At 32.6% G+C, this 143187-nt stretch overlaps 13 protein-coding genes across 21 annotated transcripts; 6 read left to right on the forward strand and 7 right to left on the reverse strand.

Annotated features, from left to right (window-relative positions):
- The first annotated feature begins 18604 nt into the window (after positions 1 to 18604).
- On the forward strand, positions 18605 to 23125 carry LOC133699795 (myosin-binding protein 3-like). 6 transcript variants are annotated; one of them, XM_062123261.1, is made up of 4 exons: positions 18605 to 20040; positions 20134 to 20328; positions 20433 to 21881; positions 22798 to 23125. In XM_062123261.1, exons 1-3 carry the CDS (start codon positions 18750 to 18752, stop codon positions 21845 to 21847), a joined length of 2901 nt encoding a protein of 966 aa, XP_061979245.1. In that variant the 5' UTR covers positions 18605 to 18749; the 3' UTR covers positions 21848 to 21881; positions 22798 to 23125. The 6 variants fall into 6 exon arrangements, with proteins under 6 accessions (XP_061979245.1, XP_061979242.1, XP_061979243.1 ...); XM_062123258.1 differs by lacking the exon at positions 22798 to 23125 and adding an exon at positions 21964 to 22538; XM_062123259.1 differs by lacking the exon at positions 22798 to 23125 and adding an exon at positions 21967 to 22538.
- An 8490-nt stretch (positions 23126 to 31615) lies between these two features.
- Positions 31616 to 33742, forward strand: LOC133698446 (HMG-Y-related protein A-like). The gene is made up of 2 exons (XM_062121366.1): positions 31616 to 31834; positions 33028 to 33742. The coding sequence occupies exons 1-2, from the start codon at positions 31784 to 31786 to the stop codon at positions 33544 to 33546; spliced, it is 570 nt and encodes a 189-aa protein (XP_061977350.1). The 5' UTR covers positions 31616 to 31783; the 3' UTR covers positions 33547 to 33742.
- Positions 33743 to 35729: 1987 nt separating this feature from the next.
- Positions 35730 to 43281, reverse strand: LOC133699806 (DNA repair protein RAD4). 2 transcript variants are annotated; one of them, XM_062123276.1, is made up of 13 exons: positions 43152 to 43281; positions 42511 to 42671; positions 41871 to 42197; positions 41687 to 41779; positions 41268 to 41360; positions 41079 to 41180; positions 40475 to 40524; positions 39274 to 40035; positions 38241 to 38583; positions 37969 to 38163; positions 37675 to 37824; positions 36822 to 37031; positions 35730 to 36404 (listed from the first exon to the last, which is right to left on the reverse strand). In XM_062123276.1, the coding sequence occupies exons 1-13, from the start codon at positions 43183 to 43185 to the stop codon at positions 36030 to 36032; spliced, it is 2895 nt and encodes a 964-aa protein (XP_061979260.1). In that variant the 5' UTR covers positions 43186 to 43281; the 3' UTR covers positions 35730 to 36029. The 2 variants fall into 2 exon arrangements, with proteins under 2 accessions (XP_061979260.1, XP_061979261.1); XM_062123277.1 differs by lacking the exon at positions 43152 to 43281 and having other exon boundaries at positions 42528 to 42667.
- Positions 43282 to 44118: 837 nt separating this feature from the next.
- On the reverse strand, positions 44119 to 46163 carry LOC133698430 (uncharacterized). 2 transcript variants are annotated; one of them, XM_062121341.1, is made up of 6 exons: positions 45974 to 46163; positions 45724 to 45891; positions 45396 to 45563; positions 45104 to 45301; positions 44850 to 44947; positions 44119 to 44768 (listed from the first exon to the last, which is right to left on the reverse strand). In XM_062121341.1, exons 1-6 carry the CDS (start codon positions 46035 to 46037, stop codon positions 44256 to 44258), a joined length of 1209 nt encoding a protein of 402 aa, XP_061977325.1. In that variant the 5' UTR covers positions 46038 to 46163; the 3' UTR covers positions 44119 to 44255. The 2 variants fall into 2 exon arrangements, with proteins under 2 accessions (XP_061977325.1, XP_061977326.1); XM_062121342.1 differs by having other exon boundaries at positions 44119 to 44772.
- A 1628-nt stretch (positions 46164 to 47791) lies between these two features.
- LOC133700099 (uncharacterized) lies at positions 47792 to 48598 on the forward strand. Its single transcript, XM_062123660.1, has 2 exons — positions 47792 to 48016; positions 48503 to 48598. The coding sequence occupies exons 1-2, from the start codon at positions 47792 to 47794 to the stop codon at positions 48596 to 48598; spliced, it is 321 nt and encodes a 106-aa protein (XP_061979644.1).
- A 411-nt stretch (positions 48599 to 49009) lies between these two features.
- LOC133699723 (protein TIC 40, chloroplastic-like) lies at positions 49010 to 57729 on the reverse strand. Of its 2 annotated transcripts, none has more exons than XM_062123119.1 (14): positions 57392 to 57729; positions 57133 to 57238; positions 56961 to 57018; positions 56843 to 56860; positions 54147 to 54426; positions 53473 to 53579; positions 53325 to 53388; positions 52434 to 52503; positions 52121 to 52161; positions 51534 to 51579; positions 50872 to 50966; positions 49948 to 50051; positions 49824 to 49871; positions 49010 to 49322 (listed from the first exon to the last, which is right to left on the reverse strand). In XM_062123119.1, exons 1-14 carry the CDS (start codon positions 57612 to 57614, stop codon positions 49269 to 49271), a joined length of 1314 nt encoding a protein of 437 aa, XP_061979103.1. In that variant the 5' UTR covers positions 57615 to 57729; the 3' UTR covers positions 49010 to 49268. The 2 variants fall into 2 exon arrangements, with proteins under 2 accessions (XP_061979103.1, XP_061979102.1); XM_062123118.1 differs by having other exon boundaries at positions 52434 to 52506.
- Positions 57730 to 59064: 1335 nt separating this feature from the next.
- Positions 59065 to 63480, forward strand: LOC133699495 (THO complex subunit 4D-like). The gene is made up of 7 exons (XM_062122752.1): positions 59065 to 59283; positions 60254 to 60502; positions 61286 to 61429; positions 61513 to 61581; positions 62064 to 62251; positions 62710 to 62760; positions 63007 to 63480. Exons 2-7 carry the CDS (start codon positions 60308 to 60310, stop codon positions 63182 to 63184), a joined length of 825 nt encoding a protein of 274 aa, XP_061978736.1. The 5' UTR covers positions 59065 to 59283; positions 60254 to 60307; the 3' UTR covers positions 63185 to 63480.
- A 1138-nt stretch (positions 63481 to 64618) lies between these two features.
- Positions 64619 to 68644, reverse strand: LOC133699801 (uncharacterized). The gene is made up of 5 exons (XM_062123271.1): positions 67372 to 68644; positions 66726 to 66784; positions 66461 to 66589; positions 65762 to 65897; positions 64619 to 65083 (listed from the first exon to the last, which is right to left on the reverse strand). The coding sequence occupies exons 1-5, from the start codon at positions 68068 to 68070 to the stop codon at positions 64709 to 64711; spliced, it is 1398 nt and encodes a 465-aa protein (XP_061979255.1). The 5' UTR covers positions 68071 to 68644; the 3' UTR covers positions 64619 to 64708.
- An 8922-nt stretch (positions 68645 to 77566) lies between these two features.
- LOC133698894 (GDSL esterase/lipase At5g37690-like) lies at positions 77567 to 79593 on the forward strand. The gene is made up of 5 exons (XM_062121999.1): positions 77567 to 77847; positions 77957 to 78084; positions 78214 to 78340; positions 78427 to 78539; positions 78653 to 79593. The coding sequence occupies exons 1-5, from the start codon at positions 77610 to 77612 to the stop codon at positions 78944 to 78946; spliced, it is 900 nt and encodes a 299-aa protein (XP_061977983.1). The 5' UTR covers positions 77567 to 77609; the 3' UTR covers positions 78947 to 79593.
- Positions 79594 to 85733: 6140 nt separating this feature from the next.
- Positions 85734 to 86515, reverse strand: LOC133698738 (non-specific lipid-transfer protein 1-like). Its single transcript, XM_062121772.1, has 2 exons — positions 86064 to 86515; positions 85734 to 85930 (listed from the first exon to the last, which is right to left on the reverse strand). Exons 1-2 carry the CDS (start codon positions 86408 to 86410, stop codon positions 85921 to 85923), a joined length of 357 nt encoding a protein of 118 aa, XP_061977756.1. The 5' UTR covers positions 86411 to 86515; the 3' UTR covers positions 85734 to 85920.
- A 5112-nt stretch (positions 86516 to 91627) lies between these two features.
- Positions 91628 to 92430, reverse strand: LOC133699101 (non-specific lipid-transfer protein 1-like). Its single transcript, XM_062122241.1, has 2 exons — positions 91981 to 92430; positions 91628 to 91849 (listed from the first exon to the last, which is right to left on the reverse strand). Exons 1-2 carry the CDS (start codon positions 92325 to 92327, stop codon positions 91840 to 91842), a joined length of 357 nt encoding a protein of 118 aa, XP_061978225.1. The 5' UTR covers positions 92328 to 92430; the 3' UTR covers positions 91628 to 91839.
- A 482-nt stretch (positions 92431 to 92912) lies between these two features.
- Positions 92913 to 97543, reverse strand: LOC133698540 (glucan endo-1,3-beta-glucosidase 2-like). Its single transcript, XM_062121492.1, has 4 exons — positions 97212 to 97543; positions 93612 to 94865; positions 93436 to 93463; positions 92913 to 93282 (listed from the first exon to the last, which is right to left on the reverse strand). The coding sequence occupies exons 1-4, from the start codon at positions 97291 to 97293 to the stop codon at positions 93129 to 93131; spliced, it is 1518 nt and encodes a 505-aa protein (XP_061977476.1). The 5' UTR covers positions 97294 to 97543; the 3' UTR covers positions 92913 to 93128.
- Positions 97544 to 131898: 34355 nt separating this feature from the next.
- On the forward strand, positions 131899 to 134126 carry LOC133698882 (transcription factor MYB20-like). Its single transcript, XM_062121983.1, has 3 exons — positions 131899 to 132174; positions 132388 to 132517; positions 133209 to 134126. Exons 1-3 carry the CDS (start codon positions 132042 to 132044, stop codon positions 133903 to 133905), a joined length of 960 nt encoding a protein of 319 aa, XP_061977967.1. The 5' UTR covers positions 131899 to 132041; the 3' UTR covers positions 133906 to 134126.
- The last annotated feature ends 9061 nt before the right edge of the window (positions 134127 to 143187 follow it).

The raw sequence follows: 143187 nt of genomic DNA on the forward strand, positions 1-143187 counted from the left end.
AAAAAAATAAAGTTTGGTAACAAAATGCTTTTTATTTTAATTATAGGAATCGGTCACCTGATAGTTAAAAAAAAATAGAAGATGAAAATCAACTTTTTAAAAAAATCTCAAAGTCACCACCTATATTACCCTCGTTTTTCACTTTAGTCCTCTTTCTTTTAATTCAACTATTCCCTCCAAAATAACATGCAATTAGGTTCAAATCTGGGCTCAGCTCAATCATGCAAAAAAAAAAAGTTCTAGAGCCAAAATGAAGATGTTAAAAGAAATACACTGCTATGAATTACAAGAGAGTGAACAGTAAATTAGAGTAATCTACCCACCGGCTTTAGTCACAAGTGGATCAGTATAAATGTGAGCAGAAGAAACAGTACACCAACCACATTGAACAATTTTCCTAAAATTTAATCCGACTATCAGTAATTAACATTCTTGCCATCGTGGTTTGGTTCAAGCATGTCATATTCTACACCAAGTCAGAAGATAAAAGGCAAGAACTGATTTGGCCTGGTTTTAGTTTGTTCCCTCTGTTTTAGTCTAAGTTACAGTCCTAATTGCTTCTACAGTTATTGTTAGGATTCTACAACAATCCCGGTAAGTTACTTATTGGAATTCAAAATTGTGAAATGTTCAGATTCACCATGTGGATTTTTTTTTCTTTATTTTTTGATAAATCAAACAGAATTTTAGTATTGATAAAATGAAAAACAAGTCCCATTGCTACTGAGCAGGCTGATATCAACATTTGCTCCTCCCTTGATTGGGGACAGAGATCAAAATTGCTGAAGCCTGGAGAAAATACTCTTTGTTTTCAGTTCTAATATGAACGCTCGTTTTCTGCTCCACTTCCAAACAATGGAAAATAGCATTCCTTTCCTTCCCAATTCATTCTTCCTATCTTCATCTCTACAGAACTATGTATTTGAAAAGCACAGTTATAATAGAAAAGGTCCCTAATATAGCACTCTACAGAAAACACGCTGCAGCCACTAATCATGCCTATACAATGCATCACATGTATGCTGATGGTGGTTCTTTCCAGACTTCCTAGAAAAGGAGAAGGAGGGCAAACAAAATTCAATCATGGAAACAAGGGCTCATGATTCGGGCTACGGTAGTGATATTTTAGGCCTTTGTCACTTCCTTCTAACTAAATGGCCCCATTTATGCTCTAGTTACAAATTCTTGAGCAAAAATAAGTGATGTGTTGAAAGACCAATGCAGAAACTTCACACACAATCAGACCTCTACATGCAGAGAAATCACAATTGATTCAAGGTTGTGGAAAGGCCGATGTGATGAGTGGATAACATAGCTAAGATGACCTACTGGCGTATGGAAATTCTACAGAGTATCCAGTCTGCTTTGAAAATTCCCACTAGAGAACAGATAATAACAGAAATGAAGAAGGGAAGATGATAAATCTCTACTTTGCTATGGAGTTGGAGACTGCAGAAAATATCTCCTGCATCTGGCCAAGAAAATTATACTTTTTCACTGGAAGTTATGTACAGGTGTTAAAGATCGTCCTCTCAAAAAATTGCTTCAACCTAGCATCCTGGGAATTAACTGCTCCAGCAGCTATTCTGCAGACAGTAATATCACTAGAGAAGCAAAATACAGAATGAAAGGATAGTTATTAATCCAAGGGTTGTGGTAAACGCCATGCAAAAAGCTTCTTGGAGCTTACCAACCAAGGATACGATACCTTTCTGGCTCAAACTATGGTTAAATGCGTGCAAAGATTAAGATTTTAGCACTTGAAGCATTCTATTTTCAACTACGGCAGTTATTCTGCCAATATTATCCTAATACTTTGGAAGCAAAACCAAGTTTTCCTGTTTGACATCGAGAAATTTTAGCACCTTGGTTGATGCTGTTTGTTCTATTGACTACTTACAAACTTAATCCAACAGAAGCTTTCGAAAGATAAAATCCTTCACCTCTACATCATGCAGAGTCTCATCAACTTTACATTGTGTCTGATAATTTCGTAATTGTCCCCTGTAATAAAGCTAAATTTTGAGGGGTAAATCTCTCTTCTTCAAGTAAAATTAAGTGTTCATCTAAAACACCAGATCCAACATTTACACTTGTGTTTATTTTAAAGGACCATAACTAAGAGATGCTACTGAAAATAGTCATCAGACTTATAGTAAATCCACAAGTTTTTGGTCCCTTTATTTATCCAGCTTGCCTGCATATATTCTGACCTAAAGATATTCCACAAACCCCATGCTCCAAGCCTCATTGAACAAGGGTCATCAGAGTCAAATGTAACATTGTCTCTGCAACTAAATCCAAACGGACGAGCAGTTTGGTCTTACTGTCAGCAAAATCATTTCCTAAACAGTTCTACATTTGTCTTTTTTATCAACATTATGCCCTCTGTTTATCCAACAGATTGACTTAAAATCACGAAGAAAAAAAATATTCATCTTATGAACTCAAAGACATCAATCAAGAGTTTCTGGGCTATTTTCCACAATAAGACTTTCTAGGCAATACTCCTCAAACCTCCTTAATTTACATAACAAAGTGTCCAGATCTCTCCAAAACCTATCAAATTAGTTTTGTATCTGACAAAAGTAATGTCCAATCTTAAATCCATAACTGGAAACTTAAAAGAGTGGAGTTGAGGAGTTTCAAAAAAGTGTCTGAATAGCATACCATAAACAGCAATATTCAAGGAAAAAGAGGCACAATCCCAAAAGATACAATATTCTATTATTGTCATGCTATTGTTGTACAAAAATATGTAACAAATCATTCAATTATCATCAACTGATACATAAGATGAAGAGGGTTAAAATCTCACTCTACATGAACTCGGAAGGAGAATTGGAATCAGGCTTCCCATTGTCACCCAATCCTCCAGGATGTTGTAGATTCTGCAAAACCTGAGGCGGCAACCCACCCAATCCACCACCTAAACCATCATTTGCCGATCCAAAAAACTGGCAGATAAACCTAGCCATAACTCCAAGTATCTGCATTTGGTTCTGGCATGCGTCAGCATGTATTTGCATCATTGCCTTCTCATGCTCAATTTGCATCCCCAACATTCTCTCCCTCCATTCCATCTCCTCCTCCTCCCTTTTCTCCTCCATTAGTCTCCTCTTTCTCCTCTCCTCGTCCAACTCTCTCTCTACCCTCTCCCTTCTCTCAAATTCCCTTCTAGCCCACATCAACTCCCTCTCTTCCAACTCCATTTCCCAATTCTCCACCCTCTCTTCCTTCTCACTCCGCCACATGTCTCTCCCATACTCCAACTCCCTCCTCCTCTTTTCACTCTCTAACACACTCTTCTCCCCATTAAACTCCCTTTCTCTCCTTTTCTCCTCCCTCCTCAACACCACATCCCTCAAATCCATCACTTGTGCACCAAGCAAACCCAACCTCCTATTTCCTCCCAAACCCTTCTTCATTTTCTCCTTCCGACCAATACCCATCTCCCCATTTCCTTTCTCTCCCCGAAATTCACCATCTTCCTCACCGCCACCAACATTATCATTACCACCATCACCATTAACATCCTCTTCTTCTTCTCCATCTTCCTCTTCTTGATCATCTTCCTCTAAATAATCCTCACTATCAATCCCAAACCCCAAATCCCCACAATCCTTGAACAAATCACTATCACCACTACCACTTGACTTCTTGCTCTTAACTTCAAGCTCAACATCACCAAAAACCTCTTTATACTTCAAGAAATTCTCCCAATGATTCTCCCCATCTTTCCAATTAAACTCGTCCTTTGATATTCTAATCTTTTGCTTCACGCCCAAATACTGATGCCTCATGTTTTGAACTTTTATAGATACATCACGCCACGACCATTTAAAAGGGTAGCCAATTGGGTCTTGAAGGTGGTGTATGGTGTTTACATGATCTGCTATTGGACGAAACTTTTTCTCTCTGGTTTTAAGCTTTGATAAGGTGCCTGAAGTAAGGAGATCGGAGTATTTGGACAAAAGGGTTTGCTCTTCTAGCTCTGACCACTTCTTTCTCTTCATGTTTTTTGGTGGATTTTTTTCTTGTTTGTGCAGTAAAGTGTCTGTGCTCGTGGAGATTAAAGTGGAGGGTTGTCTGAAGAGCAATGATACAGAGGCTTTCGTTTGAGGGTTGACATTTGCAAATAGCTGCCGGTTTTAGCACGTCGGTGTAAATTTTTCTTAATATAGTCCCTTTACTTCATATTCTCTTGATAATTTAGTCCCTCTTTTAAGACAGAATTCATAAATTTACTCTTTTATTTGTGTCAATTATTTATTTATGTCCTTGTATTTTTAATTTGTTCAATTAACATCATGTTCTCTAAATTCATTCAATTAATCCTTGTGTTCTTTGAATTTGGTCATCTAACCCAATACTAAACTTCTATCGGTTATCAATGTAGATTATTAGCAAAACTCTGAAAAACCTCATGTTTTCATGGTAGACATAGCCTTAGCGTACTCCAGGTTAAATAGTGTTAAACAGTAAAATAATTATTTTATCTTTCTCAACAAAAATTAATGGTCTTATTATTGGGGTAATACGAGTTATTCTTTAAGATCTCTTAATTATTATTATTTTTTTGTAACTCGGGGTGTCCGGGCTAACTTACGCGCACCACAACTAATCCCCGGACCCACTGAACACCCTGCAAGCCCAGTAGACATGTAAAACACCGCGGGGATGACAGGCGTGCACGCTAGGGCTCGAACCCAGGTGACAGAGGCAAGGAAACCTTGCCTCTGCCGCTGGGCTACAAGCCCTGGTGCAAGATCTCTTAATTATTAATCAGGAACAACTCGGTTCTTTACTTTATATATATATATATATATATATATATAGAATAAGTAAAGAATAAATAAATAAAAAAATAAATTATATATATCTTTAAAATAAAAAAAAAATAGCTTCCAAGGGTTTTTTGGTATCTTCATTCAGGTTTTTTTAGTAAAAATCAAATTAACAGAGAAGAAATTAAGTATTTTAATAAATATTAAATATTATTTGAAAATCAAAAGTGATTCTCGTTCGCAGCACGCCCGTTAGTGTGTGAGATACCCCCGCACGCCTTTGGGTGATGTCTCTTGATAGCCAAACATCGGCTTCTGCGGAGCCATTGGAAGCAGCACATTCAGATCTTTCGGCTAGTGGGGCGCGTGTTACCAAGCTTTTTTTCTTCTCCTTCCTCTTTTCTCTCTCTTCACCTCAGGTTTTATGCCTACCCTTTCAAAAATTCAATGTTTCCTATCAGTTTGTATCAATTTTGGTCCCCAATTTTTTTATTGTTATTTGTATTGCTTTTAATATTTTTTAAAGTTTTTTTGTTTTTCGATTTCATCCTTCGACATTTGATTTTATTTAGTTTTTTTTATCCAATTTGGTCATCATTGTTTTGATTCATATTTTTTTGTTTTTTATCCTTTTCTTGATTTATTTTATTTTTCAATTTCATCTCTCATTATTTTATTTCATTTAATTTTTATACCAGATTTTATCCTTTTTTTTTATTAGGGATTTTGCTTTGTGATTTTTTTGTGTTTATCTTTTAAGAGGTAATCTCAGTCTGAAAAATGTCACGAATTTCAAATATTAGCTCGATTTGACTTTGATATTTTTTTTATTTTTTTTTCAATTTCATCTTTCAATATTAAATTATTGGATATTAAGCTTCATGATTTTTTTCACTTTATTTTATATAGGGTTATTCCGATCTCATGTCTCGGATCACGGATTAGTCAAGTTAACCTAAATTAACTTGGGTTTTTTTACATTTTTAATTGATTTTTTTTTCAGTTTCACCTTTCAACATTTAGTTTTTATAAGATTTGACCTCTATTATTTTATTTTAATTTATTTTGTATAGGGTTATTCGATCTAATAACTGGTCAATGAATTTGACATGCTGACTTGAGCCTCTTTTTTTGGTACTTTATAAAATTGAATTTTTTTCAGCTCGTCCTTTAACATTTGATTTATTGATAATTGAGCTTTAGTTTTTTTTTTCTTTATGAAGTTATCTCGTTCTCATTCATTTTTTATTCTATTACAAAATAAAATCATTAAGACCTTTTAAGAATACTTAGAGAGTATTTTTCATGATATTAACGAGCGTTTATTTTTTTATTAGTCATTGTTGTTTTTATTGTTGGCTTTTTTTATATATATAATCATATTATTAAATTAACCAAATTTATTAAATCTAGTCAAATCAATGATATGGATCATAGATTTTCTTACTTCATTAAAAATGCTATCATTACATAGATATTTTTTTATATTAAAAATAATTTGACACAGTCTGTAACGTAATGCGGGTTATCTATATAATACATACTAATTATAAGGTATTTTTAAAACATTTTTACTGCTCATGATATGATTTTTTTTTATAATGTTTATATAACAAATAAATTGTCTTAGAAAATATATTTGAAGTGAATTTTAATTAAAAACTAAGAAAATAAAAGATTATCTTATAAATAAAAAGTATATAATAATGTGACATCCATATTCATATTTAAGATTTGATAGAAGTTATCTATCGAGTAAGGGTTATCAATTAGCCATAAGCTTGACAGATTTAGAAAGAGAAGAGGTTAATTGAATGAATTCAAAAAAAAAAATAATTGACCAAATTAAAATTAAAATCATAGAGGAATAATTTACACGAACATGTGGATAAATTTAGGAGTTATATATTTTTAATGGCTGAAAAATACTAGATAACCCTCTACTTTCAATTTTTAATCACATTAACCTCTTTACATGATTTTAATCTATAAAAACCTTTTTATTAGACAAGTTGGTGCTTGTTAATAGTCTACTCATCCTTTGATCCAGATAATGGTCTAATTTTACTTGATAACATTTTGATGCAAAGGTAAGTGATGAATTAAAGTTGATCTAATGGAATCACGATGGTATAACTCAATTAATTAGGTTTTAGATTTTCTCTCTAGAGATTACCAGTTCAAGTCTCAAATCACTAGAGACTTGTATGATCATTAACTTCAAAGTCCATGGGATTAGTTAAGGTACATGCAAGTTGACCCGAACATCCACCTTAATAAAATAAAATAAAAAAGTTGATGTAATGGTGACAAAGTGGGGAACACTTCATGTTGCTGGTTGTCCCGGTGGCTTCAATGTTAACCCCTAATCAATTTGAAGCAGAAATATTGACTGGATCCAGGTACTTGTTGATACCATACAATAGAATGATGAAGTGATCTTCACTTTTGGTTTTTTATTATGTTTCTATCAATTTCTTACTAGCCTTCCTAGTTTTTCTTCAAACTCTGATGTAGTTTCCTTTCTTTTTTCAAGGGTATGTTGAATAATATGTGGAACTGATACTAGGGAATATTATTGCAAATCTGTCCATGACCATTATATGTTAAATGTGCAAAGTTGGAATTGCTCTGATCTGTTAACTTAAAAAAACCCAAGTCCTCACATAAATCAAATGTAATGTCATGATGTTAATCAGGCATGGGGCTCTACCCCTGAATATTTGCCAGTAATCAGATTCATCCATCCATTTTGCAGCCTTTTGAAACTCTAGCTCTTGATGAGGCCATCATTCTTGTTAGTTCAAGCTACTTGCATCCTGACATTCTGTTTATGTATGCTTCTTTTGAATATTGCTAAACTACATTGCAGCTCTTCCTTTTCTGGCACCTGTATATCAGTGCTTTAATTCTACTTTCTGGCAACACTTCTCCTTATGAGGGGTGAATTTCATGAAAGAGGTAGTAGTTCATATAAGATTATCACTAATCTTTGGCCATGTGAGCAGCCTTTCTAGTGCCTTTGACTATGGGGTAGGAATTGCTAGCAACAGAGGTCCAGTCAGGAAGTTTTAATCGAGGAACTATACAGTCCCTACACTTTAGTGATGAAAAAGTAAACATAGTATGCTTTGTATCTCTCGGAGGAACATTGCTTCATAAGTAGTTAATATGCACAATGACATAAAGCGTGCAAATTGACTTGATGCAAACATATCAACTGGTTTTATCTCACGATCATAAGATTTTCAATATCGTCATTCTGCCTAGGTTTCATCTTTCTTTTCCATGAGATTTTTAACAATTGACAACTGAAATTCTGGGTCTTACGACAACAGGGAATAGCTAGTCGTTATTTCTCTACGCTTTATTTTCTTCTTCCCTTGAATCTTTTGCCTTCTGATAAGATTCTCTGTACAGGATTGTATCTGAACAAGATAGTCGGGAAGCTTGTAACAGGCTTCATGCTGCTGGACATTCAAAGGTTTTGGTATGCTATTTTATCTTGAACTTAGTTTGAAACCTATACAGATTTTGAAATTTAAAACTGTGTCTTGGTTTCTCGTTTCTGTGAATTGTAACACTAAGTTTATGATTTGTGTTTGATGTTTCTCACTTTCATGGCATGATTGTAATAATAAATATTTTTTCTTCCTTTTTCCTTTTAGAAATAGCTAAAAGGAAGAAAAAATATTTATATTAAAATGAATGGATGATAGAGCCTTCTATTCATCAGATTTTAACCTAATTGAAGTATCCATCTGCTACACTTTGAATGCTTAAGCCCCAAACTCTCTTTTGCTCGGCCTTTTAATGCTTTATTTCTCCATTGTCAGTTATAGCTTAACCATTAGAGTATTATCTTGAATCTCAATATATATATATTGGTGTTATCCAAATCTAAGATTAGATTTGTTTTGCAGGTATTTATGTTATTTAAATCTAATATTCTCACCCTCTTAATCAATCTATCTATCTATCAACTTTAAAAAGAATTTGATCTTTGTAGAACTTTTCGTGTACTTGATGAGAGAAAAAAAAAACGTAGGTTGAATAAAAATCATGTACATGTTATCAATTTGGGCTTGCAATTGCTAGATACAAATTCTTGGAATCATCCATTATGCTTGACAATCCCCTTACAAATTTGTGGAGCCATTTAGGCTTTCAATTATTTTCCTTTTCCTTGCAAGACCCGTTAGCTGAAAAGATAAGGCTCATCTCATCTCCGTTACAGCTCTGTTTTTGCACTACCATTGCCTTCTCTACCTGCTTGTTCTCCAGTTCTTGTCACCGACATCAAATTTCTTTTCCTAATACAACAAGCTATGGCTGTTGCGCTTGTTTCTGTTCTTGTGGGTTCCATGTTGGAGAACTTGTCTTCGGTGCTTCTCAAAGAGGCTGGACTTGCTCGGGGCCTGCGAACTGATCTTGAAAGCACACTGAGTACGCTTCAGGCTGTTCTCCATGATGCAGAGAAGAAGCAATTGAAGAGTGAGGCTGTGAGGAATTGGCTGACAAAGCTCAAGGTTGCAGCTTATGATGCAGAGGATGTGGTTGACGAGTTTGCTATAGAAGTTCAAAGGCGTAAGTAGCCAAGACGTTTGATAAACCCTTTACAATGCTTCTTCTCTCTTGATCAAAATCCACTTATTTATCTAGTATAATTGGCACTCAAGTTGAAGAACGTAATGGACAGATTAGATGCTATTGCCAAGGAGAGACAGTTCCATCTAATAGCGGGAGGTGGGGACATCGAAGCTGATTGTTCTGATGAGCGTCAGACCTGGTAGTCGGTTGATGAGTCAGAAATTTATGGAAGAGCTTAGGAGAAAGAAGAGCTAATGAAGTCACTGGTAAACAATTCAGGCGATCTCTCTATTTATGCTATATGTAGAATGGGAATTTTGATCTTACAATCTGGATATGCGTCTCTGATGATTCCACTGTAGAAAAGTTGACAAGAGCCATGATAGAGTCTATTCAAAAAAGCCCTTGTGACATAGAAGGGTTGGATAACTAGCAGCGATGTCTTCGAGAAAAGCTAAGTGGAAAGATGTTTTTGATTGTGTTAGATGACGTGGGGGATGATTTCAATGATAAGTGGAGTAAATCGAAGGTCTTACTAAAGTGTGGAGCGAAAGGTAGTGCTGTTCTAGCAAACTACCCGTATTGAGATGGTTGCTCTCAAAAAGGAATCAATTTTATTGCAACACATGGAAAGACTATCAGATGCTTGATTCTTGGCTTTTGTTCGAGCGCTTTGCATTTGGGATGAGAAACAGAGAAGAATACGCTAACTTGGAGGCCACTGGAAGAGCAATAGTTGACAATTGTGGCGGGGTTCCTTTAGCTATAAAGTCAATTGGAAGCCTTATGCGCTTGAAGAAAAATGAAAGCGAGTGGTTATCTATGGAAAGGAGTGAGATCTGGGATCTACAAGAAGAGGGTAGCAAGATTTTACTTGCCCTGAGGTTAAGTTATACTAACTTTAAGTCACATTTAAGGCAATGCTTTTCATTTTGCTGTATTTTTCCTAAAGATCATGCCATGCCTAAGGATCACCTGATAGCTGCGTGGATGGCAAATGGCTTCATTCCTTGCAAAGGGCAGATGCATTTGTATGATATGGGCAACGAGATTTTCAACGAACTAGTTGGGAGATCATTTTTTCAAGAAATCAAGGAAGATGAACTGGGCTACATAACATGTAAGAGGAATGTTGTGTGGTGGAGAGGGATAGGATGCTGGAGATTTCTAGAATGGTCCGTCATGTGGCTTTTTTGAAGAAAGGTGGTGCTCCTGCTCATTAACATCTCAGTGCCCAGTCATTGCGCTCATTTATTCTGCGCTATCCTGATGCCCAGGGAACGGGTTGGAGAAAAACACTGCATTTGTTGTTTACTAGACAAAATCATATAAGAATCTTAGCGGTGAATAATTCTTGTGAGGTCGAGGCATTGCCCCAATCCATTTATAGTTTGAAACATCTAAGATATCTTGATTTCTCCAGGTCCTCCATCAAAAGGCTACCTGAATCAATCACCTCTCTTCCAAAGTTGCAAGCTCTGAACTTGTGTTACTGCAAGCAGCTTCGTATTTTACCAAAGCATATGAAGTATGTGAAAAGTCTCATGTATCTTCGCAACGAAGGTTGTATTTCACTTCCTTCTATGCCTGCTGGAATGGGACAACTGACTTACCTACGAAGGCTTGATCTGTTTATTGTAGGCAAGAATGAGGATCATCAGATAGCGGAGCTGGAAAGGCTGAATTATCTTGGTGGTGGTTTGATCATCTCGGATCTTGGTAATGTTAAAGATTTAACTGATGCGAAGAGCGCTGATTTGATGAGAAAGACAATTCTCCAATCATTGACTTTATCTTGGCATGGGAATGGAGATTACCTTTCCGGGATCCTATTAACGTGAGCAGAAGTATCTAAAAACAGTTTTATCCATGAAAATACAGAGGAGATCCTTGATGGGCTTCAACCCCATTCAAACCTGAAGCAATTGAAGATAATTGGATATGAAGGTTCAAGATTCTCAAGTTGGATGATGAACTTGGAGCTACCCAATCTTGTTAGAGGCCATTTGTTTAGGAGGTTATCTCTGCGTTTGAAGTCAAATTCAGACGTAACCTGTTTGGTTTCTTCAAAACACAATTTACTGTGAATAGAGACCCATGAATATTAAAAAAAAAAACATAAGTTTGCATAAAATAGTTCTTAGCTGCTTTCCGCAAACCCGTGGATGCGTGCAGTGGAGAGTAAATTATAATTCATTCTCCACTGAACACCTCCACAGTAACGTGAACAGTGGTGTATGATTTCAGCCGAACCAGGTCCGGTTCAAAGCTAAATGTATTAAACCGGGTCCGATCCAATAAAAATAAATTTTATTTTACTTTTTATTTCTAATTGAATGGTGTGGCAATTGTGCACAACTTCCACCATTAGGGAAACTACAGTTCCTAAAGTATCTTTGATTATGTGGAATGGATGGTGTGAAGAGTATTGACAGTAATTTGTATGGAGATGGGGAAAATCCATTCCCTTCATTGGAGACTCTGTATCTTTTGGACATGGAGAAGTTAGAGCAATGGGCAACAGTCGGTAGATGTCGGAGTCTTCCTCGCCTTCAACATTTAGCTGTGTATGATTGCCCCATGTTGATCGAAATACCAATTATACCTTCAGTGAAAACATTAAAAATCAGAGCATGCAATGCTACATTAGTGAGGTCAGTTAGGAATTTGTTCGTACTGAATTGATTCCCAACCTGATGCTTCTTCCTGATGGATTGTTGCAAAACCACACGCTCCTTGAGCACTTAGAAATTAAAAATCTTAGAGACCTTCAGTCCTTGTCAAATCAAATATTAGATAACCGTTCTGCTCTAAAATCCTTAAGAATTCAGCATTGTAGTGAACTTGAAAGCTTGCCTGAAGAAGGTCTCCGGAACCTGTCAAATCAAATACGGGAAAATTTTCTTGTTACATATGCATAAACATCTATCTGCGTTTGTGTGTTGCTCTTGATTCTAGACCAATCATGGTTCCTTCCATTGATTATTAATTGCATTTAATCACATGCTTTAGAGCTTGCCAAGTTTATAGCTTTCATAATGTCTGTTCTTGCATAAATCCGAAATGACACTAGAGCCTTCTACAGTAGTGTTTTCCCAGAACATATGAAGATGGTGTGCCAAGCAGTTCTTCTCAGCTGTGGTGGCCACTTGAAACACTTCCGAGATTATGAGTGAATTATGGTTGTATAAATCCTCAACGTCTCCAAAACTTGTAGGCGCCTCAGCAGCGGACGATGGATGATTATAGAACAGCTGGATATGATCCCCAGGCAAGCAGTTTGGAGACCAGATTGATCCAAAGCCAGCATGACATTCGCCACCCACTAGTTGAATATAAAGCTGAAAAACACCCCTAAAATGGTTTGGTTTTCCATGATTTTGTTCATGGTTTTGGTCAATTTAAATTATGTGATTTATGTATTGGAAATGTGAAGATTGGATACTGTGTTTTTTCTTTTAGAAATAGCAAAAAGGAAGAAAAAAAATATTTATATTTAAATGAATGGATGATGAAGCCTTCTGTCCATCAGATTTTAACCTAATCGAAGAATCCACCTGGAATGGAATGTTTTAAACCCCATACTCTCTCTTCCGCCCAGCCCCTTTTTTTAAATATATATTCCTTTCTGTCTCCGCTATGGGTTATTGCTTAACCGTAAAGAGTATCAGGGGGTGTTTTATTAGGAGTTAAAATAGTTTTTTATTTGAAAATATAATATAATAAAATAATATTTTTATTTTTTAAATTTTATTTTTGATATCAATATATTAAAATGATTTAAAAATATAAAAAAATACTAATTTAAAGTTAAAAAAATAAATTTTTTTCAAAACTCCAGTTCAACCCCGGCCAAATATTTCCTTACTAGATCAGCGACCTAAGTTATGTTGCAAGCTAATCCAATCTTTTTAACATATAAAAATGATGCTCAAATGAAGTTAACATTTAAAAAAAAAACCTCATACTTGGATCATTAACTTGACTTATTTAATAAAATTAAGTGATGTACTATATACAACAATAGTAGATAAACCATAAAATAACACTTGACAATAATTTACAGCTAGATATTTTTCTATGGAGAAATTTAGAATATAAATCCATATATGTTATCTAAATATTCTTAAGGGATAGGTTTAGATAATTATTTCAACAATCCAGAATATAGAAATTCAAGCCAAAATCTTTTTCCAATGTGCATAGATTTTGATATCGACTCTCTGTCAAAAATGTGCAGCAAGATTTGAAGCTTCACCTGTATTCAGTGTTCCTTCTCTCCAGGAGGGAAACTTGAAAGCAGTTGAAAATCTTAAGTTGGAAAGGAAAATTAATATTTTTGAGAGATTTAAGACTAGAATCAGAATTCATTGAATCTTGCAAAAAATAATGATCTATTTTATTTTATTTTATTTTTCAGGTTGCTCTATGTTTTTTTTGTAATTAATATAGATGTTCAGACCAGTTTGCGCGTATCTCGACTAATTTTACGAGCCATAAAGTTAACGACCATATAAGCATCTAGTGGTCCTGAGATTTGTGAAACTCGAACCGGTGAACTTTAAAAAACAAATTTAAAACCTGACTAATTAAATTATATCTCTTAGAATTACATTTCGCTAAATGTTGTTATGCTAGAAATCATCAATCCTTTTTTATCTTTTCCATTCCGAAGTCATGTCGGGTGCCCCAAGGTTTCAAAAGGTTAGACAAATACATTAAAAAAAAAAAAAAAGTGTTCAATTATAGGTATGAGGATATCGGCATAAAATAAATTTTTTTGTATGAAAATTTTGAACTAGATTTCTTTCCTTTTAAAACAGGAAATATAGATAAACATGTTTTTAATTTATATTTTCTTGAAACAGTAACTACATGTCATTGAAGAGCTTTCTCATGACATGAATTTGCATGTCTAGCATCAAAGACAATGAACCTAGCGGCTAAAAGGCACCTCGATCCCCATCACCAAGAGATCTTGGTTTTAGGGCCTCTCCCTTGCAATAATAAAAGAAGAAATGTGTGCACGTCTGTCATTCCCGCGGTGTCTTACATGTCTATTGGACTTGCAGGGTGTTCAGTGGATCTGGGGATTAGTTGTGATGTGTGTAAGCTGGCCCGGATATCCCGGGTTACCAAAAAAGAAGAAGAAGAAGAAGAAATGTCTAGGTATCGAAGAGGTCCACATTTTATCTCAATTGCTGGTTGTGTCACACCACTCTTTTTACCACAAGCATGTAAACATACAACATTAATAAAAACTAACATGGCCTGAGAAAAATATTCATGGATCAGTGAAATGATTTCAAAAAAAAAAAAACTTGAACAGGCTATTGGAGAAGTGATGGTCATTGTAAAAGGGTCATGTAGTTGTTATTAAATTGTTTGAGGTAAGTTGGTCATTCTTTCTATTTTAGAAAAATACCAGTAAGTGCAAATTTTAAAAAAAATAGAGTCTGGAGGCACTTTAGTTTTTTTTACATAGGTTTTTTTTTAGTAATAATTAGGTTAGGTAATGCTAATTCTATCTTTAATAAATATAAAATATATTAAGAAGAAAAGGTAGTTAATGCGTGCAACACACGTGCTAACAAGTAGAAGGCGTCCATGTCTTTCAGGCAATGCGATGTTGGTAACCTTTTTTTCTCCTCCTTCTATTTTTTTTCTCTCTTCACCTTGAAAACAGCGATGCTCGTGAAAAATCCCAAAATTGTCCTCTGATTTATAGAGATATCAACTTCGGTCCTTATTATTTTAATTTTTAATTTTTAATTTTTGTTCTTCGCTCTTTTATAAAATTTTGAATTGTTTTCAATTACATCATTCAATCTCAATTTGTGATATGTTATTTTGTTTAATTTGATCCTTGTTCTTTTTATTTGTTGGGCCTTTTGTTAAATTGGTTGTTCTTTTCACCCTTCAATAAAAAAAATTATTTTTTTTTTTAAATTTTGATCATCATTTTTTTATGTTCTTTTTTATTCTTTTGCTCAATTAATTTTTCTTTTCAATTTCACCATTTAATCAAACATAAAATTTATTTTGTGTTTCAATTTTGATTTTTATTCTTTTAATTATTAATTTTTGTATTGTATTCTTTTGTGTAATTGATATTCTTTTTCCAAGTCAATCCCTCAACATTTAATTGGTTGAGAATTGAGCTTCGTTATTTTTCCAGATAGAGTACTTCCAACCTAATGCTTCGGGTTACAGGTTCTAAAAGTTAGTGCGAGTTAACACTGTTTTTTTAGCTTATTTTGTTTTTAGCTTTGTGATTTTCTCTATGTTTTCTTTTCTACCGAGCTATCCTGATCTCAAGGCTAGGGCTTTAACTTTGACAAGTTAACTCGGGTTAGCTCACTTCTTATTTTTTGAGTTACAGGTTTCTCTTACTAACTTGGAATGACTCTAGCTAATTTTATTTCCTTTTTATTATCTAATTTTGTCCTTCTGTATTTAATGAACTGAGAATGAAGGTACATTATTATTTTTTTCATGTTATTATTATCATTTTTTAAAATTTGATTCATTTGTTGTCATTATCTATTTTTTATCATTTGATTAAAATAAAACTAACTTATTTGATTAAGCAAATTCTATGATTCAAGTTGTTTTTTTTAAAAAAACATGTTTGTATTACCTAAATAATAGTTTTAACAAAAAAAAAATCCCACCATGTAGAGCAAGACACCACTAAGGCCTTGTTTGGGAAAATAGTTGAAACCCGTTCCCTTAAAATTCAAATTGTTTTTGCTAAAAATTATTTTTTATTTTTTTTCAGATCGTTTTGATGTGCTGATCTTAAAAACAATTTTTTTAAAAATAAAAAAATATTATTTTAATACATTTTTAAACAAAAACACTTTAAACCACAACCGCTACTACAACCCTAAACAAACAAGAGTTCTATCGCTAGACTAAATTCCCTATAGTTAATTTCACATTTAATAAAACTGATCTGATTTGATTTTGCATATGTCCAATTATTTGAAACCTAACCGAGATTAAGCTTTATTTTAAATTGTTTCTAGACATTAATTTAATTAAACTTGGATGATCTAGTATATTAACTTACGATTCAATTGATATAGCTAAATTCATGTGATATCTAGTTGAGTCAATTTTAAAATAATTTTATATAAAAATTAAAATAATATTATTTTTAATAAAAATAATTAATTTGAGTCGAGAAATTGATTCAATAACCAAACAATCTAAACCCTAAATGAGGTTAGATTCGAAACGGAGTCTAACAGCAAAGAAAATTAATTTCTCTACACTCATCCACTTTTAGACAGGTGAAATAAGCTTTTAAAAAACAAGAAAAAAATCCTTAAATTTAATAGATTAAGGCTCAAGTGTGATTAGCTTTAAGATTGATTGCTTGATTAAAAGTGATTATGCTACTTAATTCGAGGAATTAACTTTAGAAAAGGAAGAGAAAAATAAGGCGCCAAGGAGCAAAAGCAAGGAAAGAGAGGGACCCATGACCCCACCAATTCCATATTAATTACGGCTTTATTTATAGAAAGGCTCTTTGGTCACCATCACAATCCCCTAATTTGATGCCCTCCCTCTCTCTCCTTGTAGCCTTTCCATAATGTCTGCCACTGTTTCACACCTCTGTTCCATCATTCCTTCCTCCTTTCACTTTTTTTTTTTATTTTTTTTATTTTTAAAAATAGAATCCCAAGTTTTTCTTTTCTTTGTAGTGCATGAACTTAAAATGTGCAGCTGTTTTTAGATTTTATAACTAAAACATCACAGCAGATTTTTATATTTTTTAAATTTATTTTTATTTAAAAAATAAATTTATTTATGTGTATACAATTATAAAAATATTTTTAAACTAGTTTGTTTTTCAATCGAGATTAAATTTTATTAAAATTACACTCCACACATTAACCTGATCCTTATGTATTTAAGAGAATTTATAATAATGTTTTATGGTTTCCTAAATTTAAAATGAAAAATTAAACAAAATACTTTATAATAGTGAGATTTATAATAAATCTGCATATGATTTTTATCGATTAAACTAGCTGTAAATCATCCTTTATCAGGAGCCATCATAAGAATTATTCTTAAACTAGTTTGTGTTTCAATCGAGATTAAATTTTATTAAAATTATACTCCACACATTAATATGATGTATTTAAGAAAATTTATAATAATATTTCATGGCTTCTTAAATTTAAAATGAAAAATTAAACAAAATATTTTATAATAGTGAGATTTATAATAAACTTGCATGCGATTTTTATCAATTAAACTAGTTGTAAATCATCACTCATCAGGAGCCAGATTATTTCTAACAATTTAGTTTGTGATTATTTTTTATTAATTAACTATTCTTTTTTATTAGGATAACTTGGCCTATAAATAGTGGAAGAAAAACAAATAATTTATTAAAGAGACAAGGCAAAAACAGCCCCATGGGAAAACAGCTATGTGGGTCAAATTATTCAGTCTTGTTTATACTTTATTTGTGAAGTAATTTTCCCTTCACATTTTTTTAAAAATTATCCAATTAAGAAAATAATAATAGAAATAATATAAAATGCTAAAGAGAGCGTCTGACTGCAGGTGGGCCAGCCTATTTATAGAACACTGGGCCCACCAACTCAATTCATGTGGAAAAATGTGGGCCGTACCTTCCGCGTGGTCTGACCCAAATCAATTCATGTGGACCCACCATGGCTAATTTTTTCTGGCTACAGTAGCAATCTCATTCTAATAGATTTTGTCGGGAGTGTTATGCAAGAAATTAAAAATTTATTTCTACATGATGGTTTGTCTAGATATGAGAATCAATACTATTTCATGGATTAATTTATTTTTTTATATACATGTATTAATATATTTTATATAAATTTAAAAATAAAAAGAATCGTTTAAAAACTAGATATAATCAGTATATTTATAATTATCAGATAAGTCTTTAAAATTATATTTATATCTCATATTATTATTTATGTGATTTAATACATGATATACATGTAAATGGAAATACAATATAAATATTTGCACGGTAGATTATATATATAAAAAAATATTGGCGAGATTAAACCTCAATCCATATCCAAGAATTGAGTGAGCATCCTTTCTTTTTTTTAATGTTAATGTCATAAATGTGGCATATGCTATTATTACTTTGACAACTCATCATATTATAAAATATAATTAATTAATTTACTGTTACTATAAGCAAAATTAATACCTTCTGAAAAAGCATCACTGCTTCTCTTCTCTGCAACAACTCAGCCTTTGTTGTCTTGTCAAAACAACAGAAACATTCCTCATTCCCTCTCCTCTCTCTCTCTCTCTCCGTGTCTGGTCACCGTGAAGAACAAAAGTCAAGAGTAGGAAACCATGGCAGGCAACAAGTTTGCAACCATGCTGCAAAGAAACACACACAAACTCACTGTAATTCTAGTGTATGCAGTTCTTGAATGGGTCTTGATCATTCTTCTACTCCTCAACTCTTTGTTCACATATCTGATAACCAAATTTGCCAAATACTTCGGTCTTAAAAAGCCTTGCCCTTGGTGTTCCAGGATTGATCATGTGTTGGAGCCCGGAAAAAACACCTACTCTTATAGAGATCTTGTGTGTGAGAGTCATGCAACTGAGATTTCCAAACTGAGTTATTGCTCAAATCATCAAAAACTCGCTGAAGCACAGAATATGTGCTTGGACTGCTTGGCTTCTCGGCCAAATCACAGCGATCAGTCTGGTGGGATGACAAGGAGAATTGCTCTCTTTTCTTGGGTTAGCAAGGACGCTATTGCAAATGGTGAAAATATTGTCAGGTGTTCTTGCTGCAATGAGAATTTAAACAGCAATGTCTACCCTCCTTATCTGCTGTTCAAGCCTTCCTGGGATGCTTTGAAGTATAGCAAGAAAGGAAATCTGATCGTAGAAGAGATGGATGATGTAAAGGATGGAATTTACTGCAAGGAAATAAGCAAACCTGATAGCTTGACACATTATACTGACCATGAAGACAGCAATGAGATTAAAAGAGATCATAGAGAAGGACAACAGGAAGATGAAGAGGCCGCAGATGGACATCAAATGCTATCTGAAGTCGGAAGTTTTTGCCTCAAAGATGCAGTGGGGGAAGACTGTTCAAGGTCTGTATCAAACTTGCATTATGATGAAAAGGAAGCTCACATTATGGAGCAGGACTCGTATGGTATGAACTCTATTCATCAAGGATTTGATGACAATATGATTGAATATTGTTTTGATAAAGATAATTCTCTTGAAATCATCAATCTGCATTTGGAGAGAAATCTTGGCTGTGACTTTAGTCGCTTAATCCCAGTTGATTTGATTGATTCATCAACCACTGCAAATCAAGAAACATACAACTTAAAGGAAGATCCTGCAGAGGAAATTCATCAAAATGGAATTTCTGATTCTGCATTACACAATGAAATGAATAAAGAAGAAATGACAAGTTATGCAGAAGTTGAAAGCATGGGAATAGCAGTGGATTTCTGTGAGAAATCTTCAGTTTCAGATTTCACAGAGATGAAAAAAGATTTGGACGGCAAGGAACACGAAAAAGTTACTGCTCCAGAAGAATCGCTAACATTATCGCTTGGTGGAAACAGTGTTGACATGGAAGAAACAGTAGAACCAGATGAGCTTCCAGGTATAGAATAACTGTTCATTTGCTTGTCCAATCTATATTTTTTTCATGAACATTATTAGCTTAACCAATGTTGTGCAACTATCTAATCAAAAGCAGCTTATGAGGTAGAAATTAATGGCTCCAACTTGTTTACCGATCAAACCAAATCCAAGGACTTCATAGAGCTTTCTGATTTTGGAACCAATCAAGCTCAAGAATCAACAAGATTGCCATGCCTGCAAGAAGATCAGTCTTCTGAAACGGACAATGAAGCTGAGATCCCAGATGCCCTTGAAAGTAATGAGCTTGGTAAGCAGAATTCCATATCTTACCTACTCTAATAATGCTTGCTCAATTTAATTACAACGATCTGCAAAACAAGAAGCAAATCTAATGCGATTTTGCTATACTAGGTCCAAACGACACAGAAATTTCTACCGAAGGAGAAAAAATGTTGTCAGCTGATGATAACCAAATGGGTATATTATCTTCGCATTTGGAGTCTAATGAAGCTGAGGAGGAGAAGTTTCCCGAGACACCTACTTCTGTTGACAGTGCTCACTACTTGCATAAGAAGCTTATGCTATTCGAGAAACGAGAGTCAGGGACCGAGGAATCCTTAGACGGAAGTGTGGTAAGTGAGATGGATTTTGGCGATTCCGTTCTTACTGTTGAAAGGATGAAAACAGCTCTTAAAGCTGAAAGAAAAGCTTTCGGAGCATTATATACAGAACTAGAGGAAGAGAGGAGTGCCTCTGCAATAGCTGCAAACCAGACTATGGCTATGATAAACAGGCTTCAAGAAGAGAAGGCAGCAATGCAGATGGAAGCATTGCAATACCAGAGGATGATGGAAGAACAGTCTGAATATGACCAGGAAGCCTTGCAACTTCTAAACGAGCTCATGATCAAGAGAGAAAAGGAGAAGCAAGAGCTTGAGAAAGAGTTGGAAGTGTATCGCAAGAAGGTTTTGGACTATGAGGCTAAAGAAAAACTGAGAAATATTAGAAGAATCAAGGATGGAAGTATAAGAAGTAGAACTTCTTCTGTTACATGCAGCAACACAGAGGATCTTGAAGAGCTATCTATTGATCTTAATCGTGAAGCAAGGGATGAAGATGGAGGCAGCAGCTTTGGAAACCAAGAAAGTGGTAATAATAATACTCCAGGTGATGATGTTGTAAATTTGCAGGAAATAGCACTGGATTGTGTGAAGCAGATGACTGCTCTAGATGATTCCCTGGTTGAATTTGAGGAAGAGAGGCTGTCAATTTTAGATCAGCTCAAGGTTTTGGAGGAGAAGCTACTCCATTTGGATGACAATGACGATATTGAGGATGCGCATTCGGGAGAGCAGTCCTCAAATTATAGCGTTAAAGGATTCGGTGAAAGCTATGAAATGAGCACTCCAGACGAAAATGAGATTTCAATTGAAACGTCAAAGGATGGACGTTATCCCGAGAGGAAAACAATGAATTCGATGGCAAGGAACCTCCTTCCTCTTCTGGATGATGCTGCAGATAATGAGACTGAAGAAGGGTTTATAATCGATGAAAATGTTGAATCTGAGTTTGTTGAAATGGAAAACTCTTTGCTTCCCGAATTTGGTCTAGACGGCAAAAAACTAGCCATTGAAGAGGAGGTAGATCATGTTTATGAGAGGCTACAAGCTCTTGAAGCAGACAGGGAGTTCTTAAAGCATTGTATGAGTTCAATACAGAAGGGAGACAAGGGGATGGATCTTCTCCAAGAGATCTTGCAGCATCTGCGTGATCTTAGGACAGTGGAACTCCGGGTGAGGAGCTTTAGTGAGGATCCTCTGAAGTAAAGTTCCTCCTACCAACCATGAAACAGGAGACGAGGTAAGTTCTATCTCTTTTGTTGCTAGTCATTCCAAGCTCCAAGCTAATTTAAAATCTCATTTAACAAAGTTTAACAATACAGCAGGACTTCATATATCAACACAGTATATTTGTTTGACAATCCAGGTCCCTTTCTCATGGATGAGAGGGGGAACTTACTCCACATCAAGCGCAGGCCCAAGAGTTTGAGGAACTTAATGTTTTCTGCAGAATGCCAGGATATCTCCTGATGGAACAGAGGATTCCTGGTCTTTAGTTTGTTTCGGTCAGTGAATGATATTCACATACAACAAAAACTGAAGTCTGCCACCAACTTCTAAATGGTCTCTTTTGGGCTCTACTGAAAAGGTGTAAGCCCAAAATTTTGCAGTATCTCCTCCTAGCAGCCTTTTCCCAGGCAAAGGAGAAGGGCCAGAAGGATTGCACAAGCATACCTGGTTTGATTGCATAGGTTAGGTTACTTGCAAAGTAGACTAAGGTTTATATCTACCATTTTCAGATCATATTCTTTTGTTTCAGACAGGGAAGGGTTGAAGGGGATGGGAAGGAGGATTAAGCCTTCCTTCCAGGTTTTTGCATTGGTTATGTCATATGGGTTGAAATACCGTGTCAAGAATTGTGAGTGGTGGTTGCCATTAATGCTTTTTGTTGCTTTTATACTTCCCTGGCATGACAATATTGAGATTTCGACACATTTCCAGACTAAAAGCAGAAATTGCAACCATATTTTGTTTATTTCATTAATAGATCTTTCTGTATCTTCAATGTATTACATGTAAAACAATTGAATTTCCCCATGCTGAGTGAAGAAGAATCAGCCCTGAATTTAGAGAAAAAACTAAGATGTTTTTAGATGGTAATTCATGTATGGCAAGATTTGCAAAAAACTCATCCTCAGTGGAATCTATTTTGTCAGGCATATTAGCTTCCAATCAGACTGAATTATCTCAACTCAGTCTGCAGTTCTTCCAAATAGAATGTTTGTGGTATATGGATCACATTCCATTTGAAGGCAGGCATTGTCCTAGTGAGGTGACGCGATCCAATCAGCAGACAACTGTTAGGAATCTCACAAGCTATATATTAGGAATGGATAATCTGTATACATTAACTTTTCAATTGTAAAGCCTAACTTAAAGGATGATAAACTATAAGGTAGTAATTGACTTCTAAGTTGTGAGAATGACTGTAAGTCTCTTTGTATAAATATATGATGTGATCAATTATACAATCATTCCAGCAAATTCAATTTTCTCTTTATATTTACATGGTATCAAAGCAGAGTAATATCCTAAATTCTATCACCGCACCCTTCCTTTCGTTCCTAAACAAGAAAATTATCAGAAAAAACAAATACTTCAATGGATAATTCAAAAGCAAATCTCTCATATCCTTATTCCACTTATCATTCATATCATCCAAGATTAGTTCAGTTCTCAAAACCCTTAAATGGAGACAATTATTCTACTTGAAAAAGGGTCATGACTTTGGCCTTAAACTCCAAGAATAAACTAGGCTTTGTCAATGGCTCAATCAAAGCCCTCTCGAAAGAAATTAATCATGAATATTATGTAGCCTAGTTTCGATACAATGATATGGTTCATTCCTGGATTGTCAAAAATTGTAATTCAAAAATCTCAAACAATGTGATCTATTATTCAACCGTCCATGAAGTTTGGGAAGATCTTCATGAGCGATTCTTCCAAAACAATACACCTTGCATCTTTGAAATTCAGCGGGACATTGCTTGTCTTCGGCAAGAACAACTCTCGGTTTCTATCTACTACACGAAATTAAAGGTTCTATGGAATGAACTAGCTTTCTATAACGACACAATACACGTAACACAACAAGATCAATGAAAAATGATGCAATTCTGATGGGGTTGAATGATTCTTACAGTGCTATTCGCGAACAAATTCTCCTAATAAATCAGGGGTCAAATTAAAAAATTAAAAGTTTGTTGATTAATTGAGGGTTAAAATGCACAATTTCATAACCAAGAACTAAAATAAAATCAGCGATCAACTTTAGTGTTGACAATTGAGTTTGATAGAGGTGAAATTGCATGAAATTAAAAGTTTAGGAGACAATTATGAGTGCAACTAAAAGAAATTAAAAGAATAGAGACTAGAGTGAAAATTTTCATATCCCAAATGAAAAATCATAGTTTCTAGGGTTTAACCTAGGCGACAGGTCATTCGACCACTGTTTAGCTTCGTCTTTGGCAGTTTTAGTTGATTGAGAAGACACTTTCAGACAAATAAATATGGTGTCTCCGATCACCTCTAGGGCTGTAACAATCACCATTCAACTGAGAAACTCGCCTCTATAAAGATCATTTATTCATATCAAATGTTTATATATTATTTTCTTTAACGAACTCAACAATATCTTGTCCCCGATCAGCCATCACTATATTTTCAGATTCTCAGCTGAACAAGTTGGCACCTTTAAATAAATAAATATGGAGCTACAGGCTTTTAAATTGAACAAGAATAGATCCAATCAAAAGATATGCTTCTCCTCTACCAATTTCAGGTAGTCTTCAAAGATGTTTACATTGGAGTTGCTCTAACAAAACCTTAAAATTAGTCAACTCAGTCTGTCTTAACTGAGATACTCATTTCACAAAACCAATAATCTTATTCGTGTTTTCACACTTTAAGCATCCTTAGTGGGTTCTTATCAAAGGTTGGTCATATTTTTCTTAAGATCCAAAGGCTAAAACAAGCTTTTTGGTCTTCAAGTTTGAAAAAACCACCAAAATCTCCAAAAATCAAGTTTGTTGCAAAACAACCATTGTAAAACCAACATTGGTATAAAGCTCATAACTATAAAACATATTCAAAAATTCTCTCAATTTGATTAGAGGGCCATGCTTTGATGAAGGAAGATCAATCTTTGATTAAATTCTAGCTTAAAACCCTATAAATACCCCCTGAAAATCTTGATAAAAAAGCTAAGTGTAAAGTTTCACGAACTAGCACAAAGATTTCTTAAACTTTGAAAGGCCAACAAGCTTGTGAAAATAAGACTTTACAAAGGAAAGCAAATAGGGTAGTAGCTACTCTAGGGGCATGAAGGTATACTTTATAATCTAAAAATGGAATCTATGTGGCGTGCTTGAGTTTTTTTTATTGTTATTTGGTATGCATTTACGTTTACAAATATGGAGATGAAGTTTAGAATGCTTCAAAAGTAGGGTTCTGTTTGCTTTTTTGCTGCTATAATTTTTTTATTTCTTGGTTTAATGTTGTTTTCTAAGGCATTTTTTTATGTGTTTGATGTTTTGAATGTAATAAAAACTTTCTAGTTAGGTTTTTTGTATAAAAGAATTTTGTTTTTAGTTTTTGTTAGTTTGATGAATGCATTGTGAATAAATATTATTAATCCTGGGTTTACAAGGCTTGTTCATGATCAATATATGTTTAAAAAACCAATTTTGAATCCAAATTTCCTGAAGATATAAGTTGCTCAGACTTCATAATTTTTAAAATTGGAACATCTTGCATAATTTTGATGATTTGATGTTGTTTGTTAGTTCTTTTTATTCAACTAAGTTTGGTATTGATAATGTGGTTTATGAGGACCAAAACAATATGTTTAGAGACCAAAAAGACCTTTTCTAGGGTTTGATAGTGCTAGGTATATTTGGGCATTCTTATGGGTTCTAAGGCAGTGTTTTTTATGTTCTTGAAAAGAACATTATCTTAGCCTCATAATTTAAACTAATTTTGGATCAATTCATTACACTATACCATTCAAGCAACTTGACTAGAAAATAATCTAGGGTTTATTTGTATCAATAACAAGCTTTAGGGTGTTTTAATCCTAAGGTTTTGGTTTTAAATCGAAACCAATTTTGACAAAATCATGTTGAATATTTGATAATCGAAGTGAATGGATACTAGATTAGGAATCGTTGCATGATTTCTAACTTGTCAATGTTTTTGTTTTGAATTATATCTGGTCTGATTTAGGATACATATTGTTGGGTTTACCTTGGATATTCTTCATGTTCTTAAGTTGTTCTTGATTTTTTTTTTCTTCGTTTGATCCATTTTTTGTCCAAGATTTTTGTGTTTTTTTAAGTTTGATTCGTTTTAAGTTTTAATTTTAGTTTTGGTTTAGTTTTTTGGTCAAATCAATGTCTTTGGTTTAGTTTATGATCAGACCAATGATTTCAGGTCAACTTGATCGGGTCAAAATTTGGTCAAAGGTTAAGATTCTGTTTGACTGATAATATTTTTGCTAAAAGTTTTTTTTGTTTTGTTTAAAAGTGTATTTGGCAAACATCTCATATGCTTATTTTGACAATTTTGATTTAAAAAAAAAAAAAATTTTGCCAAACGTGGCCTAAAAAAATGTTTTTTGCTTGTTGTATATGACCAAATCCTTACAAAAATTGCATTTTATTTATATATAAAAAAAAGAGAGAAATGGTTTTTACCATTGTTTTTAGAAAAATTCTATGCATTGTTTTTTGAAATTTATAATAAGTTTATAAAATTCCTTAAGAATTTAGTCAATATTTCAATAACCCTAAAAACCTTAATTCCTGAAAATTAATAGTCAACTTTTCAATATAAATGCCGGACCTCCCAGTAAGCTGATATTCAAGTACCAAGAGTTGACTAGAAAATTCTCAGAATTATTTCGGATATTCATTAATTTTAATTGAGAATGTTTTTCACCATAATATATGAGTTGTGGAAAATATTTTTACCTTCTAGGATGGGTAAGCCTTATTAAGCATCTATATGAATTCTTCCTACATGAATTTACCTGGGCATACGAGCCCATAATAAATTTGAAATGTCAGATGTATTCATGAGCGTAAATCTTCGTTCTAAGCCATAGACGGACCACCAGTTAAGAACCCATCAACACCTTTAAACCATATTCAAACCATACAATATAGTTTACCTCAGGTAAGATTCACTAGAGGTGTTAATACATTTCATAACCACAACCAGTTTCTTACATTAAAATTTCAAATAAGACCAGTCCACCCGGATCTCCTATTGACCCTGAACCAAACAAGTAGGTGGCGACTCCTTGATCATGACGCCACAATGTTACGCACACACATTCTACAACTGCAATAAAATAACTATTTTACTCTTCCACTCACAAAACAAATAGTCTTGGTTTGCAGGGTTGGATTGTCTTTTCATAAGGATTTAATGGCTATTGTTATTTTTTGTTGGTCATATTACGCTTTTCAAAAAAAAAAACTAACAATCAAAATACTATAATACCCTTAAAAGAAAAGCAAAAAATAACTTGCATTCAAGAGTTTTTCGGTTATTTTATATTTGGTTGCATGATATAATTACTACTAAACCCTTATAGCCATATTTTTATATATTACAATTGAAGGGTTTTTCTGTAAATTCATTTTTAATATACACTTTAATTATTTTTATGCCTTTTGAACGAAATTTTATAGGCTACCTACCATCTAAGGGCTTTTTTTTTCTTGATTTTTACGTTATAAACAATATGAATGAGGGTTAGTTTAGTCTTTTTAGAGGTATAAAATTAATAAATAAAAATTGTCATGCATCCTGGGAGAACGCGTCTGTATGAGGAGAAGTTGTCGCATTCAAGTGATGCATGGAATGCGCTTCAGTGACCAAAAAGGCCAGATCGTTGTGTCACTAGATCTAACAAATGGTAGTGCTTCCATTGAGCTGATGAGTGTATAGTGGTTCTCAGCGGTTTGGCAACAGTCGAGTTTTTCTCCCCTCTATTTCTCTTTCATGGTCTCGGGATGCATGTTGGTCAAGCAAAAAAAAAAGTATCCTCCTATTTTAATTTTATTTCAGTAATAGTCCTCATTCTTTTGATTAATCTTTGATTGTTTTGGATCCTTTTTTTTTATTAGTTTTTTAGATTAAGTTTTGTTTGATTTTTATATGAGATTTGACCCTTAGTTTTTTTAGTTGCTATTTTTTTCTTTTCAATTTCAGCCCTTGAAATTTAATTTGATTTAGTTTTTATATCAGATGCAGTCCTTATTCTTTTAATAATTTTTTTCTTTTCAATTTCATCCCTTAAGATTTCATTTAATTTCATTTTTATATCAGATCTTGTCCTCATTCTTTTAATTATTATTTCTTTTATATTATTTTCCTAATTGATTTTTGTTTAGCAATTTCATCCCTTATCATTTTATCTTTTTTTTATATTGAGTTTTGTTCTCATTCTTTTAACTATTTTTTTCCCTTTCCATCATTTTTTTAATTAAATGCCTTTTCTCAGCTCATTCATCAATATTTTATTAGTCTATAGTTTGGATAATAATATTTTCTAGAGTGATTATCCGAGTTCCATGCCATAAGATCACAGACGTTAGATGTTATCTGGGATTGACATCCGTTTGTTATCCCTTAAAACAATTTTTTTCAATTTTGATTTTCAACATTTGATTAGTTAATAATTGAACTTCAAGTTTTTTTTAAATTTATTGGCTCTGGTCAAATAACTCGAGTCACGAGCTTAATAATTAACATAAGTTTACATTGTTTTTCAACTTATTTTCTTTTTTATTTACATTGTTCAATATTTTTTCTCTTATTTAAAACATGTTTTTATCGGCTATAAATAATTTTTTTCTTCAAATTGTTTTTTATCCAACCTGCAGCTAAATATGGGTTCTGTTAAAAACATGAATATGCCAAGACTATATCACTGATTCATATTGATTCATAAATTATTGAAAATCATAAGAATTAATTTTATCATACCATGAAGACTGTTTGGCCCATTGTTTACATACAAAGAGTAATCTATCCCATTGAGATTCAATTTCCCCTCTTTAATCATGTTCGCAACTCGACCTACAATGGAACCAATAAAGGCCACATTCCCTTATGCTCAAACACAAACCAAGAAAAAAGGACACATTTTTAGTAACCTTCGTGTGAGAGAACGCAATAAATTTGGGAGGAGGGTAAAAATTGTTTTTAAAGTATTTTTAATTTAGAAATATATTAAAAAATTATTTTTTATTTTTTAAAATTTTAATTTTAATATTAAAACATTTAAATAATCTAAAAACATTAAAAAAAATTAACTTTGACAATGGCGCACTCCCATGTGTGGGGAAGAACTTAATCTTACAGAAGTTGATATTGGTTGAATAATCAGAACAGGAAAACCCAAAAAAAGAAAGGAAATGGAAAATGAAAATCAATCTTTAATACACCAAACTTCTATATTCTCCCAGAAACCAAACAAAACTTCCCATGAAAAACTGTCAAAATCACGACTTTCTGCTGCCGAAGCAAACAAAAAAGACAATCACACTGTAAAACAAAAAGGGTCGATGAAACTAACCACATACGATTCAATTGAGTCAAAACCAAGAATAACATCAGCAACTTTCCCTACAAATCAAACAAAACAGTCATCACACCTTCCACCCTTTAAACACAAAACAAAGATCAATCCAAGAAACTAAACCACAAAATGTACTGAAATAGATCGATACTGAGAGAGAGAAGGAAACCATTTTTGCCAGGGACAAATTAAGAGAGAAGTGATGATGGCACCATAGCTGGTGACAATATTAACACGTTTGGTTCCATTGTTGAGTTGGAGTAGTACTCATGGTTTTTGTTGTCTCTTTTTCTGACCTGGGATTTTGCAACGTTACAAGACAAGATCACTGTACGTAAGAAATAGGTTATATAAGGTTTTGTTATAATTTTTTTCAACCAAGCTGTGGATAGTCTTATCTTATTTGACCAAAGAAGAAAATTTAACCTGAGTTTGATCTAAATTACCATCACACTATTAACCCAAATCAACACCGATTAATTCAATGCTCTTGTTGCAATTATACTAAATAGATAATGATGAACCTGAGCCTCTAGTGTTGCAATTTGTAGCTAACATAGCAATAATCTAGACCAGTAAAATAAAGAAGTCCCTTCTACAAGTAAGGTAGTATACGTATTACTGTTCAAATTGTAAAGGGGATCGATGCATGGCATGGGCACGTTGGTTTTTTTGTCCATATTAGACCGACAAAACAGCCGGTAGCTATAGTTCATAGGGATCTTCCAGGCCTCCGTAAAAGCTCTTCTGCAGAGCATACGGGTTGTGTCTCCTATAGTTACATCAAATCTTGTTCCTACGTTGTTGTGTGACCTTGACATTTGATTTATGAGCATTTATCGTAGATGCATGCGTGATTTGTTCCCTAGCTAGCAGGTGGGCATGGCCAACTCCCATCGACTCACCCCCTTCGCTCGGATATCCGTTTAATTCCTCGTCTAAATGATACAAAAAATCTAAGATAATCCAAGTCAATCTGTCTAGCCGATGAACTTAAACTTAAATCTATCGAGTTGATCCCATAGATCTTGTAACTATGTGACAAAACGCCCAAAGATTTACCCTAGTTAACGTTTCCAGATTGATCAGTTATTTCTATCTTAATTATAATTAGCCATCCACTCCTTTGGGTTTGAGAGGAGGAGGCGATCGAGTTTCCAGCTAGATGTTCATCGTATGGTTCCGGACATGTGTCCCACGGATACCCTCATGGACGAGGCCATTCTATAGCTAGGGGTGTCGATTAATTAACCCTCCCAGTCAAGAAAAATCATCATACATAGATAGATATATTGTGTTATTGCTGAAAATCAAGGTTTTTGTAGGTTATATATATATTAAAATGATCCTGCTGAAAGCATTATAAAATTAAATTGTTTGGGTTATTTTGGTAGTTTTGTGTATGAATTTAATTAATTAAATACTACTAAATGAATAATAAACTGGCTTTCTTTTTTTTTTCTTTTTTTCCATTTTCAAACATTTTACCTTATATATATATATATATATATATATATATATATATATATATATATATATATATAGGAAATACAAATTAAATCACCACTTTCCTTTACAAAGTGAGTGTAATAAATTTCGTAACATGAAAAAACCTTATTTCTTGTAAAAAACTGAAAATCATATCCTATTTACCAAATTATTCATATCTTTTTAAGGTATGTCATGCTGTGCATTTAAGTTCCCTTTTTTAAAAAAAGAAAAGAAGAAGAAGAAGAAGAAGCCATAGCCTAATTAAGGTCTCCCTTTTAAAAACAATTCTCCATTTCTTTTTTGTTCTTTCAAGCATTTTCTTTTAAAGTAAAACTGTAAGCTTTTGATTTCTAAATTAGAGACACAAGGTAAAACTATTAATTTAATTCTAAATAGTTTATTTTTATATAATTTAATTTAATTTAATTTATTGCTATGTTTGTGTTGATAACATAAAATAGATTTTTATTAATGATTCTAACATGAATTATTATCGGGAATTGGTTTATATATATTTGGTAACTTTGATTATATACTAATATGAAAAATATTTAAAGATCTATTAATATTAGTTTATTAAAAAGAAAAAACTCTTGAACAAACAATATACAAAATGTTGGATTCTCACCATTGTTTTTTCTTTGAGAAGGCATGGGACCATTCCATTCTACATCTTTCTTTAGTACAAGAGGCCACGATGAGGATAACAAAATAAAATCGAACAATGGAAAAAATAAAAAATACCATAAATATTCACAACATGCCACGTCATCAAATCTAAGTCACATCCTTATGACATGTTCTCATCCGTTGGATCACCATCATCCCTTAAACAATCCTAACCATCCATCCATTTTCTCTCCTAAACCAAAAATAAAAAAAACCCTTGTGGTGTATCCTTTTTAGCAATATAGATCAAGAAATAGTGATTTCTTACAAGATTCTGAAACAAAGCAGTTGTTGTTGTTAGAGTTCCTTTTGTGGGGACTCACTTATTTCACTTCAGTGAAGAGCGTGGACTTTAAAGTTTCAAACTTTTTCTCTATTTTGTTGGGAATTTAATGGCAGCTGAGGAGATTAGTAAGCCTCCATCACTCCCTCCTTACCCTGAGGTACTTAACTTCACACTCTATTTTCCCTTTCTATACAAAAAAAGGGGGGAAAGTTTCTGTCTTTTTACTGTTCTTGTTGATCTTTAGTTCTGAATAGCATAGCTTACTTCACTGAGCATCTTTTTTTTTTTTTTTACATTTTTTTGGTTTTGATGCTTGAAATGGAGAAAATGGTCTCTGAGGAAGATGATAAAGACCCTTTTTTTATTTGATTTAGATTTCTTTATTAAGATTGAGCTTGTGTTTTTTAGTTTTTTATTTTTTTGCTTCCAGTCCTGCTTGAATTTTTCATATTAAAGGGGAAAAATGGAACTTTCTGGGAAATTCAGTTTTCTTTAAATCATCATTTGCATTTTGTTATGATTAAAGAGTTTTTTTTTTGGTTTTGGATTTGGATTTCATTGACTTGGTTATGCCATTTAAAAATCAAAGCTTGAATTGGTTTTTCCCCCCTTTTTAGGCTTGGTTTTTGTTGACTCAGTTCATGCTAAATTTTGGGTTATTGAAATAGAAGAGTGGTGTTTTGTTTTTTTTCTTTGTAAGAGTATATTCAAGAAACCTATTTCCTTGAAATCCCCTGTTCATATATATGTAAAGGAAAAAAAATAAATTTGACTGTATTTAGCATGTTTTTTCTTTTAATACGCAGAAACTCTGCGATGTACTTTTCTGCTTGTAAAAAAAAAAAAAAACACTGTTTCACTTGGTGTTATTGAGATGAATTTTAACAGCCTCTGAAGCATCATGGTTAAATCTCCAGCGTTATGTGCTTAAATATTTATTAAGAAGGTTGGGAATTTTTGAAAAAATTAAGATAAAGCCATTTTCATGCAATCCTCATCTTACATTTTCCTTATCACAGTTGAGATTAAATGCATTTGAATTTCTTTATATTAACTGCTAGTATTCTATGCTTTTATTTTCCAAGCAAAGGGAAAAGGGATTTCTGTATCTTTGGTTTACATTTTTCTCTTAGTTTTTAGCACTTCTCGTTCTAGTCCCTTTCTTGTATTTATTGAAAAAAAAATGTTATATAAAAAATTCCAAAGGAAACTTCTGAGGTCATAATTGATTGCATAGTTCTCAAAAACAAACTTTCCAATTTCACCGTGTTGGTGGCGTGTATTCTTTTTGGTCCTTTTGCAAGGAATTGATTTTTGTAATTTTGATGGCTCTTTTGCTATTGCTCTCAGATGATTTGGTCAGCCATTGCAGCATTGAATGAGACAGGTGGCTCTAACAAGACATCAATATCGAAATACATTGAATCAAAACACGGGAACTTGCCGGCTGGCCACACAGCTCTCCTCGCACACCACCTCAATCGAATGACGGATACCGGAGAGTTAATGTTTTTGAAAAACAACTACATGAAGCCAGATCCCAATGCTCCTCCAAGGCGTGGTCGTGGTAGGCCCCCAAAGCCCAAGGATCCACTTGCACCACCTGCAGACCTGGCCCCCGCCAGACCGAGGGGTCGTCCACCAAAGGATCCAAATGCACCACCAAAGCCAGTGAAGCCGAAGGCTACCACTGCGGGAAGTGGAAAGCCAAGAGGGAGGCCACGCAAGATGGCACGACCCACCGGAGGAATAACCGGAACACCTACAGCTACGTCAGCAGTTCCAATGACAACAGGTAGTGGAAGGCCAAGGGGTCGGCCTCCAAAGGTGAAGGCTGCTGCTATGACTGAAGTGAGTGTTCAGAATTAGGCATCTCCTTCCAGTAGTGGTAATAACAACTGATGGACTATGTTGTTTCTCCATATCCGTAGAATTGGGCAGTTGTGCGTGTTCTTTGTTGTTAACAGTGGTGCGTGTTTCTGTGCATGTAACTGCGTCTTGTCTTGTCTTCTTGTATAATTGGATGATTTTAGCTGTTGTTATTGAGCTTTCTTGGTTTGTTGTAGTTTTCGTAGAGAATGATGTTCATAACTGCATGTTTTTCTTAATGCTAATCCGCTTGTCCCTTGACTGAGAAAACCATTTCCTAGTCTTCTGTTTTCTCTGTTTGAAAATAAGTGGAATCTTGTCCAAAATTGTTAGTCAATTTAGATCGATTGTGACTCTAGGACGATGTACTGAAATTTCAAAACCGAGGACATCATAGTTTGACAACGTTATCTGTTGCTGCAAGAAAGAAGCACGTTCCTTCATTCTTTTCGGTTTGCTGACTAAATGTTATATATTTCTTCTTCGAGATGTGGAAATTGGGTATTATTTACCTGTCGAGTTTATGAAAAATTACAGTTCTAACTCTAAACTTTATATATACACTAACATATAATATCATTGCTAAAACAATTAATAAAAATTATCTAATTATTAACAGGGTTGCCATTATTTTTTATTTAATAACTATATGTAATCTATTAAGGATTACAACTTAACAAGCTCAGATCTCTAGATCTAAAAAAAAAAAAACAGATTAAATTGAGTTTAAACAATTAATTTTGCAGGGGTGATCAGGTGACCAAAAATTGCACTTATGTGGATTTGTTGGTGTGGCGGTTGGATGGTGATTGGGGTTTTTGATGATGAAAGCAGTGAGAAGTTGAGGATGAACATGGGATTTGTTACTTTCCTAAAGATATAGAACCGAACCCAGAAAGCCAAGTAGAATACAAAAAAGTAGTGGTTGATTTTTCAATTTAATATGTATGAGTGTAATTAGGTTATTCTTTTAGATTTGAAAAAAAAAATTGACTGGCAATGCAAACTATAATTTTTTAAAATTTGATAAGACTAGACTATAAAATAATAAAGGTAATTTTCTCTTAACAAAAAAAATAATAAAACACTGTGAGTTGTTATAATAAAATCATAAATTTTCCTTTTATTCCCTACATTTGCAAGCTTTGCTTCAGGAGCAGAAGAATCTTTTACACGTAACAAATTGATCTTTAACTCTTTTTAGTATAGTGTATTGCTTTTAAAAGCAAAATTTTAATATATCCCTTTCGAATATCTACTTGCTTTTTTCTGCATGGTAAAAATACCGAGTTCTCTTGACATCAGATTTTGTTTAGCTTTGTTTTAAGGATATTTCAAATTCTACCACCGTTAAATTTGAGTTGAGATTGTGTTTGTAATGGTGTTCGATCTATCATGGGTATGCAAGCTACTTTAGCTATGGACTCATTGGCTATAAGATCAATACCATGTTATTCTAGGGCGGCCAAGAGTTGGACCTTGACATAGGCTATTAATATACGCTGTAGCATGGTCAAATGTGCTCTTAGTCCAAGGAGGAGTTAAAATTCTTGTTATGGGGGCTACCTGATGTCTCGTATGGAGGCAAGAAAAGGCATAATGTGATACTTTTATTTGTGTCGAAAGCACCAAGCTATCATATGCGGGTTGGATTAGTTAGGACCCCTCAATCTCTAAAATCTTCCATGATCAATCACTAGGGCAAATGAAAGCAAACCTAGCTAGCCTTCTCTTACATTTTGCAGGTCAATAACGAGGTCCATTTATAGAACACGGGCCATGACAGAGTGGGGATGCCTATATCTTTGCTGTAGTTTGAGACGAGAAATAGCTGGGAGAGTTCATTAGCAATAAAAAAGCATTAGTGTTGTAGCTCCACCTCCTGGAGCAAAGCAATTTTCTCCAACCGCTGGTGCTTTTTATTGCGGTTGCGGTTGCTCTACCAAAACACGTAGCATGCCTCAAAGTGGAGTTTAAAAAATAGTTAGGCTTGCGAAGGACATATTTGCATACCATCTAGAAGCAGTGGCAACTGGCATGACCAGATCAGAATGGCTCCATAGTGCCAGTCAGTCAGTACTCTTCCTTGGAAATCGAAGGCAACGTTCAAGCAGTATACCTGAATTTTTCTTATGATGATGAAAAGGAATGGGCTATTGCAAAGGAGGGATATTGTTCCTCTGTTACCAAAAAGAAATTTATAATAGCTCGTATTCTCAACACAAGAAGAAGAGGAATAAAGCTGTTACATTTTCTCTGAGTCAAACTGTACAGGAGCTGCTTTATGTACATACAACACAGCAACTACTACTTGTAGGGGAGGGGAAACAGTGAAGAACAAGCATTACCATGCATTGTGTCCTCTCCAATCTAATCCAAGGGACTTCTTTTCCTGACAAAATTTAAATATTAATTCCGGAGTCTAGCTTCTTCAATAATCATCATGCTTCATTCCAAGCACAGGTCCTGCATCAACGATGCAACTACAATTCCTCTACTTGGACCGAAAATCCACAATGACACCGCTTTGTCCTTGTTGAGGTCTCCTCATCAAAACTCTGATCCTCTACCAAAAACACATGCTCATGGTCATCTGTTAGAGTCATTGATGGAGCATTTAACTTACGATCATCTTTTTGGTTTCCTGGAGGTTGTGTACTACCAACATGCACATCCGGCTGGTTATTTGTATTTTGGACATTGCTTGGCAATTGAGGCAACAAACCATTCCCATACGAGTTGTTCAGCCTTCGTCTGGTTATGATTGATGAAAGAAGTTGATACCACCTAGAAATAGCTTGCGCTTCATTTCTTTTCTTCTCTTCAGCATCTCTTCTCTCTTCTTCTTCAGCATATGCCTGGGGAGAGAAAAACAAAAGATGTGGCTATCAGTTGGAAGACACCAGGACCATCTTGAAAGGAAGTCAGAAAGTGTGAAAAAAAGAAGAAAAAAAAACTTTGCTTGCAGATGTATGAAGGACATACTGAAGAAACAGAAAAACAATTTCAAATAGGTGTAGAAAAAGTTCAAGCACCATTCAACTTGTTACATCATTTTCCTTCAAAAAATTGAGTCAAGGTAAAGAACTACGTATCTTAGTTGGTGTGAAATGAGAGAGAGATGAGCATCTTAACGGTGAAGTATAAGCAATATTACAAAAAAAAAAAAAGAAATAAGAGGGAGCTTCAAGATCATACTAATCATTAAAAAATCATCACACCATTTCAGCTAGTTTCGAACTTCAACAAGCACCCACAAGTAGCAAGCTATTTACCTCTAATATTGCATCCTTGAACTCATTGCACACAACAATTCCATCAAAGACTGGAACAGATCTACCATTTCTAAATTCAAACCCAACCATGGCAGGTGCATAGTCAATTTCCAGTCTCTTGGCAACATAAAATACCCTTGGCAATCTTAAGTGCACAGTCCCTGGTGGCAGGCATTTCTCAGACCACACATCAACTTGACCTCGTTCATTCTGAATTCAGATTCAAATTAAACAGTCAGTGAAAATATAGTTTCATTTACAAAAGAAGCAACATCAACCAAATAAGTATTAACTTCTAAATCTCATTGTTAAATAAACTACATATGAAATTTTACATGGCATTTGGAAGCTGTCCTAAGAAGGCTTTGTATATCTGTAAGTCATACAACCAGACAAATGATGAAGGTACAGAGTGGAAAAATACAATTGAAATGAAGTCATTCTATGTCCTGATAGAATTCTGTGTCACCACCCATAGTTGGAGCTTTATAACAATCTAGAAATAAATGAAAAGTGGCTTAAGGGGTTTTCAGATGATTATTCCATGATAAAATATTAAGTTCTCAAATCCCAGTACATCCATTCCTAGAGGGACTTTATACAATCTTTTTAGATTAAAAATTAGATAAGATTGCACAAATATTTACTGATCTTCCCATAGAACATTATATATATTTCTTCAACAAACTTATTCAGTGATAGAATACAAAGATAATCTCTGTACTGCCTAACATGAATGCTGTTATGAAGGAAAGTAACATACTTGCTAGGGAAAATTGTTCAATCTCCATCAATTTGAAAATTTAAGCATGAATTACGTTGTTAGGAGAGAAGGAGAATATTAGGAAATCACCTTTGGAACAATCCCATTTACAGCATGGGGAAGTTGCAAGGGTTCTAGCTGCCACATTCCATAAAGTTCAATAACTCCGGAATCAGTCTCACCATAATCATCATCTTCGGAAAATTGCACTTTCTTAAGCTTTCCAGATTGTTTCACTACCTGTAGGAAATGCATTATCTATTTGCAAGAATTGTAATAGAAAACTCAACTATCTAACAAAAGAACAGATCTACAATATATAGAAAACTCAACTATCTAATAGAAGAATAGATCTACAATATATTCCCATTAGGCAAGCCAGACCTTAGCTGGAAGTTCCTTTACTTTAACTTGCAGCCCTTCACGCAGCCATCTCTCTTTTGTTCTGAGTGTCTGTACACAAGCACGAGGATAAACAGGGTGTCCAGAACAAAATCCCAGAATAGGACCCTTAGGATGAAGTATTTGACACTTTGTAAGCCATTTTTCAATTGCATATAGCGAATGATTTTTGTATGCCTGCACAAGGAAAAGGGTTCTATAAAACAAGAATTTGCAAAGAAACCTTTGAGATCATTTAATTGATACCAATATACCTGCTGATTAGTGGGAAGAGGCTCAGTTAGTGCCCTAGTTTGCAATTCCATATCCTCAATAGTGTTTCTAGTAGCAGCAAAAGAATTCCTGCCAGAAGATTCTACATCATTCTTCCTCCCAGACAAGTCAACATTGCTTGGAAGTTCATTAGGCATTGGAAGATCAGACAATCCTGATGCTATTACATTTCCATGTTCATTTGAGGCATCAGCATGGGGCTTTTCCAAATGTGCCATACCTCCAGTTGCTCCTGACTCTAACTCCCTCAGTGGGGCCAATACTGCATCCCACCAAAGCGAGTTAACTCTTTGTGATGCTATCTTGTACCACTTCATACAGTACCTGCATTACAATCTTTTTATAATATAAATGGCTATAAAGATGACTATTGTTTCAACATCTCTTTACGCTATTCCGCAAGTATTGCATTTACTAGCAGGATTTTCAAACCTAGGGTTAAAAAATTGGAGATTATAATAAAATCTTCAGTGAGTCGGAGCATAATTAGTAAGGTGCTTGAAACAAACATTTACATAATTTAAGTGTGCATTCTACTAGTCCTGTTTAGAAGTACAGCACCAAGGAAAATCTTGTAGATAATCACTGAAAGGGAAAGAAAAGGAAGAAGACTTTATCTCCCATTGCCATATATATAGCAAGAAAGCTCTTTTATCTCAAGGAATCAAGGTGTCGTCCCACATGACATGCAATATAACAAGACCAATATCTCATTGGAGAAAATCAAAAGGTGCATTCATTTGCAAATCAAGCTAAATGTAAAAATGGAGCGCCATTGGCACTATAGCTCAAATGGAAAGGAAAAAAAAAAGAGGGTTCTGCTAGGTCTTCCTCTTCACATCTTGCCAAAGAGCATTTCTAATAACTAATGAATCAAGCAAACATATACAGACTCTAGCAGTTGGAAACTGAAAGATCATATTTAATTTTTTGTATGCCAAGACTAAAATGTGATTTTATTTAAAATTACCATATATATATTTAAAACAAAAGAGATTTCAGAGGATGCAAAACCTGCGAGTCACATCTTTAGCCCCAAGCCCAGCAAAAGCAACTACATATCTCAGAGATGTTTTGCAAGCATCAGCTGCAGCTTCCACCTTCTGCTCTCCATCTACAATATCATGTACAGCATCCACATGCACCCACTTTCCTGTCAGATTTTCTCCACTGCAGTATACTTCTGCCCAATAAAGAGGAGATCCTATTTTTCTGGATCCAAGAGCAGTCGAGATTCCCTGAGAGGAAGATTCTTCATTTGCAATTTTTCTTATTCTTTTAAATGGAGAAGAGACATCAGATGAATTACTATTTGATTCTTTTACATCCAATTCTTTGTTACTTTGAGTTGCAACTGCTGTTGCAGACATGGCCATTTGCAACTGCATCTCAAACTCAAGATCACCTTTCCTCTTTGAACCCTGAGATTTCTTGGTAACACATTCCTCAGAAGTGTTATTTTGTGCCTCGCATGGAAATGTATCTACCATCTTATCTTTTAGTTCAACAGCAGGAGGAGAATCATTAGATTGAATTTTCTTGCTCCTTAAACAGTTATCTTTACTTTTGCATGAAGCCTTTGATGAGGTGTTGGCAACATTTTTTTTCTCATTACATGAGGGAGATTTAGGAGGTATAAAAACCTCTTTCGGTCTATCCACCATCAGTGTTGAAGTGTTGAATATTCCCCTATGCATTTTACTTGTACCTTGACTCAAGGACTCGTATTTGTCAGCATCAGGTTTTATGGAAGCAACATCAAGGATGGATACAAATCTGAAACAAGTAACCATTACTACAAATATATGCTTTCATAAACAAAAGTATCAAAATTCAAAATCATAACATTCAGGGCTCAAGGGCCTGCAATATAAGATATTTTCCATGTTATCCTGAAAAAAAGCAGGCACACATACAAAACTACAAGAAACCTAAACAGCACAATTTGGTGGCTACCACCAGTTAATTGTCTGAAAAGAGCAGCCTCCAGCAAGTCCACGGATTACAACATGACTAATCCATTAAAACCAATAAACATTGAATCAGACAGTGTAGAGAATATGAACTTTTTTCTTTTTAAAAACAAAAACAAAGAGAACAATAAATTTAAAGAGCATAAGGGAGAGGAAAAAAAAAACTGTAAACAGAGAATCTTAAAATTGCACAGCAGGAATCACAACAATGAATGGTTCTTGGTTTTATTATACCACCATACCGGGTTGTGAGCTTCAAAGCTCTAAATAGTGCCACAGATAACGCTGCAAGCTGCAAGAAAAGAAGACCTGTAAACTTTTACATCCTTCCAAAAAGAAAAGGACAATCAATATGAACTGTAATTATGTTATAAGGGCTTCACATATGATAAAATGACCAGGATAATAATTAGGTAAAACCATAAAGGGATGTTAAATTATGGCCCGTTTAACAAAACCTCTCCAACTTTAGAAATTTTGATTTGCAGACTAAAATTATTCAAATGTTCTATTTGAACCCTTTTTGTTTGTTTCAGGTAATTTGCCACTTCTGTTGTATCTTTACCCATCCGAAAAATATCATTTTGTCAATTTGCAGTTGTGTTGGATAAAAAATGATAGAAATAAACAGAAGGGATCCAAACCAAAAACTTTAATTGTTTGATAAGTAAGCCATCCCAAGGCTTGATATTTTATACCAGAAAATGGCCACAAAAAATGAAGATTAATCCTCCATGAAGAAAATTTTCTCATAAAAGTAGCAAATTTATAATCAATACAAGTAAATAAATAGGGGAAAATCTAGAATCTGGAAGCAGAACCAAGTTCAAGAGATCAGGATACTACCTCCTCTAGAGTTCCTTCACGAGTTTCAAGAGCACATGACAAAGCAGAATGAAATGATCTCTTTTCACTGGCTGAACTTACAACATGAAAGTTATTATGAAACTGCAAATTTTACAAAACAGCGTCAACTATGACCCAAGAAAGCTGGTCTGATTCCTATTGAAGAATATATATAAAGTATAAACTTACCCAATGGGCAAGAGGAGATAAAGCCTTAGCATGAAGTTTAGGGTCCCTTAATGCATTCGACAAATGCACCGGTAGAATAGAAAGTAAAGAGGCCTGTCATTATAATATATTTTCTCAGATGCAAGAAAATAATGGTATACATATCTGTTTATTTCACCATTTGATGGGGCAAAAACAAAATTACATTTTGTGTCTGAGTGAGAGATGCACAAAGGAAGTCTAGCAAGTCAAACATAATCCGTACCTTTTCCAATTCTAGACCTTTAGACAGTGCAGACAGTGTGAAAACCAAAAGGCTAGTAACGCTCAGTATTAACAAACAGACTAAGAAATGGAAGTTAAAATCAATCACAAAGACCCATATAATCTACAAGTCATGGCTAGATTGTGCATTTCATTAAAAAGTTAATTTAGCTGACCTGAATGAGAGGATCATCACAAGCATGATCAATTATTCTGCCCCTTGCAAGTAAACAAAGCAGGTGAACCTTATGCACAAGCTCAGCCAATCCCTGAGGAAGAAAGAGCAGTCATCTTTTTCATTCATTAACAAGATGCACAAAATATTGCATGTGCAGTGCTGGTGAAAGAAGTGCATGTCACCTTTTCTTCAGCAGTAGCTCGACGAATGGGCTTCCGTTTAGCAGAGTCAGGCGACTCACTAAATTCAATAGTAACCTCCCTAATGCCATCACCTGGATGATTTTTTACATGACCCAGTATGGAAGACGAACCATCTTCCCAATCTATGTCATCCATCTCTTGATCACTCTCCTGAAAAGTAGTCTGAAAACCTCCCCCTTCAACTTCTCTAGTGTCATTTGCGTCATTTGCGGCAGGATCTTGAGCAAGACCCCGAGCATCCAAGTCATTCCAAGTAACTCTTGCATCTACAACTTGTTTTCCATTAACTTTTAGCCCATTCTCACCCTGAAGATAAAATCAGAGGAATAGGGAAAAAAAAGAAAAAAGAAAAAGTTAGATGTAGTTGATACCAACAGTGAAAGAGCATCATCCAAGTTACGCTTTCATTTTCTAGGAAAAGGGAAGAGAAGTACCAAGAACTTTAAAAATTCATCATTACTTCTAAACTATGCAAACAGTAAATCAACCACTCAAGTCCCTCAGAAACAAAATTCACTAAATCAAGAAACTTATTTGGCCAAATGCTCTCTATTATATAATATCAAAAGGAACCATCGCTAGAACATATAAGCAGTCTCATTAAGCTAAATAAACTAACAGTGGCAGCAGAATCACATTGCAGCCGATTATCTTGTTTCTTCTTCCCAGATGATCCCCGCCCCTTCACACGTCTTACAAGCTTATCCACTGCCTCATTTGACATGTCAGCTAGACTTTCACTATCCACATCACGTATAGCACTCACTGTACTCTCCTTCCCTGCCAAAACAAAAGGGAATAAACAAATAAGTCTAAATCAAAACGAATGGTACAAATTGATGCAGTGCAGTTTTATATCATAAAAATCCACAACTCTTAAAGCAGCCCAAACTCAATATTCTAAATAAAATTCAATTTAGAGAAACAGAAATTAAGTAAAGATTCAATCTTTTACCTGATAAAATACATTGTTTTCAATAACACTCAATTTGGAGCCACTAAAGTTCCAAACTTTGCATCACAAAATGAAAACCAACAAGAACCCATGTCTCAATTTTTCTATATTACCAACTTTTCCGACCAAGAAACATAAAATTCAAACCAAAAACAAATACCCATCAAAACCCTCAAAGCAAATTCAGTAATTTTATACAACGACAAAAGGGAAAAAAAAAGAACTTTTAAGGAAATCAAAACACCCATTTGTTTCATAGTAAAAGCTAATGTTATTGTAAGAGACAATAGTTGAAATGACAGTACCTGAAGATTGTTTGTTGTTGCTTCTTGTACGCATTTTGTTGTTGTCTGTGAGATTTTCACAAAGCAAAAATAAAGGGTCGCGCGTAAAACTGTTGAGGGGTTTTATTTGCAATTGGAGTTTTATGGTGAGTGCGCCTGTACTAAAAGAGTCGTGTGGACGCAGAGAGAGGGAGGTGCTTATTTAGATTGTTTTTGTTTTTTCGTCCAACTGCGTTTTTAAAATTTTTTGTATTTTTAAATTTTTATCTTCAGATTGTTATTTTGAAAGTTTTAAAAATAAAAAAAATAAAAATATATTATTTTAATATATTTTTAAACAAAAAATACTTTAAAAAATAATATATACTATATTCTCAAGCATGTTTTAAATAATTAATAATAATATTTAGAAGTATTGTTATTAAATCTGACTTAAAACTTGCAAAAAGTTTATATCACAAATCAAATACATTACCTTAATAAAAAAATTTATAAAAAGTAAAGCAATATTATTTTAAAAAAATCAATTTAAATTTTAACTGAATTAATTCTAGATAAATATTAATTTTTTTATCAACCTGCCTCAAATCAAGAGCGGGTCATCTCAATCTTTATTTGAATTCACCTCAACCTTTATGTGAATTTAGGATGTGTTTAAAAATATAATAACAGTTATCATTTAAAATATTTTTTATTTAAAAATATATTAAAATAATTTTTTTTTATTTTTAATATATTATTTTACCTCGATTGCGATCTTTATTGAATTGGATGTAATACGGCGTATAAATTCATGATTGGCTAATTCAGCTGGTCCAATGAACATGATTGCTTCAATCTAAATTAATCCATCCAGTGTGATATGAAAGAATTTTGTTGTTGTGATGAGTAGCAAATGGTTGTGTTTATGAACTTGCTCATGAGAACCAGTGCCCTTAACATCCACAAAAACAAGAAGATGAAGACGCCACAAAAACAAGAAGATGAATTCAAAGAAAGCATAAAGTAGATTATGTACATCACAACACATAATTCTGGGTCACTACCATGATCATGTTATATTAAGCATACAAAGCCCTGGCAAATATAGCATCAAGAAACATGGAGAATTCACTCTTAGCAACTTCATCTCCTCTTAACTAAACCCAGACTCCCTTCCAGAGGGACAACAACTGGAGATGTTTCTTTGGACAGCTTACCGAATCCCATGATGTTAGCCTGGATCATATCATTTATCCTTCCATTGACATCTAATGAAGCATCACATCTCTCCAGACCCCCTTCTCCTAGCTTCAAGATGTCGCTCGACGAGCTTGATAATTGCGAGTGAACATTAGAATCTATCATTTCCTTCAACTGATCAGCAAACGTCTGTGACTTGCCGACCACAGGATTATTTATATCACAATCCATCGAGGATATGAAATCCTTGTTTGAAACCTTAGGTCCTACAGTATTAATCTGGAACATGAGAGAAAGATGAGACAGGCTCAGCCTTAAGAGTCGCTTTGAAAGCAGGTAAAGACTGGAACTAGCAATTGCGTTTCTGACGTCGAAGCAACTCATCAGTACTAGACTCGCCAGATTGATTAGGCAATGCTTCCATGTCTTGCTGAAATGAAGGGGTCTGGAGCCTTCCTGTCTACATAATTGGGTTAGAAAAGCTGTCCAAGTTGATTGATCTTGAAGAACACAATATGAACAAAAGTAACTAATTACATGGGGGATAACATAAGGGCGAGTCGCAATCCCGATGACTATGCCAAGCAAACATGAAAGCGCCAGTCCAAGAACCCAAAATTTAACAGCTCCGAGTGCTGTAAGTTTAAAAACAATAAGATTCATTAAAAAAAACGAGAAGCCTTGTTTTGAGTTCAAGATAAATCAGGCCTACTATCCAAAAGTATGATCCAGTGTCAATTTAGCTCTGAAAGAACCTGAAGTAAAAGATTGCAAGATGTTCAGATTCTCACCAGATTGAGAACCAGTTACACAATCCTCTGGCTTAAGATCAATCTGGCGAAGCAGCTGATTTCCATGATCTGAAATTAGCAAAGCACATATTTGAGGAACAAAAAGCACCTCAAAATCACTGGAGAATGTTGCAGTTTTCCCTGGACCATCTTGCCGACCTGTCCTGGAGTAATTCCCAACGATGGTGGAGGTCACCCCTAAAAAACGAGAAAAAGAAAACAAGTGTCTGTATCTCCAATACACAAGCAAAGCTAATCCAAATTCAATGCAAAAATATGTGATCACAAGCACCTGAGTTGCTTATCTTTCTGACAGCATGGTTTTGTTGATCAGCCACATAAACATTCCCTCTAAGATCAACAGCAAAACTCTTTGGTTTATTGAACCGAGCCAAACCCGGTTCTCCATCCATGTACCCAGTTTTCCCCTCTCCAGATAACCGTTTAACCATCACGCTGGCTGCAATTTTGGAATTAGAAAAGCTCGAGTTAACGAATCTGGTGCTACACCTTTGGTTACAAACAAGCTATAATCTTTATAAAAAATTACACATATATAATTCAACACTTAAAAAAAGATGAAGAAAGAAACAGTAAAGTGAAATGGAATTAATTATTACCCTGAGAAATGGGAAATGGTAGAGTGTAAAAAACACTACGAGAAGAATCGAGGACAACAATTTCAGATGATCTGAGTTGAACTGCATGAGGATTTATGTTTAATTTGTGTCCATCCAAAACTGTAGTTACCATGTACCCATCTTCTAACATGATCTGATCTCCTGTCACTGAAACATAGGGCAGTTTATTAAAACTTTCTTTATAAACAAAATAAAAGTAAAAACCAACGTGGTACGAATGAAAATTTACCATGAATTGAAGCTAGGTTGAAGAGGAAGAAGATGAGGATGAGCAAAGAGAATTGGGAAGCCATGGGGACTGGGGAGATTTTGATGGTGGTTTCGGTGGGAGTGGAGAGAGTCCTTGCAAGTGAAGTCGTCTTGATTCTTTATGGTCTTGAATCCAAAACTGTAGTTACCATGTCCCCATCTGCTAAACATGATTTCATCATTCCAAGGGTGTTTGGTAATTATTTGTTAAAGTATATATATATTTTTTAAAAATTATATATTAAAATAATAATTGGTAGAAGCTAAGCGGTTGTTTAGTATTATGTTTCTACTTGTGTTTTGATATGTTTTAAAAGTAAATTTAGGATGAAAAAAATATTAAATTGGTGTTTGTTTAGTGTTTTTTAATGATTTTGATGTATTAAAGTATAACAAAACAATTTAAATATATATATATATATATATATATATATATTCAAGCGTAAAACGCTTTTAAAAAGCACATTACCTAACACATACTATAATAACATTTGAATTAAACATATATTTAAAAAAAAACATAACTAAAAATATTTTTTAAAATTTATTTTTAAACTGCAGCAGCAAATACTACCCATCACAAAACACACATAGAATAACCCTTCCTTCCCTAACCATATTACAAGAGAGAGAGATAGATAAATGAAACGGAAGCTGTTAACCAGAGTTTATGTTTTTATGGCCGTAGTTGTTTCCCAAAAGATGGTTTCTGAAAAATTATTTTTTATATTTTTATGTGTTTGTTTGTCATTAGAAAAGTTGATCATTGAGATAAATTACAAAATCTTGAGATGGTTTTATTACAATACAAAATTTAAAAGGATTCACATATCACATTTCTCAAATTGATCTCTACGGACTATTGGAAAAAAAAATACAGATTTTATTCTAGGATCATTTTTTTTCTTATTGTTTATTTACTAATAACACTTATGTTTTAGGGAAAATATTTAATATATTTTAAATAGGATAGCGTTATTAATTAACTACTAAAGAGAGTTTATTCCTTCTATTATGTGACACGAACTAAACACTACTCTTTCCCCAACTTCAAAATCTGAACTGGACAATTTTAACAACTATGAAGGGAAGAAGAGAGTAAACTTGCTATTTTAGTCGGTTTCTAGTCCCACCTCAGTTTAGCCAACTAATGAAGTTTTGATAAAATCGATCACCCATCCCTTCTCTTTCTTTCTTAGGTTTTTTTTTTTATTATTATTATAAATAAGAGTGTTCGGGTTAATTTGTACGCACCTTGATTAATTCTATGGGTCATAAAATTAACAATTATATAAACATCTAGTGATCCTGAAATTTGTGAAACTCAAGTTAGTGATCTTTAAAAAATAAATTTAGAGTCTATATTTTTTTTAGATTTTATTTGTACTGTAATTAGATGTGATTAAAATTGTATTTTATCTTATCCACAATTTTAAAAATATTTGTCAACATCACAGTTATCATAATTTCCCACTGAAAACTCTCTTAAAATCTTGTTACTAGAAAGTTATAATTAGTAGTTTTCTTCTGAAACTATCTTTTCAAACCACAATAACTACAACAAAGCTAAACTCACACTTTAAACCCTAACCTGTTAATGCACAAGACCACAAAGGGTCTTATAGAAGTTGATAGAAATTAAAGATGGCATTAAGACCATTATCCTCAATACAAAACGCACCCCCCCCCCCCCCCCCTGTTCTACAACGATCACTTGCTGCCTAAAAACTACCTTTCAGTCCAAGCCCCAAAAGGACTTGAGATCTGATCAAGTAGAAGAATAGGAACCATAGCAGGAATGGCATCAGTTGTATTGGTAAAGGAAGCAATATTCAGTCAAGATAGTGCAAATGGACTAGAGTTCAGGTCTGCAACTCCTGATGAAAGATCAGATGGAAGAAGCAGAAAGTGGAACCAGAGGGCATTGTTACAGATAAAAGATTTTTTAGCGTCAGAATCTTGGAAAGAAGCACGGCAAGTGCTTAGAAGGTGCTCTTCAAACTTGAAACTGGATCTTTATGCTGTAATTCAAAGCAAACCTGGGAAGGAGAGGAGTCAGCTGAGGATACTATTCCAATCTCTTCAACAATGTAACTGAAGTAAGTATTGTTAGCATTATCTTTTCATGTGCCGAGGATGAGGAGGACCTTCTCTAGAATGATTTTTGTGGAACTGCTATGCCTATCATCAGATATATTCACGGTACGAAAGGTTCATTATCTTCATTGATTTTATGAATTCTAAATTTGAGATTGGTAGTTAAGAAAATTTATTATCTGAATAGATCAAGCTAATTTAATAGACGCGTCTTAAGATAATCTAAAAAGGAAATTTAGTTCCCATGGATAAGCAAACTAGTTCAGAATTCTTGATTGTCGGGGAAAAAAGGTTCGTGTTCATTGACACATGTTGCCATTAATGCAAATAGCTTTAATCATGGTTTTTCATTTGTCTTTGTAATACTCATTATTGGAGCTAACAATGTCACATTTTAATGGGATTTTTGCAGCTAGAATATGCAGCAAGGGAAAAGAATGTTTCATTTGTGTGGCAATGCTACGAAGGTATTGTCACTGCCTATGATGATATGTTGTCCAGAATATGATCACCAAATAGTGCCTTGCCTACTTCCCTTTTGGCTAAAGAAGCTGAGATCATATAGGTCTTATGACCAGAACTTGGTATGTGATTAGTCCCTTTGCTTTTACTTCGATATAGTTTTCGAGTAATTGACTTCATTTGCTGATTTGCAACCACCACTCAGCCATAGAAACCCACTGACATCAGCAGCACTGGAACTTGGAGAACATCCATTCTTCTCGTTCTAGTTTGATTCTGGTTTCTGCAAGTCAATTGAATTTGAACTCACCACAAACCAGAGCATGATACACCCCTGACAGAACCTAGATCGATAATTGAATGAATAGCATTTGTTGCAACTGAAGGCTCCTGTTGTAAATCAATGATCCTATTGAAAAAGAAGTTCGATCTAGCATGAGAGTTGGATTGAGAGAGATTTTAACAAAAAGTAGCAATAGTATTCCGTAGTAGATTATTTTACAACATTTCCAAGACCTTTCCAAATTTTAAAGTGAAACTGTGGCCTATCTGCAAAAAGAGTCTAAGAAGAGGTGATTGTACAAAAATTTTGAACACTTTCAAGAATACCACCTGCAGAAATTCTAGCAGGAAATTGCCCCCATTACCCGTATGGAAAACCCACCATTTAGTCTGTCCCGGGAAACCATGGTTCTCCAAGAATGATAAGATTAAGGTCAGCCAGTCATCCCAGGGAAGAGCTCTGATATTTTGTTGAAGACATCCATAACCTGCAATCAGAGAGAAAACGCCCCACATTCTCCTGTTCAGATATTTAAGTGATCTATCGAATTGATGCAACTTAAAACCTATCAGGCCAGGGCGTTTCTTTGACAAACAAATGATAAGAATCGTGAAAGAGTGCAAGAACAAAACTAAAGCATGTTAGAAATTGTAACTGGGTTGGTAAAAAAAAGTTACCAGTCAAAGATGTGGAAAACAATTTTACAACAAAAGAATGTTATTTGCAAATGTTTTGGAAATCTATCTAAAGTTTTCAAGTAAATTAACCTTGAAAATATCCATGTCAATGAGGTACCTGCTGGAAAACATAAATCCAGCACTCCACATAACAATAGACACTTCAAAAAGCAGTTTATTCATCCAGTTAACAATTGACACTTTAGACATTTCAAAAAACAAACACCAGTGGCGTAATGGTGTAGCTACAGTGACAAACAATTTTCAATGATTGATGGAGGATGTCTGAGATCAGAAGAGATAGGATATACCTCCTTGTCATTCTGATATTTGGTAATGTTAAGTGGGTTCTGTGAACACTGCAAAACAGAAAATATTAGAGAGATGAATTCTAGATTTTTACAAAAAATTAATTATAAGTCAATTGCGACATACCTCCATTATGGCTTGTTGAACTCTTGGATTTTGAAATGCCATGGCAACATCAGGATTGGCCATGATTTTTGAAATTACTTCCTCAGGTGTAAGGCCAATTTGATCTGCAAAATATAAATGACCAGAGAACCAGATGGTAAGAAAAAAAGCTGATTTTCTAATTATAGGTTATCAAATGTAAAATTAGAATCAACAAAAACAGAAAGAAGAGTTGAACAAATTTCAAGTACATCAAGAAAATCCTGCAGTTTTGGGTAAGCTGAATCCTGATCATTGGTGGATTTATAAATCCTTGGTATCTTAACCAAGAACTGGCCAACCCTGATATTTTACCAGAGCACAAAAAACTTCATGTTAATAGAACCAAAACTCATGTTAATCATGATATGAAACTCTTTAAGCATTTTTTATTTATCCCTAATCAACACATTTCATTAAGCAATGGCAAATCAATCTGATAAAACATCAGCGTTAAATGCAAATTTGGAGGCAGTCTGTGCAACCACTGAAATGAGCAATCAAATTCAGGACAATACCAGTAATTAATTTCAAGCTTGAGTATGGAAAGAGAAGATACAAAGATGAGGAGAAAAAAGAATATCAGAAAAGGGAAATAGAACTCCTTAAAAAAGGTTATGGTATCATTTATGAAATTATTGAAAAACATCAAAATTCAATAAATCACTCCTTATTGAACGGATCAAACTAAGAGAACATATTGAGGCAAAATTAAGCAGATAGAGCCTATATATTCTAGTAGAACATAACCAAAAAACTTTAACAGCCAAGTTTATAAAGACCCTCATAAAAAAGAAATAAAAGAAAGGTAGCAAGAAGGCAAGCAATAAACCCATGTTCTCAAATCATAATCATGAACATTTGGAAGATGAAACATATAGCAGAAACAATCAATCCCAAACTCACCAAACTGCTGCTTAACCTCAGCACTGTTGAGATCAAAATCTTTCAAAGAATCCATCATCTGGCTGTCCCATTTACCACTTCCACCCATATTATTTCTGAAGAAAAAGAAGACAGCGAATGAATTTAAATCCATCAAAAACTGGCTACAAATTGGCCTATGCTTGTGATAAAACTTATCAGCACAAAAGCAACCAACAGAACCTTAAGAAAACGGGAAAAACTTGTTATAAAAAAACATCCAATACAATTGGAAAAATAACTTCACACAAACTTTTAGCACATATCTGATGTGAAGGAACCACATGCAGAACTTCCTGATATCAGAGCATAAAGAAAATGGGTTTAAAAGATGATTCAGAAACCTAAATGTCAATGTGTAGACATCCCCAGTCCAAATAGATTTGAAATATCAGTGAGCAAACAAAAGAAATGAGCACAATAGCATCTCATTAAGCATTTAAACAATTACATCCACCAAAAACTTGCAATAAGAAATGCAGTATCATCAACCATAGCTTAGAAATTTCCTCAGCATGCCATCCTTTCATATGCTAGGAAAGAATCAAAACAAAAGGCTCAAATATCCTCAAGGTCAAACATGCAATCAACATTGAGCATCATAAAACAAAATCAACTACAAAAGAGCTCAAACAAGAGCTTACAGCATGTCTTCCAGTTGTTGACGGTATTGTGGATTTTGTAGCATCCCTGTTACATAATGCACAACACAGAAAACCATAATGAATCAATCGATATGCACTCTAAATTTGGAGTTGCTAAAATTATTGAATTTTGAATTTGGATAGGATATATAAACTGTGCTATTGGTTGAAACAGAAAAAGTAATAGCAAAATAGCATTCCAAGTGAGCCGTTGTAGTGAGACATTATGTCTGTAAAGTCCTCCATCCCAAAAAAACAAAGAGGCAGGAAACCTGCTGGAAAAAAAAAAAAACCAACTATGCAAACATCCAAACTGAAACTGACAAGATATTACATGCAACATGATTGACCTGTAATGTTGACAACTCATATCCACAAAGAAGGGAAAAGCAATAGACTTGAATTCCCACAACCTACACAATTGTGGACTTCATTTTTAAGTCTTCAATTAAACTCTATGTGATTTCAATAACTGTGTTAAACAACAAAAAAATGTGGTCTATAATGCATCATATCTAGAAGATTTCTCAAATACCACAACCAAAGTAAGCCTTGAGAAGATATAAATCAATGAAGATTTGACTTACATTTGAAGGTGGTAGGGTTCCTCATCTCCTCAGGTAAGTACCTGCAAAGATGTGACAAGAATTAAACTGTCAAGAGAAAATATGAAACAGGACATCTAATTTTAAGGTGCAATAACCATATGTAAGTCAGACAAGCAAAAGAGGATGTAAGGCCACCACGTGTTTATATGAAAGAAAAACAAGAAGAGAGCTAATATGACAACTGAAGTTCATTGCAAATAAAGAAATACCAGGAAAATGGAACAGCGGCATAATGAAATAACTACACTTAAAGCACAAAATGATTTGATTCGAGGAAAAGAAGCTATATTACGGATAAACCATCTTTTGCATTGTTGGATCTTCCATCATTTTCTCCAAAGCTTCCACGGATAAGAAAGGTCCTGCTTTTTTTGTCCATGAATAAATATCAACTCAGAAAGCTATTTAATATCAGAGAATACTGAATAGGAATTAAGGCCATAAATAGCAATCAAGCACATAAAGTCAGGTGGGGAAAGTGAAAGGCTGCAGGATATCAAGTTAGCATGTGATACCCAGTTCCCACATGAAATCAACCTTAAACTACAACTTCCAACAGTCCTGAAAGCAAAAGTGCTTCATTATATCACTTATCGAGAACAGTGCATTAATGACTTGATACAATTGGATCTGAATGGATGATTCCCTACACAACTAATTGGATCCAGCCCCAAAGAGCAGAGAATGCATGAACATAACATCACCATGGCAATGCAAGCAGTTGCATGATATGCAACTGAAAATCATCAATGTACTAAAAATGAGCAATGAAATTCCTAAGAAAATCATCAATGTACTAAAAATGAGCAATGAAATTCCTAAGAGATCAATCTTGAATAGTCACACTACATGTTCCACCACCTACTAAGAATTTTTACTAGCTGCATATTTCCTTTTTAAAAATGGAAATTGATCTTCGCATCATAAATGCTTTATAATTTTTATATCTTCTGATTGTTTATTCTTCAAACTACTCTCATATTTTCTTCTAGCAAATATGTATGAAGATACTATAAAAGAACCAGAATACCAAAACAATGCTAGATATTACAGTCAACTTCACAAGTTCATGAATCCCTGGTTTCATCATTAGAAACAAAAGTAATTTAGGGCACATAAAACCAGCAAGTGTGAACTATAATAATACAGGAAAGTGAGTAGTTTTTGTTGAATTTTTACTTACGAGTAGATTGAGAACCCTCGGCAGCACCTGGGCCCTGCTTAAAGGCAGCTCCATTTTGAAAGACCTACAGAGACAGTATTGAACAATTTACTTCAGAATATGTTGAATATAGAATATGGCACGCTAAGTTTTAATGATAGAGACCTACTTTCTTGGCAAACTGAACATCCTTGGATGAGCTTGTATCATTGTCATCTTCAACACTTGAAAAAGGAGTATTCAGCGAGGTTTCTTCAGGAGAAATGTCCACAAAAGCTGCAAGTAGGAGCTGCATTATACTTTCTTATGGAGAAAATTTCTAAAAATCCTATAAGCAAGTGCCCATTATTAAAATGAGCAATCGAATGTTAGCATTTCTTAAGGTATAATCAGTTTTGAAGTTATGGGGGTGCATGCATGATGCATCATGAAAAATCGACAGTGCCTGTGATGCAAACATAGAAGGAAATAGAGGAAGAGGCGGGGGCGCAGGAAAAAAGGGAGAAGGAAATAGAAATGGTAGGGAAATTCAATACTTCAATAACCAGAATACCAAAACAATGCTAGATATTACAGTCAATTTCATAAGTTCATGAATCCCTGGTTTCATCATTAGAAACAAAAATAATTTAGGGCACATAAAACCAGCAAGTGTGAACTATAATAATACAGGAAAGTGAGTAGTTTTTGTTGAATTTTTACTTCAATAACCAGTTATCAATCGTCAATCTTCCGAATAACCCTTAAACAAGATTTTGACTCACAGCCAGAGATTCTGTGTTAATCATCCGAATCGCAACCCCTAAACAAGATATGGACTCACAAACAGAGATTCTGTCATACCATATTTCTTTGTCTCCTCCTTTATCTCCCTTTCCTCTAGAAAATCAGTCTCCTTTTCCTTTCCAACATCAGTGGTTGGAGCTGCTTCTACTTTTGTAGCAGGGATGTCTACTGTGATTGCAGGTTGAGAAGTAGCTGGAGAAGGTGAGGTTGAAGGCTGTGATGGTGGTGGCGGAGAAAATGGAAAAGGTGGCCTTGCAGAAAATGCAGGATTGAATTGGTTATTTTGTGTATTCATCTGTTCTGTCAAAGATTTGAAAGCTTGTTGCATGGCATAATTCTGAAAGAAGAGATGAACATAGAGAAATTATTGAAGTTAAATATGCAATGTTTCTAGCAATTTCTGGACAAACTTGGACTCATAAACACACATGCAAAATAGGATTAGAATGACTAGTTATATTATTTGCAAAGTTAATTCGTTTGATCACAAAGAGCATATTGTTTACCTGAAAATGATAAATGCCAGGCCAAAATGTCATATACATAGGGAAAGAACAATTATGATGAAATCAAGCCAAAGAAGTTTAGAAAGGAACAAGTGAAAGTAGAATGTAAAGCATACCACTAATATAATTGAGGTCAAAGGTAGAATATTAAAGGTCCTCTGATTTGAGGTCAAATCATTCCACTAGTTCCAATGGAAATGCCCACATTGAGGTGAAAGGTTCTCCAGTTTTTGAGAAGTAGATTCCATAAGGTGTAGTTATTTTTATAACACCACTCCTCTAGGAACTGAAAAACACGAGTTCTGTAGTAGGTAGTACATACTAGAAAAAACTAACTAGCCAGAAGCTTCACTTATCATGAAACCAAATTTAATTACTCAAAATATTTGAAACTACAGATTAGAACAAATCATTGACAAAGACAAATTAGAAGAAAGCATTGGGTTGAGAGTTTATAAAAATTTGGAATACGAATTTTCCATCCACAAAAGAAGACACCAACCACCTAACAGCTGTAAGAACATGAAATTTCATCAAAATAAGTAAAAGTCCCTTAATTTAAAATTGGCATGATAAACCTTCAATAGAGTTGAAAAGAAAAGGGGAATAAAGCAGAAGACCTCAATCTCTGAACAAATCAACTCTCACATAAGGAAAATAATTTTTTAAAATTTCAAAACAACATATAAGAGTTAATTACATTCCACAGGTGTGACATTGTTGGATCTACAGAAGGCTGTCTTGCAAGACTAGGGGAATGAAATAACAAATATCAAATTTAATGGATCAAGCCCAACAAAAAGGTGAAAAGGGAAAAAATTTGCAAGCAGTATGAAACCCAACAAAAAGGATTTGTCACTGCCCTTAGAAGAAACTGTAGAATGAAAAGGATGACAAAAGGAAATCACCAGGAGCTGATATTCACACTCCCCTGATGTTTAACCAAACTCCCACTAGCACTTATTTTTACTAAACAGACCAATATATCCTTGGAAAAGGTTAAGCTCTCCATATTTCCCTTGAATAAAATCAAGACTCCCTATGTCCATTGCCCTTTCAGTTTCCCAGCTTCGCTCTCAAGAATGAAAAAACCATCTTTTTCTTAAATCACCATTTACTAACCAGTAGTAATCAATCATATTTGTCAAATCTTCATAAGAAAAACAACAAAACCAATATTGACAAAGATCACAAAATTTATTGCAAGATGCTCTCTACAATTCCACCATTGGTGCCACTGCCACCAAAGCCACTCCCTTTCATTACTCCACAATCAACTCAAGTACATTATACCTCAATTTTCAATTTATTGCAAGATCACAAATCCATTGGAGCTCACAGGAGAGACCCAAAATTGCAAGATCCATTGGGAGTTAAATCTTCACTATAAACACCATGTTGTCGATACAGATCTTTACCATATTGCTTGTGTTAGCTTGGTGCTTAATTACTTTATCTTGAATTATAATGGACAAAGAGAGAATAGATGGTGAATTGGATTTGTGGTCTAAGAATGGTGGTGAAGGGCTTGATCTGGATTGAAATGATGGTAATCAGTGGTGGAGCTAGGTGGCTTGATTTGGTGGAGATGGTGGTGACGAGCATTGATTGGAGGCATCTTTATTACAGTAACAAAAAAGTTCATATATAAATAGCAAAATATGTTCCATGGGTATTATAGTCAGCTTGAGAAAATGGAGGAAATGGGAGTGGTTTGACCGTTGTTGGAGTGTCAATATCAACTCCTGAAATCACCCTCATAACATCTATCACTGCACCAAATTGCACATAAATAACTAGTATAAAACACTCAACAACCGATCATAAGTGAACTAAAAACCTTTCAGCCCCAGCCTTTACTCTAAATCCCAATTCTATAGCACACAAATTGATAGGTAGTCAAGAAATGAAAAGGGAATTAAATGTATGACTTAGCCAAGATTTGGATAAGTTAACCTTGAAGCTACAAAGCCTCTACTATTCAAGTAACAGGAGTCAATGACATACTGATTTCCACAGCTTAAATTTTACAAGCTCCTAGCTACAAATTTCTTTCCATAAATGCCACAACAAATGGTGATTGCATTGAAATTCTATAATAACTAAAAACTAAGTACTATAATATCAACAAAAAATTTCCCCTCATCATTCCATTGCACAGTTGCTCAGTAAGAAGACCAGAAAATTAAGCAAAATATGCAGATATTTGTACCTTGCAGGAGATTAAAAACAAAAAAAAAAACTCACCTTTACCCTGGTAGCCACCTGTACATTAGATAAAACCCAACGTTAATCCAGCATCACAAAAAGAAAATAAAAACCCTTAGCAAATAGATAAAGGTGCATATAAACCAGTGATTCTCACCCATGAAAAAATTGCTGATAACCCAACACCAACTCCAACCCAAAACAGCGGTGATCCTCTACAAACACACAAAATAAGCATCCATCAACACATAAAAACAAAGAACACCCAATATAACTGGTGTACACGAATGCCTAGCTAAATGCAAAAAGCTCGAAAAGCAATCCATTACATTTGCGAAGAAGGTGGCGACACTGGCTGAGGATTAACTCCTACAGAAGCTGTTTGTTTTCCACTAGATGAAGAAATGCTAGCAAAATATTCACTCCCTAATTTCCCTATCACATTATAACACAAAATTAACAAAAATCCAACAAACAAAATCATTAAAAGAAACAAAATTCAAAACAAAATCAAAAGAATCAACAAATGAAATCACAAAAAGGAAGAGACTTTGATGTCGAATTAGTAATTAAGGGACTGAAAGTTACCATTTTTGGAGGTTCTACGGTGACCATGAGAGTTGGCGAGGGCAGAAATAGAAAATATTGAACCATGAGGGGCAGTTTTGGAAATTCTGAGAGAGAAAGGAAGAGAGGGCCTGGTTGTGGATATGGAGAATTTAGGGGTGGTAAGGTTTTTGAGGGAAGTTGGGTATCCCATAACTAATTTTGGGGAAGAAGAAGAAAGTAGAGCTAATCTAGGGTTTTCCATGTTTTGGATTTTGAAATAAAAAACCCTAAAGCAGAGAATTAGAGCATGAAGAGGTAGGGGGAGTGACAGAGTAGAGGAGGGGGGGGGGGGGTTTTGGGTCGCTCTGGTCCTGGTGGTTTCAACGAAGAGAGACGAGTGGGAGAGGAAGGGAAGGCAATTTTGTTCAACCTGGCCCAGCTCGGCTTGAGCCCAGACCAGTTTAATTAGATTGATCCAGAACGGTGACCATAGATACAAATGGTCGAACTTTAACCTAGATTTAAGTGATCGAATTTAGGTTAAAAAATAAAAATAAATAAAAATTAGTTAATTTAGTTAAAAATTCAGATTGATATTTCATCTATAGTCAAAATTAACTTTAAAAAAATTGTTAAAATATACTATTTTATTTAAAAAAATTAGCCCGGATTAGTGGCCGGATTTTATCTCATGCTAGATTTAATTTGAATTAATTTTATATTGAGACATTTAAAAACTAAAGATTATGTTTGTTTTCTGAAAACTAGTTTTTAGGAAATCACTTTCTAAACTTTTTTGTGTTTATTTGTTATCAAAAAGTTGATTAATGAAAAATACTTTCCGGTCAACAGAAAACACTTTTCAGTCAAAGAAAAATTTGATTTAGTTTTCAGGAAAGTGTTTTCCTTTTATTTTGGGCGGAAAACACTTTCTGAAAGTTGTGAAAAATTTAGAAATGTTATATTATTTGCTGATTATATCAAATTTGGTCCTGAAACTTTTGATTGCTATATATATTTTGTTTTTAATATTCATTTTTCAATTTCATCCATTAGAATTTAATTTTTATATTAATTTTCGTCCTTATTTTTATAATTGTTATTTGATTTTTCCTAATCATTTTTTAATTTAAATTTTTTATCTATAAAATTCAGTCATTATTTTTTTTATTACTTATTTTATTTAAAATAATTTATGAAATGTTAATTATTATTATTTTAATTTCTTCATCTTTCAATTTTTTTTTATTTTTTAGACTTGATCTCTATTATTTTGATTATTATTTATTTTATTTGAAATAATTTATGAAATTATATTTTTTTCTCAATTTCATTCACAATCAAATTTTTAATTTATAAGATTTGTTCTTCATTATTTTAATAAATTTTAAAAAATAAAATATTAATAAGTTATCTTTTAGCTCATTTTCCATGATATAACAAAACACTATAAAGTGTTTTCCAACTTATTTTTCATTATACTACCAAACATCGAAAAATAATTCACTTTTCTAAAATTTATTTTTCAAAAAGAAACTACTTTGCAGCAAACAAACGAGGCATAAAGTATTCAAGCTGGTGTTAGTCTACTAAACCGGCACAGATGTAGGCCCATGGGCCTATTTAAAATATTGAGATAATGGGCCTTGAAGTCACAAACCCTAAAACAAATCCACGCCCATGGTATAAACTCGTAAACTTGCAACGTCAATTTCCCCTTTTACTTTCCCTTTCCTTTCCTTTTCAAACACACCGCCTTCCTCGAAACAAAAAAGAAAAAAGAAAATCCACAAAAAGCCCTAGAATTTATCAGACCCCAATAAAATCCCCCCCTCAAAGCCCTAAATCCCCATTGCCCACTCCCTCCCTCCCTCCCTCCCTCCTCTCTCTATCTCTCTTCACATTTCTTTCCGATCTTTGATTCTCTCCAGGTATTCTCCCTCTCCTGTGCTGTGTTGTGTTTTTAGGGTTTCGAGTTTTCTAGGGTTTTCCATTTGTGTTTGTTGACTAAGTTATTGATTATATTTACGGATCTGAAAGTTCGTTTTTTTTTCTTTGGTTTTGAGCTCTGTTTATTTCAGTTTCTTACAGGCAGGAATTAGGGTTTCGTTGATGTGTGGCTATTTTGGTCCTATTTGCTTGTTTGTTTAGAGATTGGAAAGTATGGTTCTCTTAAGAAAAAATTTAGATTCGTAACTGCAGCAATTAGCGTTTTTTTCCTTTTTTTGTTTTGCTTCGTGCATGATCCGAATCTAACTATTCTTGATATTTATCAAGACGTCTTTGTATATTGATGAAACGGTTGGAGTGGAAAAAGGAGAACCGAAATTCGGGGCTTTTTGTTAGTTTTTGAATGGTTAATGTGCTAATCCGAGTGTTTGAACTCTTAAAATATATATTCGACAACAGTTTGAAGTAGTTTTCGTTGCTTTTTTGTCAAAAAGTTTAGAAGCAGTTTACTCTGGCTCTTTTGTGGGTAAGAAAGAGGAGTTTGGCATGCTAATTATGATCTGTTTCTTTTATATTGTTGACCCAGCATTTTGTTAAATTGTTGGGCTTTTTTTTTTGCGAGTTTATGTTTATAAAGTTTTTGAGTGATCAAATTTGTGGATTCTATTTCTCTGCGTGATATTTTGGTTGGTGATGAAGATCGGGGGAATATTTATTTTCTAAGATCGGGCTCACCATTGCTTGCTTATATATGTAACAAGGGTGGAATGTGAACAATTTCTTCTGTTAATTTGTTGTGGTCCTTCGTTTATTTTGTCTGTAACTGCTCCAAAAGATTTCCTTTAAGGGGCTATTGGTGAACGATGAATATGCATGTATTATTTTATTATGCCAAAGTTTTGATACTGACCATTGCATTGTTTTTTCTTTTCCTGTATCTGCATTTTGCAGGTTTACTTGCTACTCATTTGCTCAAAAAGAGTTTGTGCTGTTGCTGCAATTTCAATGGCTACAACTGTGGACATGTCTCTTGATGACATTATAAAGAAAAACAGAGAGAGAGGTAGAGGACGAGGTAGGGCCAGCCGTGGCCGTGATCGTGGACCTGGTAGGTTCTTTAATAATGGAAGGATGTCCGGGGCGGTTCGTAGAGGCCCTCTCTCAGTGAATGCTCGGCCACCAAAATACTCAATTGCCAAGGCAAGCTCAAAACTGTGGATGGTTTATGCATAAGATTCAGAACCTTCTAGGACTATGAAATCCAAATGCAAGGGATCTCCATTATGCTCTAGAAACTAGGAAGTCAAAATGCAGTGGATCTTAATATTTATATGTTCATGGAGAAGCTCATTTTGGCCTCATCCACTAAAGCATTACAGCTTGTAGCATTTATAACATTATCTTGGGGATTTAGTTGTACTTGTGGGTTGTGGGGCTATATACTGGGGATTTTGCCACAGATCTGATGACATAAGTCTGTGCAGAAGTTATTCTGGTTCCCATTCAGTTATTGTGCTACTTCCTAGCATTTTACTCGGCTTCATTAGGTGAATATTTTGGACCAGAGCTCACACCAGTAACATAATTGCAGTTAACAATTAGACCTCTATATAATCCATATTATATAGTTATCACTTGTTTAGATGGAATGGATCCTCTTGCTATGTTTGGAATTTGTTCGGTGCGAGATCCCATCTCTCCTAGTTCATGGTGTTTTTGCAAAGGAGTTCCTTCGCTTAACTTCAGAACTGGAGCTCTCACCAATATCAAAGCACTGGTTTTTGCACGCAGTGGGTCGAACTCCTCACTCCCATCTTCCATCTATTAATTCAACCTCCTGAAGTTTGGACACGTGGTTGCTTGAGCTTTTTACTAAACTGCGGTTTCTTTTTATCTTTTGAAAATTTCATCAACTGAGATTGATATTGAAGATGGTGATCTTGTTATGGAAACAAGCTGACATGTTCTATTTGATGTCACCAGCCTTCCCGCAGAATTAGGAGTCTGCCCTGGCAGCATGATTTGCTTGAGGATAGCATTAGAGCTGCAGGGATAACAGGATTAGAAGTTGGAACCAAGTTATATGTTTCAAACTTGGATTATGGCGTGACCAATGAAGACATAAGGGTACTAGTTAAGCTGTATGTTTTCATCATAGATGCTTTGTGTGCTGTAATGGATTTCTAAACTAAGTTTTCTGGGAACTGCAGGAGCTCTTCGCAGAGATTGGAGACTTGAAACGATTTGCTGTTCACTATGACAAAAATGGTCGCTCTACTGTAAGTTCTATTTCTTAATATCTAAACTTATTGATGTTAAATGCCACTAGCGTTTTGTAGGGGCAATTGTTAGCTACATGTTTTTTGTTAGGGTAATGATTCACGGTCTTTATTCCTCACCAAATTCCTCACCAAATGCACTCTAGTGTTATTAAGATCAAGAAGTATTTCCATAGCTGTGTAATAAAAATGTTCATCAATGCAAATGCTTAGATTGTTTAATCATATGTATACTGGCCATTGGATATGGTGCCTCAAGACATTGATGACTGGATCACGTGTGTGCCTTGAAATCATTGTCCGCCTCACAAATTCATAACCATGATTGTTTACTGGGTTTTAATGTTGTTGGCAGTTCTGTTAGTTTGACTTGCTGTTGGATTCATAACCATGATTCTTAATCTTGTCATTGTCTGTTGTAGTTTTGGTTTTTAAGTGATCTCTCTGGATAGGAATTTCTAACGTTGATCGCTTGGTGACAGGGCTCAGCTGAAGTTATGTATACCAGAAGAAGTGATGCGTTTTCTGCTCTTAAGAAGTATAACAATGTACTTTTAGATGGAAGGCCTATGAAGATTGAGATTGTGGGTGCCAATCCAGAGGTGCCTATTTCAGCTCGCGTGAATGTTACTGGAGCAAATGGAAAGAAGAAGAGAACTGTTGTTATGATGTATGTGGTTTTGTTCTTGTCTTTCTTTCATGATGTGATTCTCGAGGTCAAATGAAATTTGTTGCATGTTCTATCTGAATCTGCCATTCCGTGGGAAGTTGGGGCTTTTTCTGGTTACCTGTTGAATGTTTTTGCAAGATACCAGTTCCAGAAGTTCGATGGAGAACATTTCAACATTTTAATGGGTAGCAAGCTTCTTTTTTCTTAAACAATTTAATTGTGGCTGATTTTGCTGTTGAATGAGAAGGGAATGGTAGCTTCAGCTTATCAATGAAAAATTAGCTTTTTATGTGCACATCTACCAGTTGTTTGTCTGGAATCCTGGAAAACATGATGAGCATCTTTCATGTATTGGCACTTTTCATGTTTGAAGGGGTGATGGAAAGCATTAATTTGAAGCTTTTGCCTGAAGGTTAAATTTTCAGCAGACCTCCATTTATAGTTTGAAAATTATGCAGGCCTGGACCAGGTCGCGGAAGAGGTGGTGCTGTGAATAATCATGGTTCTGGGTAAGCTTTTCTGACTGTGGAGGTGGTTGCTTTGCATGTTGATTCAATTCCTTAGTCTTGTTTGACAATTAGTTTATGAGTATCAGTTTTAGGTTGCTTGAAAAACTATTTTGTTTCATGTTACCTGCCATGGCTAACATTTTTTTTTAACATCGGCATATTCTATGACCTGTTGGTGTGGATTTCTGTTTGTGTTAATATTGTTATGAACAATAATGTGATATATGTGTTGCTGGATCTGTGCAGTCAGAGCCGTCGTGGGAGTGGGGGTCCAAGGAATGGTATGAGAAATGGCCGTGGTCGCGGTCGTGCTCAGGGTCAGGGTCGAGGCCGAGGCCGTGGGAAGAAACAACCTGCTGAGAAGTCAGTAGATGACCTGGATAAGGAATTGGAAAGTTATCATGCTGAAGCCATGCAAACTTAAATTTGAAAGCTGATCACAACTAGACATCATAGTATCAGCTGGTGTTTATGTTTGTTAGATCCACAAGCTTATGGTAATTGCAGTGATGGTAGCTATTCCCCTTTCTGCTTCGTGACTTTTAACACTATCTGGAAGCGATATTGTAAATGAGAATGTTGGCTGTTTTTTTCATCTCGTATCATCCTCATTTTACCGTTGCTGTTTATATTTTTCTGTATACACTGTTAACATGGTATTGAGCATTCAAGCTTTCATATATTAAGATTGAGAGTCGAAGCAAGGAATTAAATTTTTAATTTCAAGTTCGATCTCTTTGATGGAGATGGTGTGCCCCACTGGTTCCTTTTAGATATCAACTTCAGTTAAGAATCCTCATTAGCATGGCCACCATTACCTGCTTATGTTTAAAAATGAGAGTCATAATGCTTCTTTTGTTTTGTTTATTTTGATGAACATTGAACAAAGCTAGTCACACAAAAGGAGGGGCATCCATGCCATGCCATGCCATGGTTAATCTTGATAAAGAATAATTTGTAATAAACTTTAAACCTGGCTCGGTATAAAACAATTTTTTTAAAAAAAAAAGTTAGGAGTCAGGTTTTAGCTGGGTCAATCCTGGATTGTCTTGTTTCTTACACCAGCTTGGGCCATGAGACAGCTCAGTTGAAATAATGGTAATCCAAGCTCCAAAATCCGTTCACTTGTTATATTGGACGAGAAACGTGTGCTCACACGAAGACAAGATTGCCCGAATGATAGACAACTTGTTTAATAATCAAAGAATGTATATAATCATTCAAGACTAATCATGGATGAGAAACTTTTATGAACACGACTGGCTCATTCTCCTCGGAGCTATATAGCATAATAACGTGGTAGGATGGTTAAACATTCATGGCCAAGTAGTGCAGTTTATTTAACAATTGCCCCTCATTCCAGTTGACTAGTCTTCTTCTGAGAAATTGAGGGATGTCGATGAAAAACTTGAATTCCTTAACGCTTTTGCTTCCCATCAAGAGAGGATTATGTTATTAACAAGTCACCTATTGCTTGCTCGCTCGTGCAATGCCTTCAAGCTAGATGCACGAAACATTCGACTGATTGATAACGACAAGTTTATCGCGTACAAATTCGTTATGAAGGACGAGTTAATGAGCTGAGGTGATCCTTGAACAATTTTAAAGCAGCAGGTTGATCTACTATTTGCAAGGGTTTTTCTGTTCTTCATCTTTAACCTCTGCATGATCTTGCATGCTGTGAATGACAAATAGCATGAACCAAATCAGACTTAGCTGCCGGATCTAATGAAAAGCCCCTTTCAGATCTAATGGAAAGCCCCTTCCGGGCGAGACAAACACATGAAGAATCAGAAGATAATGTATCTACAAAGGATCGGGTGCAAGTCTGCTTCAGTTCCTCATTTTCTTGCACAGGTGCAACAAACCAGGGTTTGAATGGCATTATGGCAACAAGATACACAAACTCTCAGTTCTTACTAAAAGATTGAAAGAGATTAAGTGGTATTCACGAAGGTTGAACAACAGAAATGTTATTTAGAGCAGTTACATCTTTGTTTAAGACAAGGTGTCCTGACTCGCCCTTCTTGAAAAGTTTTTTAACCACTTCATCCCAGTTAGTCTTTCCGCCACTAGAGGTAGATTTAGTTTTCGAGGCTTGTTCACCCTCGGACTGGGAAGGCACCGTTCCATTATCCATGCAGGGTTCTGCATCATTATCCATGCAGGGCTCTGCATCAGGGGTGGCCACAGCATGAGGAATATTTAAACTGACAGCTCTTTCCAATGCATTCCTGTGTTCTTGTTCAATTGTCTGCATCCTTTCAAATTTTTGTACATCCGGAGGAGTTGTGATGGTTTCAGAACTGATTTCCTTCATTTTCTGTGGAAAATTAATATTGTTAACAGTCAGTGAACTATTCAACAGAAAAAGAAGTTGAGCCCTGGAAATTTAAGGGCAAAACAAAAAATTTATCCCCTCTCATGCTACTTGTAGACACAATCACGGTTTTCAATAACAGGGGAGCCAATTTTAGGAATTCTTGGACACGCTCCTTGCAGATTGGCTTCAGGCAGCTGATAGTAAGAACTACTACAAAATCTCAGTATTTAAATTAAAGACTTAGGAAACAGAGAGATTAGAAATGTCAATGCCCTGTGGTGCAAGATGCATATCCCTGACTTGAACTAATGGGGAGAACTGTGGGGAGGTTTGTCCCCAAAGAGAAAAGGGTATAAAAAATCAAAGTCGCAGAAAAGCATTAGAGTTGCAGTTAAAATAGGATGATGTCTGTATAAGCCGTGGGCAGGCATGTATGTATCTGTGATGGAGAAAGATGGAGAGACAAGATACATCACCACATGGTTGAAATGCTTTATCCAAATAACCTTCTTTGGATCGGAAAAAAGTGAGCATGCACTCTAACTAAATGGCTAAATAGCAGGTAGAAATGCTTTTGCAGTATGATACTAAAAAGTAAAACTATTTATTTCTATTTACTGCTCCAAATTATTGTAAATGAAATGGAACATAAACATTTTATCAAAAGCAAGAGCTTACCTCCAAGGCTTTCTGTGATTCCCTTTCTATCCAAATAATTCCATGATCAGATGTGGCATTACATGATAAGACAATGTGTTCAAATCTTCCATCTACAGGAATGGCAGTTCTGACCTCTGGTGGAAACCTCCCACATCTGTGACAACATGAACGAGGACATAGTTTTAAGGACATGCACAATAGTTTTCAGTAAGCATATACTACCAAATTAGGGAGAAATAACTTTATGATGATCAAACACCAAATTAGGGAGATTATAGTTAGTTCAAAGTCAACTTTAACCCAAGGATGATAAGCACACTATATAAACAAAAGGTGGCTCACAAAAATCGATAGCTGAATGATTAAACTGCATTTGTATCAAGTTATAATCAATTGACCAGGCAACCTCCCTGAACGAGTGGATTATAAGTTGATGGACGAATATCTAGAAGCAGACCACCTAATGGGCAGTTTGTGTGTGACCGTGTTATAGAGAGAAACAGAATAAGGGCTGAGCAACAATAGAAGATTTTTATAATTTCTAAAGGTAAGGACTATATTAGCAATAACAGGATGTTAGAAGCTAACTATGGTCTATACATTATATCAAAATGCATGTGATTATTTGCAATCACAGATTTGCAAGTTTGTATAATGGTTAGGGCAATGGTAGGCTAATGCATTCGGTCAACAAAACTGATAAATTGAACATGTTACCTGCAAAATTTTCTCTCTACAATATGATACATTCGTCCAGGAGCATAAAGTCTTCTTGGATCTCTAAGTTTTCTACCTTCTGGAACGAAGGTATCTCTCAAGCAAACCAAAAACAACAAGCAGGGCAAGCTGTCCAAAGGATCAACACCTGGTTTAAGAGATGATAATAGTAACTCAATGCACTAAGTTACTAGGGTGGGGATTTGCATGACAAAATGAAAGGCACCATAGACTCTATGATGATATAAAATTAAGAAATACCAACCAGAAGATTGACTTAAAGATATCTTCCAATGGAGTAGCTGTTCTTGGTAAGAAATCATCCTGGATAAAAACAGTAAGTTTATATCAAGTTCGTGCCTTCAACACTAAAATAGAATGATCTACGTAAATTAATACGCTATTATATCACAGATTCAATAAATAACAGCAAACATCAAGTACTGGCATCTAAACTACTTTCACATAAATATGGTTTGATTAAGACATGCACATGCTCAGAGAATGATGATTTGTTCATTTTATTTGCCTGGGAGACAAAGTACTACCTGCACCAATCATCAGTTATTATGCCCCAAAGTCGCCCATCATACAACATGAAACACAGATCAATAGCTTCTGCGTTACCAGGCATTTAAACTACGAAAGCACCATAGTTAAAATGAAATATTCATCACCTCTTAAAACGATATTAACTGCAGAAGTCTCTACACGCACTCAGCCTCAAAACATCTTGTCAGCAAAAACTCAACATAAATCAAACTTTTGACAAATTAGCACCAGAAAAACACACACAAAACTGTCAAAAACTAGTAGCTTTCATTGGCATCAAAGATCAAATGAAATCACAAAACTAATTAATTCAATAAACACAAACATCCAAATAACACAAATCATCAAACAAAACACACCTGCAAAATTATAGAGTGAACAACATCAGCATACTTAACAGCCAAATTAAGTGACATACACCTCGCTGGAGCCATAGCATAACACCTAATCTTCTCCCTAGGAATCCCTCCTAACTTATCTCTATGATTAACCACAATAACAGTTAACAAAGCCGCTACGCCAGACCCTAAAGAATGTCCAGCAAAAACCATATCATACACTTTCCCATTCTCCTCCCACAACCTCTTCATTGTCTCCCCTTCTTCTGTCAATAACCAAACAGCAGACTTCAACAACCCATGATGCACAAAACCTCCATCAAACATCTGCATTCCTAACCTATTATCTAACAACGTTTTATAATCACTCTCTTTGTATAAATTCAATCCCCGAATCGCCAAAACAATCTCTTTATGATCATGATCTATGTAAATTATATAAGGAGGGGCACGCCCTCGTGTTTGCTCATAAGTTACACGCTTAATAACCCTATCTGGGTTTAAGCGGTAACCATGTTGAGGAATGAATTGAGGGTTGTGAAGATCTGATTCGTAGACAGCAAGAACTAAACGACACATACGAGGGATTCGTTCAAACTCTTCTGGGGTTGCCAAGGTCCAGTTTGCACTGTCATTAGCACCAATGTATGTGCAACGCTTCCAAGCCCAGCGACCAAAGCCTAGTATAACTACAGATTCTACTCCACAACAGAAAACCATCTTTTTGGGTTGATCTTGGGTTTGGAGAGGGATTTGTGAAGTGGGTTTTTTTGTAGATTTGGAAAAGAGTGGAGCTTTCAATAGAAAAGCGTGAGCTTGGAGGGGTAAATTAGAGAGAGAGGTTTTGATGAGAAAGGAGAGAGCTTTTTGAGAGGCAAATAGCTGGAATTAAGAGAGAGAGATTTTGAGGAGAAAGAAGAAAGCTTGAGAAAGGGAGTGTGTGTGTGTGTGTGTCTATATATATATATATATATATATATATATATATATATATAGAGAGAGAGAGAGAGAGAGAGAGAGAGAGAGAGAGAAGTGTAATTAATTTCTTGGATTTTATGAGAAGATTTTGGAGAGAGAGGAAGGAAAAGGGAGGAATGGAGAGGAAAGATTGTGTTTGAGAAGGGAAAGTTTTCGAGAAGAAGAGAGAGCGAGAAGGTGAGGGTGATTAAAGTTTGGAATCATTGGAAGGAAGGTTATAATACAAGTTCACATGAAAAGCAAGTTTAGTGTTAGCTATAAGCTCTTCACCAATTTAGAGAGAGAGAGAGAGAGAGAGAGAGAGAGGCATGCTGACAGGAAGAGGGTGGTGGAAGTTTATGCGGGGGGCCAAGGAGGGAAAGAGGACAGCGACGGTAGAGAATCACCAAGAAATGCAGATATACAAAAGGCCAATGGCCAGATGCCAGATGCCACCCCTTGCCATTGTCCAGCTGTGACTCTCTCATCGTTTACCGAATTTTTAACTTGCTTTTTTTATTTATATATAAAATCAATGTGATATTTATTCATAGTTTATTGCACGTGGCTGTGATTGTATTTTTTTAAACAAAATAAAATTGTGTTAAAATATATTAAAATTATATTTTTTTATTTTAAAAAAATTATTTTTAATATTAGTATATTAAAATAATTTAAAAATATTAATTTGAAATAAATAAATAAAATTTAAATTTTTTTAAAATATTTTTAAAATAAAAAATAAACATATAAAAACAAAGAAATGGACACGTAATTCTATTTCCGCACAAAAGTTGTTTTTTAAAGTCTCATCTACCATAAATAAATTATGACTTTTTTTTTTCTTATGAGTATGGTAGTTGTGGTGATAATATATCCTTTGAGTACTTCAAGTATATTAAATTTGGGTTCAACTCTTCCATTATGATAAAAACGAAATTATAATTAACAATTTACCACAAATTATCCTCACTAAATCATGCTAGTGCCTTGACTTGTGCATCCCTTTCCATTTTATTCTCAAAAACTCTTTTTTTTCCCTTTATTTTTACAAAAAAAATACACATTAAATGATTAGTTATTAATGCTACAAGAAAGGAGAAATCAAACTAGATATCAAGGGGATGTTTCAATTGAACTCCTTTTTTAAAATAAATTTTTTATTTCAAATTATTATTTTATAATTTTAAATTGTTTTGATTTGCTGGTATCGAAAATAAATTTTAAAAAATAAAAAATATATTATTTTAATATTTAAAAATAATTATTAATGTAATCACAAAATAAATTCAAGTTGCTAACTTCTTATTTAAAACGTGAACATACTAGAAATTAATTAAATGTGTCATCGGCCTCTTGTTTGATACCAAAAACACACAATCAATAGCTAAAAGTGTATTTGTCAATTTAAAATCCAGCTCATCATTTCATTGAGTGAAAACAATTTTATTTTAAGTATTCTTGTTCATATAATTTATTAGCTAGATATTTTCAACGAATTGTCAAAGTATAAGATTTTTATTAAATTCCTTTAAATATATTAGGTCAAATTTAAAGAGTGTATCCTTAAAAAATCATTAAAAGAGAAATTTAATTTCAGTCATGCGTGTATAAAATGTCTTTATCGTTAAATAAAAAAAAAGCAAAATATTTATAGGATTCTCATTGATTTTGAATTCATTCATGGAATTTCTAATATTAAAAAAAAAGAGTTGAAATGCCAATAAAAATCGGACACAAAACATGGGAGTGAGATATTCCGGACAAGATTCTCTGTTCCAACGAGTCATTTTTCTTGTGCGTGTTCTTGTGAGTTGGACTTTGTCGAGGCGCGTCAACGACGTGTCTTTCGCGAGTAGGAACTCTTCATTTCTTCCTTGATGATTCATACGCGTTGCGGAGGAAAGATTCTACTGCATTTCCGAGTTAAAATATTATCACTTCTCCAACCCCCCACGTGTGTCAGATCTAGTTTTTTTAATATAAAAAGAAATGTTGGGATGACACTGTATTTTTAAAGAAAGCTAAAAAAAAAATAAAAAAAAATTTGCATGTGAGTTTTGATAGATCGACAAGTTTATAGGTCAAGTCACGAGTCAATTAGATTTGGCTTGTAAAATATCCTTTTCAATTCAAATTAAAAGCCAGCTGAAATAGACTCCAAATCATAGATTTCCTTAATGGACGGGCAAGTTGCTTAAAATAATTAGATTATTTTTTAAAAATCTTTGTATTTTTTATTGATGGGTAAGTTATATGGGACAATTACATCACTTTTGAAAAATATTTGTATTTTTCACCAACATGTAGGTCATATGAAACAATTAGACCACTTTGAAAAAGCCTTCAAGTTTTTCACTAACAGGCAAGTCGTTTAGAATAATTAGACCACTTTCAAAAAATCTTTGAGTTTTTCAACAACGGGCAGGTCGTCTAGAATAATTAGACCATTTCTATAAATTTCTAGATTTTTCATTGATGAGGTAGGTCACCTTTCAAATGACTAATGTTTTTAGATTTCACTCTTTCTCAAGGAAAAAAGTCATCTATCAGTTACTACTTTCAAAGTTTTCAGGATTTTTTTTAAAGAAATACAAGTTCTTTTCCATGACTACTTTTCTTTATAAATTTACTACGCTGGGCCAAAAGGAAATAAGATTTTTTAATGGCTTTGCATCGTAAATATTATAAAAAGAAGGCAACTGTCATGACCTAATTTTTGAATTTTCAAAAAATATATTAATAAAAAAAATGAATGAAAAATACTTTGGAAATTGGGCTAAGACAACACAAATTGAAGGTTCGGGGACTAATAAGGAGGAAATTATAAATTTAGAAGTCAATTTGACCAAAAATTAAAAGAATTGATAAGTTTAGGAACTTGATTAAACTTTGAATTGGTTTAATTAATGAGATCAGGGGTTTAATTGAAAAAATATCAAAGTCCAAAGTTAATTTGGGTCAAGTTGAAGGTTCGAGGATTAATGAGGAGGAAATTATAAATTTGAAAGTCAATTTGACCAAAAATTGGAAGAATTGATAAGTTTAGAAACTTAATAAAACTTTGAATTAGTTTAGTTAATGAAATAAGGGGCTTAATTGAAGAAATATCAAAGTTCGAGGTCAATTTGGGTCAAAATTAAAAGAAATTAAATTTCAGGGACCGAAGTGAATAGGCGTTGATATTATAAGTGGTTAATTGATTCTTCTACGGCTAATTTTGAAAGAATTAAAAGTTAAGGAGTTAATTAAGGATTAATTTGATTAAATTTGAAACTAAGGACTATTTTGTAAGTGCCGCTGAAATTTAGGGGTCCAATTGCATTGATCTAAGGGAGAAATTAAAAAAGAAAAAGAAAAGATTTCTATGAATAAGGGTCCAATTGCTAAATGTCAGAACTTCAAGGGGCAAATTGAAGATAGCCATTTTAGCGGAGAAAATGGCACCATTTTAAACTCACTATCCATCCCCTTCCCCTTCTGGAACAGAGGAACCCCCTACAAAAGAAGGAAAAACAACGTCGGCTTGATAGGCCTCATCGTCTCAAACCAAACTAGAACATAGACCAAATTGGCTACCATCTATCTCCATTTTGTTTCAGTCTTCCTTCGTCGCTACAATGTGCCATTAATGTTAAGGAAACCATCATCATCAATTCAGCAATGGCAGGACTGTTGGTGTCCCATTTCCAAGAAGATAAAGATCAAATTTCCCTCAAGAAGCCCTATAAAAGCAAAGGTAGAGGGCAGGCAATGGGGAGGGATAAAAAAAATGGAGGAAAAACCATACAGAGAGAGAGCCAATAACAAAAACAAATAGAGAAGCCAAACAGACTTCACCTTCATTCAAAACTCCAACAAATGAATTTTGACCTTTCCCTCACAATAGATTATCGACCCAACCAACCAAATAAAAAGAAAAAACAAAGACAAAAAAAAAACAAAGAGAGAGAGAGAAAAGAAACACAAAAGAATGAAAGAAAATACAAAGCCATCACTCGCTTGGGCCAGTGGCCCGGATGGATAAAGCCCAACTCGTATGGCTGGGCTAGATCCAGCCCATAAAAAGGAACTATTGAGCTAGGCTAGGTCTCAGGCCCAGCCGGCCCAATTTTCTTTAAGCTAAGAGTGTGTTTGACAAAACACACATTTATGCCCTTTCCCTTTAATTTTTTTTTTTTTATGTTGATATCTAGCCAAATAGGTTTTTTTAAGATATCTTTCAAAAAAAAAAATTAACATCTTTTGATTTATTTGTAGGTTTTTTTGATGACTTTACCAAGTATTTGGATTGCGAACTTATAATGTAAAATGTGAATCTAGTATGCAATATATATCTGTCTTTTCTTCTTCTAAAAACTAATAAAAATATATTTTTGCTTTCAATCCAAATTTCACCGATTTATTTACTGACGTTATAGTTAGGAAAAACATACTTGTTTTTTGTAATGTAATATTTACCAACGTCAAAGTTAAAAATATTCATAATTGAATATTCACTGACACCAGAGTTAGAAATATTATAATTAGACCATAAAAAACAGAATAAAACAAACTTTTAGCAATTTAAAATAAAATTACCCACGCAGTCTACCTTAGATAGGATGTTTAAGAAGTGATAATATATTTTCTTTTGCATAACCAGTCTCGTACCATATAATTTATATTAACTAGTTAGGATTTCTAGTGACCATAATATTAGATGGCGACTTTTTAAACAAGACTTTTTTCTCTTCTAAAAGACAAGATATCATATATTTATTTTTTAAAAAAATAAATTTATCGTGATATCAATTGCGACACAAGTTATTGAAATTATAAGAGTTTATTAATCTTAACCAAAGTAACTCAATTTTTTCACATCTTTAAAAATATTTACATCTTCTTAACAACTTTTTTATATAATAAAAAAAATATAATACGGCTCCCAGTGTAATATGCGCCCTCTATCTAGCAGTGATTAAAGTTTTTGCTTCTTGTTCAGGCCATGCATTACCTTTTCGTGTAGTATTCATGAAGTCACATCCTTGTAATACCTTTTTCACCGTCCAAACTCTATATATATATATATATATATATATATATATATATATATATATATATATATATATATATATATATATATATAAAAATGAAAACTACCATGCTATTCATAAAAAATAAATTAATAGATAAAACAATTGTTCCTTCAGTAGTAAAAGTTGGAGGATTTGAATATTTGCAAGCTTCATAGATTGCATTATATTTGTTTATACAACAACTTAAAACTTCCAATATATAAGTAATTATATTAAAAATGGTAGCCAATCTCCCGGTAGACTGCTGCAAGAAACCACAAACTTGATCATGAATAAGAGGTAAAAGCGCAGTGCTATTTTCTGATGGAAAATGAGTTTATATGACCATCGAGATCAGTTAGATACTGCATCAAAGTGTCCATTTCTACAATGGAAGTAGTTTCACTTAAAAAATCAATAATTTTATTTTTAAAAAATATATATTTTTATAGCTTTGATGTGCTAATAACAAAAATTAAAATATATATATATATATATATATATATATATATTGATATATTTTTAAATAAAAAATACTATTCACCACAATGTGTTACCGGAGAATTTAACACGCATTTAATTTTTTTTTTAATTGTGTGTTTAGCACATCTACAAAGAATATTAATTGGCCGCTAAGGTTTGATGACACATAAACATCCAAGAATTACAGCAAAGAGAGAGATAAACCAATTGGAAGTTTCTAAAAGAAACAATGTCAACCTGAACTGCCTTGTCTATAAAGTGATCAAAGTAAAAAAAAAAAAAAAAAAAAAAACTACAATCTAAGTTGTGCCCCACTCGAATAAAATTTTTCAATTATCGATTCATTATTTATACTAGTTGTAAAGTTTTTTTCCATGTAGAAGATCATATAATCAGCAATAAACTCATCCTTTATCTTGTTTCGAAGTTGATTTTTAATAAACTTAATAGATAAAAAGAAGAGTTAATACCAATCAAATTAGTCTACTAATCCAATTGAAATCATTTTTCAAGCCTGTGTCAACTAATTGATAATACAATATAGCAACAGGATCAATATTCTGGAAGCTCGGATGATCCATTGACAATTTATAATATTCTAAATGTATTCTTAAACTATGTAAATCCATAGGAGTGAAGTCTTCAAGATAAACTTTCTCTTACATATATCATCAACTTTAAATGTTGTCAAGGCATGCGAAGGATCCAATACTGAGCTAAGATAACGTAATTCTACTGTATTTTTTTGAAAATCTATGATTTAACTCCATCAATTGAAAGTCTATTATGATATTAAATATATCATATCGATAATGATACTTAACTGAAATAAAATTTATTTGTTGACAAAAACGACCTGTACCAACCTTATAAGGAGCACCTATATTAAGAATCTCAACATCATATTGTTCACAAAAAGATACCAAACTTTCAAATAGATCATCCCAACCGCTACCCCCTCAAACTTTGAAGTTTAAATTTTGCATGTGAAACAAAATTGAAGGCATTTACAATATCTTGATCTTTTCTCTAGAGCGTCTGAAAAAAAAAATCAATAACTCCCACAACTTTGTTCATCAAAAGTAAGATAAGGGCAAAGTCAGAAAATATCATGCCAAGATAATATTTGAAAGCATCAACGCAAAAATGAGAGTTTGGTCCATTTTCATAAATCTTTGAAAGCAATGTTCTTGTTATTTCAAATAACTCAATTGAATTTCTTATTTAACTAAAATGAGAACCCCAATAAGTTGTTCCAAGTCGATCCAAAGTAGAAACTTGATTTCCCCTTATATCTGTCTCAAGTTTTCTAGTTATTATCAACTTTTGAACTTTATATTTTTTAGTCAATTTTAACTCAGAATAACGTTTAACAAAAAAAGAATGAAATTCACAATTTCATAAAAAATAATTATTAATGGTTCATTAGAGAAATACTTTCAACTTATTGACACTATTTTGTAAGGACTAGATAGATAACTCGTGTTTTGTTGTAGGCCGATTCGTAAACAATATAAATAGTTATTGTAATGGCAGTTGAGAGTTAGATTTATTAACGTTTTAATATTCAAGTTAGACTTGGCAGTCTGCAAGGTCCAAGAATTTTGGATCTGGCAAATATGTCAAACTTACGTTACTATGAACTTGGCTGAGGGTGTGTTTGGAAACGTAGTGCAAACTGCGTTCCCAAAAATTTTAAAATTTGTTTTTGCTTAAAATAAATTTTTTTATGTTTTCGGATGGTTTTGATGTACTGATGTCAAAAATAATTTTTAAAAAATAAAAAAACTTTATTTTGATGCATTTCTAAGTGAAAAGCACATTGAACCGCCACCGTCATGTTAGGTATGAACACAAATATGGTTATTGGCAGCCATGTCAAGCATGACTGCTGTCAATATGGCTGCATGGTAAGAGTCAATGGTGGGTGCCTAAACAAAGAAAACGGTGGCCACCATAATTGACTAAATAAAGAAGATTGTCTCCCATATCAGCTATAAATAGAAGGTGCTATTGAGAGCTGATAAGAGAGACGTTTCAGAGAGAAACACACAGAGAGCTAGAGTGAGAGTTGAGTTGAGTAGAGAAGTTTTTCTCCTCCTCCTTGTTTTGTTGTTTGTATTGTTTATAAGCTTGATTAATACAAACCAGTAGCTCCGTGGAGTAGACAAGTTGTCGAACTACGTAAATTTGTGTGTGTTTGATTGCTTGAATAACCCAACGCGCCACCGCTACCACAATACCAAACAGGCCCTACTACCAAATCCAAATGTCTTGGGTCTGGCAACCATGTTAAACCTAAATGCCTAAGGTAATTTATATATATATAAATACTCAATTACCTCTAACCCCACGTGATATTTACAATAAAACTATAAGGAAACGATGAAAACACCCCTGTATATAACCTTATTTTTGTTGAAACCCAAAGGTAATTTCATAGTTGAACTGTTTCAATAATAATAATAAAAAAAGACAGATAAGCCTTTCAACTTATACATATTCCCCCCCTTCAGAAGCATGGTTGGATCTTTACTGTTTATTTAAAAAAAAGACAAAAAAAGCCCCTGACCTAAAGGTTTCCAAACCCAAAGTGCATGGGTCTGACAACCAAGCCAGACCCAAATGTCTAAGTCTAACAACCATGCCAGACCTAAACATTTGGGTCTGGGACTTGGCTTTTGTCTTCGATTTATACTCAAAAGTCTCTTTATTATCTTCCATTTATCGTTTTTTGTTTTTACTTTCTTATTCGGGAATACAATAAATACCTTGGCAGAGTCCAAAAGTATCAACCAACTTCGTATTATTTTGTGGCAATTCTAAAGCTTTATTTGATTACTCTTGGTGAAAGATTGCTAAGCCAAAGTGGCACACTTAGGTCTAACAACCATGCCAGACCTATGAGCTTGACAACCATGCCAGATCTAAGCGCCTGAATTTGGCATGGTATTTGATCTATTTCAATAAAAGAAAAGGACAAAGAAACCCCTCCACACATGTATATTTCCCTCCTAAAGGCATGATTGTACCTCTATTGTTTTTTAAAAAAAAAACAAAAAAAACCCCGACTTAAATGTTAAAATTTGTGCTCTGAATGGCAAATCAATATCTATATTGTAGCTAAAAAAACTCAAACGGACCATTTTATCCCAAATTATTTTTTCAATGTCAAATATATCTCATGGAAAAGATAATCCTACCTTCTACTGCATGCTTAACAACTTTCTTTGACAAGGACAATTTTATTATTATATTGCTTTAATTCACAATAATCTATATTTAGATGACCATGAAAGGAGTGAACAGTAACCCACTGATTTCTTTTAGTATTTGTTATAATTTGTTCAGCTACTGCTAAGACCAATTCTGCTTGACATGTCGGTTCAGTGTGCTGTATATTTGCATGAAAAGGGAATCATGTCTATGATGTTTCTTGAAGTGTTCAGTAGAGTGAATCAGTGAACAATGTCATTGTTACCAAAGGCAAAAACCTAACAAAACTGACTATACTCAGTAAGATGAGTAGGCCAACTGCTAGAAGAGGTCACCAACCACCCAAAACTTGTAAACTTGCTATTTACAGATCTTCTACCCACAGAGTATCTCTTATGGTTATGAAATTAATCACCTAATATTTGCAAACTTGAGTAACTAGGCATGACTAAAAACGCCATAAATATGGCGCTAAACCTAGTATAAATCCAAGCCATCGATTCTCCTCTCCTGGGGCAAGCACAAGCAAGTGGAGATTGGCAGACAATGGCAATACAAGGGCTGGCTTTGGCTGCATTCATTCTTGCAGCGAAGGCAACAACATTGGTTTCGGCTGCTTCACTCGTCACATATATTTTTGGTGACTCGTTGACCGAAGTTGGAAACAACAATTATCTTCAATATTCTCTTGCAAGGTCTGATTATCCGTGGTATGGAATCGATTATTCCGGTAGAAAGGCAACCGGAAGGTTCACAAATGGGAGGACTATTGGTGATATAATCTGTAATACTGCTACTAGTTATCTTACAAATCAAATGTGGAAGCTGTAGTTATAAGCATCCATGCTCATTGGACTGACTGTTTTTCTTTCTAATTTTTGTGGGATTTGAAGCTGCAAAACTTGGGATTCCACCACCACCACCTTACCTTTCTTTGTCAAAGAATGATGATGCATTACTTACGGGGGTCAACTATGCATCTGGTGGAGCAGGAATTCTTAATGACACGGGCTTATATTTTGTATGTTTTTTTCTTTGCAGAAGAATCTATTTTTCTGTGAATTTCTTGCCAGAGCTTACTCTAATTGCATTATATTTACTTGATATTAATCTTTCTTTTCCTTTGGCTATGTTAATTTCTGTATTGCAGATTCAGAGATTATCCTTTGATGATCAAATAGACTGCTTTAAAACGACTAAGGAATCAATCACGACTAAAATAGGTGAAGATGCTGCCAACAAGCTTTGCAATGAGGCCATGTACTTCATTGGAATTGGTAGGCTTGTTTTGACAAGTAAATGCATCAGTAATTCTGCCACAGCTGTGCCATGGATTAACAATTATCTTTTGGGTACTTTGCAGGCAGCAATGACTATGTTAACAATTATTTGCAGCCATTTTTAGCAGACGGTCAACAGTACACACCTGAAGAGTTTGGAGAACTCCTTATTACTACCTTAGACAAACAGCTTACGGTTAAAAAGCACCACCTTCTTGCGTTCTCTTTTCGTACGTCTGTTGTATTTTTGGTGTTTTATAAACAATTTTCTGACAATAAACCATATATCATGGAACTTGCTTATGCCAGAGGCTATACCAACTGGGTGCCAGAAAGGTGGCCTTCCATGGCCTTGGTCCACTTGGTTGCATTCCATCTCAGAGGGTGAAATCGAAGACAGGGCTGTGCTTGAAGAGAGTAAATGAATGGGTGTTGGAATTCAACTCCGGAGTTAAGAAGCTGATCGGCACTTTAAACCACCGATTCCCGAATGCTAAATTCACATTTGCAGATACATACGGAGATGTTTTGGACTTAATTGATAATCCTACTGCTTATGGCAAGTGCAACCATCTTTTAATCAATAATCCTACAGATGCTTAAACTAGCTCTTTTCTTAAACAATTCCTTTTTTTTTCAGGCTTCAAGATCTCCAACACTTCATGTTGCAACGTGGATACCAACATAGGAGGTTTATGCTTGCCAAACTCAAAACTATGCAGCAACCGCACAGATTATGTGTTCTGGGATGCATTCCATCCTTCTGATAAAGCAAATGAAATACTAGCAGAAAAGTTCTTTTCCACCCTGTTCTCAGGTCCTCCATCTATAGCACCAAAGCCTTCTCACTGATTGATAACTCAACAACAGAAGAGAGAATACATTGAGCTGAAACCCTATAAAGGTAATGGGGCTTAATGCATCTACATTAGGTTTTTGATGGAGAGACCTATTAGATATTCATGTAGCTAATAAATACTTTCGCAATCTTTCCATTGTCAAACAATGAACTTATTATGAAGTAGCTAAATAATCAAATCAGTTGAATGGTGAGTGTAAAATACAGCTTATTTTAGCCTTCAAAACCCAGTTAAAGGCATCACAAATGAAAAACATCTCCTGTATGCATCACAAAGGCACATCAATTTATGATCACTGTCGATCTAGCTTCCACAAAAGCAGGGGTAAGAGCTTGGAACAGAGAAAAGCATTTTGGGCAACGAATTGAGCACTTGATTTCATTTATATGAAGAAATCTACATTATTGAAATTAATTCAAGCAAATTGATGTCTTCAATTTTTCTTTTAAAAAGCAAACTGATCTCAATCAGAAATAAAAACTTTCTGCAAATGTAAATAAAACTGGTTGCTTAATCTGATGCTTTTTAATGCAAAAACTAAACTTGAATATGATTTTTCAGAGACTTGCTCATAAGAACTTAGAAGATGAACCTTGCTCACAAATTGCATGAAAATAAATTTCAAGAGCTACGCTTCAATATGCATCAATTTTTCAAAAACCCCAAACACTGTTTATGAATCCATCGAACGTAAGAACCAAAAACTATTAAAAGAACCGATCGCTCTCAGATAAAGGCCAAAGTTGTCCACATGAAGACTCAAGAGAAGGGACAATAATCATTTTGTTTAAGCCAAAGAAAAACTTGTTTGTAATGCTTGACAAAAGCCCTCTTCTTTCCTCTATAAAAAGAGAGATTATAAAACAACCTCCATTCTCATAGAAAAGAGAATCATCAAGCAGCCATCAAACAAAACAAACAGCGGCCTTCTTTGAATTAAAGAAAAGGAAGATTTTTTAAACACCCAAAATCTCTCAAGTCTGTCTTTCAGTGTGGTTAAAGCAAAATGAATCATCATTGAGCAATCGTCCACAAATTAAACTATAAAATTGATTCAATCAGATTAAACAAAAGGGTGTTCGGGAATTCGATCAAAAATAGATTTTCAAACCCCAAAACCTCTAAAGTCTCAATCTTTCTGAAATAAACAATGAAAACGGAAAGAAATCAAATTAAACAAAAGGGAGCATATAAAATGTGAAAATAAAATATGGGACTCACGAGAAAAAGCTAGAATTCTGAAAAACTTGAAATCTGCTTGTCCAATAAGTACCAGGTTGATTTTGCATCATTTATTATTCTATGTGATATAGCGTAAGTTAAATCACAGAGAATCAAAGTTAAAGATGCTTTAGTTATTGAAATTGAACAAAACTTTCAGGAAAACTTGACAAGGTAAAGGAGACCAGAGAAGGTATTTTTGTGTTCGGAGATATCGATTTGGTGGCTGAGGAGAGAGTGTTGTGTATTTATAGCAGATGAAATTCGAAATTAGGGTTCTACAAAACGTTACGTTTAGGAGTTCTATTGTTTAACTTTAGTTGCATTTTTGGTTAAATGAAACTAGAATTCGATAAAATAAAACTAAATTATTCTAATTAGTTTTTTAATAATTTAGTTCGCTTAATTAATCTAATCTAAATTCAATCAAGTTAATATAAAATTTAAAACAAATAAAAAATGATATCATTTAAATAGAACAACAAGAATTCAATCCCCCTTTTTTTTTCCCTTTTGATAGCATTCTCGTTTTTATTAACTATAAACATAATATTTTGATTTAAAAAAACTACAAAAGGATGAGATGCATTGGAATTAATTTGCAGATTTCTTCCCGTTTTCATTTGTCTAGCTAGACATGTAATACTGAAGAAACTTGTCTCTCTCATCATCTTATAATCGATTATATATATACACACACTCTCTAAAATATGATACCATAAAATTACACTGAATCTATTATAAGTTTTAATTAGGCTAATTATAATATTAATAGCAAAAAACTTTAAAAATATATTTAATAAGCTTATTTATAATATTAGGTCAGTGTGAATTTCAAGAAAATAATATCAATAAGTTACAATCATATCTTATTCAATTTAATTTATACATAAGAGAGACATGATTCATCTACTTTATGGGCTAATAGTTTCGGTAATTAGAGACTTATTTTTTTTCTAATACATAGTCTTACTATAACATGTATAATTTTTATTCGACCATTAATTCGGGTTAGAATTTTACTAGAAGTTTTTAAATGTCTTATTGTTCTATATTGAGTTAAAATTCCAGGGTAATTGGACTTTGAGAAGGTCTTATGATAAGGTTAAAAAATTATTTACGAGAATTGTATTAGTTTTGTTTTAGGATTCTTTTTCTATTTTATTTAGAACTATTTTATTATTTTTTTTTAGCATTGTTTAAGCTTTTACTTACTATAAATAAGATTATTTAGCTTGTATTTAGATTCTTTTAGGGATAAAATTTGATTTCAGTAATTATTATTGTGTGTGTGAGGTTTTACTTATACCTTTTGGTTCTTCACTACTCTAAATTATTGAAGAATCAGCCAAGCTTCATAAAGTCTCATATACTTCTCATTTGTGTCTCTTATAAGCATTGGGTGAAGGCTTGGTTACTTACAATCTTGGTGTCTTAGTATAGATCATCATTATGTCAAAGTCAATTTCAAACATGATCTTAGCTTTTTGGGGAAAAGTCAATTTGACTATGGGTTTCTGAATCTTTATATCCACGAGTTTCGTATAGGTTGGTATCAGAGCAAGGTTTTAAATCAGATTATATCATTTTTTATCTTCAAGTTTTTACATACTCTATTATTGTTGAGTTCTTTATCGTCTCTAAAAACTAGTTATGACATTAAGTAAAAAATAAAAATTATTTGCGATCTTAATTAAATAAAATCTTATAAAAAAACACAAAAAAATTACAAGAAAAGAAATTTTTAGGGTTTGCCGTGAATCTTAATTTAAGAAACATAGAATTTAGCTATTTTTGCTTTAAATTTGGAAAAAAAAAAATCTTGATTCCTAGGGTTTTTTAAAGATAAGTCTTGATTTTGGGTAAGACTTTTGATATTTTGCTTGAGTATTTTTATTGGCCTAAAATGAAAAGAGATGTGCAAATAATTTTATATTATATGCATAGCATGTAAATAAGCTAAATTTAAAGTTTTGCCTCATGGTTTATATGCTCTTTTACTAGTGCCTAAAGAACCTTGGGTTGATATATTTATGGATTTTTATGCTAGGTTTGCCCAGTAAAAAAGAGGTAGTGATTCTATTTTTGTAGTTGTGGATAAGTTTTCTAAGATGATACATTTCATATCTTGTCATAAACTCGATGATGCAACTAACATAACGGATTTATTTTTTAGGGAGATAGTTGGATTCTATAGGGTACCTAGAAGCATTGTGTTTGACAATGATGTTAACTTTCTTAGTTATTTTTGGAAGGTTTTGTAGGGGAGATAAAAAAAAATTATTATTTTTTATTATTTGTCATCCATAAACATATGACTAAACTGAAGTAGTTAATAGAGTTTGGACTATATTTTTAAGAGCTATTGTTAAAAAAAATGAAAAATTAAAAAGATTGCTTTTCATTTTTTAAAGTGTGCATTCCACTATTGATTATTCTACTTTTAAAATTATTTATGGCTTTAATCCTTTTACTCCTTTGAATTTATTTTCTTTATCTATTGATGAAATGATTAGTCTCGCTGGCAATAGAAAAACACATATAATAAAGGCTCTCTATGAGAATGTGAGGTAACCAATGTAAAGAAAAATGATGAATACATATCTAAAACTAATTAAAGGTGAAAGAGAGTTATTTTTTAATCAGGTAATTGAATTTGAGTGCATATACAAAAAAGAGAGATTTTCTTAACAAAAAATATCTAAGTTGATACCACCGAAAGGAGATGGAACATTCCAAATCCTTGAAAGAATTAATGATAGTGCCTCTAAAATAAAACTATCATGTGAGTATGATGTTAGTGCTACTTTTAATATTTATAATCTCTCTTTGTTTGATGCAGGTGACAATTCATGGATGAATTATTTTTAAGAGAGAGGGATGATACAATCAAAACTACACCAAAAAATCTATTGCAAGTTTCAACTGGACCAATTACACGATTAACGACAAAGAAGCTTACAAATACAGTCAATGAGCTTATTTATAATATTTGGAACAATGTGGGTTTCAAGGAGGCAACATCAACATGTAAATATCAGACCTTAGTTAATTTAATTAATGCATAAGAAGGGCTTGTTCCATTTACTTTATAGGCTAATTAATTTTGAAACTTATTTTTTCTAATGCACAATTTTACTCTAACAAACATATTTTTTTATTTGATTGTTGATCATGCTATCGGGAAAGTCTTGCGATAAGATCCAAAAACTATTGTGCATGAATTGTATTAGTTTTCTAGTTGATTTATAATTCTTTTTTAAATTTTATTTGGAACTATTTTATTATTTTTCCATCATTGTTTAGGATTTTTTTACCTATTATAAATAAGATTATTTAGCTTGTATTTAGATTTTTTTAGGGGACAAACTTTAATTTCAACAATTATTATTGTGTTTGTGAGGTTTTTCTTATATTTTTTGGTTTTTTATTGAACTACTCTTACTTATCAAAGAACTAACCAAGTTTTGTATTGTCTTCTATACTTCTAGTAACGTCTCTTCATAGACGTTGGGTGCGGGAGGTTGATTACTTATAGTTTTGGTTCATAAGGATAAATCACATCATTTGACCAAAATGCCCTCATTCTTGATAAGCATGAATTTATAAACTGATGTTGTTTTCACTATGATTAAAGTTTTAATTCGATACTAATTATTTCTCCATTTACTATGATTGAAGTTTTCAAATGTTTTTAAATTGATGTTGTTTATTCCATTTAATGCTTGTGGATTTATTTTTAAAATTATTTTTAATCTATTTTGGATTACTTCTTACTCGTTGCCCGTGAGTTTTTTTTCTCAACTAATGTGGTTCATTTCACCTGATAGGTGTGATATTTGAAAATAGCTTTTAATTACAGCCTTTTTTTTTATGAAAAATGATTTTTTAAATATTTTTTATGTTTATTTGCTATTAAAAAAATTGATTAACAAAAAATATTTTTTAGCCAAAACAAAATTTGATTTGGTTTTCAAAAAAATATTTTATTTTATTTTAGGAGGAAAACACTTTTAAATTATGAAAAATTTAGAAATATCACTATTTACTGATTATATTAAATTTAATTTTTAATTTTTTGATCGCTATATATTTTATGTTGAATATTTCTTTTCAATTTCATCTCTTATAATTTGATTTTTATATCAACTTTGATGCTTATTTTATTATTATTATTATTTATTTTTTTCTTATTCTTTTTTTAATTAAAATCTTTTATGTATAAGATTTGATCCTTATTTTTTTTTATTGCTATTTATTTTATTTAAAATAATTTATGAAATTATAATTATTTTTTTAATTTCATCATTTTTTAATTTTTTTTATTATCTATTAGATTTGTTGGTCTTTGTTATTTTGATTGTTATTTATTTTATTCCAAATAATTTGTAAAATTATATATTTTTCAATTTTATTCTCATTCAACTTTTTAATTTGTAAAATTTATTTCTCATTCTTTTAATAAATTTTAAAAAATAAAATATTAATAAGTTATTTTTTTATTTTTCACTTGATACGTGTGGATTTTGAATTATTTTTAATTCAAATATTGAATTCGAAACACGTGCGTGGATTTTGACAAGGATTATTTCTCCATTCATTGCAATTTAATATGTTTAAACCAATGTGGTATATTCGCCTCTCAGGAGGAGTTCATGGTGGTGTGGGCTCTTCCTCGGATATGAGTTGGGCTTATATGTGCTGTTTGAGACCACAAAGTTTTTAACCTTTAAATAAATCTTCGAGTGATTTTAGATTTATTAAATTTAGGTGTTTTTTTTTTTTTTTTTTTGCGTACATGTTTTCATTTAATAATTCTGTGGTTTGTTCTAAACCATTTTCCAATTTGATTTTTTTCAATTTACGTTTAATAAATAAAAATTCAAAAATATATACATACACAAAATAAAGTCACGAGGGATGGTTAGCCTATGACGATGCAGTGGTTGTAATCTGTCCCAATTCCATTTGGTGTGGACAATAACTTGAATGTGAAACCGACATCGACGTTTCAAAATTAGACGCTCGCTTGCTTTGCTTATGTCTTTAATGTGGTGGGTGGATGTGTCAGTGGTAATAATTTTTTTAAAAAAATTATTTTTGATATTAGTGTATTAGAATTATTTAAAAAAATTATAAAAAAATAATTTAAAGTAAAAGAAAAAAATAAATTTAATTTTTTAAAAAACATTTTTGAAATGGAGAATCAAACAGGGTGAGTTCCCATTTTATGCATAGAGATCTTGGATTAAGTGTTGTTTTTGGGGGAAGCTCACGAAGAACCAGAATATTAAATAAGCCAGGCAATATATAGTCAAACACAGATTTATTTAGATGCACACAATGCCTACAATATCGTACTGTAAACACAAGCTCATATATAAGAAAGAAGAGACTGATCCAAGTCCGTCGACGGGAACTAGCTCAAACATGCTCGAGCACCCCTTTTATTCTAGCACTAGCGTATTATCATACTTCATAATCTGCTTCGATTCTTCACTTCACGCTGCCACAAAAACAAAAAAAAATGAAAAAAAGAAGTCAATATTTCTGTATTATTGTGATTTATAATCGGGTTAGCTAGCTACCGCAATAATTTCCAGTGGCATGCATGCACACATGAAATATAGAATACGTACCTTTTGCAATCTGTGGAAGGACTGATTTTGTAGGAGATGGATACACCACACTTTGAAGGGAGGCCAGCAGCCAAGCCATAGTTGATGCCAGAGATCTTACCAGCCAAGGATTTCAAACAGTTGCAGACCCCTTGGCGGTCGGCGGTGGTCGTGGCTGCAGAATTAAGTCCTTTCAACCCACTGCAGCAAGCTGCAGGCACAGCCCCACCCTTCTGGAGGTAGCCTATACATTGTGCCAAGCTGCTTGACACCTGGCCACATGAGATGGCAGCTTCTGCTAGTGGTGCGCTAACAACCATCGCTACAAGCATGGCACAGGCCAGCTTCAAGCTCATTGAAGAAGCCATTATATGCTAGCAGAATATTACAACTGGAATTATAAGAAGATTTTAGAGTATGGTTTCAGACTACTGCCCTTGATGGTGTTGAGTCAGTGCAAAGTCCTTGAACAATGGTGTTTATATAGCAAAGATTCAAGGTTTTGGGAGTACTGTCGACGTAATCTTTTAACCGTGTTTTTTTATTTTAAAAAATATATTCAAATAATATATATATATATATATATATAGTATATTAAAATAATACAAAAATATCAAAAATAATTATTTTAAAACTAAAAAATATATTTTAAAAAAAGTGGTGATTATACGATATAATATGAGCATATCTTAAGTGTAATTGTGTTTGTTTTTTAAAGTATTTTTTTACTTAGATATATATCAAAATAATATTTTTTTAAAATTATTTTTATTATTAATGCATTAAAATAATTTAAAAATATATTAATTTAAAATTAAAAAATTCTAATTTTTTTTTAAAAATACAAAAACATGACTATAAAAACTAAAAACACCATTAAGTAGTCGGCATAGAAGGTTAGCTGGCAGTTGGGATTCATTAATTCTGTGTTTCGTCATCATGTCCTTGTCAAATTGGCATATAGTTAGGGAGCTTAATAATCATTTAGTTCTCTCAGCATCTGAGAACGTTGATGTGGAGAATAGATGGCCATGGCTGATGACACCTGGCCGGAATGTTTACCTCTCGAATTTCTTTGACTATCCGGTGGGAAACAGAAAAACCCTCTCCTCTTCTCTTGCTGCCAATAATTGCGCTAGGAAGCACTGAGGGTCTAGGCCTGGCTGTAGGAGGGGCCTGTCTCTTCCTGTTGTTTCTTGGTTCGAGTCCTCGTGTACATGCTTGTTATTCTTGTGATGTTTTATATATTCACTGGGTTTGCAGGGTGTTTAGTGGGCTGTGGGATTAGTCGTGGTGTGCGTAAGCTGACCCGGACACCCACATAAATTAATAAATAAATAAATAAATAATTGAGGTAGGAATTCGTTTCTTTTTTATTTTTAAAAATATTAAATTAAATTTTATTTTCAATTAATATTTTTAAATTGATTTAATTTAATATACTGATATTAAATATAAATTTTTTAAATATAAAAATTATTTTAATATATTTTTAATAAAAATAAAAAAAAACAACTTTTACTACATTATCAATGACCCTTGTGTGCTCCTAATCTCTTAGTATTTCTTATGTTTTGGTGCTTGAAAATCGTAACCTCATTTTCACCGCATTTTTATCTATCTATATTTTAGTTGTTGGGACGGTCAATTATGATATTTTTTTTACATTTTAAAAATATTTTTAAAATTTTTTAATTTTTTTCTCTGCTTCAAAATAATTTTCTAATTTTTTAGTTTTTTAAAATATTAAAAATAATTTTAAAAATAAAAAATAACCACCACACATTACTAAATACTCCATCCTCATCATCAGTGATTGGCGATGAATAATGAAGTACCAATTTTAACTCTTTATCATCACATATTGAAGGGAGTAAAATTTGGGGACCGACTTTTTATTTTATTGTTGATTGATGGACCCGTGCCTTTAATGCACCGACACAGTCACTTGGTGAATTAACTATTGTGGGCCCAGAAGAGTATTTCTTCCTCCCCTTTCTGCTGTTTTGGTCCCTCAAACTTACAAAGAATCTTATTTGATCCTCTTCTTAAAAACTATTTATTTTAGTCCTTTGTTGTTACTTTATGAAAAACATTATTTAAAAAAATGTTGTTAATTCCTCATTGTTTTTCCAAGGAATATATATGATTTCCAGAAAAGAATTATCATGTGGAGGAGGATGGATCAAAAGAGTTTGAGAGTTTTGAAATCAAATAATGCTAGTCATTTGCGTGAGAGGATCGCTTGGGATTTTTTTATTTTTATTTTTAATTTCAATGTTCATATAACATGGGATCTTTCGCACCGCCTTTCTTCTCTCTTTTGCTTTGTCAATTGATGGGATGTTTTACTTTTTATAGGTTGTATGGAAGCATGTAAATTGAATTACATTCACATTACGAACACTTTGAACATATTAATTTTAAATTTTATAAGATTAGTCGAGATACATATAAGTTAACTCGAATAACACGTTAAACTAAAAAAAACAATGTTAGAAAAGCGAAGAACACACGAGGTGATAGAGAAAAAAAAGAAGAAGAAGCAAATGTACATTTAGCAGTGATAAAGTGAAATACCTAGTGTATATTATTACCAGAGAAAGGGTTTTTACATGTACATAAAACATCAAAGTCGTGTTAGATTTGCCGATACTAAAGATTATCAAGCAGTTATGTGACACTTGTTTGTATAGAAAGTTTATTAGAGGGCACGAGTTTATTTTGAAAATCTCTACTAAACTGCTAAGAAGAGATAGTTTTGAATGCGTTGATTATTGAGTTAGAAAAATGAGTCATTTAAATATTTAGAGAAAAAAAATAAATGCTTTTTTTAAAAAAAGATAATTATTCTCCTTTTCTTTTATTTCATTCTTGATACCAAAAATTAACTTGACAAGATTTATAAAAATATTTATATCGTGAAGATATATTTTTAATTCTAGTAATTAAAATAACACTGAAGTAATTTATTTAGAGATAAGAAAATAAATTTTTAAATCACTAGTAAGTTTTCTTAAATCAACATAATGGAATTCAAAAACAGAAGATGCTGTAATCTGTTGAAAAAAAACCATGACCAAACCCCATGTTCTTACTTTACCAGACTTCAACAAGGAGTTTGTAAATCGAGACAGTCACTTTTAAAGGAGGAAGTAGTGTTGTACTAATGCAAGAAGGCATTAGTACATGCAATAGCTAAGTAAAGACACTATTTGTGGGGCAGGAAGTTCAAAATTTGTAATGACTGTTTCTCTCAAATATCTCTTGGAATAGAAGATATCCTACATTTCTCAACACCTATGGTTGGCTAAGTTGCTAGGTTCTGATTTCATGGAAGATTTATCAGGATCAAAAGCAAAGGAGATCATTTTTGTGGTTTTGAACAAGTTTAAAAAGTAGTCTCATTTTATGACTTTCTCTCACCCATATTCTGCCACTACAGTGTCTATTGCATTCATGGATCATGTCTACAAAGTATATGGTTTCCTGCAACAATAGTAAATGATAGAGACATTGGGTTCCTAAGTCAATTATGGAAGAACATCTTTGCATATCAAAGAGTAGAGCTACACTATTCTACAACCTACCACTCATAAACTGATTGACAAACTGAAGCTGTTAACAAGTGTTCAGAAAACTATTTGAGGTGCATGATTGGAAGCAATCCAAGTCAGTGGTCTAGGTGGTTATTACCTCTAGTAGAATGGTGGTATAATACTAGCTACACGCGTCTATAAAGGTCACTTTTTATGAAGTTTTATATGGTCATATTCTTTATTTTCATAAGAATTGCAAGTTGAAGCAGGAGATAAATTGCTAACTCAGAGGGAAGACATGCTTGATCTGCTAAAAAATAACCTTATGGTAGCCTATCATAGAATGAAGCAGCTAGCTAACAATAAAAGGAGTGAAAATGAATTCAGCGTTGGTGATTAGGTATACCTAAAGCAACAACCATACAAACATAAATCAATGGCTTACAAAGTTTTACACAAGCTATCTGCTAACTACTATGGACAACACAAAATTATCGAACGAATTGGGGCAGTGACTTACAAATTGAGTTTGCCTTCCTCTATATCAATTTGTCTTGTTTTTCATGTTTCTCAACCCGAGCAGCATAATGGAAATAAAAGGGTGTTTGAAGATTTACCTGTTATGACAAAAGAGTCAATCCTTCAACCACAAGCCGAGATAGACAAGAGAATTTATAAGTTTTATTTCAAATTATAAGGTCCTCCAAGTTACTTGGAAGAATTCCAAGTAGGAACAATCTTAATTAAGTTGGCTCTACAAACCTTTTGTGATCATTGTGCATGATTTAGTTTGAGTCGGCAACATTAGGAGGTTAAACTTTTTATAGAATGAAACTAAAAAGCTCGGAATTCGAATGACCATTACAATGAATGGAACATTGTTACACACACAAATGGACCAGGTGATTGATTATGTTCTTTTCCTTTTATTTTTTTTAATAATGATTCCATTTGCTCCACTGTTATCATTGATTATAATTGTCTTTTCCTGCAACTTTTACTTTTTCTCCAGCACTTCTAGCACTGAATTTTGAAACTCAGCTGCTAAGCATTGATGCGAATATGAGTTGTTGTTCTTCGATGTTAACTTGGCAATTGGCATTAGAAATCCATTTGCTCAACTGTTATTATTGATTATCACTATTTTTTCCAGCAGCTGTTACTTTTCCCTAGCAACTCCATCTCAATGTTTAAATCCAAGTTACTAAGCATTAAGAGTCTCTGTTTTATATACTTTTCAATTAACACCTTCTTAATTATTGTGATTTCCTTTCTTATAACTTTCAAGAAATCTTAAATGGCCATCCTTGTTACGCTCTAGTCCCCCTCCTTAAAAAACGTCACCTTCACAAAACTTTGCACCTCGTGCTACACTCAACCATGCCATCTTCATAGAGCCTGTCAGCTTCCTGTCGATTTGCAATTCATTATAGAATGGCAAAGACCTGCATGCCGCGTCGAGAATGGAATTTCCAAAGCGTTTTTTAGAGTTTCAACTTAAATAGTCTATACTGTTTTCTGACCAAATTGCTCATGTTTTCTTTTCATATATCATTCTGTCTTTCTTTCCTCTTCAGAATTTCAAGTGCGGGCATGTGAGTGATGACTTTATTTTCACCTCTTTCCTCTTCGGATCACTTTAGTTGTTGTGTTGTTGGTGAGAGAGGAGGGATGGATGGTTTTTGCTGCTGTTTTTTATAGGTTGGTGCTCCTCTCTTTGTTGGGAGTGTTGGCCTGAACTACATGTTGCTGGGGGCTGATTTCAGGGCTGCTGTGTTGTGGCTGTTTTGGAGTCAAATTGAGGGCTGATTTCAGGGGAGGTTATGGCTGGTTTCTGTTCAGTGCTGGCGAGGAAGGCAGCTGGGGTTTGGTTCAGTTGTGGAGGGAATGGCAGCTGAGTTTTATTCGACACTAGTTCCAACTTGGTTGTTTATTTGCTGAACATTTTTTTTTTTATAATCTTCTATTATTATATTTTGTGCGATATGCTGAAGCCATTGTTTCTTTTTTTTCTTCCCCTTGCCCCAGAACAGCATGCAAAAAATATTATACTCTCACAACACTCTTTTATAAAAAAGTCAGGGGAAGAAAAAATACGAGTTTTTTGTAGACACATAATGCATACAATATTGTAAACACAAACTCGTAAGAAAGAAAAGACTCTAAATCCCTCAACGGGGAATTAGTTCGAACAGGCTCGAGCACCCTTTTATTCTAGCACTAGCTTATTATTATACTTCATAATCTGCTTCAATTCTTCACTTCACGCTGCCACAAAAACAAAAAAAAAAAGGAAAAAAAAAGAAATCAATATTTCTATATTATTGTGATTTATGAAATCGGGCTAACACAATAATTTCTAGTGGTATGCATGTACACATGAAGTATAGAATACGTACCTTTTGCAATCAGTGGCAGGACTGATTTTATAGGGAATGGATACACCACACTTTGAAGGGAGGCCAGCAGCCAGGCCATAGTTGAGGCCAGAGATCTTACCAGCCAAGGATTTCAAACAGTTGCAGACCCCTTGGCGGTCAGGGGTGGTCTTGGATGCAGAATTAAGTGCTTTCAACCCACTGCAGCAAGCTGCAGGCAAAGCCCCACCTTTCTGGAGGTAGCCTATACATTGTGCCAAGCTGCTTGACACTTGGCCACAAGAGATGGCAGCTTCTGCTAGAGGTGCACTAACAACCATCGCTATAAGCATGGCATAGGTCAGCTTCAAGCCCATTGAAAAAGCCATTATATGCTAGCAAAATATTACAACTGGAATTATAAGAAGATTTTAGAGTATGGTTTCAGACTACTGCCCTTGGATGCTGTCGATGGAGTACAAAGTCCTTGAATAATGGTGTGTTTATATAGCAAAGTGCAAGTGTAAGAACTGTAGACACCTATGACTAGGTGGCATAGAAGGTTAGTTAGCAGATGGGATTCATTAATTCTGTGTTTCATCATCATGTCCTTGTCAAATTGGCTTATAGTTGGGGATCTTGAACATTTAGCTCTCTCAACATCTGAAAACGTTGATTTGAGAATAGCTTGTCATGGCAGATGACACCTGCCAGGAATAAATACCTCCAGAATTTATTAACTACCAGGTGGTGCAGTGCACATCACGAAGGAAATGGCCTGTCATTTGTAACATCCAAACCCCAGTAACAGTTGTCAGATGTCTCATCCTATACCGTTCCTTCTCAAGGGTTTAAGAGGTTTGGAGTTTCAGCCTTTCCTTTGATAGAAGCTTGGAGATCAATTAACAATATTCCGCCACTCAAATATCATCTAGAAAATTCAATGCACAATATAAACAAGAGTTGATGGTCGATTTTAATCAGAAGGATAAATATCAAATCTTTCATTAAAAAGAATAATAATCCAGTTGATGCCAAACTAAGTTCAGGCTCTTCTCCAGTTTCTTTTGTACAAAAATTCAATGCACCAATTCCCCTACTGATGACCTAGAACCTCCACCAAGAAGAAGGTAAGCACTTCCTCCGACTCAAAATTTTTGGTGTTGCAAGAGATTTCAGCAGATACCATTTTACAAGAAAACTATGCTACAGATTAGAACTCTGAGAAGCACTAAGAAGTTCGTAGAACCGAGGTTGTAAAGATCTCTGGCAGAAGGAGCTGCACTCGTGGAATTCATTGATGGGGCTGTAATGTTTACCATGGTGCCATTCATCCTGCCAGTGCTGCATGCAAGGTTCAATTAAACATGAGAAAACGAGGCTTTACATCATAGAAGCCAACTTAATTGACTACTTGTAAAAAAAGAAAAAATCTAAATAACTAGCATTCAAACGCAAATGACTGAAAAATAGGCAGGACTGGTTATTTGGCCATACCTTCCTGGGAACACACAAGTGCCATGACCTGCCATAGAATCAATCAGGGCATTAGAACTTCAGAAACCGTTTTCTTGTGCAACATGACACTAACACGGACTAAAAAATCAACAAACACTAACATAAACAAACACAAAAGAACAAATGTGGATTGTTAAATTAAAGCACAATCTTACTTGGATTTGTAGTGGTGATAGCAGCCACACCATTGAAGTCACATGTCCCAGGAGCCTTCCCCATCTGATTATAGTAACTGTTAAATGCATAAGTTGCATGCGCAATCACATTGTCTGGTTGGTAACATGGCTCTCCCTGCAACATAGCAGAGCAATCAACCTTGCCAGGTCCACATGCCCAATCCAAAGCAGCTTGCAGCATCTTTGGATCAGCACCTTGCTTTGCAGTACAGTATGTTTGGTTCGTAGTGTCATTTGCTAACACTAAGCCTGACCCGGTCAGATGCAAAATGTAAACAGGCTCCCCATTTGCATTAAACAATCCCCAATTCTTCTCTGAGACTGGACCGGGTTTCAAATCTTCATTATAAAGCTCATAAATGTATGTACTAACAGCAATTCCAGGGTGTTTGGGAGTTCCAGTTTTGTTCAGCACATGCCTAATCAAATTACTGTTGTAAGTGTTGGCATTATCTAGAGTTGCATCCGGCTCATTAGAATCACCTTTTGATGGCCAGCCAGTTTCAGTAACCATAACAGGAACGTTAGTAAAGTTTAGGAAATCCATGGCAAAGTAAGTTGCATCAATCATAGCATCAAAGACATTGGAATAGTGAACAAGTGTGTTAGCATCAACAGCTTCCTTGTTTGGAGCAAGAGGCTTCAAGAGTGCATAATCTAATGGAATTACACCATTTGATTGCATGTAGTCATAGTAAGGGTATATATTGAGCATCAAGTGTGACCCTGTTGACTGCAAGAAATTGAGCATGGGAATCAAAACAGGATTCCATGTTTTGTTAAAGAAGGCTTGGGATGGTGGGAAGGAATCAAGGATAATAGAGGAAGAAAGGGGTGTTGAAACTTTGATTTGGCGATCTAGGTTGGATGCAACAAGGGCTGATTGAATGAACTTCATGGCATTGACAAGGACTGACGCTGCATTGGGAACGGCTGTGAAAACCTCAGAACCTACACAAATGGCTGTGATGTTTGTAGCTGGGTAATGAGCCACCACATTATGCGAAACCCAATTAGCAGCAGTGGAATTCGATTGACCAATTCCCAGAAGTTGTTCATTGGGAACAGAGACCATGACCTGAATGCCTGTATTAGCAAGTGCAACTAGCATGCCACGGTCAGCATCATAGAGCCGGACATGCCTGATTTGCTGAGCCTTGAGGAGGGCTACCACTTGAGTTGGGTGTGGCATGTCAGAAAGGTCTGTTCCTATGTTAACACCAATGAATGCTTCTGCAAGAAAGATAATGCAAATATTGTAAACGCATCCATGTCAAACATGGATCACCAACATGTGGAAAAATGCAATTATGCAAATGCAAATATCACTTGAAGGGATAACAGTGCAATACAAGCTCACAAATCATTAGATAAGATGATCCAATACAGAAAATGTAAGCTATTGAGATGGGGACTAGTAAAATTCAATTCAATTAACTAGCCTGTGCTTAGCTTTACAGTGAAAGAGAATTGGTGTCATCTAAGACAAACAAGCATGCAACTACTTGATTGAAGAACAGCATATGCCAAAAAATCAATTAAAAAAGAGAAAAATACAAAAGAAACTTCTAAAGTTGGGGGCCCAGATCAGAGTTAAAATGACAAAACATGCAGATGGAACTTTGCGAGACAGAACCATTTTGGATAAAAGCTAGAATGTACCCTATGATTTGGCCATTTTGAACTTTTAGTGATAGTGGTTTGTTTCTTAATGCCTCAAGTGACTTGCATTTTCTTCCACCAGAAATGCCCTTTAACTCTTTTAGCAACATGAAAATGGCCACACTTTCTACTCTTGTCTTGCTAGAAAGGCATCATCAATTGTATCCTTAAAAATACAAGGAAACAGCCAGCACTTTTTAGCATCAACAATTTTTTCTTGACCTCTTAGAGAGGTCGCTAAATGTAGTGCCTCGGTATAAATATACCTTATTAGACAATGTTCCTAGAGCAAACCACAAGTCACTTTAGTATATATAAATAAACTTCTGTTACTTCATACTTTTTCCCCTCGCACCTTCATGCGAAGCAGTAGGAAATCAGTGAGAAAGAAAATAGTGTTCTAGGATAATGCATCTTTGTTTAAGCTAATTCCACCATCTTCTGGTCTTCTTACTCTCAATGGGATTTGAAGCCCTGCCATCTACATAAACACTTCTCAATATCTAAAAATAAAAACCCTTGTTCTACCGGAAACCTGCATTGCCTTAGTAATAACTAATGTAGGAAGAAATTGTCTTAAACAGTAGACAACATCCAAATAATAAGTGGTCTTATTTGAAACTTTGCTTTGCTCGCATGGCTTCATTCAAAGGTTTGATATCCTATCAGGCACCATAAAACCTTCTTATTGTTTGACCTCGGTAGTTTGATCAATTGATACCTGGTTTCTGATCCCATGCTTCATTACTAGTATGTTTAGTTTAAAAGGGTGGAAAAAAATCAGCCAATAGAAAACTCCAATACTATAATAATCTCTTAAAGGCCATTTGTCAAATTAGCGGGGATGCTTCCCACCACAAAGACAAACAAGTATAGCATAGGAATGGGATTGGTTCTTTGCTTTTGGAGTTCTTGTATACTTTGCTGTGAAAAGAAAGAGAACTGGAGTAACTGTAAATTGCAAGGCTCTAGACATACAGGCATATATGTATGTATAGTGTTGATGTTATCAATGTAATAGTTTCGTAGACATAGAAAACAAACACGAGTTTGTTTACAAATGCATACACAAATTCTTAGTGGGGATGGACTTTTGCAGAACACATATTTAAGATACTTGAATGAATCATGGATGACAGAGGAAGGTTGTAAAGGGAGGAAGGGATAAAACAAAAAAGAAAAGAATATAGCATTGGTAGTACTTTCCACCCATGCCTGACCCAGATTTCAAGTCCTAGAAAGGGGGCTTTAATTCTCTCAACTTTGGCCACCATCTGCCCTGCCAAGGCAGAACCTATCCCTACACCATGGATCAAGTGGGTAAAAAATAATGAAATAGCTTGTTAGCTGGAGGACAATGAGGTAGCCTGTTAGAAATTAGGATGTTACCATATTTCCTTATTTATTCATTCAATTATGAAGAAGGAGGTGGGCATTTAGGGTGATAATGCATAAAGTCACTGCCAAGTTTTCATGGTCATGCTTATATACAGTAGCAAGGACCCAGGAGGGAAACAAAATCTATAAACAAAATTTATGTAATTACATACATTTAATTACAGAACATTCAGCATCAAACGAGGAACATTTAATTAAAGCTCCCAGGTCCCAACTTTCCCTCTGCCATTCTTTTATGTCCTGATTTAATATCCAACCACCTAAACCCAACACGCAAGCAAGCACAGATGCACAAACTCAGACAGTGCTGCAATCTTCAAAGCTCTTTTGTTTTTTTTTTTTACAAAACCCACTTAATGTTTTGCTATTTACCTTCAAGTTTCACCCAATACACAATTTTCAAACATGAACAAATATTATCAAAGCAGGCAAGAACAGGTAGACAATCTAACCATGGAAAAAAGAAGGCAAGGAAAACAAGAAGTAGGGGTCATGAAAAAGAAGGCAAGAAACACTTACCATCATCAGCAGCAACAAAAGAAGAGACAGCTGCTGAAAGCAGAAGTATAAGCACAAAGACAGACTCCATACTCCAAACCATTCTCTAAAGGAACTGAAAACTGAAACCCCAAGAACGTAAATGGTGAAGGAGAGTAAGAGAGAGTGTGAAAATGGCGTTAACAAAGCGCACTAATAAAAGGGAGTGATGGGGTACAGAAACAAGAAAACAAGGGCAGTAAAAGAGAGTTAAGGTCAGAGAATGAACGGTGAAGATATCATCTGCAACTTTTTTACACAGTGAACAAAGCATAGCATTGTTATAAGTGTAATCTAAGAGACTTTTTTTGTGTAAGAAATCCAAAAGCCTAGGCAAACTTTTGTAGCTCTGTTTTGCTGTGTCGTAGATTTGCTAAAAATGGTCCCTCTAATTTTTTTAGATTTTCTTGGGGGAGGGAAACTCTACTGCCAGTTGAGCTGCATGCTCATTGCCTCATTGTTACTTAACTCATGTACGCTAGGCTGAGAAATCGATATTGGTTTAGAGAGAAACATAAAATTATTGGATGGAGGGTCAAAATGACCTTCTTTAATTGGAAATTGGATTGATTTTATACAACTCAAAGTAAGAGGTTTGAATGGATGAAATGTAGAAGTACAGGGACCATAGAGGATGTTCAGGTTTTAAATTTTGCTACCGTTAGAGTCCCACAAATGGCAGGCTTTTTTGCAGTTTGTTTGGATACTATAGTTTAGCATAAATGCATTGAATGCTGTGAAATTAGCTGTCGTCATTTCTGTGTTGCTGACTAGGAGAGGCAACGTGGGACCTGATTTCTACACCCAACGGTCAATTTTATCGTCCTTTTTTAAATATTAATACTCTCCTCCTCTTTTTTTTTTTTTTTAATTTAAATTCCTTTCCTTTTCTGTTAATAACAGGGAATATCATTTCATGTTGTCCCCTTTTGAATGAAAAAAAAATAATAATAAAAAAAAAGTTGGGAGAGGGGGAAAGGAGTTCATTAAACTCAAGCATTGAGCAAGGCACCGTTTGTTATTGTGGTGATTTTTAATTTTTTAAAAATTAATTTGTTTATATATATTTTTAGATTATTTTAACATAAAATAAATTTTAAAAAAATATATTATTTTAATATTTTTTTTCAAATAAAAACACTTGAAAAACAACTAACATAGCTAATCTAATTGAAAGATTCTTTCCCAAATCAGTCTGTAAAAGTTGTGAATCATTAGATGAATGGGGTGGATGAAGCAATCATTTAATTTATGACAATTTTAAGAAAACAATGTTCAATAAAATTAGCAGTGCTAAGCATACTAACAAAATCCGATTCAAAGAATTACCCGATTCAAGGCTTTAGTTACATATTAGGGGTTAATTTAAGTTTTATTTAACAAAAAAACAAATTCTCAAATGAGATGACTTTCCGATTTATTTTTAAAGAATAAAATTGACAATTAATCAAAGCTCAACTGATAAAATTAGGAAGGTATTTTTAAGAGTACCATAATGATTATTTTTTGAAGTAGTTTTTACTTAAAAATATATTAAAATAATTTTTTATTTTTAAAAAATTATTTTTGACATCAGCACATTAAAATGATATGAAAACACCAAAAAATATTAATTTGAAACAAAAAAAATAAAAATAAAAATAAATAAATTATTTCAAAAACACTTTTAAAACACAAAAAACAAACATGCATAATACTTTCATCATCTTTCTCACTCTCCCGGTCTTTCAAAAACGCTTTAGTCTCTTAGTTCGAGTTTCATAAATTTTAGAGCCGCTGGAGATTGACATGGTCGTTAACTTCAAAGCCCGTGAAATTAGTTAAAATACACACAAACTGTCCGTTAAAAAAAAAAAAAAAGAAGCTTTAGTCTCTCTGCCTGGCTGCTAAACCCCACCCCCCATGAAATAGCAAGGTGCTATCTGCATTCTGCTGTGTTTTTGGAGGTGGGTATGGGTCTATCTGTTCAAGGCTTTTTTCTCCTCAGTTCCCTCTTTTGTTTATATGAGATGATTAAAGTGTTACTTTCTTTTATGGTTTTACCATTTCCATGATTGCGGATCGCTGTATCTCTTAGCCACCAGTCCATGCCACACGAGCAAGAGCATAAGAGGCAATAATTTTTATTTATTTATTTATTTATTTATTTATTTTTGCTTGTCTTAAAGATTGAATCTTTATTATTTGTTTGTGGGTTTTGGTTTGTGGGGCTTTTGTGAAAGTAGGAAAGAAGATGTTGGTGCCATTAACGGCTTCACTTTATGTACATGGTACACTATGCTCTAATGGAGTTTTGTTCATGTTGGTTCTGGATATTTTGTGGCTTGTTTTTTTTATGATAATAGAAAATAATGAATTAAGGGAAAGATTACTGTGAGCTCAAGATCATTTTAAGATCATATTTTTTTTTAGTTTCTTAACTATATAAATTAAACCAGATCAAACTGAAAATATTTATCTGTTTACTAGTATTCTGATGCATTATAGATAAATTAAACTAAAAAATTAATGTTAACAATTAATAAAAGAAAAATTAACAAACATAAAATATAATATTCATCTTGTTTACTAGTATTTAGACGCATGGTAAGTAAATTAAACTGAAAAATTAACATTAATAATTAAAAAAATTAAAAAATATAAAAGTAGACATTCTGACAAACCACAAACTAAAAGGAAAGGAAGAATTAGAGACAAATAGCCAAGTAAAGTTATCTCATTGTAATTCTATTAGTTATTCAAATTGTAAATTTAATAAATTAACTTGAATTAATTTGTTTTTATTTACTAAGTTTTCTTTTTACCTTTAATTTTATCATTAAAAATTTTGTTATTTTATAATTGAGCTTCATCAAGTTAATTAAATGTTAAAACAATGGTGGCTTGAAATTGTTTTGAATGGGTAAAACATACGGATTTGAGTTTATTTGGTGAAATAGATCATTTTGAGTGAACTCCAACACTGTTAGCTTTGAATTCAAAGGACCACAAAGCGAAATCAAATCAATGAAAAACAAAAGAAGTATGCTAACATGTTAATTTATATTGATTCAATCTTTTTTTAAAAAAAATATTTTATATATAATTAAATAGAGATATTAAATAGCATAATATCATGCTTTTTTTTTATTTAATTCATTGCTTAACATCTTTTCTCTCCGAGCATTTCTTTCCCTGACCAAGTTCGGAATCAAACTTCACTCGTGATTTTTCGTACTATCAACCGCCTGCAAGGTAATCATCTCTTTGCCAGATTGACTTTGTCGCGTGCCAAAACTTTGTGTATTTCCTCTTTCTTCTTCTTCTTCTTCTTCTTTTTTTTTTTATTGTTAGTAACAGTTATTTTTAAATTATTTTTTATTTAAGAATATATTAAAATAATATATTTTTTAAAATTTTTTATATCATTATATCAAAATAATGTAAATATTTTTAAAAATAAAACAAATAGTTTAGCCGTTGCGCTAAACAGACATTTATTATTGAATTTTTTTTTATATACTTAAAAATACATTAAAATTTTATTTGTGTTAACTTAATTCATAAGTTTGACAAATTAATCCAAGTTGACTCGGATTATTTTATTCGAGCCCTTTTTTAACTGATTTTTTTTTAATTTTATCCTTTAACGTAATTTGTTTTAATTTATTTTCAATTAAGTTATTTTAATCTCATGACAATCATGAGTTTAGAAAGTTAACTCATGTTTTTTTTTAAGTTTTTTTTTTCAATTTGATTCTTTAAAATTAAATTGATTGAGCATTGATCTTTATAATTTATTTTGATTTATTTTATATTGAGTTATTGTGATCTCATAAGTTAGATCATAGATCTAAAAGGTTAACTCATGTTAACCAAAGTTGATCCAATATATTATAGTCACAATATTGTTTTTTTAAAGGATATCATCTTGAATTATTTTTAGTCAAACTACATTTTTATTGGTCATCCAGACTATATTTAGACATATTAAGTTAATCATATCGCATCGAATTGACCATCACATAATTTATTTTTTTCTATTAGAAAAATATTATCAATATCTAAATATTTTTTTTATATTAAAAAAATTAATCCGACCAACAATATAGTGATGTCCAAATATCTAGTTATCATCTATTTGAACCCAAGGTAAATAATAATAGTATAAATCATGTTCCAATTCGCTTTTAAATATTGCCCAAAATTAAGACTTTAAATTTTAGATCATAATCCAAAATTTATTTTTCATAAATAACTTAAGATAAAAATGAGTTAAAATAATTTTAACTTATAAATATGTTCAGTAAAAATAAATCAAATTAAATTTTTTGAAGAAGGAATATAGTATAAGTTAAAATTTAAAATATCTAAATTTTAATTAAATCAAAATTTGAACTTGATTTAGTAATAGACATTTGATTTAAGTTAAAAATTACCTATAATCTAAATGGCATGGTGTTTTCAATGTGCATTGCCTCCATTATTTATTCTCTTACATTTTAACGTGGGTGGATTGTGCAAAATTTTATTTTTTTAATTTGATCATTAAATGTTTTTTGGATGATTTAGTCTAATTAAGGAGAAATTGATTTTGAATTCTTATAAAAAGTTAAGATTGAAAGAGAAAAGACAAAAATGAAAAACACGACAAACATGAGTGGCATACTATAAATTTTAAAAAAGATGTGCTTTGGTCCTCAGACTTAAAAAATCACACAAATTATATAATTTGGGTCCCTCAATATTTTTTTCAATTTTATTTTGGTACAAAAATTTATTTTTGTTATTGTTTGGTCCCTAATTGAGAAATGAGAGATAGAAAGATTGCTGGATTCCGGCGGTAAAAAGAGAAACATGCCGTTGACATCGATTTAGGCTACTGAAATGGATAATATTTGTGTCAAAATATTTCATTTAATTATGAGAGTTCATATTAGGTGTTTTTTTTTTTTACCTTTAAAGTTCATGAAAAAACAAATATGAATTCAGGTTGAATTTTGGTTTTGGGTTGAGTTTGTTTTTTTAGGGTTGTTTTTTAAGGTCATTAATAGATTAATCATGGTTCTTAAGATGTTTTGGATTAAAAAACTCGAGCTTTAATGTTTCAGTCACCACAGCGATCAGAATCTAGTAAAAACTAATCGTTTGTTTTTTTAAAAACAAAAATTAAAAAACAAGCACGCAACTGTTGAAATGGGCTAGGTGGCGACCCTTTGTTTTTTGTTTTTTATCAATTAACTCTTCTTTTTATATTTTTTTTAGATAAATTGTATTTGCATTATATTTATATTTATTTTTTAAAAATAAATTCCTTTTGTATTCTTTTTTTTATTATTTTTTTAAAATAAATAAATTGTATTTTTTCAAAAAAATAAAATCTCTTTTAAATTATGATGATTTTTACGCATGCATTTAATTTTCTAAGAGATTTTTCTAATTCATCTATGAATTGTTTTTTTATCTTTTGTGTAGGTGAACTATATTTTTGAAAATAAAAAATCTATATTTTCAGATAATATTTCTAATATGTGTAGCCTTGTATAATAATTTTTTTTCAATCAATTTAGTATTTTTATCTATTTCTATTATTGTTTGGTTAAATAAAAATATATTTAAATAAACAAAATTTAGCATATAAGGAGGTAAATGTCCTATATTACGAGTTTAAATATCTTAATCTGCACATATCTCTATGTTTTTCAAGTTTTATTTTTAAGTATTGTTAATGATTATTTATTTATTAGCACACATAGTTTGCATTTTATTTGATTACAAGTATACATAATTTTATTTGCACTTAAATGTTTTGAACAATAAAAAAGCCTCAAAAAAACCTATATATCTAATTTTTTAATAACAAATAAAAATATTTGACTCGCGGTGGAGCGCGGATCACATTACTAATTATTTCTAACAATATACTCTAATAATTGTTCTTTGAATAAAAAATTAACAATAACTGAAAAATCACACGAAACCAATAACCTAAACAATGAAAACATTTGAAAAGGGGATTGTGACACTTTGCAGCTCATAGGATTAGGCTTTAACTAGGCCCAACCCATATCCTTGAGCCACAGTTGGCTTGTGTGCTTGGCCTCACTTATGACGGTTGACTCGAGCCTTCACTGGATATTATACACTTGTGTAAAAAATGGAAAAGTTGTCATGATTTTATTAAGTGAAAATGCGGTTGAAATTATATATTTTTTAAAATTTAAATTTGTTTTTGTTTAAAATAATTTTTTTATATTTTCAAATTATTTTGATATGTTAATGTAAAAATATATTTTTTTAAAAATAAAAAATATTATTTTAATACATTTAAAAAAAAATATATTTTTAACTGCAACTCCCACAGCACTTTTAAATAATTCCGAGTGTGGGATTAGCAAAACATGGCTTCGTGGGCATTTCTCTCCGTGTCTTCTTGCTTGTTTGACATCGTGATATTGTTGGTTTTTTTTTTTTCAAGTTTTAATCGAGAATTGATTTCATAGCTAGAGACGCTCCATTTTTATACCTTTCCAGTTTCCAGTTCATTCTCTCCTTGTATAGTATTTAAACTCTACTTTAACTGTTCTTAATTTAATAATTTTTTTCTTAATTAGCGATTGCTTCAGTCACAACCACAGCCCACAATTAATTAAACAATAACTATAGCCTGACCCATTAATTAAACTGACCCAGGAAGCAGCATTCACTCATAGGTTCGTCACAAATAGCATCCTAAAATGTTGAGCAAACCCTGGCGATTTCATTCCTGGTGTTTTCGATGATGGACGTCTTCAGCACGTATGATGCTTGTTCTGACAAACATTCATAACAATATAATTTGTTTCTCAACTCTATATGAGGTTTTTAATGTGGTTGAACTTTAGTATGATTTTTGCAAGTGAAAAAAAATCCCTTTGATATGACTACAGCATTCCATTTCCAGAAAATTATAAAATATTTATGGAACTACCCATGAAAGAGAATTACTAAAGAAACATCACGTCGTTGTTTTTATCGAAGAATATAAAGAGAATTACTGATAAAATTCAAAGAACAAGAAAAATAGATAGGTATTCCCTCGTTAATTCCGTTGGCAAATCTAACATGTCAATATTGCAGAAGGAATTACTGATGAAAAATTACCATTAGAGAATCAATTGGTAATATTTAAGTTATAACTTGACATATGACCCCCCCTCCCATTTTTTCCTTTTCTTCTTTAATTTTTGGTATTTTTATTTAGTATATGTTGTTTGTTTGTGTGTTTATTTGTTTTATAGTTTTTTCCTATAAAGATTTGTTGTATGAGTGTATGATCTGTACATGTTATAGTTTGTTTGAGATTTTAAAAATTATATGTATTTGTCATTTGATGAAATTGAGTTTGATTTTATAACTTAATTATTTTATAATTAAATAAATAATAAGTTATTTAATGGGCACGTTTCATATTTTATCAATGTTATTGTTAAGTTTAAAATTTTGATAAAATTAAAAGAGTTTGAATTTTTAGAGAAAACTGATAATGATTAAATGATATTATTAAAATAGATTGAATAAGTTTGAATTAAAACAATAATAGCTAATTAGTTGTGTGACGATAATTTTTTTAGTTAATATTATTAATTAATACATATTATCATCAATATTCTATATATATTTCATATAAGTAATGAATGATCATTCTTTGATGTACCAAGTTTCTCCTGAAAGGTTGCACATGATGGATTATTGTGATGGAGTTGAAAGTTTTCTTAATTATGCATTATCTAATCTTAAAATTACCAGTGGATGCAATACTAGATGTCCATGTAAGATGTGTAAAAATTAAAAGTTCATTGATCTAGATTTTATTATGATGCATCTTCTATAAAAAAAGGTTAATGGAAAAATACTTATATTGATGTGCACACGGAGAATCCTACGTTATTTGCAAGATCATGATAGAAAGGATGGTTGGCTTAAACTCTAATTCTAGCAATGTACATGAAGTACAGATGAATAATCAAATGTAGATGCAAGTAGGTTTTTTGAACTTTTAAAAAATTCTGACGAACCATGATAAGATGGATGCATAAATCACAATGAATTATTGACTATTTCATAAGTACTCACCATCAAGTCAGATCATGGACCAAGTAAGGCTGATTATGATAGAATCGATGAATAGGCGAAAAACACTTTACCTGAAGTGAATAAACTAAAAGAGAACTTCTATCTTACTAAATATATGATGAAACCCCTTGGTCTAGGATACTAAAATATTGACATATGTCCAAACTTCTGCTTGTTGTACTATAGTGGAAATGTCAATTTTATCGAGTGTAGAACCTGTGGGCATTCTCGGTATAAACCCAAAACTAGTAGGGGAAAGACTCTTGTCATAAATAGAAATTCAAGATACTTTTCAATCACTTTTAGGCCGCAAAGGTTATTCATATTTTCAAAGATTGTTAAGCACATGACATGACATCATTCATATAATATGGTGGATAGAGTCATGGTGTACCATTTCAGTGGTAAAGCTTGGAAGCAATTTAATAGAGTGCATTCTCAGTTTTCAATGGAACCATGAAATGTACATTTTAGGTTATATACAATGGATTCAATCTATTTGAGTTATTTTCTACATTCTATTCTTGTTGGACAATGATACTTACGGTTTACAACTTTCTACTAGGGATGTGTATGAGACTAAAATTCATGTTCTTATCTACAGTCATACCTGGTCTTAATAGTTAACTGAGTAGGAATACAGATGTTTGTCTTTGATTGTTGATTGATTAGTTGAATCAGTTATGATCATTCGAGAATTTAATGTATGATATCTCAAGGAAATAAAATTTTCAGATAACAATAGCTTTGATGTCGACTATTAATGATTTTCCTATATATAAGATAAGTTTGAGCATTTATGAAAAACTAACTTATTCATACTATATAGAAAATAACAAGGCCTTCACTTTAACAAATAATGGTAAAACATCTTTTTTTTTATTACTACCAGATATTCTTGTCAATCGATCATAAATACATAAAGAATAAAAGGGACTTCTTTGTAGATGGAGTCAAAAGAGATGTTTCACCATCAATACCATCGGGTGAAGAATTGCATGATGTGGTCTTGCAGTACAAGGGCATTGTGTTTGATTTTCAATTTGATAGATAAAAGTTTCCTAGTTTTGATGTGACCTACAATTAGGTAAAGCAAAGTATTTTGTGGGAGCTTTCTTATTGGAAAACTAATATTTTCCATCATAATCTGGATGTCTTGCATGTAAGAAACAATGTGTTTGAAAATATTTTTAACACAGTGATGGACATGAAAGGTAAGACAAAGGACAATATGAAGGCTAAAATGGATATGCCTTTGTTTTGTCACTGTAAGAATATGAAGTTGGTTTATGATGGGCTATGAGTCGCAAAGCCCAAATCCAGCCTCTTTTTTAGACAAAAATACATAATTACTTGTCTATTAATAACTTAAAAGTCTGTATTTTCCTGGTAGATATGCTTCAAACATATCTAGATTGATGAGTTTAGAGGATGATAAATTGTATGGAAAGAAGAGTCCTGACTGTCATGTGTTTATGAAACACTCGTTCCATTTTCTTACATGGATTTACTAAAAAAAGAATATGGGATGCATTCTTGAAGAATAATCATTTTTTTAAAGATATATGCTCTAATAAGTTGCATACCCAACACATGAAGAAGGTTGAAACAAATATCGTTCAGACTATTTGGAAACTTAAGATGATATTCTCTCCATCCTTCTTTGACTCCATGTAACATCTACCCATACATTTACCATTTAAGATAAAAATTGGTGGTCTTGTCCGGTATTGATGGATGTATGAATTTGAGATGTTAGGGATTGTAAATGCATCCTAAGTAATTTTTTTTTATTTAAAACATTCATTTATTCAATATTTATTTAATTCCATAAAGATATTTATTCAACCTAAAGAAAAAAAAGTTAAAAACAAGGCATTGTTGAGGCTTCGATATTTAAACTTATATTGTTGAAGAGATCTCAATATTTATCTTATACTATTTTGAGTCTCACTTGAGAATAAGAATCAACTGAGTTCCATGACATGATGATGGTAGGGAAATGCTTTCAAGTGAGAATTTGTCAATATTTTCCCATCCTGAACGACTTTTATAAAAAAAAAATACAGTGAGAGAAAGATACTTGATATAAATCAAATTTAGACATTCACATAATTATATGCTATTTAACTATGGAGAATTAAGACCTTTTATTTAGTAAGTAAATCAAAAGTACATATTTGCTTTTTTGTTTTAATTTAATTCTAATTTTTTTATTTGTATTGTTCTTTTATTTTTTTAAAAAAACAATCACATATAATACCGATGAAATTACCAATAGAATTTTAAAAACCAACGGAATTACCGACGGATTAAGTCCCTCGGAGAGTTTCAACAAGTTGAAAAAATTACAAAACTTGCCACTATTAATGTAATTCTCTGACAAATTAATTTTGTTGATATTATACATATAATCACCGATGAATTTACCAACAATTTATTCTATCAGTAATACACCATAATCATTGATGGATATACCAAGATAATTAATGCTGGTAAATTTTTTTTGTTTGGTGCAATCTTTTTGTTAGTAAATCTATCAGTGATTATATTACCAACAAAATAATTGATAGATTAGCTATCACCGATGATATTTTTTTCGATAACATGATTCTTTCTGTTATTATATTAATAATTTTATTTCCAATGAAATCATTTTTGAAACACTGACGAAATATTTCATCGATGATATACAATTTTCTAGTAATATTATGAGGCATCATAAAAAATAATTGAACTTTTTTTTTCAAAATCATTACAAACATTACCAATTCTCCTATTTAATTACTCTTGTTTAAAATCCATCCAATAATAAAAACATTCAACTTATAAAAGGAAAATAATAGGGTAATTAACATAAGATGCATACCAATCACGTTGCAATTTAGGTTATAATGACATTAAAAGTCCAAATCATAGTTGTTAAATGAGGCTCGATAGACTGATTTTGAAAACTCAAAATCTAGTGTCTAATCTAAGTAGGGTTTCTAATTAAATCGAATAAGACATTGAATTGATGAAACTTGGTGGACTTGATTAAGGTTTTAGTGATTTAATTGACCTGATCAAATTAACCTGATTGAGTTAACACCAAGAAAAAAATACATCATCATTTTACTAAAAACGATTAACTTAGAGTTAATTCAGTAACTTATAAGTTAATTTAATAATTCAATAACCTAGAATCTTTTTAAAGTTAATCCATGAGTATGATTCAACAACCGTGATCCAAACAATAAAAACGTGTAAAAAGGGAATGTTGCCTTTATCATAAATATGAGCTTGTTATATTTTACCTTGCTTTCGATGGTTAGCTTGTGCATGCATTTAATATTGGAATGGCTACTAAGGAATTCACCGACCTAAATATACACTGTGTTAAAAACAAAAAGCTTATGACAATGGCACACTACAAATTTCCACTTTTCAATCATCTCAACTTCTTAAGTATATATGTTGATAATCAATACATACTGAGCATTAGTTTAAATTTTATTGCAAATGAAAGATGAGAGACTCATCTCTTGAGATTGGTAGATAATAAAATCAACTCTTTATTGTTCCAATTTATTCTTCAATAAGAAGAAAAAAACACCATGAAGCTCGCCTTCCATGTGCATTTGTAAAGATCCATTGCTAATTGATTAATTTAATAGATAGCTACTTTTTTTGTTTGTTTAATCACCAATATCTATTCTTAAAAAATAGGCCCACCTTGAAACAATCTTAATTAGTGGGAGAATATATAAAGTAATTGGGATAAATTGTGTAATTAGCACATAAAAAATCAATAAATGGCGAAGTAATACAAGATGAAATTTTTTTGGCAAAATAACACAGTTTGAGAATGTCGTGGTTAAGCATGGCATTTCAATAATGTCGCATTTCAAAACTGTGATATTTGCCTAAATGTCATTGTTATGAACCATGACATTAATTAGCAGACCATTTTGAGAAATAACTAAACATAAAAAAAAATAATTGGACAATAGCCAAAATGATCTGACCTTTTTGAGAAACGGTCGGATCGTTTTGGCTACTATTTAGTTTTGAAATTTTTTTGTATTTTGAACCTGAAAAAATTTATAAAATCATAGTTTTTGTTAATCTAAAACTTAATTTACTTTATGATTTTAGAGAGTTATAAATTTTATAATTTTAATAAAATTTGGATAGATTTTCTCCTATATATGAACTATATCTAAAATTTCTTACCATTTAAAAAGAATTGCAAAAAACCACAGTAACCCAAATCAACAAATTTTATCTAAACTTTATAAATTCTCACATTTTACAACAACAAATAGCCCCAAGAATGCATAAGAAAAAAACCATATATACATTTTAAATGAATAAAAAATAATTCATCCTATCTAATATTCAAGTAATCCTAAAATATAGAAATATAAATCATTTATCTATTTATATCTACATCATGTACTAGTTGAACTTTGCGTATTAGTAGCACGACTGGATCTAGCTCCTGCACTTATCTAAGTAGCCTTGTTCCCTGCCACGACATCATCAAGAGTTAATCACTCTCTAAAGATATAGAGTCTAGGGCGACATATATTTAACCACTGGGACATAACGATGTGAACTTCACTTTTTTATCAGTATTGTGAAGATAAGATGCAACTTTTCGACCCTCCTGTAGCATGAAACCAACCTAATATTAATAAAATATTAAAGTTAAATTAAAAGATCAATACATAGAACCTAACGTTTAACATTTTATAATTATGAAAAGATTTGATTACTTACGAGATTGTGAATTCTTTGTGCATGTTGCTTATACTACATGTATTCAGGTGATGAAACTTGTTCGGGATCTGGAGTAATGATTCGATGTGTGATACTTATGCACTAAATCATATACTCCTCATCTGTAATCACAAGATGTATCTCTATAAATATCTCATTTCTCCGTGCATCCCACTATGATACAGAAGCTCCATGTCAACTTAACCAGACATAGTCATCATTTTTACCTTGATGAGTTATGGTGTGCAATGCATTACTCGTATCGATGTCGACTAGAATGTGTTGTTTATAGCTAAACTGTCGTATTACCCGGTTTGAGCAATGTGGCTTGACTATCTTAAAAAATATCAGCAGGACCACTAATGTCCACATATCCATCCCGCTAGTGCAAACTACCAGAACAACTAGTAATCTGTTATCCGAGTAGGCATCCATATGACTTGTAGAATTTAAGTTTTTTAAATATCAAACAACAATAATTTGGTGAAATGTAATGATTTTTATTAAACAATTGATTTAAAAAATACTTAGATAGCAAGTCATCTCTCTAACCCACTTTGATAAAATGCCAATGCCAACATATGTGTTGATCAGCAAATGGATTGTTAAACATAATATCATTTATCATTTACAACAAATCAACTAACAATAAACTGTTTTTACCTCTACTAACTAAATTTGAAGGACTAACAAAATTTAGGACAAACACAGATTTTGGTTGACTACTCACATACAATATCATCATATTCAAACCACTTTGGGTGAAAGAGTCAATCATTGTCTTAAAACTGCCATTACATACAATTGGTACACGATAATATTGATGTTCACCAAACTAACACCTTTGAGTTATTTTAACATCAATATCATTATAATTCCTTCCAAGTCTATGACAAATGATTTCTTTCATTTTTGCATATGACATACCTAAATTACAATTTAACAACAAACTGCTCCCACCATTGCATGTTATACTATTGTTCACATCATGAACAATAGTGCCACCGTAATGACATAATATAAATATGTTATATGACATTCTGTTTTAAAAAAATCAGATTCTGTTTTAACTAAATTGCATTATCCTAACACTGTTGACATCATTCATATCAAATACAATTAAATTTTCAAATTTAACGTAAAAGCAAATTTACCATAAATTAAAAATAATTCATGATATTTTAATGCTTAATTGCTTTAAATCAAACACAAATTAGTATAATTAAAAAAATATCAAATTCATCAACTTACAATTGAATGAAACATTTAATTCATCATAATTTTACCATGATCAAGCTCTCGTCCATGAAATCATCAAGCGTAGTTAATTACATTATTAGATGATTTCAACAATATAAATAAAATTTCTAATTCGATAACTTAACATCAATTAAATGCAACACATAATTAATTAAAATAATTATTTCATAATTAATTTAACTTATTTTCATGTTCAACTATATCAAATCAACTCTAATTGATTATATTCTTAACTAATTTCACATTAATTAAACAAATCCTAAATTAAACCTAAACAATTATTTCATTTCAACCAAACAAAATATAAATTTATAGCAATGTAATATATTTACCTTACTTGTAAGACTATAAAAAAGGCTGGGGTGGCGGCGGCAACAAATAGATCGATTGATTTTGCTTGTAAAAACACCCAATGATGTTTACAGACATCGAATGGGTTTAATTTTTGATTGTTTTAAGGATTACATGAAGGTGTTTGGTGGGTTTTAGAGAGAGAAAGCGAGGGCGTCACTTGGTTTGGGAGAGAGGGTTGCAGCTGTGCATCTCCTCTGTGTTATTCGATCCGAGTTTAAATTTTAATAGATATCGCGCTTTAGAAGTACGACATTGTAAGTTGCCGTGCTTTTAAAGCTCGTCATTTACTAAATATTACACTTCTCAAATATTATATATACTTTGTTGCATTTCTGAAGTACTACGACATTTATTAAATAACACGCTTCAGAAACACGGCAATATCAAAGTGTGCTATTCTATCAATTTTTTTAAACGGTACTATTCCACCAAAATTTTATATTTACTATGCTAATTTTATATAAAAAAATCCAACTAACTCCTGGTTTTGTATACTCATTTAGTCATTAATCCTTATCTCTCATACAAAATCTAACTAATTGCTGGTTTTGTATACTCATTTAGTCATTATTCCTTATCTCTCAAACAAAATCTTCAATCTTAATTAGTATGTGTTTTGTTTTGAACAAAATATAAAAAGTAAAATCATTATAATCTTTCGCCATGCACACGTTAGAATGACATCAATTATATATATATATATATATATATGCTAGTATAATAGTATTCATTTTAATTTAGTGCATGTTTTTGATATTATAATATAAAATGTTTTTTAAAAATATGTTTTTTTTAAATACATTAAAATAATTTTTTTATTTTTAATATTAGCATATCAAAACTATCAGAAAATATTAAAAAATATTAAATTGATATTTTTAAAAACAAACTCCCTTTTAAAAACACCAAAAACAAAAATTACTACATTTCTAAATTTCCAAACGGGTTCATAAAAGTCAGGGTCAACCATCCTTGACCATGGTGCATGCAAGTCTAGAAGTAGCAGTATTTTCCATATATAATTGTCTGATCAGAAGACTTAGAAAGTTGGAATTAAGAATATTAGCTGTTTAATTTGAGAAACCAAAGCCTAAAAACAAACATAGTTTGGAAGACAGTCGAAACAAAGACCGAGAGACTTTGAAAAAGGAGAAAGACTCTTGCAAGATCGATCAATTCATTGAGAGTATGCAATTAATTAATAGAGTCCAGAATGAGAAAGAAATTATGCCCATTTTAATTTGTACGACGTTTGTGACTTTAATTGATAGATTAGCATGTTATTAGAGTTACATTAATTATTCATGAACACTAAACATGCATAGATGATCAACGTTTTTTTTTTTTTTTACTGTAGTTGTAGCTGTGACTGCGATTAAGAGAAGAAAATGATTAAAATGTGTAGATGAACATTAATTTTTATTAAAAATAATTAAGAATTTATATTATATATATTTGATATAACAAGAAATTACATTCCATTATGTATATATATATATATATTTTATCAAAAAAATTACAAAGAAAAGGCTGGAGAAGCTCTAGAAAATAGAGCTTTCAAGCATTGGCATTAATTTGAGATCTCAAAGTCGAATAAATGATAGGCATGTGCTCCAAACAAAAAGTTAGTGGAAATCAAAATCTTGAATGTTGGACTATTCTTCGAGGACTTCGAATGGCATATCCTAAGCTTGTATTATATATATATATATATATATATATATATATATATATTCCCAAGATGAATTTGAAAAGGTTAGATCGTTAAAACCGGGAGGAAAAAAGAAGAAGAAGAATAGTAGTATAAAGAGAATTTGAAAAGCATTAGTCTTATATATATATATATATCTTGGTGTTGTTGTTTATTATTCACTAATATATGTTTGGTTAGTGAGAAAATATTGTAAGAAAATAGATTATTCAATTAAATTCTCATGGTTTCCTGTCAACTATGTCTTGCTTAGCGTCGATGTGGAGCTCTATATCAGTCCTGTTAGAGGCCTTGCCCCAAAATGCTATTTTGACCCCGACGTCCAACCCAAACAGGCCATACTCTGTACCACAAAAAATCTCCAACTCTTGGCACACACCTTAAAGCACTTTTTTAAGAGTGATTGGGAAAAATTTTGATTTTTTTTTACTTAAAGTAATTTTTGTTTCATGTTTTCAAATTTTTTTCGATGTCAAAAATAATTTTTAAAAATAAAAAAACTTCATTTTGATATATTTCTAAACGAAAAACATTTTGAATCGCCACCGCTACTACAATCACAAACAAACAAGCCTTAAGTCCTGAACATGACGTCCAAATATTGTTTATGAACACAAACATTTTCATGTTTTATTAACAAAACTCTAAAACACGTTGGATTTTTACTATACATGAATGCACTATGAACCAATAAACAATTACCTGTGGACTTATTATTGTACATGCATACACTGTGGACTAAGATACAATTAACTATGGATGACATTGTAGCACCCTAGGAGGCGTTCCTTTCCTGTGTTTTTAGTCAAGAATTGTGGCTAGGAGGCGTGGCCTTCTTTGCCAAAACTTGCTGGGTCTGGCTTTGGTAGCCAGACCCAACGCTGTTGGGTCTGGTTGACAAGCCAGACCTAAAACGCTTTTAAAAAAAATACCAATAGTGTTGGATCCTACCTCATTGTGGACGACATTTGAGAAAACTATTATCTTAATATATTTTTTGAAAAATATTTTAAGATATTTCCAATTTTTTTGTCCTCTTGATTTTCTTTCTTTTATCTTATTGATTTTTTTATACTATAAAGAGGAAATAAATTAATATGACTTTTTTTTTATATTGTATAAAAAGTGGGTGATGATAATTGTTTTTTTCATTTCAGGTTGGGTTGAATTTTCTTATTAAAACATGTTTGTTTTTTCATTTAAAAAATTCTTTGAATAAATTTTGAAATTTTTTGGAGTGAGATTTTGTCTTCCGCTTCTGCAAAATTTGGTATTTCATCTTTCCTGCAGCCTTTGCAATTTGATATTTGTATTCAGTTTCTGCAATTATTTTGGTATTTCATCTTCCCTTCAGTTTCTGCAATTTGGTATTTGCTTTCAGTTTCTGCAATTATTTCGGTATTTCATCAAGAAGATATTTGTTTAGTTTCTGCAATCTCTATTCAGTTTTTGCAATTTTGTATTTTGTTTTCTGCTGCTTTTGCATTCTGGTTCTCTGTGACTATTGATTATGGCTACTGAAAGAGATGATTCGCTTCAGTCTGTGAGTGTGAGGTTGGATGGGAAGAACTATTCATATTAGAGTTATGTAATGAGAAATTTCTTTAAGGGTAAAAACATGTGGGGGTATGTTAGTGGAACTTATATGATACCTAAGAATATTGAGGAGGGAGATGCTGGTTTGATAGATATATGGGAAACAAATAATGCAAAGATCATTATTTGGATCAATAATTCTGTTGAGCATTCGATAGGTACGCAGTTGGCAAAGTATGAGACAGCAAAAGAGGTTTGGGATCATCTGCAAAGGTTATTCACATAATCGAATTTTGCAAAACAGTATCAATTAAAGAATGATATACGAGCTCTTCATCAGAAAAATATGAGTATTCAAGAGTTTTATTCTGCTATAATAGATCTTTAGGATCAATTGGCTCTTATAGAATCAACATAATTAAAGGCATGTGGTGCCTATATTGAGCATAGAGAGCAGCAACAATTGATACAGTTTTTAACAGCACTTCGTAGTGATTTTGAAGGACTTAGAGGTTCAATTCTACATCGATCTCCACTGCTTTCTGTTGACTCTGTTGTCAGTGAGTTATTGGCTGAAGAAATACGTCTTCAGTCTTATTCTGAAAAGGAAATTCTTTCTGCTTCAAATTCTTCGGTATTAGCAGTACCTTCTAAGCCATTTTCTAATCATCAGAACAAGTCTTCCACAAGGGTTGGCTTCGATGAGTGCAGTTTCTGTAAGCAGAAAGGTCATTGGAAGGCTCAGTGTCCTAAGTTGAGACATCAGAATCAAGCTTGGAAGTCTGGCAGTCAGTCACAATCTAATGCTCATAGACCACCTCAGGGTTATAAACCACCACACCACAATACCGCAGCAGTAGCTTCCCCAGGCTCTATTACCGATCCTAATACTTTGGTTGAGCAATTTCAAAAGTTTCTCTCCTTGCAGCCACAAGCAATGTCCGCTTCTTCTTCTATAAGTCAGTTGCCTCATAATTCCTCAGGTATGTCACACTTTGAATGGGTCTTGGATTCTGGTGCTTCCCATCATATGTCTCCAGATTCTTCATCTTTTATCTCTGTGTCCCCTTTGTCCTCCATTCCTGTTATGACTGCTGATGGCACTCCTATGCCCTTAGCAGGTGTTGGTTCTGTTGTTACACCTCAGTTGTCTCTTCCTAATGTTTATCTTATTCCAAAACTCAAATTGAATCTTGCGTCTGTTGGTCAAATATGTGATTCTGGTGATTATTTAGTCATGTTTCCTGGTTCTTTTTGTTGTGTACAGGATCTGTAGTCTCAAAAACTGATTGGGACAGACTGTAAAGAGAATGGACTATATATTTTGGATGAGTTAAAAGTGTCAGTTGCTGCTGCTGCTACTACTACTGTTAATTTGTCTTCCTTTCGTTTGAGTCTTTCATCTTCTAGTTTTTATTTATGGCATTCCCGTCTAGATCATGTTTTGTCTTCTCGTTTGAGATTTTTGGCATCCACAGAAGCTTTAGGAAATTTGAAAACTTGTGACATTTCTGATTGTAGTGGATGTAAACTGGCAAAATTTTTTGCTTTACCTTTTAATCGAAGTATTTCTGTTTCTTATTCACCATTTGATTTAATTCATTCTGATGTATGAGGACCTTCTCTTGTTGCCACAAAAGGAGGGTCTCGATATTACATCTCTTTTATTGATGATCATACTCGTTATTGTTGGGTTTATTTAATGAAACATCGTTCTGAATTCTTTGAGATATATGCAGCTTTTCGAGCTCTTATCAAAACTCAAATTTTGCTGTGATCAAATGCTTTAGGTGTGATTTAGGTGGGGAATACACCTCTAGTAAATTTTGCCAATTGCTTGCCTTAGATGAAACCATCCACCAAACTTCATGTACAGATACTCCTGAGCAAAATGGTGTTGCTGAAAGAAAACATAGGCACATTGTTGAAACTACTCGTTCTCTCTTGTTGTCTGCTTTTGTTCCTAGTGAGTTTTGGGGATAAGCTGTTCTTACTACTATAAGTTTGATTAATACGATTCCATCTTCTCATAGTTCAAGTCTATCTCCTTTTGAAAAGTTATATGGGTATGTCCCTAATTATTCATCTTTTAGAGTCTTTGGTTGTACTTGTTTCATTCTTCGTCCTCATGTAGAACGCAGTAAGTTATCCTCTCGATCCGCTATTTATGTCTTTCTAGGTTATGGTGAAGGTAAAAAGGAGTATTGTTGTTTTGATCCAATAACTCAGAAACTTTCTGTGTCTCGTCATGTTGTCTTCCTTGAGCATATGTCTTTCTTTTCTATTCCATCCACTACTTATAGCCTGACTAAAACTGATCTTCTTCATATAGATCCCTTTTCTGAGGATTCTGGTAATGATACCTCTCCCTATGTTTGATCAATTTGTACTCATAACTCTGTAGGTACTGGTACTTTACTCTTTAGCACACCTGAAACTCCATTCTCATCTACAGCCCCTCAAGCTTTATCTGAGATTGTGGATCCACCTCCATGTCAATCCATCCGCATTCTTAAGTCCACAGAACTACCAGATTTTGCTTATTCTTGTTATTCTTAATTATTTACTTCCTTTTTAGCTTCTATTCATTGTCTCTTTAAGCCCTCTTCCTATAAATAGGCAATTCTTGATCCGCTTTGGCAGCAAGCTATGAATGAGGAACTTTCTGCTTTGCATAAGACAGATACTTGGGATCTAGTTCCTCTACCTCCTAGTAAGAGTGTTATTGGTTGTCGTTGGGTGTATAAGATCAAGACTAATTCTGATGGGTCTATTGAGTGATACAAAGCTAGGCTGGTTGCAAAAGGATACTCTCAACAGTATGGTATGGACTATGAGGAGAAATTTGCCCCGATTGCAAAAATGACTACTATTCGTACTCTTATTGCCGTAGCTTCGATTCGTCAGTGGTATATTTCTCAGCTTGATGTTAAAAATGCCTTCTTGAATGGAGATCTCCAAGAAGAAGTTTATATGGCACTCCCTCCTAGTATTTCACATGACTCTAGATATGTTTGTAAGCTTAAAAAAGCATTATATGGTCTCAAACAAGCACCCTGTGCTTGGTTTGAGAAATTCTATATTGTGATCTTGTCTCTTGGCTTTGTTTCTAGCAGTTATGATTCTGCTCTTTTTATAAGTGCACTGATGCAGGTCGTATCATTCTGTCTTTATATGTTGATGACATGATTATTACTGGTGATGACATTGATGGTATTTCAGTCTTGAAGATAAAGTTGGCTAGATGATTTGAAATGAAAGATTTGGGTTATCTTCGATATTTCCTGGGTATTGAGGTAACATACTCACCTAAAGGTTACCTTCTTTCTCAGTCGATATATGTTGCAGATATTCTTGAGCGGGCTAGACTTACTGATAACAAGGCTGTAGATACTCCTATTGAGGTCAATGCGAGGTACTCTTCTTCTGATGGTTTACCTTTGATAGATCCTACTTTATACCGCACTATTGTTGGGAGTTTGGTATATCTTACCATTACTCGTCCAGATATTGCATATGTTGTTCATGTTGTTAGTCAGTTTGTTGCTTCTCCTACTATTGTTCACTGGGCAGCTGTTCCTTGTATTTTGCGATATCTTCGGGGTATAATTTTTCAGAGCCTTTTACTTTCATCCACCTCTTCCTTGGAGTTGCGTGCATACTCTGATGCTGATCATGGTAGTGATCCCATAGATTGCAAGTTTGTTACCGGGTTTTGAATCTTTTTAGGTGATTCTCTTATTTCTTGGAAGAGCAAGAAACAATCTATTGTTTCTCAATTATCCACTAAAGCAGAATATCGTGCAATGACATCTACTACCAAAGAGATTGTTTGGTTACGTTGGTTACTTGCTGATATAAGAGTTTCCTTTTCTCATCCTACTCCTATGTATTGTGACAACCAGAGTTCTATTCAGATTGTTCACAACTCGGTTTTTCATGAGCAAACTAAGCACATTGAGATCGATTGTCATCTTACTCGTCATCATCTCAAGCATGGCACCATTGCTTTACCTTTTGTTCCTTATTCCTTGTAGATTGCAGATTTCTTTACCAAGGCGCATTCCATCTCTCATTTTCGTTTTCTGGTTGGCAAACTCTCGATGCTTGTAGCTGCCGTATCGTGAGTTTAAGGAGAGATGTTAAATAATATTTATATAGTCTTATTTATTAAGGGTAGAATAGTACTTTCAGTTTAACCTATATATACTTTATTTATATTTAGGTTAAGACTAAACACTCATAATAAACAGATCATTCAGAATTCTAGCCTCCTTTTCGTGTTTCATCTTATTTATTTTGACAAGTTAGACCTTAGTTTTTGGTTCCATGTTTCAGAAAGTTAATATGTTTGTGGTGTTTTGTTGATTTAAGAGTTTGTGGGTGATTTAATCTTTAGCACAATGTAGATAATACTCGTGTTATTCTCTAGCTGTGTATTTGACATTTGATTTCGCATATAGTTTCTGTGAAACCACTGCAGGTGTAAGATTATGGCTAGAGTACTCTTGTTCATATGCAATGGCTTTACTCTTGTTCATACTCTCAGGACAAATGCATAATTCGAGGTTTCTAATTGCTGTTGTAGGATGTGAACAATTGAATATGTGTTATTTTTTATCGTACACCAAACAAGTAGTTGACACATTTTTATTATTTGTTGTTTGTGTTCTCCATTCGAACTCAATCTTGTTTGGTTAGTACTGTACAAGAACAAAAATAATAAATATATAAGAAACACAAATGTATCTAGTTAAAGAAAAAAAACATAATATAAATAGATTTTTGAGATTATTCTTGAGTGAATTTCTATTATTTTAAAAAATAAATTATAGGAGGACAACAATAACCTTTTATCTTCACTGTTCTAGTCTTTTTTATCTTAAGGAAGCAACCAAAATTAAGTTATGGATAATATTTGGAGCTAGCTTCTTTTACATAAAAAATGGATTTGGATTTCTTTTACTTGTTGTTTAATAACTATTTAACGATTAAAATAAATACACCTTTCAATCTCCAGGATTAGTCTATAAAACTTTATCTTTTCAATTAAGACACAAACTTGAGGTGATTAGTAGGACAATCTTTTTAATAAGACGTAACCCGTTTGTTTTTGTATTTTAAAAGTATTTTTTAAAAAAATAATTTTTTTACTTTAAATTAATAATTTTTTGAGTGTTTTCAAATCATTTTAATGTATTAATATCAAAAATAATTTTTTTAAAATAAAATAATATTTTAATACATTTTTAAATAAAAAACAATTTAAAAAATAACTAACCATCCTATAAAACACGCTCCAAGAGCCCATGCAATTTAACCCATATATATAATGACACAAATTTGCGTTGCGTTACTTTCAAGGCGCACATTTACTCTCTGTTAGCACTAATTCATGTCTTTAACGCCTCTTTTTTTTTTTTTTTTGAGAGAGAGAGTGTGTGAGTGTGTGTGTGTAGTGACTGGGCATTATAGTTGAACATTATATATGGTATTATAAAAAATTAGTCGCCATCATTTTTAATTTGCCGACAGTATATATTCAACCACACCGACTTAGACAAGTATAATTTGTAGACATATGATTATAAAAAAGAAAGAAAGAAAAATTGTAGAGATACAATATTTAACATTAATTATTAATTTTTTTAACAAGAAAGGATAGGAAATGATACACAGAAGGAAAGAACAAAGAAACAGTAACAGAGAGAAGGAAAGAAAAAACAACGGATACGAGACAAACGATCGAAGTCTATGCACATCTTGCAGGAGGGTTCCATGAAGCTGAGAAAAAGAATCATTTCTTGCTGTAATATATATTTGACGGTATCATTAATTATTGCATGGTCAAACTAACGATTTTAATTTATTTGTAATTTTTTACTACATAAGTATCGCTGACTTTGAATTCAATCTCTTATCGTAGTTGACTTGACTTGCTTATATATCGCGCAATCATACAAGAAATAAGATATATGTGGAGTTGTAACTCATATATATATATATATATATAAAACTCTTGGAGATCTCTTTTGTAGGGATCCTTTTTTGTTTTAATAGGTGGTTAAACAGCTATGTATTGAAGTATTCTCCCATTTCAAGTCAGAAGTTGTAGTCAATATATAGAACTCCAATCTTTCTTCATTGAAAGAAGTTATTGAAATATAGATTAAGATAACTCTCTCACGAGTAACCTCATATGTTAATAGGTATGTAATCATGTTTTAAAATCCAAATTGCTTATAAATAGAGTTATTTGGTTTCATTCATTCAAACCCATTTCTTCATAGTTAAGGAAGATATGATCTTTGGATGAAGTGTTCTGGATACCTATAAATTTTTTTTTTGATGAATTTAGGAACTCTCGTATGTTTAAATTAGTATGTTTGTAAAGAAAAAAGACAATAAATATGATAAAGAGTATTAAATTCTAAGAATAGGGTTATTTGTTTTTGTTTTGGTCTCAAACAAATGCTATGTCAGATGAGGATATATGTATGTTTGGAAAGAAAATTGTGGACTTTTTACCTAAATGGTTCAAGGAATATTTATAACTCATGAACCCATCTTTTGCTTTAATGATGGGGTTAGAGAGTCATTTTTTTCCTGATAACATTAATGAGAGATAATATAATTTACACAAGCGTTAATGAGAGACAAATATCCTTTACATATACATCAATGAAAGATAAATATAACTAGCATAACAATTAATGCATGAAGGGCAAAAGTGATTGGGCTCAAGATGCTCATTGAACATTTAAGTATGTTATTGTGCTCAAACTTGGGGCCATGCTTATGGGGTGCTGGGCACATGTCTAGCATCTAGGCTCGGGCATGATGCTCGAGCCTAAAAAACACTGGGTGTGGGCCCATCACCTGGCCTCGAGCGTGGTGTTCGAGCCCAAGAGATGCTGAAAATATACCCAGCACCTGGGCTTGGACATGCCACCCAAGCCTAAAAGGATTTGGGCGTCGACCTAGCGCCTAGGCTCGGGTATTGTGCCCGAGTCCACAATGCGTTAAGCATAGGCTTGACACCGGGGTTCAAGGGTGCTGGGGTAGGCCCGAGCCTGGGCTCTAGAGTGATGCCCAAGCCCATAAGGTGTTGGGCACACGCCCAACTCCTGAGCTCAGGTGTGTTGCCAGAGTCTAAAAGGTGTTGGACATGGCCCCACTGACGGGACACTTGCCATCACACTCAAGCTTAGAAGGGCGCTCGATATGGGCCAGATAATTGGGCCATTGACTATGATTAAAACAAATCATGATATTCTTGAAGCCTAATAATGGCTTGAGCCAAAAATAAATATTTTTCTAAAAATATTTTCAATAAATCTTGGTCAATCAATATGCATATTTAAATTAATGATAGACCAATTTAAAAATTGACATAAACACAAAACTTGATTACATTAAAGTCCAAGATCCTCCGAGTTGATCTTGAAGTCCTTGTCGAATCTTTATGCCCTTCTTTCAAGCCCCGAGGTGTGAATATGAAATTTGTATAAGATTGCTTAGTTAGGATAATGCCAAATGCCTTTCACGACTTTGATGGTTTAATGATATTTGTAAGATAATTTATCCACTTGAGTTTTCAGCTCCAAGAAATATAGCGACTCAAACCCGGAAAGACATGGACCTGCCATTGTCAACCAGTAATGGGCAAAGATCAGGTCGTGGTTTGTTACACTCTTTGTTATATTCTATGTATTCTCACTTGATATCTCACTATCTTGGTTAACTTCTGGCTTCCATTGTCAATATATTGCTTGCTCGATCACGGAAAGAGAAAGAAAAAGTCTTCGGCGAAGTTACATTCGCATGCTAGCCAGGGCTATCCCAAAACAGCTCACATGTTTCTTTATAGAGATAGGTGTTTGCCCTGTGATACTTTCCTTGAAAAACAAACAAAGAAACTATATATGAGGTGTTGAACTCAAGCCCATCTCCCGTTATCCAAAGAATTAAAAAAAAAAAAAATTCAAAGTTCATAAATTTTTGCAAGACCGATCATATATAGCGATTTCTAATTGTATATGTTCACTTGAACAAATGGGAACTTAATTATAGAAGAAAGAGGCCACATCAAATCAAATGGTATATATAATGAACAATGTGCTAGCTAGCAGTTATACCTGGGGCAGTATGGAGTACTGAAGACTATGTGATCAAATTCAAAACAACTTGACCTTAGTGATCATGGTAGGTTTGAAATATTTATATAGGCCGGTGTGGATTTCTATGCTTTTTAAAAGTTACGTAAATACTTTAAAGAAACTATATTATTTGACCATGATTGAATAATGACTGTTGGGAACTCATATTTTTAATTTCTTAGGTAATTAGGTAAAGACTACATTTGAAGAACTAACTGTTTTTTTGTTTTTAATTTTAAATTCTTTGAAAAAAATGCTAAAAACGATACAAATATATCAATAACATATATTTTTTAATTTTTTTTATTAGTTTTACTATTATTGTTTTTTCTAAAAAAAAAAAATTAAAAAAAATTAAAAAATTGAGTAGTTAACCATGAAGTAATATTGGCCGGCGTGAACTTTTGTTATTTACTGGGTTAGTAAAGACTTTATTAGAGAAATGATATTAAAATTACAAGTAGAATTATCCACCTAAATGTTACCAAATAGATGTATGATGTATCTTTCACTTACTTTTCACCGGGAGTTGTTAATAGGGGGGAAGGGAGACTTGAACATTTGTCTCAAATATATAATTTTCCCCGAAAATAATATTAACTTAGTGAAGGGATGCATGGACTCTTTCCTGGAAATCTACTTAAAGTTGTTATGATTTCTGTGGAAAATTCAAACGCGGATAAATACATTAATGCACAATATTCAAACTTTTGGTGCACGTATCCATGCACTAGCTAGCGTGGGTAGCTAGCGTGCCGAGGCGATGTTGGCTTTGGAGCTGATTTGTGCCCCGCAAGGCATCGTTGGTCAGTTTGCTTCACGATTTTGTCTCATTAAGAGCATCGGTCTTTCTTCAAAGATCTTGATTCCTAGGAGATATGAGACTTTATGCACCAAACGTACTTAACTCATGAGGTACGAGAGAGAAGGTTTTGAAACGCAAGTTCTACGACTGCTACTTTCAGAAACCACATATATATATATATATATATATATATATATATATATATATATATATATATATATATACATATACTTAATTCCATGACAATCTTCATGGGAATTATTATGTGAGGAGATATTCATGAAGGCTATCTGATGTCCTGGAGCAAGCTCAAATACATGTCTATCAATATGTATTCATCAATGTATTGTTTTAAGTATTGTTTTAGGGTATTTAATAGGCCATGTTCCACTATAGGTCGGATAATTTTTTTAAGCAATGCAAAAAAATAAATTATGCAAGCATTGCTAGTGCTTGTTACAACATTAAAAAAAACTGAGATTGTGTAACCGAGAAGCATGTGGGTAATGTGTGTGTATTAAGCGATTCCTTATCTAATTACTACTAAAGCCAATCAATTTCAATTTCAATTTCAGGGTGACATCTTTTTTGTGTAATATTAAGCTAGCAACATATTAGACCGACCTCGGTTAACCTAGGCTAACTGCTAAATTTACGATCCAGGTCATGGGCACGAATACATTGCGCTAACTTGGTTAACCAACTATCTCTTTATTTTCCATTCACCTTCATCTTTCTTGTGAAGGGCCTTAGTTGGCTTTGGTTGTACAAGATTCAAGACTAAATTGAATAATTATTAGATATTACTATAAAATTGACGAATATAAATGGAAACATCAATGGATTTTTCATGTTGGTATTTTACAGTGATATTTACAGATCAAATTTTTTCATCGCTAACTCCATCGGTAAACACTAACGAAAATATATCCTTGGTATATATCGAGGGAATCACAGTCGAAATAAAAGGAATAAAAAAGACCAAACAGTGCAATGACATGTAACTTTTTACTGACGCAGTTACCAATGGAATTACAATGAGATTCAAATAGGTAAACTGTACAGTGATGTGACACTAATACTGATATAATGGCCAACAGAATCACCGTCAAAATAATTCCATCAGTAAATCCATCGGTAATATTCAATAAATAACCTGACGCTCAACCCTCCTCTCCCTCCCCCTATTTCTACTTCTTTCTTATAAAATTTATTTGCAACAAAACAACCCCCCATCAATCTCAACAGAACTCAACATTCCACAACTTTTCCAGTTAGAACAACACTGTTTGTCAACACCCGTGTTCTGATTGAAATTTTATTTAGGATTCTCCACATTAAATAAGCAAATCTACCATTTTCTTAATTTGAACACAATTTTAAAATGTTAATTTTTTTTTTGCATATTTTTGTAGTATATGTATTTTGTTTGAATGTTTACTTGTTTTATTGTTTTTTCTCAAACAAACTTGTTATATGGATTTATGATTTTTACATGTTCTGGTTTATTATAGGTTTGTAAAATTATATTTATTTGTAAATTATTGAAACTTATGTCGAATTACTGACTTAGGTGTTTTGTGATGAAATAAATAATGTCTTGTTTAACGAGTCTGTTTTATATTTTGTCAATTTAATTTATGAGATGTAATTTCCATAAATATATATAAATTTGTATCTACGTAGATAATTAATAATTAATTAAGAGAAATATTAAAATAGGTTGAATAATCTTGAACTAAACTAATATTTTTACAAATTTATTTAGTTAACGTAGTTAATTAATAGATGTTGTCATCATTATTTGATATAGGTTTGATAGAAGTGATGGATGGTTGTTCATAGATGTATTGAGATTCACCTAAGGATTATGGAGGATGAATTATTGTAATGGGGTTTAGGGTTTTATTAATTATGCAATATCTAATCTGAGAAATATTAATGGAGGCGATATTAGGTGTCCATATAAGAAGTGTAAAAATAAAAAGTTTCTTGATCCAGATGTTGTAATGATGCATCTTTTACAAAAAAAAAAAGGTTCATGGAAGAATATCTATGTAGGTATGCACACGAAGAACCATTTGTTCCTCACGAGACCATGGTATAAAGGATGGTTGGGTCAATTTCTAGTGTTAGCAATGTGCATGTAGTTGTAGATGACAATAATAATTCTTATAGGATTATGGTTATGGATGCGATGAGAATGAATCAAGAACATGCTGATCAATGTCCAATTATAGATTAAGAACCTAATGCAAACGCGGCCATGTTTTTTGATCTTTTGAAAGATTCTAACAAACCATTATGAGATGATTGCATAAATCATAGTAAATTATCGACCATTGCACATGTGTTTACCATCAAGTCAGATCATAAGTTAAGTGAGGTCGGTTATGAAAGAATTGTTGAATGGGCGAGATACATTTTATCGTAAAGGAACAGACTAAAAGAGAACTTCTATGCTGTTAAGTCTATGATAAAACCTCTCAGTCTAGGATACCAAAAAGTTAACATGTGTCTAAACTTCTACATATTGTATTACCTTAAAAATGCTGAGCTGACTGAGTGCAAGACATATGAGCATTCATGTTATAAACCCAGAACTGACAGGGTAAGGTCTCTTGTCGCACATAAAAAACTTAGATACTTCCCAATCACACATAAACTGCAGAGGTTATTCATGTCACCAAAGACTGCTGAGCACATGACATAGCACTAATCACATAATACGATGGATGAAGTGATGTTGCACCTTTCCAACGGTGAAACACGAAAACATTTTAACAGTGTATATCCTCATTTTCCAGCTGAATCAAGAAACATGCATCTTGGATTATGTATAGACAGATTCAATCCATTCGAGTCATTTATTGCTCCTTATTCTTGTTGGCCAGTTATACTCACAGTTTACAACTTGCCATCATGGATGTGTATGAGGCTGAAGTTCATACTTTTATTTACGATCATATCTGGACCTAATAGTTCATGCTAGAATATAGATGTTTGTCTTTGATCATTGATTGATTAGTTGAAACAGTTGTGGTCATTCAGGGCTTTAACTTGTGATGTATCGACAAAATAAAATTCTCTTATGAAGGTAGGTTTGATGTGGACTATCAATGATTTTCCAGCTTATTGAATGATTTCTGGTTAGAGCACGCATGGAAAACTAACATGTTCATATTGCATGGAAAATAACAAGACATTCATGCTAAAAAACAACGGTAAAACATTTTTTTCTGCCATCGATAATTTTTGCCAACAGATCACAGGTACAAAAAGAACAGAAAGGACTTTTTTGTTGATAGAGTTGAAAAGATGTTGCACCTCTGTATCTTTCGGGTGAAGAGTTGTGTGACGTGATGTTTGAGTATAGTGACATTATGTTTAGTTTTCAATCTGGTAAGCAGAAGTTTCCTGATTTTGATTTAGCCCATAATTGGGTAAAGCGAAGTATTTTCTAAAAGCTTCTTTATTAGATGGTGAATCTCCTTTGCTATAATCTTGACATCATGCATATAGAAATGAATGTGTTTGAGAACATTTTCAACATGGTCATGAACGTGAAGGGGAAGACAAAGGACAACATTAAGGTTAAAACAAATATAGCTTTGTTTTGTCACTGTAAAAATACAAATTTATTTTTTTAATTATTTTTTATTTCTATTCAATAGATTTTTAAATTATTATGGATAAGGTCACAAACAGAATAATTCCATCGGTTCATTCTAGAGAGTTGAAAAACAATTATTGCAATTGCCACTGCAACTGTTACATCACAGATGAAATAATTATGTTGGTATATTCGAGAGAGTTGAAAAAAAAATTGCTACATATGCCACTGTGAATTATCAATGAAATTATTCTGTCAGTATATTATAGCGGGTAATTTTTTTTTTTTGCATGTATTGTCCATCTTTAAAACCATCGGTAATTTTTTTTTATTACCAACAGATTTACCAACAACCCAAAATACTAACGAGGTTTTTTCTGACAGCTTGTATCTGTCCATGAATTCATCGGTGAAATAATCACCAACAATATATTAGAGTAAACACCGATAGAATTTTCTGTCAAGAAAACTGTTAAATGTGGTATTGGAAAATAAAACATGGACTAAATTGAAAGAAAATAGTCTGGGCTTAGGTAGAATGAACATTGAGACTCAATTAAAAATTTAGTATAAATCCAAAGACTCAATTGAATATAGAGGGAAGATAAGGGTCTTTTGCGTGTATTGTACGCACTAGACCATTCATCAAACCTAATCATAACATTCCAAGGCTTACATTGGTGAAGGGTCATCAAAGATGGTTACCTAAAACAAAACAAACATTGATTCATCTTAGGGATGATAGGACTTATATAGATGTTGTCAGAAGACAAGATTGTGAGAAAACTATAGAGACATGAATTGTAGTGTATGGAACTAATGACGAAGATGTTGAATGATTACAAAGAAGCCTTGTGTGTGTTATCTTCTTTACTGTTGACTATGCTATCTTTAAGACAAAATTGGATTGGGTTTAGTTGGATTTTGATTATTAGAGCTACTCCAGCAACTTTAATGTTTAACACTCATGATTCCATGATTAAAGCACTTGAGTCAGATTTTTTGAATGGGGATTTTTTGTTGTTGAAATGAAGCCATAAATATGAGCAAACAAGGTCATTGATAGATTTACATGGGTTAATGTTTTAGGGTTGCCTTTGGCATCATGAAATAAAAAGTATATTTTTAATATCTTAACAATATAAGGAAATGTTATTTGCTATGATTTAAGTAGTGCTGATGGCAATTACATCTCTAGAGCACGTGTCTTACTTTCTACATCATCTATATACTCCTTACATGACAAAGTTAATATGATTTTAGATGAGGGCTAGTTTCAGATAATAGCTATAGAGATTACACCACCTTTCAATCTGAAACTCTCATCAATTCAACTCTCTGTATATTTCACACTTAAATTAAAATTTAAGGAGGAAGATTATGTTATGTCACCTCATAACAACAAAAATGATAAGGTTGATAAAGTTAAACCTTTAGTTAGAAGGAAATCATGATTGGATGATATGAGTATCATTTATCACCAATGTATTGCAAGGCTAGCAATGAACAATGCTTTATCTCAAGATACTAACATAAATATATCTTTTTTATTTTTGGAAATAAAGGTTGATGATTCAACAACTTCATTATCTAGTTTAGATAGACAGTAGATACATGTTAGCCTTGTGAAAAGCAATGAGGCAGTGAGACACGATATAGATATAATTAACCATATATTGGAGAGGATATACAGAAGTCAAATTAGTAAAGAGGTGGAGGATGGTTTAACTGACAATATGCTATTTCCTAATATAATAGCCTAAAAATTAGATACTAGGAACTCTCCTTTAAAGGATATTACTGCAAGCCCAGCTAGAGTATGCTTCAATGAATGTTATTTTGTAGAAGACAAGAATTATGAGCATCATAGTATCCCACCGAGATCTATTACACTGGGAAGTATGATAATGAAAAAAAACAACAAAAAGATTAAGCTTTTAACTGTCAATAATAATATCAAATAAACAATGAAGGAACAAGAGGAACACTCTTTAGGCTCATTGGAATCATGTATAATGTAAAGAAACAAATACTCCTTAAGCATGAATCACCTCAGAAAACAAATAGCTTGAACATAACCAAAGAAGTTCATAAGATGCTGCAAGATGAAGAAAAACTAGGGTATTCACAACATGGCTAGGGAGATTGAGGATTGGATTGCTACACAATAACAACAACGTTCTCTATAGTGTTGGATATATGAAATGGATGAATTTTAGTGGTGTATGTCGAATACTATTGTAAACTTGCTACTTGAGTGAAAATATTTGGTTAAAGGAAAATTCAATTTTAAAGCTATTTTTAGTTTGACCTTTGGTATATTATAAGGTATTTGGTTAGCTAGAAACATGGTGCTATTGGAAGATTCTACTTATTAGGATATTGTTTTTGAGTTGGTTTTTCACCGCCTAACTCTTTGATCTGAAACAATTAAAGGAAACTATCTTATTAGGCCACCTTGTTGATATCATTGGAATTGTGATGGAATGTGCTTTTTATAGAGGCAACATGTGTATTTAATGAATCTTTAGTATGTCTCTGGAGATCTATTTTTTTTCTCTTTTTTTTCTTGATTCTTGTGCCTATCTCATCTTTGTTACAGTAAAAGGTTTCTTTTTAACCCAAGCTCAATCTTAGTTTCATTTCCAATCATTTATTAAACAAAAAATCCAAAATAATTTTTGCAAATCAAGCATGAACTCAATATCAAGATGTTTATCTAACATTAGGAGAGTCCACTGCTAAACTAATTTAATCAAACTATAAAATCAATTCTCAATCAAGATATCTATGAATGGTCTGAACCAGAAAACAAAAACTATAGTCATGCAAATAAAAAGATGAAAAAAAACCCAAGCAGTAAGTTAATTGAGAGAGTAAAATACCTCTGCCATTTAGTTTTATTCTTGTAATGCACAATAATTCCATTTCAATTAAAGTTGTTGAACACCAAGAAGGCACCAAATCGATCTGACTGTATATTAGATAGAAACCTGTGTTAGTCCAACGCTTTTTTCTTCAATAGATCATAATCTTTTCAATGAGAAAATGGGGCCATTTTCCCGTCCAGTAAGGAGCAAAACTAGGATCAGATTAAGATTTGCTTTAGACATAAGATTGTTGGGACCATTATACAATATTGAAAACATCATATTCTTTTTTAAAAACATAATGTTTTTATAATTATTCCAGCCTAATTATATGTAATGTCCTTTTGATATAAATTGGATTGCGTTGCTTTAAAAGAAACCAAAGGTAATTATCAAGCAAATTGTAGAATGGTGATTATAATAACTATAGTTTATTCATATTTATCATATGTAATGAATAATCAACTTAGCTAATTAATTTTTATGTATAAAAAAGAATATTAAACTCAGCTTATCAATTAGGTGACTTTATAAACAAATAATTAGGTGGAAAAATTCGGAATCTCATCATATTCATGAGATCTTAGAGTCAATATACCTTCTTGTAAATAAAATAAAAAACCTTCTTTTCAATCTGATGTTTAGAGTATAGAATGCATTACAAAGATCAGGGTTTAGAGTATGTTAATCAAAGTTATTTCAGGTACAAACTGTATATTCAATTATAAAAAAATAAAAAAAATTATTTGATATATATTAGGCAGGCAATAGTGTTAAAAAAAACCTATTGGCAAATGAAAAAAGAAATTGAAAAAAGAAGAAGATGAAAAGCTACAAAAGAAGCTTTTACAAAAATATCCAACTTAACATACCCAATCAAATAAAATATATTAACATGTGATGAATGAATGTAGTTATTTTAAACAAAGTCATTAATCTTGGTTTGGTCCAAGATCTAGATCCCAAATTGAGTTGAGTATATTATTTTAAGTTAATTCGAGTTAATATAAAGTAATATTGTTTCAAGATAAAAAAATTAAAATAACACTGTTTTATAATTTTTTAAAAAATTTTAATTAATTTTTTATTCGGTCATAGGTTGACCATATCAATTTTCATATAATTTAATTTAAAATCTAATTTGAGCTGTTTTTCATATCATGCTGTAGGGATTACTGTTTGTTGATTTTTCTCACTATTTCCTTTTTGGCATGGAGGTGTGAGAGTGGGATGGAGTAGCAAGTTTTTCTCCTGCTAACGCTTCAAACTCAAGCAAAGAAAGGTTTGATGAGGCAGAGCTTTCTGACTAAGACAATCGCACGTGTCGTACGTGTTGTCTTGAACATTAACTCGAGTACACTATCCTACCCAAAGAAAAAAAAAATGTAGCACAACATTAATTAAATGAAAATAAAAAAAAAAACCTCTAAAGTCAAAATAAAATAAAATAATCCATGTAGCCAAAGTCCATCTGGGGTAGGGGAGGTTGAGTTGTATATAAATAAGTAGGTAGTGTCCATGATAGTTTAGCCTTGCTATTTGCTTCTTTCAAAGAGGAAGAAGAGTCTCTCATTATCAGCTTTTCTTTCTGTCTTTGAGATCTTAAATTAGTTTTCTACATTTTGGTGTTTGTGATCTTGTGAAAGATGGGAAGGCAGCCGTGTTGTGACAAAGTTGGATTGAAGAAAGGCCCTTGGACCTCTGATGAGGATAAGAAACTCATTAACTTCATCCTCGCTAACGGCCAATGTTGCTGGAGAGCTGTTCCTAAGCTTGCAGGTCTCTCCCCATGATTCCTATACTTGAATATCTTTATTTCTTGCTGCTCTCTCTTCTTTTCTCTTGGTAGAGGAAGGGAGAGTGGCTGCCGTGGTTTCTTGAGTTTTGAAAGACTTGTATCTTGATGGCTTTTTATCCTTAATGAAAGGAAAATGAACGGTTAAAGAGATTTTTCGTTAACTTACCATCGCTATATGGTTGTTGTCATTGCAGGATTGTTAAGGTGTGGGAAGAGTTGCAGGCTGAGATGGACAAACTATCTCAGGCCAGATTTGAAGAGAGGTCTTTTATCAGAATATGAAGAGAAAGTGGTCATTGATCTTCATGCTCAACTTGGCAACAGGTTGTCTATCTCTTTCAGTCTTCAGCAACTCTTCAGTTACAATCCCTCTTTCCCTCAGCATGATCTGATCTCCTGCTCAAGCTAAATTTGATCATTCTTCAGCATTAGGCTTTTTTAATTACTTTTTTCTGGTAAAGTTTTGTCTAATAACAATACTTTCCATGAAAGCTTTGGACCAACTCCAAGCTAAGAAGATTTTCCCATTATTTACTTCAAATAATAATATTCCCATAAGCCAGGATTAATATTCAACTGCAGTGATCTTCTTGGACTGCCAAACTGTCAAGATTTTGGACTCTGTTCCATTTCATTATTTAGTGCAGTACTTGCATCCATGGAATTGTCAGACTATATATGCAGGCTGTTAATGGGGATTTTGTCAGCCACGAGTACTATTCACTTCACTACTTTTTTAAAAAATTGGTCTGAATTTCAAGAAGCATGATGTTCTTATGTAATTATTACTCAAGCTACGCGCTTACTTCTTTGAAATGGACCATTAACAGTTGGTGTTTGGTGGCCATAAGAAATCACTATGCTTTGAAGTGGTCCCTAATCATCATCATAGAGCTTACTACTACTATTTTTCCACACTTTACCTTTTCTGAACCTTTTGTTCTTGATTGTGTAGATCTAACTTCATTTAATCGTTTTGATCAAGTCTAATACTTGTTTTTTTGCTGCTTAACAGATGGTCTAAGATTGCATCACATCTACCTGGAAGAACTGATAATGAAATCAAGAACCATTGGAATACTCATATCAAGAAGAAGCTAAGGAAGATGGGAATTGATCCTCTCACTCACAAGCCACTCTCTACTATTGAAACACCTCCTCCACCGTCACCACCACAGCAAGAAGTTCAAGTGCAGAATAGTATACAAGAACTAGAGCAGCAAGCTGGACGACAGTCTAGCTCCACCAATGACATATCTGAACTGGGCCAAAATAATGAACCTGAGACATCATTACAATCAGCTAGAACTCAAGATGAAGAGAATAACATTGGTAGCACATATGACACTATGGAGCGAATGAATGGTTTTTGCATAGATGAAGTTCCACTAATTGAACCCCATGAAATGTTAGTCCCTGGTGGACCTTCTCCTTCATCAACCTCAACCTCTTCATCAACATCAGCATCATCATCATCATCATCTTCTTCGTATGGTTCAAACAATATCCTTGATGAGTTGCTATTGCCAGATTTTGAGTGGCCTATCAACAATGTCGACATTGGCTTGTGGGATGATGACTTGAGTAGTTGGGATTTGCTAATCAGTGATGTGGACAGTGGCAGGAAGCAAGCAACCATGTTTGATCCTTTTCTCAATCAGTGCCCAAGAACGGTTTTGGATCAAGATTATTGGACATATGGGCTCATGTGATCATTTGGAAAAAGAAAAAAGAAAAAAGAAAAAGAAAAATCATGTGGGGCTTGTTTGTAATTTGGTCATTAGCTGTGACAGAAAATAAATAATTCAAGAAACCGGCAAAACCCCATCTATGAGTTAGGTTTATTTTTTATTATTTTTAAATATTTTAGTAAAAATAATAATAATCATTATTGAACTTTTATTTATGAAAGAAATATGTTGGGTTGTCATTCTTTTTCCCACTTGTGTACTTGGGATTGTCATCCTTTTTCGTCTTGTATATTGTGGTCCTGTGGGCTTCATTTTGCCTTTATTTATATTAAAGAATTTTACAAAACAAAATAAAACAAATCCTTTGTTTATATTTTAGTTAATTTGCTTGTACTATCCTCTTTGCTATAATCGTTTTTTAGTGTATTTAGTAATACGGTATATAGTTTTTTAAAAAAAATATATTTTTAAATTGAAAATATATTAAAATAATTTTTTATATTAATTTTTGACATTAAAAATACCTTAAAAAATTAATTTAATATTTTTTTAAATAAAAAAAATTTAATAAACAAGGTGAAAGTTAGTTGGTCTAAACACTTAGTGTATGTTTCTTTATGCGGTTATGTCGTGTTTTTTTTTAAAATTAATTTTTTGTTTTTATATTATTTTGAAATATAGGCATTAAAAATAAATTTTAAAAATAAAAAAGATATTACTTTAAAATATTTTCATATAAAATAATATTTTTAAAAACAATTACTATATCAACTTCAAACATTACCTGGTACGGACATGCAGCTATGATATTAATTTATACAATAATAGTGAAACAATTATACTCAGAAGTGATGTTTCTTACGGTTAACACGTTACGTTGAAGACGCTTTTTTTTTTTTCATGTTATACACACCTGGCATATATTATGTTGACATGCAATTTTTTTTTTAAATTGTTGTAAAATCTATGAAATATATTTTTTAAAAACATTCCAAAGTATTTTAGATTTTTTTTTAATTCTTAAATAATTTTAGGATTTTTAGCCATATACAATAAAAAAAATATTTGTTTATTTAGACTTTGTTTGGTAAAAACTTATTTTTCTTTATAATAAAACTATAAAAAATAGATCTAAGAGGTGTTTGCCAAACACATCTTTAAACAAAAAAAAAAACCTATAACCAAACAGTGTCTTAAACCTTAGACCCAATTTGACTTGACTGGCCCAACCTGACCGGGTTGACATAAAATTTTTAGTTCGACCATAAACTAAACCAAAAACCCTGATTTGACCCTAAAACAACCCAAAAACAAAAGTAAAGCAAAAAAAAAAGAAGATTAAACACCTAAAAAACATCGAACTTCAAATATTCTTAAACAAAATGGATCGAACACACAAAAAAGATAAATAACACCTATAACATCAAGAACATTGAACATTGAACATTGAACATGAATAACAAAAAATCTATTCATTCATTCATTTCGATTATTTCTTAAACATCATGATTTTGTCATAATATATTTAGATTCTAAACCAAAACCCTAGGATTAAAACAATTAAAATCATGTTATTGATGAAAATAAACACTAAATTATTAATTAATCATGCTTAAAGGAAGAGTTATGTGCAAAGAAATTGATAACAAAAAAAATATTCCAATTCAAGGGGCTAAAGCAATGTTCTTCCTAAGAACACGAAGAACATTGCCCATAAACCTAGGAAAAACCAAGACATGCCCAATCACTGCCAAACCCTGTAAATGGACATTTTTGGCTTCTGAAACATGCATTTTTTTTTTATCCCAACAAGTCACAATACCATACAAAAACATGTTCACATCCAAAAAACTAACAAAAAATAATTAAAACATCAAAATCAAGCATGAGGTACCAATCCAAAAATTATCAACCTAAAACATCCTATATGTTCATACAACATGGATTCAAAACTGTTTTCTAAATCCATTTTGTGCATGAATAAACCTAAGAAACCTAAGATAAAAACATTTGCTTTAACATGCATAGCTTAAACTAAACAAAAACTAAAACAATATTTTATATATATATATATATATATATATATATATATATATATATATATATATATATATATAAGCTTTAAAAACAACTTTAATATATCAAAAATATAAAAGGACTTCATCATTAAATAAAAAAACACAACAAAGAGGTGAATGCAACATTACTTATTAAGCATTTCAAACCTCTTTTCCATGTTTATAAACATAAATATAAAACAAAACAAACATAAAAACAACAAAATTAGGCCATAAAGGATCTACTTTTAGATCAACAAGGTATACCTAGAACAACTACTATCTCTTGGCTTTTATTTGGAAAATTTTGTTTTTCACAAACTTGCAAAGCTTAAGCAAACCTTTGTTTAGGCTTTTAAACCTCTACACATGTTTCTTTTTGATATTTCTCTTTTTTTTCTCCTATTTTTTTCAGTCTTTTTTTATCTTAACGGTGATATTTATAGCTGGTAGAGAGATGCACACCTTTATTTGGATTCAACGTTGCTTAATTTGGAGTTCAGTAGCTTTATATTCATTCGTTTGATATTGCCAACTCAATCAACCAAAAATGTCGAAACATGGATGCCCAGGTAACAAACAATGTGTCAATCACATTCTCTTTATTAAGTCTGAATGACATGTCATTTAGAGTTTTAATTTGAGATTGATAAATTTTAATTGAGTCTCTATTCTTTCAATTTCATCAAATTGCACCATAATCGCCTCTCAACTTTTAATTTCATACAAATTGACCCTTGCCAAACTCAATTGTCAATCTTAAAGTTGACCGCTATTTTTATTTTAGTCATTGATTCTAAATTTATGCATTTCGACCCTTAATTAATCAACAAACTTTTAATTTCTTCAATTCATCCCCTGATTTGGTCAATTTTAGCCCCTACATTCATATACATTTTTCAGTTTGATCATTGGTTTTAAATTTCTTCCATCAAGTCCCTAATTACCCATAAAACTTCAATATTTATACAATTAAGCATTTGATTTGACCAAATGATCTCTTAAAAATCACAATTCGACTAGACTTTAATTTCATCAACTTAAAGTCTAAATTAACTTCAAAAATTAATTTTTTTTCTTACAATTAGCTCCTTAATAAATTCAATTAAACCTTGAAAAATGCCAATTGAGTCCTTGAACATCGAATTTTTAATTTCCCTCCTCAAATTAAATTTTTCTTTGCCAATAGAGTCTTCATCAATATAAAATACACTATCAAATTTTTCAATCTTGTATATTTTGATCTTTTTCAACCAATCTTTACTAATTTTCTCAGTGTTCTAGTTTATTCTTCTTACTAATGTATTTTTATGATTTTCTTCCAATAGTTTTTCAATTTTTTGTATTTTCTCTTTTCTTTCATTTTTTTTGTTTATGTGGGGCCGTATAATGGATAACAATAACTATTATAGTTGGTACAAGCCATTGTGAGTTTAATAAAAAAAATTATAATTTAATAAATAATTTGTTATTTATTTTTTCAATATATAAGCATAAACAATCATTAGGTACCAAAAAAAATAATGTTTTAATCATAAGAAATAGTATTTTATTTTTAATTTTTTTTAAATGAATTTTTTTTATATTAAATTGATGAACAGTTACAATAATATTAAAACAATAAATTATGGTGATACATAAGTTTAATTACTATTAATACTCATATAACAATTACTAGCTATTATATGATCGTTATTGTCAAAAAAACCATCTTAATCTAAAAGTTTAAGCTATTAGGTGAGGTCTTAAGATATATTTTATATTATTCTCTAACACCCCCCTCAAGTAAAAGTTTTTTAGGTTTGAAACTTGCACAAACCCACATTACCATGTGCTTGATTTTTATCAAAATAAATAGAGGCGGTGAGATTTGAACTTATGACCACTTGGTCATCAATGCTTTAATACCATGTCAAAGAACTATCTCAACCTAAAAGTTTAAGTTATTAGGTGAGGTTCTAATATATGATTTATATTATTCTCTAACAGTTATTAATCTTTTTGAGCTTATTGAAATAGAAGTAGTGAGATGTGATTTCTCTCACACTTAACTAGTGTCATGTTGATTGGGATTTTGCTGACTAGGATTATTTATTTCTTCCATGTTGGATATCGTGATGATTATCTTTTAATATTCTATTTGCTTATTAAATGGAAGAACAATTATATTAATAGTAATACAATTAGTTACTGTGATATTAAATAAATTTTCACTATTATTTATACTTACTAAAATCATTACCAGCCATTGCATAGTTGTTACTAACTCTTATAAGTTTCTTTAAAAAATTAATTATAGCTCAATAATTAATTTGTTATTTATAGTCATTTTATATAAGCATTAACATTCTTGAACATTTATATGAGAGAAGATATATAATAAAAATATTTTCTCTTAAAACTTAGTGTTTTGTTCTTAAAAGATTTCAAATACAATTCACTTTCAAGAGTATTCACATATATTTATGCATTGCGAGTACATATTTGCATATAGTCGGTTAAAGCATCAAGAAATACTTTTAGAAGAAATACATCTATGATCTATTTTTCTATTGATATAATTTTATTTATCCTACTTTATTAGATTTTTCTATTAATAGCTTCTAATTAATTTTTCAAACATTGAGCTCTTATTCCTTTAAAATGTCATGTTATGTATATATAACAAAAAAAATAAATCCATTTAAAATAAACGGTCGTATTTGGAAGATTTAAATACTAATTCTTTAGAATTAAAGTTATTATATTACAGTATCGAAATTTATCAAGCTTCGATGAAGGTTACTTGAATTAAAATATTTCTTGGTGAACAAATTATTTAACTAAATTATACTTTGTCACAATATTTGACTTTAACTTAAAAAATGCATTATTGAATACTTGGTAATGCAATCACTATCAACTATACAAATTGACCCCGCAATTTGGTTAACAAAGTACGCGCAAATCACACGAGGTGGAGGGATTAGCTTTTGATAATCGAAAGACAATTAATAGATTCGTTCGGTATTCAATTATTTTTTAAATTGTATTTTATACTTGCAATAATTTTTTTATATATTTTTTAAATTTATTTTTAATATCAAAATATTAATACACTTTCCAACCATAAATACGAATAAGTCTAAGTCACTCCGTTATATTAAAATCTCTTAATTTTTTACTCGATTATAATACGGTTAGAAATTTATTTTTAATATCATGATATTAATTTTTATAATAATTTGTTCCATGCATCTTACTTTTCAGCATCCTTTATTTAAACAATATAAAATACGTTTTGCCATTGTTTTTTGGTTGAATGAATATGTTTTGCCAAAGGTTATGCAAATGTGTAACCATACGACTCTCCCAAATGGTGTGAGACTAGGTTTTATTTTACTATTTCCTTTTTGCGGGGCGCCATGGTGCACGCCATGTCGAGACTAAGCATGCTTGCATGGGGAAGATGGACGTTTTGCTATCATATATATAGGATCATGTGGACTTTGTCAAGGAATTAAGCAGGCAGAGTTGGCAACACTTCATTAGTCTCACAGCCGTTTTATTGAACAATTAAACTCTAAGAAAATAATTACGACTGGGTTTTTTTAATGTAATTATGTCATGTACGTGCTAAAAGAAGAACTCACGTATCACTTTCCTTCAAATTTTTAAAATCAACTAACCTCTAAATCATGAATCTATCAAACTACAAGGGTCATGATATATAATCTATTTGCCTTTTAAATCAATGATTTCTTATTTAACAACTCGACAAGGACTTGTGTTAATAACCAATCGAGAAAGATTCCATGAAAATTGAAAAAGGAAAGAGAATGAGAAGCTTGCTTGATCAATTCTATGGATTATGCACGTCAACTCTTACACTACTTCCGAGGAATGCTTCGTGTATACTAGGACAAACCATTGGCAGTTTGAACTGTAATTTAAGTGTCTTAATTAATGATTATGTTCCTCTCAAAATCACTTGCCTCTAAAGATTGCTTTGTCGTGCAAGTTAAAACCGTATACTACCAGTAACAATGACTAGGGTCCAACCGTGCGTAATTTGAAAAAATAATTGCATTCCTAGATAAGCACAAGGCCGTATGAATTATAAAAACAATATATAGTAGCAATGGACGTTCATGTGATAATTGATCTTTTTTGCATGGAAAAGAAGAAAAGATCATGGGACTTATTCTTATTGCTTGATGCCTTAAACGTTTATTATACATATAAATCAAATAATATGCACATCTGTTCGAAGTTCCATGAAATATAGAGTATGAAAAATATACGTACGCAACTCAATTTGTTTTCACATTTATGCACAATCATAAGATTGTGTACTTTTTTTGTTTTAATCTAATTTTGGGACCCTGGAATTTCCCTAATTTTCAAAAGTTTTTCCTTTTAGGAAAATCCAAAAACAATTCATTTTAAAAAGTTAAGATTCTTTTCGGTCCACAAACATGCAATTTAGGGGTATTATTGAAGAAAATAAAACAATGTTGAAATCGGTTATAATTGCATAAATTAAAAGATCAACGGTCAAAATAGAAAAGATATAAGAGTTAAGAAGCCTGATTAAATCAATTGAAGGTTTAATTGAGGAGAAAAACTGGAATTAAAGGCAATATTGGCTAATTTTACAAGCCAATGACCAAAATAAAAGAAATATAAAAGTTTGGGATTTCAGTTAATTCAATTAGAGACTTAATTGAATAGAAATTTGATTTTTAAGGTTGATTTGATCGAAATTGCACAAATTGAAGAGCCAATGATGAAAGTGTAAAATACACTAATATTGAGGGACTTGTTTGAGTTTAATCAGGGTCTTGACTGTAGAGAAAATTTATTTTTAAGGTCAATTTGATCAAAATTGCACAAATTGAATAGATGAGGATCGATAAACATGTAAAAAAATCAATATTAAAGGACTAATTTGAGTTCAATCAGGTACCTAATTGAAGAGAATTTATTTCTAAGATCATTTTGACTAAAATTGCACAAAATAAAAGAGCCAAGTACGGATGTGTAAGAGGCACCATTATTAAGGGACTGATTTGAGTTCAATCAGGACTTAATTATAGATAATTTATTTTTAAGGTCAGTTTGACCAAAATTGCACAAATTGAAGAGACAAAGATGAAACTGTAAAATGCACCAATATTGAAAGATTGATTTGAGTTTAATCAGGTACTTAATTAAAGATGGTTTATTTTTAAGATCAATTTGACTGAAATTGCACAAATTAGAGAGCCAATGATGAATGTGTAGAAGGCGCCAATATTGAGGAACTGATTTGAGTTCAATCGGGGACTTAATTAAAGAAAAAAATTACTTTTAAGGTCAATTTGACCAAAATTTTATAAATTGAAGAGATAAAGATAAAAGTGTAAAAGGCATCAATATTAAGGGATTGATTTGAGTTCAATCAAAGGCTTAATTAGAATAAATATTGATTTTGAAGGTCAATTTGACCAAAATTGAATAAATTGAAAAGCCAAAGACTAAAGTATAAAAGACACTAATATACAAGAAAAGCTTTGAGTTCAATTAGGAATGGAATTGAAAGAAAAATCATTAATGAGGGTGAATTTGATAGAAATGAGAACAATTACAACTACAAGGACCAAATTAAAAAGAAAAAAGGATTAAATGAAAAGACGTGTTTTAGCTAAAATGATGCAATTTTGCATAACAAAACAATAAAAAGAAATAAAGATATGCCAAAATGATAACATCTGCTCTTTAGCATAACATGTTATTTACCATAAAATCTATGTTAAGTAGTTAGGCCATAATACTGAAAATGACTTCTTTTCACAAGTTAAGACATTTTCCCTCTAAAAATCAAATACTAATTCCTTTTGTTTTAAGACCCTTTCCTCATATTTTTAGAAAAGAGGGTAGGTCACTATGATATCCGAGGTGACACTTTTGATTTACTACTTATATGCTATACAACTTTTTTTTAAGCATAGGATTCAAGTAAATGACAAATAGTTTACTATAAAGTATTAAACGAGGTAAATAGTAAGAGTCACAAGCTCTAAAAGAAAAGAAATCCTTGTTTGTGTAAATTTAAACTAGACTTAAAGCCTGTGCTCCACTGCGACCTGAGCAAAAAAATGTTTAATACAAAGAAAGAATGCTAAGGAAAACAAATCTGAGTCCAGAATCATTGGTTCAATTTGTAATTTAAATAATATGATTAAAACAATACAATGATAATAAATAAATAGACAAAGAAAATATTGACTTTGATCATAAACTCGAGAATAATCCCGTATAAGAAAAACAGAAAAATATAATAAAGCAAATATCTAAAACATCATAAAAAAAATTAGCTCCTACCCCAAAGAAAAAAAACCAAACCAACCCAGGTAAATTTTCTAAATCCGTTTTAATCTCTAAAATTTACAACTCGTGAAATTTTTTATCTGAGTTCAATTAAGAAGTTTAATTCCAAACTAACTTGATTTTGAAGAACGAAGTCGTGAAAAAAATCAATTTAAAAAAATTGCTAAAGAAAAAAAAGATAGCAATAAAAAAAATAAAGATCAAATTTGAACGAAAAAAACCCGTAGAGGATGAAATTGTAAAAAACCAAAACCTAAAAAAAAATGATCCCAAACAAAATAAATAGCAATAAAAAAAAGAAGAATCAAATTTGAAAGATAAAAAAAAAATGAAAGGGGGGTGAAATTGGAAAACAATTGTAATTTTATAGCTTATTAAAAATAAAAAAAATAGGGATCAAATCTGAAAGATTAAAAATTAAAGGAGATAAAATTAAAAAATATTTGTAATTTCATGGCTTATTCAAAATAGAAAAATAGTAGTCAAAAGGATAAAATCTTTGTATGAATAGGAAATAAATTGTATGTGTTGGCTTGATTTTTGGAAGAGGTTGACACAAAATTCGAGGGTGAGAGAGAGAAAAAGAAAGAAACAGTTATGGGCATCAAACTCGATTGGTGTTAAGAGCACTTGAGGACGGCGAGACCTTTCAAATAATGTCCTAGAAAGTAACATTTGATAGCCAAACAACCCACAGGCTCTCTAAATAGCTCGAGTCATCCATAAAAAAAAAATGTATCTTTTCCAACTTTTACCACATGATACTTCCATGATTGATTTTTTAAAAAATATCTAGTCCATTGTACACTAATTTTTATAATTGATTATAAGGTTTAAGATACTGTAATTTAGATATCCTTAAGATGAGATCCTAACATGAGAGAGTTCCTTTTCT

The sequence above is a fragment of the Populus nigra genome, chromosome 7 (assembly GCF_951802175.1).
Source record: "Populus nigra chromosome 7, ddPopNigr1.1, whole genome shotgun sequence".
Classification (NCBI taxonomy): domain Eukaryota; kingdom Viridiplantae; phylum Streptophyta; class Magnoliopsida; order Malpighiales; family Salicaceae; genus Populus; species Populus nigra.

Bases quoted from the DNA above. Each gene is read 5' to 3' on its own strand.
- LOC133698446 (XM_062121366.1), top strand. From the start codon at position 31,784: ATGGCAGCTGAGGAGATTAGTAAGCCTCCATCACTCCCTCCTTACCCT. The intron at 31,835-33,027 runs GTACTTAACTTC...TATTGCTCTCAG, and splicing joins CACTCCCTCCTTACCCTGAG to ATGATTTGGTCAGCCATTGC.
- LOC133698430 (XM_062121341.1), bottom strand. From the start codon at position 46,037: ATGGCTTCCCAATTCTCTTTGCTCATCCTCATCTTCTTCCTCTTCAAC. The intron at 45,564-45,723 runs GTAATAATTAAT...CCAAAATTGCAG, and splicing joins ACCATTTCCCATTTCTCAGG to CCAGCGTGATGGTTAAACGG. The intron at 44,948-45,103 runs GTGAGAATCTGA...TTAAACTTACAG, and splicing joins TGTAACTGGTTCTCAATCTG to CACTCGGAGCTGTTAAATTT.
- LOC133698882 (XM_062121983.1), top strand. From the start codon at position 132,042: ATGGGAAGGCAGCCGTGTTGTGACAAAGTTGGATTGAAGAAAGGCCCT. The intron at 132,175-132,387 runs GTCTCTCCCCAT...TTGTCATTGCAG, and splicing joins AGCTGTTCCTAAGCTTGCAG to GATTGTTAAGGTGTGGGAAG. The intron at 132,518-133,208 runs GTTGTCTATCTC...GCTGCTTAACAG, and splicing joins CATGCTCAACTTGGCAACAG to ATGGTCTAAGATTGCATCAC.
- LOC133699801 (XM_062123271.1), bottom strand. From the start codon at position 68,070: ATGGTTTTCTGTTGTGGAGTAGAATCTGTAGTTATACTAGGCTTTGGT. The intron at 66,590-66,725 runs GTTGGTATTTCT...TCCTTTGGACAG, and splicing joins ATCTTTAAGTCAATCTTCTG to CTTGCCCTGCTTGTTGTTTT. The intron at 65,084-65,761 runs GTAAGCTCTTGC...AATTTTCCACAG, and splicing joins AATCACAGAAAGCCTTGGAG to AAAATGAAGGAAATCAGTTC.
- LOC133698540 (XM_062121492.1), bottom strand. From the start codon at position 97,293: ATGGTTTGGAGTATGGAGTCTGTCTTTGTGCTTATACTTCTGCTTTCA. The intron at 94,866-97,211 runs GTAAGTGTTTCT...TCTTTCTTGCAG, and splicing joins TTTTGTTGCTGCTGATGATG to AAGCATTCATTGGTGTTAAC. The intron at 93,283-93,435 runs GTATGGCCAAAT...CCTTGCATGCAG, and splicing joins ACTTGTGTGTTCCCAGGAAG to CACTGGCAGGATGAATGGCA.
- LOC133700099 (XM_062123660.1), top strand. From the start codon at position 47,792: ATGGCATCAGTTGTATTGGTAAAGGAAGCAATATTCAGTCAAGATAGT. The intron at 48,017-48,502 runs GTAATTCAAAGC...GGATTTTTGCAG, and splicing joins TGAAACTGGATCTTTATGCT to CTAGAATATGCAGCAAGGGA.
- LOC133699495 (XM_062122752.1), top strand. From the start codon at position 60,308: ATGGCTACAACTGTGGACATGTCTCTTGATGACATTATAAAGAAAAAC. The intron at 61,582-62,063 runs GTAAGTTCTATT...GCTTGGTGACAG, and splicing joins ACAAAAATGGTCGCTCTACT to GGCTCAGCTGAAGTTATGTA. The intron at 62,761-63,006 runs GTAAGCTTTTCT...GGATCTGTGCAG, and splicing joins GTGAATAATCATGGTTCTGG to TCAGAGCCGTCGTGGGAGTG.
- LOC133699806 (XM_062123276.1), bottom strand. From the start codon at position 43,185: ATGCGTACAAGAAGCAACAACAAACAATCTTCAG. The intron at 42,198-42,510 runs GTTAGTTTATTT...TTTTATCTTCAG, and splicing joins AATGTGATTCTGCTGCCACT to GGTGAGAATGGGCTAAAAGT. The intron at 40,036-40,474 runs GTATGGTGGTAT...TACTTGTTTCAG, and splicing joins GCTTTGAAGCTCACAACCCG to ATTTGTATCCATCCTTGATG.
- LOC133698894 (XM_062121999.1), top strand. From the start codon at position 77,610: ATGGCAATACAAGGGCTGGCTTTGGCTGCATTCATTCTTGCAGCGAAG. The intron at 77,848-77,956 runs GTAATACTGCTA...TGGGATTTGAAG, and splicing joins GACTATTGGTGATATAATCT to CTGCAAAACTTGGGATTCCA. The intron at 78,540-78,652 runs GTTAAAAAGCAC...TGCTTATGCCAG, and splicing joins CCTTAGACAAACAGCTTACG to AGGCTATACCAACTGGGTGC.
- LOC133699795 (XM_062123261.1), top strand. From the start codon at position 18,750: ATGGCAGGCAACAAGTTTGCAACCATGCTGCAAAGAAACACACACAAA. The intron at 20,041-20,133 runs GTATAGAATAAC...TCTAATCAAAAG, and splicing joins AGAACCAGATGAGCTTCCAG to CAGCTTATGAGGTAGAAATT. The intron at 20,329-20,432 runs GTAAGCAGAATT...TTGCTATACTAG, and splicing joins CCTTGAAAGTAATGAGCTTG to GTCCAAACGACACAGAAATT.
- LOC133699723 (XM_062123118.1), bottom strand. From the start codon at position 57,614: ATGGAAAACCCTAGATTAGCTCTACTTTCTTCTTCTTCCCCAAAATTA. The intron at 50,967-51,533 runs GTAAGCTCTTGT...CTTTTTCTTCAG, and splicing joins CAACAACTGGAAGACATGCT to AAATAATATGGGTGGAAGTG. The intron at 50,052-50,871 runs GTGAGTTTGGGA...TATATTTTGCAG, and splicing joins TGAGGTTAAGCAGCAGTTTG to ATCAAATTGGCCTTACACCT.
- LOC133698738 (XM_062121772.1), bottom strand. From the start codon at position 86,410: ATGGCTTCTTCAATGAGCTTGAAGCTGGCCTGTGCCATGCTTGTAGCG.
- LOC133699101 (XM_062122241.1), bottom strand. From the start codon at position 92,327: ATGGCTTTTTCAATGGGCTTGAAGCTGACCTATGCCATGCTTATAGCG.